The sequence below is a fragment of the Meriones unguiculatus genome, chromosome 9 (assembly GCF_030254825.1).
Source record: "Meriones unguiculatus strain TT.TT164.6M chromosome 9, Bangor_MerUng_6.1, whole genome shotgun sequence".
NCBI lineage: Eukaryota > Metazoa > Chordata > Mammalia > Rodentia > Muridae > Meriones > Meriones unguiculatus.
The window spans coordinates 72,184,355-72,328,533 of NC_083357.1; the positions used below are offsets into that span (position 1 = coordinate 72,184,355).

Sequence of the window (144,179 nt, forward strand, 5' to 3'; positions counted from 1 at the left end):
GAAAAGGAAGGAAAGAAGGACTGAAAAAAAGAAAGATCAAAAATGTCCTTTCACAATTAATTATTACACAGTAAAGCCAGGGAAAGCTCTAAGATTAGCAGGGTGTATTAATGTAATAACGCCACTTGTAAGATGTCTCCCTGGGCAGCTCTGGATGAAGGAAACGTGGCTACTAGTTCTCATAAATACTCAACTTCTCTACAACTTGTCCCAATAAGGTTTTCAATTAAAGTATTTTTAAAGAATCCACACACATAACAAACACATGACAACAAAATAGGAAGCAAAGATCTTTATTTTTTAAAAAACTTATTTATTAAAAACAGCAATTTCTAGCTAAATAATATAAAGCATTTTAAATTAATTATTTCAAAGTATGTACACTCTGTATAAGTAAACACTTGAAACTGTACAGATTTAAACAAATATTCATTCAGCAAACAAACTGGATCAGTACCACCTTCCCAGCACTTGGTAAGATGTGTGAGTGTTTTCAAAAACAAAAAGTCAAAACACAAGAACAAGAGCCTCCTGAAGAACGCCCTGCTCTGCTCCCTAGACACTGGGTGATAGTGCTGTACAGCGATTACACCCTCATTTCTTTGGAAAGGCTATTTGAACACCAAATTACATATAATACAGAGCTGGATATTACGGTTTATCACATTAGACAAGTATTTAAAATAGTAAGTACAATCTTCCTAACTCATTCATTTCATAGTAAAGAAAAAAATATGGACCCTCTCACCCTCCAGTTTCCCAAATATAGAGTAATATGCTCTACCAAGCAATGTCCACCACCAGTTTAAACTGGGCTGGAAAACAAGTGGCCTGTTGCATCGGGAGAGGCCACCCACGTGCACACTGCGAGGCTGTTCCTGTCACTCCGCCCGCACCATGAGGCTGCCTGGCCTATCTCAGAGCCCTCAGCACTGCCCCACCCTCCAGACTAGGGTTGAGTAATGAACAAAGAAGCAGGCTACATATGCTCTAACACTAGGGTTAAAGACAGTCCAACCGCAAATTCAGGGAGGAATTTGTAGAACAACTCACGGATGCTTGTATTCCTTTCGTCCTTGACTGGTGTCGTGTTTAAGGTATAGGCAGTGTTTGCCACACGCAGGTGTTCGGCTGTGGCAGGTCTGGGGATCCCAGAAGGCTGGTGTCTAATACAGCATAGGCAATTGAAGAGTACTCACTGTATAAAGAGCGGCTGCAGCCAAGGTCAGAAGGCCAGCCACTAAGCTCCATCTGTGAGACCTACTCCCCACACACCTCCTCCTTGCCAGGGTGTGCCAGACTGAAGACGCCTTCACCAGTAATTCCTACTCACACACTGGTGTCTATGCTGTGAAGATCTGCATTATCAAGACACGCCTACTTAGTGAGGAGGACGCAGTTCAAGGAGAGGGCCTTACGTGAGGCTATGGCTTCTTGCAACTGCCTCAAATCAGTCCATAGGAAGATGACTGCCTGTGTCCAGGAAAAGTAAGATGCCTTCTTGGAAGCAACCAATCTACTCCCAACTCAAACTCAAAACGGCAGGGAGAAGCACTCATGGGGATACAGAAGTAAGATTTCTCCAAGTAACAGTCTCTGTGGAGTGCCCGGTGGATAAATGCCTTGCAGTGTCCACTGGAGCAATCGTGACGCAGCAGCTTTCCTATGAAGTCCTTTGCACTATTTATTGTAACCTATTTTTATTGCACAATCTGTGTGAAGGAACGTTTACAGTGAACCCATGGCCATCAATCTTCTGCCTCTCCATTTCTGGAGACCATTTCAATGAGGCAGCTGCCCCTGCTGTTAATCTTTGGCATTCTGATCTTCTGCTGCTTCACTCAGGTGTCCTTCTGCAGCCGGCACTGAGCGGCACAGCCGTGTTCCCCAGGAGCTGTCCCGCATGAGGGTGGGTCTTAGGCTTCCTGCACGCTGCAGGACTCCTCAGGCTTCTCCCATGGGACAGACCATTGACCCTCATGGTCCAATGGGACTATTTAGAAACTGACAACAGGAGGTTCAGCTGAAAAGCAACAGGGAGGCCTGTGTTAGTTACACTATGGACTTTCAATAAGTCTCTAATCCCAGAAGCTTGAGAAAAGAAAAAGCCTGAGATTTTTATAGTCACCAGGGCCGGCAGGGAGCTGCACTCTGCTGCCAAATCCAAGTCTCAAGTCACTTGCGTACAATGATGGTGACAGCAAAGCAAGACACAAATGCAAGACGGCACACAGTCCACACAGTCCATACCACCTTTCCCTACCCACTGTAAGCACCACTGTAAGCTGAGCTCTTTAAATGATGCTTTTATTTGTTTTATTTGTTTAAGGTACAGCACAGTCCAATATCCTCCTACCTCAGCTTCCTTAGTGCTGAAACTTAAATGGCATTTTTTTTTGTTTGTTTAAATAGCATTTTGTTTGTTTGTTTTAAAAAAAAAAGAGTCTCATAGAGTTTAGGCTAGACTCGAACTCACACCTAGCAAAAGGTGACTTGCCTTTCTGATCCTCCTGCTCCCAGGCGCTCAGGTTACAAGCCTGCACTATGCAGTGCTGCAGTTTATGTGGTGCAAGAGATTGAATTCATATACACTTTAACAGAAGAATTTTGTGGTGCATGAACTACATCTCACTACAGAAGAGTGCAATTCTCCCTCCAGCCTTCTCCTCCCTGATACAGTGCTCCTCCTAACATGAGCTACACCATGATCTCATGTCCTCTCCTCCCAGGCTCCACTCCCACTTCACTGAGGCTCAACAACTGACCCACTTCCAAGATTCTCTCGTCCTACAGGCAGGAAATAAGCTATTCTCCAAAGCTTCAGGCTATTCCTAAGACATAACAGGTATCTAATAAAAATTTCCTGACTGGGGGAAGGACTGGGAGGAGAAGAGGGAGGGGAAACTGCAGTTGGGATACAGGGTTGGTTACTTAGTTAGTTAGTTAGTTAGTTAGTTAGTTAGACTAATTAAAAAATAAAATGTAAAAAATCTCTGACTAAATTGAACATGCTGATACAAACTGGGCTCCCTAATTTAGCTTTTTAAATTTAGAAAGAATAAAAAATACATAGACAGGTCAAGCATTGATTCTAATTCCTAAAATAACTCCCACTTCAGGCATTTGTATGTTGGCCTGTGTTTTGAGGAGGATGATTCAGCAAGCTGATGCACCGAGTCTTTTAGAAACAGCTCATTCATTATCAAAATGGATTAAACAAGCAGGTGAAACTATAAAACCATTTCCCCAGAGTTAAAGACTCCAAAGTTTGAAATCTTATTCATAAAAATAAAACAATGTAAAAGTTTTGAAATTAAAACAAGAAACATGTTTGCTCAAACATATTTGCTCAAGTAAAATAAACAAGGCCTTTGGTCTGTGGGTACCTGCTCCATGGATGGACAAGCAATGATCTGGATGTCTTCAGGGCTGAACTCTTCCTTCAGCAGAGCATGGAACTTCTGGAAGACTTGCTGAATGTTATTCTTAAAAAGGAGCAGAGATCATGAGACAACCCGGGGATATAAACAAGAAACGCTAAGAGTGCTAAATCATCATGGTTCTTGCCAAAATGAGTAGAGGAAATACATTTTTATGAGATTACCAAAGACACGTAATTTGTACTTTAATATTTTACATGCTAGGACAACCTGATGAAGACTTATCACATAATTCCTAGAAACATTAAACTCTCACATATCTTATCCCCCCGGAGAATAATAAGCCTTCAGCAATTTCTTACACAAAAAATAATAAAGTTTCAAGACACATAAAATACACTTAAAAAACAAAAAAAACTGACAAGTGCCTTGGATAAAGGCGTGAACTCAACACTAACTGGAAGTGATGAATCTTAAATCTGCTCTGACACATAATCCCTTGGTGGCTTTTGTCAGCTATTTATTTCCTCTACTCACTAGTAAAATGGGGCATAAATTCTGAAATGTTGCTCTCCCAAGTGTTGGGCCACAGTGCAATGTGTAGACCTATTTTTTTGCTTATTAATTTCTACTTTCAAAATGAACAACAATATTAAGACAAGTGAGCAAGGAATAAAGTATAAGCCAACAGATACAGGCTCCAACGCCTCTAAGAGCACGGAGGTCACTAGCATCACTAACACTCTGACCTGTCTACAGGAAGAGACGGTGACCGTGAGAAGAGCGCCCTTTAAGTCTGCAGGCAGCAAACTTGTATCCACTTACCCTAACAGGCTTAAACAAGATAAACTCCGTGTCCTTATTGGACAAGTACAGGGACATGCTTCTCAATGTCAGCGGCAGCTTCGTTTTTATTGTCTTGTACGCAGTGGCCACCAGGTCATTGACCTTTGCTGCAAAGAAATTACCCTTATTAGTGTCACAAAGAAAAAAAAAATTCCATTTTAATTCAGAGGGGAATACTAAAAAATAGGGAAGAAAAAAAAAAAACACCTCTTTATTTCCCCCAAAAGAATCTCTTCCCTATCTCGCCCTGTCTTGTTATTTATCAAGTTTGATCACAAGCTCTCTAAACATTCACTAAGTATATATTACATACAAACTCTAAGCCCAAGGGCTAATGCAGCCAAAACTCCCCCAGCATGATTCAGGATGTACTAAAAAGGAGGTTTAAAAATACTTTCAGGTTGTTTTAGAGAACAGTAGGAGGCAATTAATGGATATTCTGGCTCTCTGTGTGCAGAATAATGCCCAGGCAGGTGTCTGGCTGGTGTGTTTGGATCACTCAGATATTTATGCATGCTGAAGCAGAACTGTGCACCCATCTATTACATTCTTATACTTCCTTACCAGACAGGAAATATATTCCAGATGTCTGTAAGTAAGGTACGATGCAGCCCAAGTGCAGCACCTGAAAGGGCTGTGCAGGAGTAAGCATAGTCAGTCACCTGAGTGCAGTGTTCAAGGGGGATTACCAAGACAGCCACAAAGGAAGAGATTCCTAATTTCTGAACGGCTCAGCCTCACTCAAAGTTGTGAAATACTGGCAAAAGGATTCAAATTTCCATCTTTGACAAGGTATAAAGAAATAGGTAAACAACCTTCTACATCCTTTGGTTAAGATAAAAAAAAAATTTAAAGAAAAAAAAACAAAACAAAAAACTACAAGCCAGGAATGATGGTGCACACTTGCAATCCTAGCGTTCTAGAGGTTGAGGAAGGAAGATCAAGAGTTCGAAACCAGCCTGGGTAACACACAGACCCCATCTCAAAAACAAACAAATGAAATGAAGATCAACAGATATTAAGGGACGGGATATCTTCATCAGCTGTTCATGGGAGGATAAAATGGTTCAACCTGGGGGCATGTTACACAATATCCTGCAAAACTGAAAATAAACCTAACTACTGAAGATTCTGCCATTTAGGCATTCACAAAATACTAAGACATACGTATATAAGTCATTTACTAAAAAGTGTTTGAAAAACCAAAGTGAAACATAAAATATGTTCATTAATAAAATAAGTGAAAGAATCACGGTGTGGTGAAGTGTTCCGTGTGCCCACTGAACAGAATGAACGGTTGGGCACACTGGTATCACAGGGCTGCAGACACACAGGAAGTGATGATAATGATAACAGGGATGGTAGGTGCTCACCTAGTTAACTGAACTCATGTGTGCTAGTGTTTATATAAACAAGCTGGGGAAGAGTCTATAATTGTGGTTATCTCCAAGAGAACTAGTTCGCAGATGCAGAATAGTAATTTTTTGTTTTCTACCTTTGCACAGGTCAATTTACACTGTGTAAAAAAGTTTAACAGGAAAATCTGGGCAAAAACATGGTAGGAAAGTACCAATGGTCTCAGGGATTGCTCATTTTTCGTTAAATAAATGAAGGCTCTTTCCAGGCACTCCCCCTGGGTTATGGTTCCACTGTCACTAAAGTGCTTCAGAAATCAGTAAATCAGACTTGGGGACTCTCAGGAACCACAGATTGAGGGCACACAGCTCAGAGTGCCCACAACACCTAAAAAATGTTAGCTTAAGTTAACACACTGACATCTTAATTTGTAACTCATTCTCCTGGAGCATGATTATCATGACATAATCTCCCCAGAACCAGAGCTGAGAGCAGAGGGCACTGTTGTTCTTGATCCACCTCAAGAGGCCCATAAATCTCTGACATTCAAGTGAGGGCTTTATTCATTACAGACCATGAAAAACCAACTCCACACTTCCAAGGTGGCCAAAGGAGCAGAAGATATATTTACAAGATAATGAAGGATCCCTCATAGATAAAACAAATAGGTTAAATGACTAAACAGAAAGCCATACTCCAATCCAACCTTTTACTTACTGCTTTACTAATGGAAATTTAAGTAGACTGAAGTACACAATATCCCAACACAGAACTGGTAGGGTACCCTTGAGAAAAGTCACAGTCCCTACTTAAAAAAAAAAAAAAAAAAAAGAAAGAAAGAAAAAGAAAAAAAGGATCTTTCTAGAAAGGAAAGAACAGTGAGCTATGCATCAAGTGGGCTTAGCTGTACTAACATGCCCTGCCTGTTTCCCAGTGTTATCTATTTTAAGAAAGATGTTCCGTACCTCAGAGTTCCATTTACAAAAACATTCAGAATACACAGCAGCTCCTTCTTCTAAGTAAGCGCTGGAACAGACTAAAGCCTTAAGCCAAAGGCTCAAATAACTCAAGATCACGAGGACACCCTCAAAAGCCATGCTAGCCAAGGACTGCACTGTCCACTGTGAGGACCAGAGTCAGCACCACGGCAGCCTACAGTCAGAATGCCAGCACTGGACAACATGCTACTCTATCAAGTGTGCTTTGTTTTAAATAGACGTTGCAGACATCAATCTCGAACACAAGACAAATGGTTGAAGTAATGGAGAGAGTAAAAGATTCACTGTCTCCACTACAGTCAGTGTACACATCCTCAATGTACACAGAGGAACCTCTGAAACAAACTCTCCTTCTAAAAACAACTGTCTATACTCATCTCTTCCTAAGAGACAGTGCTAGCTACTTCTTGGTTCAACTTCAATTTAACCCAAGGCATTTATGACTGAAAATTCTGGAGATAGAACAGCATCGATTAAAAATTTTAGATGGTATTAAAAACTGTAAAATGGAAAGTACTGATTTTTCCATCTGCAAACTAGTCCTTCTCTCAAACATAACCACATTATAACTTCTTCCCCAAATTGTGCATAAACATGCTGTATGGACATTAAAAATGACCTATCAGTGAACTTGGGGAGGAGCATGTCTGAAGAAGGGAGAGGGAAGGTGGGATTTGGAGGGGAGGAGGGAAGGACTTATGGGGGGATACAAAGTGAATAAAGTATAATTAATAAAAGTTAAAAAAAGAAAAAAAGAAAAAAATGACCTACATAAGAATGTATCATCCTCTTAATTCAAAGGAAATACATACCTAACGACATGGCTTTCTTTCACCATGGAAACCAATGGTATTAAAAGGCTGTCCAGGTTAGGGAGCTATAGCTACCAATCCTCAGGGACAAGAAGATAGACAGAGGCACTCTTTGGATCCCTCACTAAGAGCAAGAAGTAGGCCTACAACTCAGAAATAGCTTCTCCCTGACTAAGACCCTGTTCCTTCACCATGTCTCAGTTTCAAAATATGGGTCACGGGATAGCCAAAAATATCAATGTAACAAAATTTATTCTGGTTAATGGTTACTGAAAATTCCATTAAAAAAATGTGCCAAAAATAACCCAAAGGGGTGTGATTCTAAATATCTAATACTTAACACTGAAGACCCCTTCCACCTGCCAAAAAGAAAAAAAAAAAAAAAAAAAGAAGAAGAAGAAGAAGCCTTTAGCATAAAAAAAAAATTCTCATTTATGGAAGAGAGTAACGGAAATATCTCAAGTGAATGCACAAATGAGGCAGTAGAACTGCCTGCCAAATCCAACTGATGCCTTCATTTTGACACTTTTTTTTTCAAGCACTCTAAATTGTCAACAGAAAATGTAACTTGGAGAAAAATATGGAAGAAAATAGTGGCCCAACATTTCCTCGTATGCGGAAAATAAGTGCATTCCTTCCACCACCTCATCTTTGCAGCAATGTTCCCATTAAAGCCTGAAGCCAAGGAACAGCAGGTGCACAGAAATCAGCAGGCTCCAAGCAGTTAAATGTAAACCATGCTTTATTTTTAATTGAATCAACTTTCAAAAGTTCCCTCTTTAGAATGAATGCTTGTCAGAGGCAAGTAGTGCTGGCCTACTAGAACCTGTCAGACCCAAGCTGACTCTTGCTTTAACCCATATCTAAAAGCTTTAACTCAAATCAAGCAGAACACTAAGGCCCAGGTGTCACAGACCTACACAGACGCAGACAGATACCATCCTAAAAAAAACTTGCGGAGAGTAAAATCCCGATACCTGGTTGAGCCCAAGGCTGCTGTGAGAGGGTGTACTTGGGGCCTCCCTGACTGGCCATGGTTTTTAATGCTGACACCTAGTAGAGGAGACAAAAGCAGAGGTTTCATTTCACCAACAGCAAATAATCAGGGGTTGCTCTCAAGATACACGGCACCATGTAAACCCATTAAATAAGGCATACTGGGAACCACGCACAATTCTAGAAACACATGCTTACACAGCCAGACTTTTTTTTTAACAAAACTTCTTTTTGTGAGTTCAAGGCATGTGTTATTCTGGGAGAAAAACAAAAACAAAACAGCCATACCTTATCAGGCATTCTTACTGAGACCTTTCTGAAGAAATTTCACCAAAAAACAAAACAAAAACAAAAACAAAAAAAACTGTTGTTGCCAAAAAGACTGAGTTAATACTAAATTATTATCATTGAAAAAGTGTCACACACATTTGCACAACAGGCTCCTCACATAACAATTTTTCCTTTCCTTTTTATCACATCACAGGCATAAAAAAAGTCATCAAACCAAACAGTAGCCAGGCTAGAGAGAGAAGCTTAGACTGTGACACTGTCACTCCAGTTCCCAGAGACAGGATGCCCTCTTCTGGATCCCACAGGAATGCACACAAATGGCATACATTTACACAAACACAGGCACACTGGTAGCCACATAGATACACACAGAGAGAAAAAGAGAGAGAGAGAGAAATACAGTTGGGCATGATAGAAGCTCCTATAGAGTCAGCATCTAGGAAGCAAAGCAATAAAGTACAAGAGTTTCAGGCCAGCCTGGGCTACACAGCCAGATCCTACCTCAACAAACAACAACAAAAGGATTTTCAAGTAGCATTACAAGGCACACTTGGATCTATGCCTAGGAGTGGTATAGCTGGATCTTGAGGTACCGCTATTCCTAATTGTCTGAGAAGGTGCCAGATTGATTTCCAGAGTGGTTGTACAAGTTTACATTCCCACCAGCAATGGAGGAGGGCTCCTCTTTCTCCATACCCTCTCCTGTATGTGCTGTCACTTGAGTTTTTGATCTTAGCCATTCTGATGGGTGTAAGGTGAAACCTCAGGGTCATTTTGATATGCATTTCCCTCATGACTAAGGACGCTGAGCATTTCTTTAAGTGTTTCTCTGCCATTCGATATTCCTCTATTGAGAATTCTCTGTTTAGCTCTGTACCCCATTTTTTAATTGGATTACTTGATTTGTTGCTTTTTAACTTCTTTAGTTCTTTATATATTCTGGATATTAGCCCTCTGTCAGATATAGGGTTGGTGAAGATCCTTTCCTCCTAGGCATATATCCAAAATGTGCTCAAGTACACAACAAGGACATTTGCTTAACCATGTTCGTAGCAGCTTTATTCATAATAGCCAGAATCTGGAAACAACCCAGATGTCCCGCAACTGAGGAATGGATACAGAAATTGTGGTACATTTACACAATGGACTACTACTCAGCAATTAAAAACAAGGAAATCATGAAATTTGCAGGCAAATGGTGGCAACTAGAAAAGATCATCCTGAGTGAGGTATCTCAGAAGCAGAAAACACACAGGGTATATACACCTAAAGATGCTAAGGAAGAAGGAAGACACTGGCTAAGATGATCAATCCTCACTCAGAAAGACAAACGGGACGGACATCAGAAGAGGGAGAAAACAGGGAACAGAACAGGAACCTACCACAGAGGGTCTCTGAAAGACTCTACCTAGCAGAGTATCAAAATAGATGCTGAGGCTCACAGCCAAACTTTGGGCAGAGTGCAGGGAGTCTTATGAAAGAAGGGGAAGATAGAAAGACCTGGAGGGCCCAGGAGCTCCACAAGGAGAGCAACAGAACCAAAAAATCTGGGCCCAGCAGTCTTTTGTGAGACTGATACTCCAACCAAGGACCATACATGGAGATAACCTAGAAACCCTGCATAGATGTAGCCCTTGGCAGCTCAGGATCCAAGTGGGCTCCCTAGTAATGGGAACAGGAATTGTCTCTGACATGAACTCAGTGGCTGGCTCTTTGATCACCTCCCCCCGAGGGGGAAGCAGCCTTACCAGGCCACAGGGGAAAACAATGCAGCCAGTCCTGATAGGGTCAGATGGAAGGAGAGGAGGCCCTCCCCTATCAGTGGACTTGGAGAGGGACATGGGAGGAGATGAGGGAGGAAGGGTGGAACTGGGAGGGAATGAGGGAGAGGGCTACAGCTGGGATACAAAATGAATAAACTGTAATTAATATAAAATTAAAATTAAAAACAAGGCACACTTTGGCCAACATATGCTAAAGACACAGACTTGGAAGCCACTTTTGCAGTCTTTATTCTGCTACAGCAGCATAAGAAATAAATATGTCAACTTAGCTGTTTAGATAGGAAACTTGACGGGAATAAGCATAAACTACTTTTTAATGAATAGACATGGGGCAAAGGTCCAAGCCATTAGAAAAACTGAAACAACAACTCTAGACTTTCCTTAAGGGCAAAGTATCTAGACAAAGGCTAGGCACAGCCACATTAACCGAGGTCTCTTTCCCCTTCTCTCTATTTCTATCTTATTTCTGTCCAATCTAGACCTTTGAGCACACACTAATCACTGGAGACCTCACATCTACCTCCTCACACTAAACTTCTTTCATGTCTTCATTTTTATTGTTGAGAAGCAGCTTTCAAAAAAAAAAAAAAAAATATATATATATATATGGCTGAATGTGGTGGCACATTTAACTTTTTTTGTTTTGTTTTTTTGTTTTTGTTTTCTGAGATAAGAGTTTCTCTGTGTAATAGCTCTGGCTGTCTTAGACATGCTTTGTAGACCAGGCTAACCTCGAACTCACAGAGATTAATCCCAGTACTCAGGAGACAGAGGTAGGCATAGCTCTGTGAATTCCAGGCCAGTGTGGTCTACATAGTGAGTCCTAGATTAGCCATGGTTACACAGTGAGACCTTGTCTCACTGTACATAAATAAATTAATTCAAATAAATTACATATATTATCATAAATTAGACAATACTAATAGAAAAATAAATTTACCTTTAGCAAACATTACGCTAATATTTTCCAGTATGACTATACTCTTTTTTATAAGTATTCACTTATAAAAATGGAAACACAATAAGCTGGGTGTGATAACACACACCTTTAGTCACGGTGCTTAGTAGACAGAGGCAGGTGGATTTCTGTGAGTTCAAGGCCAGCATGGTCTACAGAGTGTTTGAGGACAGCCAGGGCTACACTGAGAAACCTGTCTCAAAAAACCAAAAAAATAAGTAAGAAGGGGAAGAGGGGGACACAACGAGTTGAGACCAGCCTGGGCTATAGAGTACGTTCTGGGATAGCCAAAGCTAGACAGAGACCCTGTCACAGGGGGAGAAATGTGAATACAATGTTAATATTTTTTCTAGTACCTACACTTTGAACCTTTTCTCGCCCTCAAAGTTTTATTTTAACAATAACCACTACCTATTATTCCACTGATTGTTCTAGGAACTCACTGATTCCCTAACAACATAACTTGGCAATGAAGTCATAGTCTTCCTCAGCTTCAGTCATTTTCCTATTGCTGTGAAGAACCACCGTGACCAAGGCAACTCTTATAAAAGAAAGCCTTTAATTGGACGTGGCTTACATTTCAGAGGGCTAGTCCATTGTCATCAGAGTGAAGAGCAGGGTGGTAGGCAGACATAATGCTGGAGGAGTAGCTGAGAGCTACATCCTGATCCACAGGCAACAGCCAGGAAGAGCAAGACACTGGAGGAGTAGCTGAGAGCTACATCCTGATCCACAGGCAACAGCCAGGAAGAGCAAGACACTGGGCCCGCTGTGGGCTTTTGAAATCTGAAAGCCCAACTCCAGTGACACACTTTCTTTAGCAAGGCCACACCTACCCATCAAGGCCACAATTCCTAACCCTTCTAATCCTTTCAAACAGTGCCACTCCCTGGTGACTAAACATTCAAATATATGAGCTTATGAGTGGGTGGCATTCTCATTCAAACCCCCATATCTTCCCTCAATGTGTGCCACCATGCCTGGACAAGCTGTTTGTTTAAGAAACACAAAGACTTCTATATTCACCGTTTACTATCTGCATAATTTACTTCTCTCTAAGTCAAACCAAGGATCATTTCTTCAAACATTCTCCTAGATCTACAGAGGTAAGCTCTCCTAACAAGGAAGGCCAAAGACAGAAAGGGGAAAGGAGCTTTAATCAACTGGGCCATCTTTCAGAACCCACAGACCAGTATAGAACCATGCTCTCCCTACCTCCCTGCTCTAAACACTTTAATGTTGATGGAGTTTCTATCTTGATTTCCCTATCAGGTTACAATTCCTTGAATGAAAGAATTAAATGTATAAGGTCAAATTCTACTATATGTATTACATCAAAAAAAATCTTAATTTATAGCTACCAAGATCACTAACAACACTTTAGAGGAATTGATAAAAATAAACTTGTTTATCAAACAAACAAAAAAAATGAAAAGCTTTGACATGTAAGTGAGTTTTTAGCACAGGCACGCTCCACCAGATGAGAATACTATAGCTCAGCCATAACCTGAAATATGCTTCCTTCAAAATGCCCTGGTTTACACATTGCTAAAGCAAAATCTTTAGTCATTCTGTCTTCTTTTACTATAGCTATTCTAAAGAGCATCACAAAATCCTCATACATAAGTAGTCCTCTCAACAGCCTCTACTAGGGCAGATGGACACTGTAGCTCTCAACAAGACATTCAAAAAGGAGACTAGAATGCACGGAGTTGCTGGTGATTTCAGTCGGGATGTGCAGACAAGAGTCTAGGCCTACCTTAATTAACTCCAAGTTGTACTTTTTCTACACCTACTACAACTCAAAGTCCTATTTAGTAGTTTCAAGCAACATGTATACTGTGATATTCCAGAAAAAGAAAAAAGTACTGCAGTTCTTAGAGCCTCAAAGAAAATAATTTGAACCAAATATTTTCACATATACATCTAACTCAGCATTTACCACGATACTGTATTCTCTTGGGACATCTACATTTTTTTGAGAAAAGGTTATCTTTCCAGGGGCACTCCGAAGATTATTCTTACTTGTCAACTTGATGGAATCTAGGGTCACCTGGGAGACTGGCTTCTGGACATGCCTGTGGGGGCTGACTGAAGTGGATACAGTCCCTGCACTGGGAGGCCGTATAAAACAGCAAGTGCGAGCTGAGCACAAGCCTTCCTCACTCTCTGCCTCCTGACTGCACATACAGTGTGGCCAGCTGCCTCATGCTCCTGGTGCCATGACTTCCTGCGATAATGGCCTGTAACCTTCAACTTCCTCCCTAATTTGCTTTCTTGAGGGTATTCTATCATATAAACAGAAAAGATAGGTAAGACAGGCAGAAAATGAACCAGAAGAACATATATTACTATACATAATTTTATATAAAATGTATCGAATGTGACGCATATATTCTTCTGGTTCAATTATATATTTCTATTACACAGTATATAAAACACCACTTGTATGTGTGTATATATGTGAGTGAATATATGTGTATATACGCATATATAAGTATAATTTTTTCAGGAAAAACTATCAGATTAAAAATCAAGAAGGAACCAGGTGAACAAGATACAGATAGGTTTATCCCACATACAGGTGGTGATTCAAACCTTCATTTCTCAATCTGTGAAATAAAGGCACTTCCCTAACTCTGGGTGCCAGGAATACAGTAAAGAGTTCAAGAAAATGAAGCATCTCAACAGGGAGCTCAGGAAAGACGTGTACAGCAAAGGTTGATCTACAGCTCATGAAGGGGACGTTCTGCCGTGAAAGGAACTGATCTGTGGAGCTTGTGAAAGGACTGGACTTACATCTATGAAGTCAGACTCAAAGTCTCCCGAATGCTGAAAATGTCCTCTATGCACAAACAGGCCTTGTTGTGCCGACCTATATTTACATTTTTTTCAATGAGTCTGAACACAGAAGCAGCCAAGGACGTAGTGTTAATGAGGCTTACATTCAAAGAGCACATATTCAAATCTACAAACAGAACTATGGGTGCTGGTTACTCGGTAGAGTGCTTTCCCTAGCATACATGGGGCCCTGAGTTGTATAATAGGGGTGGTAGCATGTGCCTGCAATCTCAACTGAGCTCTTGGGAGATACTGGCAGAAGAAGCAGAATTCAAGGTCATCCTTAACTAAATCAGAAGTTCAAGGCCAGCCTGATACTTGAGATCATGAGGAAGAGAAGGAGGGAGGGAGGGAGGGAGGGAGGGAGGGAGGGAGGGAGGGAGGGAGGGAGGGAAAGGGGGAAAAAGGGAAGGAGGGAAAGAAGGAAGAAGGGAGGGAAGGAAAGAGGGAAGAAGGGAGAGAAGAAGGAAGGGAGGGAGGGAGGAAGGAAGAAAGGAAGGGAGGAAGGAAGGAAGGGAAACTCTGACTGCTACCACACAGGCCTAAACAGGAAGTGGAGAGGTTTCAGCAGACTGAGAGTCCCAGCCAGCACAGACTTACTATGTAGATAACAGAACACAGCAGGCAGGGCTCAGCTACAACCAGCTCTGCGGTGTCTGTTCTTCAAAACTAAAGGCTGTTAGGCTTACATAAAGAGCTGCAAACCAGCTTTTGTGATAAGGGAACTTTCCTAGAAAAACACAGTAACTTACTCTCCTTTCACTGTATTTTCACAAGTCAAAAACAAACAAACAAACAAAAAAAGAACAAAACAAACAATCAAAAAAACCCAAGGGAAGAAAAGCAGGACTGTACAAAGTCTGCACCTTTGTCATGAACTCTTCCAGCTGCTCTACAAACAGTCTAGTCTGCTGCTGAATGAACTGCTCACAGGCTGACTTCAGGTGCTGGTCTACATCCTTCTTAGAGTCGAGATAATGTTCTCTGATCTCAGGAGTCCCCTGAAAAAGACACAACAATTTCCTTCTGTTTGCACGTACTTAGAAATTAGCAGACAAGTAAAGAATATCATTTAGCTCCCACCACCAATGAAACAGATTCTTTCTCACCTCCAACAAGAACTCTATCAAGGCATTGTTGCTATTCAGCCTAAAAAATCTCGGAACAGTCATAGGGTTCAGGATTTTAAATGCTGCATCTGTGAAACAAAATTCCTCATCCAGTGAACATGTACAGGTTCAACAGAAAAGCTGTGTAATACTAGCTCGCTACTGCTGCCCAGCCAGGAAGCAGCCCCTTCCCTATGTCCTCGCCACAAAGGGCTGAGTGAGATGAGCGCCAGTAATAACGATATGCCTACACGATCATTTGCAAAAGTTACATCTACAAAATTACTTTAATTATGATGATCTATTTATTTAAAAAAAGATAAATGAGATAATACACAGAATTTCGCCACTTTGCCTTTAGATGTTAAGTAGAATTTTTAAAAATACACATACTTACCCAGCTTCTTTATGATCTTGGCTGGCACAGAAATTTAGCCACTTGAATGGCAGTGAATAAACAAATGTGTCAGCCAAGAAGAAAACACCAAGAGGACATATTTACCCCTTAACCTCCAGACTAACTAGAATCTCTGAGAGTACTGAGGTCTCATTGATGTTCAAATGCAATAAGATATACTATTAGTCGTGAGAGGTTAGAGGCTTAAAAGTGAGTTAGAAAGTATTATCAAGTGACAGTTTTTGAAAGACTATGCTTTTGCTTTGTCAAACTAGAGAAAGCAAAGCATGCACTGCTCCCAGCCCTGTTCTGCAAGCACAAGCCACAGTCCTAAGTACTGCCTTGAACTGGGTCTTAATGAAAAGGAACCTCTATCAGATCCAGTACTCGGAAGGGACTGTCCGAAGTGAACAGAACCACATGGTAGGTACATGATATTCATAATATGGTAGGAAAGAAATCCTGCCCAAATCTTAGTCTATTTCATTTTCTCACATCTCAGCAGACTTAAGAGCAGAACCAAGTGGCAGCAACATACAAATTAGGAAAGAACTAAAGTGAACAACTATGCTGAATCCTATCACCCAAATAAAGGCCATTACATGGTTAGAAGTTCCATATGGTTAAAGCACCATTCTCATAGCCCACAGCAAAAGAAGGAAATCCATCAGGCAGCTAGGGGACACAGTGCAAATATGCTTTTAAAAATCTTGGCATTTCTTAAAAGCAAAGCCCAGAAAACCTGGATCCTATTTAAAAATGAAACTAACTATTGTTTAAAAAAAATAACCCACATAAAAACAAAAAGCATTTACTGTGCCGGTCATATGACAGCATTAGGAGAAACACAGTGCCAACTGCTTGAATATGACTCCTCAGGAGACCAGCATGGAGCTCAGCTGAGTTGAATCAAGTCCTCTCTTTCAGATAAGCACAGTGATGGGGAAGCTCAAAGCCTCTGCCTTTGGGATTCTTTTTTTGGCATTTCTGAATCACAGAACACAGAAAATCATTTGAGTCACCATTCAGTTGCTTCAAGATTAAGAGGGAAGTTAATTCATTACACAAATGAATGCTTATAGTATGAGATTAAATCTCTGGAAATCATTTAAAAAAAAAGAGAGAGCTCACAAAAATCTGTAAGAGAAACAAGTGATATTTACAATGTGTCCTTAACTATTTACAATCAAGAGTTCAAATGGCATATATTTTTGATCTCTTCCAAATCTGTTCATTCTGGCTGAGACTTGTGGTGCACACCTTTAATCCCAACACTCGGGAGGCAGAGGCAGGTGGAACTCCATGAGCTCCAGGGCAGCCAGGGCTATACAGAGAAACCCTGTCTTAAAACACCATACCCCCTTAAAAAAAAAAAATCTGTTAATGTTTATTAACAAATAACTATGACAAATCATCTTTTCCAAGATGAATCAAAATTCTACATATTTCACATCACCTTACTTAAAGTAAGCATCTCCAACTTGATGCTATCTTAAGCACAGTGACATGTCTTTGTATTCCTTTTCATTCTTCATGGTCTTGGTAACCAATGAAGGTACCGTGACAACGTCACTGCGCTCCTTCTACAGGAAGGAGGAAGATGGTTACAGAAGTTCACAGCCCTTCAGTTCAAGTTTATACAGGGCCAGAATAAAATCTGACTCTCAGGTGCATAGACAAACCCCAATTTGCTGGCACAGCTATTTATCTTACAGGTATTTATTATAATGATTTTCATCTTATACTTGCTTATGGCCCAGGACAGTTAAATTGTATTATACATGGATATGTTCAGATATAGCTCCTCCAATAAAGACAATCAACAAATCAGAAGTAGCTAGGATACTGACAGCTCAGTTTAGTATGAATAAGTAACATATTTAGCAAGCAAAGCATGCAGAGAAATTGCAGATGAACATAAAATAAACCTGTAGCCTGTGCTGACACACCAAGTCAAATACACCCAACTGTGTCAGCCAGGACAACAAAGTACCTCTAGTTTTCTTGAGGTCCAGGGAAATTTCCTTAATGGTGAATTCAGTGTGAAATGGAGCAATTTGTTCTCGAAGAATCAAAAGATGCTTAATTAAGAAAAGTTGTCCATCAATCTGAGTCTAAATTATAAGACAAGAAAAAAAAGGCATTATTACAAATTAAATCAGAATAGGAACATATAAACTATCATTCCACATTAAATCTACACAAATTACAGCCTCAAGGTGCCAATACTCTGCTGCACAGTGAACTCTCTAGGTTTCTCATGTCAAAGTTCTCTGGAAAATTCTTGCTTCTGACTCTGAACATTATCCCTTGCTCTACTTAAGGAATCCAAGAGAACAAACCACATAAAAGGCTGGGAAGAGACTTCTAACTTGGCACTGAAGTGGAAAATACTGTCACATACGAGCCACACTGAGCAGCACAGACAAGCTCAAAGGATGAGTCTCAATTTGCTTACTCAGAGCCTTCTAGTTTCTCTTAGGAGGACATCTTTCCCTGCATGGCTCACATGGTCTTGGTATCCAGAACGTCAGACATACAAAGTACAAAAGGAGCCTCTAACTATAAAATGGACTGGCATCCCTCTCCAGGATTAGATCCCCATCAAACAGAGGGCTGGCTGTCCCTACACAGACCCTCCTGCTACCTCAGGACTGTCTGCAATGGCCTTGGGACTAAGATGGAGCTCTCAAAGCTCTGACCAAGTTCCAGAATAGCAATTACAGTCTTCATGATAGAAGTGTGTTTATTAATAAAGCAAGGAGGTTGCTCAAGGCAGAATTTTATTTTGAAAACGTTTCTAATTAAGTGTGCATATTAAATTAGGAAAATATAACGTTATCCTTCATAAGCAGAATAAAAGGATTCGTAACCTTTTATTCACAATCTCTCAGCCTCTCTTTCCACCAATTTCTAATGCACAGTCACTATCAACACACCACATATAAAGGAAGCTCACCTGGCCTTGTGGAGCACAGCAGCAGATAAACATGAAATGCTGAGCATCCCATATACTTGTTCTAGTTGTAAAAGGACAACTTTGACAACAAAACTGTGCCACGGACTTCACTTACTTTATTAAAGCTGTTGTAACTCAAGAAAATAGTACAATATGCTACAAACTAGGTGTTCAACTGATATATGTAATGACAATTTACCTTAAAAAACTAAAAAACTCCTGAGTTAAAAGGCAAAAAATTACACAATCTCAGCCACAAAAACAAATAAGCTAACAATGCTTACCAAGCTGCAGGTTTCCTCAGATACAATAAACACTTTAACATGTAGGAAACAGAATTATATAAAGGACGGTGACCTACAGATAAAGAGGATAGAAGGCTCAGGGGCTTAAAGAGGAGAGAGCACAAAAGGCCGTAGCACGTGGCCACCTATACAAAGTCTTTGGAAAATAAAGACGCACGTGGGGTCAAGGGAGGAGTCACCCAGTCACCCACTTGGTGACATCACTTTGTGACATTTTTGCTACATAAATGTACTATTTTATTTTTATGTCATCCTTTGTCTTAAGCTATTATTTCACAACTTTAAAGTTAGCAGCTGTGCACTCTTCCATCATACACAACATTTCCCAGTTTATTCAGCAGCTCCCCCGGCAATTTTAGGCAGGAGTTCCAAATTTCACCAATCACAAAAATGTGAGAGATGAGTCTTACAAATGTTATTTAAAACTTGACTCTGCCTATTTAGAACTTGTTTGTTTCAAGGTCTTTTAATCCCTATGAGGAAATCCTCTCAATGTCAAGCACAAAAGTAAAAATAGTCACAAAGATAGAGCTTTTCTGGTAAGAAGACTCTTTTATCAGGAGACTTTTCTCAGTGATCTGAAGTTAGAAAATCAAATTTGTAAATCTGGAATTCACAGGCTTGAGCCCTGCAAACAATGGGGAAATTCTGTGTCCAAGTAACCCTCAGAGTTCCATCCCTACAGGCAGCAGGTACTCTGGGGAGAGCTGACTAGGGCAATACTGCTGGCCATGCTCTCCTTCCTGAAAAGGCAGAGGGAGAAGTACAGGCCAGAAGCTTCCAGCCCAAGAGCCCGTGCTGATTCCAAACCATAAGCCATACAGTCATGGCAACTACTTTAAGTCACACAACACAGGACTCTAATGCCTACCCTCAAGGCCAACTGGCTGGCTTCCTCCAGGTAAGGCCACTGGGCTATTTAAAATACTGCACAGATGACGAACTGCCGTTTCCTTGAGCATACTCTCTTGGTATTCTGGGGAAACAGCAGTAAGTACCACCTCCTCAGTCACAAAGGCAGTCACAAGACATCTTTGCCCTGTGGCACTAGAGCCTCAGTATCAGTTTTGGTACATCAGCAAGGGCAGACTCTCTCAGTGTAATCTTCAGTGAGCGCTACAACGAAATAACAGTTCCCTTCAAAGGGTCTCAAAATTCTCTCCTATCAAACAAACAAATCTTACTGCTAAGTGACTTTAAATTTATGTGACTCTAAATGATATGTTGCACAACACTATTAGAGGCAATAAAATTTCACCTAACACTTCATCAAACCTTGTTTTTGCTGATAGACTCTGATGCTCCTAGCAAGGACTGTATGCAGGCTGACAACGCTTCTTGTGATAATCCTTGGAACACCGCCCTCTAGTGGAAGAAGAGAGAGAAACCTCAGCCTGTAGTCGTGCACAAAACAAAACAAAAAAAGATATGTTGTTCCCTGCCTTCAGGGAACAACATTTACTTTCATACTTGGATCACTGACCCTCAGTTTTTGGTTTTTTTTTTCTTTCCATTCCACCTTTCTGGACTGCCACATGGCTCTGTAATGTGCACTCAAGCCCGGAAATGCCCATGTGTCATTGACTAAACATGTTAGCACCTACTCACGGCCAGCACTGTGCTAGTCACAGCGAGGTTAAGTACAGGGATCAACTAGACAGGCAGGGTTAACCTCACAGAGTGTTCACTCCGGAAGAATCTCAGGTAGTGTGCTAGAACTTGCCATACAGTGGATGTCGGCCTCAAGCCCCAGACCCTCCTTCCTCACTCACATAAATACATGCACAGCCATACTCAGGCAGTAAGTAGGCTGTTTCTAAGCTCAAAATTAACTATAAAACAAAGCCTCAAGTGTATTTTCTAAAAATGTATCCCAGGTGACTACAGATGATGTTTTAAGATGTATGTGCAATCTTCTTTTTAAACAGGAGGAAAATGGAAACAACGGAAACAATCAATAGAAAAAAGTTGACCAAAAAAAAAAAAAAAAAAAGGAAATTATGGAAGACCTGTAAACACAGAGCATTCTGAGGAACTCAGTTGGATTCTTATAAATAAGGGCTGAAGAGATGGCTTAGTGGTTATGAGCGCTAGCTGTTCTTACAGAGGACCCAGGTTTGATTCCCAATACCCACACAGTGGCTCACAACCATCTGTGACCTCAGATTCATCTGTGATACATTTCTCTGCCCTCCTCTGGTACCAAGACCTTGCCTGCCTCAACAACAACAACAAAAACAGATTACAGTAGCTACATTTACTACTAAATATTATACTAATACGCCATCCCAATGTATTGTTCCTCATTCCTGCATCTCTTTCTTTAACAGAAAAACTAAAGCAGAGAAATTAATAAGTAGTTTTAAACTTATTTGCGGTCATGGACTCCTTTAAATTTTGATGAAGAATACAGCTTTGATCCTCAGAAAGACACAAATGCAGACACACATTTAAAACTTACCCACAGTTTCAAGGAGCCCCTAAATTAGATAAACCTTCAAGTTACTGAAATATTTAAAAATTACAACTCTGAGAATATCAACAAAATACTGCTTCGAGCTCTTAAAGTAGATTAGAACTTAAAAATATTCCAAGCAAATTCTAAAATAAGCAAGGCACAGTAAAGATATAAGAATTCACACACATACATCTATGCATCTATACAATTTGGAGAGACAGACAAGTGTCCTTCGCACTGTGGGATACCACATCCCATGAAGATCTGCTGGAGAAATCGTGGTCTGCAGTCTAGGATTGAGGGAGTCTGTTGAACCTAAAACCCAAATGGAAAAGAACATATATTCCAGGCATGTGGGAATCATACAAGAATTTACATGGCAGCTGTAAACTATTTATTCCCATTGGCTAGCAACGGCTAGAAGACATCAATTTTTCCCCACCTTTTGTTTAATAACAAATACCCTAGGAAGTGTAAACCAGTACCAGCCAAGGGTTAAGACTGAGAGAAACTGGAGAGCACAGGGACACACACATTCCAGCCATACATATATACATATATGCTCAATATTGCTCAACTCCAGTTATATTTCACAAAGTAGGATCAGTAATCTCTATGGAATAAATCAACAGCATACTTGTGGGACACATCAGATTCTAGAAGGCAGATCTATATGCAGTGGGCACCGATAAAGGTAGATAAAGGTCAGTACAGGGGTCTAGACCAAGGCGTCACACATGCTGGGCAAGCACTCTATCATCACAGCACTCCATACCTTCCTCCTGTCTAAAGTCTGAGACAGGATCTTGCTAGGTTGTTCAAGCTGCCCTAGCTCACGTGTAGTTTAGGCAGGTCTTTAACTTGTGATCCTCCTGACTTAGCTCCTGAGTAGCTATATTACAGGTCTACACCTGGACTGGTGAAACAGGGCAGTTTTAAACAGAAAGAGATCAAAGCTTGCCTGGCATTTGCCTTCAGTTCTGAGCTGTATCACTTAACACATCTGCTCACCACTGAACAGATCAGAAAAGGCACTTTTCGCCCAGAGGAGAGTGCCTGAATAGGAGGAAACCTTTGCAAGAGAATCACAGTCACTTAATCCGAAGTCAAATTTAACAACCACAAAGGTGGAGCTCATACACATCTCTGGGACAAGAGATGATACTCATATATGAACTATTCAAGGACATCTTGAGAAACTTAAAAACTACATTCTTAGCACAGTAATATCCGTACTTACATAAGAGATGTCCTCATTCTGGAGAGATGCAAAGTGTCAAGCAAGGACACCAATAATTTAAAGTGTCTGGCTGCCTGTGTGGTGGCACATACCTTTAATGCCAGCACTTGAGGCTGATGGAGAATCATCAAACCTTCAAGGCTGGCCTAGGTTAGACAGGAAGACCCTACCAAAAAAGTGAGTTTGTGTGCATTTATGATAAATGCTAAGTCTTAAATCTAGGTAGTGTGTGTGTGTGTTCATCTTATCTTTCTTTTCATTTCTGTACATATTTTGTTTTTCAATAATAAAAATAGCATGATGAACTGGTAATGCTGCAAAATTATTATTTTTTTTTTAATATCTATATCTGGCCAGACAGTGGTGGCACACACCTTTAATCCAAGCATTTGGGAGTCAGAGGCACGCAGATCTCTCAGTTAGAAGCCAGACTAATCTACAAAGTTAGTTTCAGGGATACACAGAGAAACCCTGTCAAAAAAATTTGGATTGTTCAAAAGATGTGAAGGAGGGGCTGGTGAGATGGCTTAGTGGTCAAAAGCACTGGCTGCTCTTCCAGAGAACCTGGGTTCTGTTCCTAACACTCACGTGGCTGCTCACAACCCTTTGTAATTCCAGTTCCAGGGGCTCTGATGGCCTCTTCCGACACTACAAGCACTGTATGCATGTGGTACACATACATGATACAGGCAAAACACCCATACACATAAAATAAAAATAAAAAGGAAAACTTTTTAAGTAAATAATAAAACAAAATATCTGATGGTAAGCATTTTTTTCAAAACTGTATAGCACTTGCATAATCTCTACTCTCTTCCATAAGGCCACACTTCAATCTAAGATCTTCAAATTTCCTACAGATGGTGGAGTGCTTGCCTAGAACACACAAAGACCTGGGTATGATCCCTCAGCACTGCACATGCTGAGTACAGTGGAGCATGCCAGTAATCCCAGCAGGCAGGAAGTAGAGGCAAGAGGATCAGAAGTTCAGTCAGCCTAGCCTACGTAAAACCCTGTCCAAAAAAGAAAAAAGAAAGAAAGAAAGAGAGAGAGAGAGAAAGAAAGCAAACAAAATGTGTATATCAGAGAACACTCAGGCAGAGGCCCTAGAGTTTTGCTGAAGAAACTACTATCTGCAGGATCCGTCTTTCCAGATAAAAAGAAAGAGTTGTGTGCTCCGAGGCTGCAGCCAGCTTGTCTGCTCGCTTACTCCACCATTTAACTTGGCCAGAATGTCTCCTCGCAGAGCCACCTTAGCAGGGCAGAGCAGCTCCTGTGATCCTCCTGCATGTCCTCCAACATCACTCTCTCCATCAGCCTTGGGGCCCTCCCGTTCCTTCACTACGCTCCATAGGGTAGAAAGCCTGTGCTCTCTAATAAAAAGACTGACAGTTGGTCTCTTCACAAAGGCCCCACAGCACTCTGCCAGGGCACCAATCTACTTTATTAACTCAAACATTTCAAGCCTTCCTCTGGGAAGGTTCTCATTCTCTCACATTCCAGACACTTAGGAACTAGGACAATGGTTACAGTCCTGCTACACTTCTGCTCCTCATGATATCTGACTCCCATTCCCATTCTCCTAATGCCAGCACCATGTGGATGACATGTATTCTTGTCCTTCTGAGTGTCAAGGTTCTTAATCCTTACCAACTTCCCCAAGACACTCTTATTAATTACTTAAGGTTACTTTTTTGGAACTCCATTCTACTGCTTTCTCAGATTCTCTTCCTCCTCCCATTAGTCTCCCAGGTTACAGCAGTACCCCTTCTCTAACATTTCATCACTCTCAATTGTTGACCACCTCCTCTGCCTTCAATCACGCTTGCTCTTCCTCAGTCAGCTCAGTCCATTCCTCTGCCCCTACTAGCTCCTTAACACCGGCACTGTCAACGTCTCCCCCAGACTACCATACAGGCTTCCATCCAGACTGCCCTGGAGTGAGGTACAGACTAAGCACCAGCCACGCCTCAGCCTTTAAACCAGCCCTCCTACTAGAGCTCCAAAACAGTGCTATATAACAGAATTATAACATAAGTCAGAAATGTGGGACATTAAAATGACCATAAAAAAGTAAAAACAAATGGAATTTTAAAGTCTTATTTAATCCAATAAATCTCAAATATCAATTTATAATATAACTAATGTAAAAATTACTACCATAGTAATTTCCATGTGTTCGTTCATGCTCAATCTTTGGTTCTGGTATGCATTTAACTTGTCTATGGCACAGGGTACACTTGTCACACTTGGAAACACTATCCATACTCAGGATGCTCAGCAGAGGGTGGCTGAATACTAGAGGACACAGATTTAGAGCCTTCCCTGTTGGCTGGCTTTTCTGTTGCTATGATAAGACATTGACCAAACCAACTTAGAGGAGGAAGAGGCTTATGTGTTCTTATAAATGCTGGGTCATAGTCCATTACTGAAAGAAGCCAGGGCAAAAGCTCAAGGCAGGAAGTGAAGCAAAGGCCATGGAGGGATGTTGCTTACTAGCTTCCTCTCCATAGTTCCTCAGCCTGTTTTCTCATACAGCAAAGGACCACCTGTCCTGGAGTGGCACCACCGACTTTTCCTGATTCTCTCACACTCTACAAAAACACACTACCAAACACCATACCTCACACTGAAACCCCTCTTTTTCACTCAGTATATGCCCTTCCCAACATCTATGTCCCAAAGCTCCTCATGGTCTAGGAACATCAGTTATATCCTATCATCATTTCACTCTATAGAATTACATTTGGGATCTATCAATCTGCCCCAAGAAAGTATGAAAGCACAAGCTGGTTTTTGCTTTTGTTTTTGCTTTTTTTTTTTAATGACAGAGACACAGTCTGCAAAAAGGTTAATAAACTGAACAAATAAATACCAGAAGTTAAGACATCATAACATACCAGATTTTCTTAAACTGTTACTCTCTCCTTCTTCTAACCGAACATCTGAAAAAGAAGCTTCTGAGGGTGCCTTCTTTTGCTCATCCTTTAAACTCTGTGCAATTTGCTATATAGAGAAATAAGAAAGAACATTCAAGTATAGTTTTTCTTAGTACCTTGCAATCTCAACCAGCTGATGTTCTGTAAACTCCTATAAAATTCCAGTATCGTGAAAAACTATCATTACAAAGCAGAAATACACCTCATAATTATCACTTTAACCCTTAATGGTAAAACCTCACATTACGTCCCTTTGATGTAATGAAGAAATAAACATCAGCTATTAGTATTCTCACCAAACAATTAGAAGGAAGACGAGGAGGAGGAACAATGAGACAAATCCTGGTTTCTTCCAAATAGTCAGTTATAAAAATAAAACACAAAACAAAGTGGAGGAGGAATCTTAACTTCATTTTTTAGGTTTCTATTTATTATTTTGTGTGTCCAGCCATGGACAAAATTTTTATTCATTAAAAAAATTAACATGCTTAGGAGTCAGTATCAAGAGCCCTTAGCTTGGGTTGGACCAATGAGTCAGAAGCTAGAATACACACTTCTCTTTCAAGAGCCTCATTTAGTTAGTGCCCAGCTCCCACATCAAGTGACCCACAACCACCTGTTACTCCAGCTCCAGAGGATCCTACGACCCCTGCTGGCTTCCATAGATACACACACATGCAGACATACACATATTAAAAAAAAAAAAATTTTTTAAATTTAAGTATTCAAACTACTTTCAAATGATTAAGCAACAAAACATGTTGACAAAAAATAAGGTAATGTGACAACTTTTGACCATGAAACACAGGGTACTGGGTATCTGAATCCAGAATTTTAGAAACTCTGTTGTTTTTAGGTGAGAAGTTTTATTATAGTTGGTTAAAAACAAAACCATCCTTACCTTTTAGAGTTACATACCAAAGTATTTACATATTAAAATAATGCCTGAAACAAATTCATCCTAAAACAACTGATGGGAGCAAGGGGGTAAAAGTGAACAAGAAATAAGATGGATTCAGAGAGTTTACTGCATTATTAGCTATACTTTTGCTTTTACTCTAAGTTTTCACTTAAAAACTAATTCTAATTTTTTAACCTAAAACTAGACTCAAATAACCCTGTCATGACACTAATGTCCTAGGTAATCTTTGAACTCTACCCAAAGATCACAGAAATGAAGGTACAAGAACAGTCAGAAGGGTCAGTGAGACAACAGGAGACTTCAATACGTCAATCCAAAGCTGGTAGAATATAATTTTAGGAATTAAGACAAAGGGCCATGTTACCAACATTAACTGTGGATGCGGCTATGCTATCCACCCTCTAATATGCCATTCACAAAGAAACAGGAGAAACTGAAGAAAGCACAAGAATGTTCATATGCTGACAAAGGGCAAAGAGCTGTATGGATTGCTTACCAAACATAAGTGCAAATTACAATATATTTGTGCTCAATTCTTTAGTTTCATTTCCTATGACTTTGATAGCAAGTACAATTGATTTTATATTATGAGAGATAGTTTAAGGAGAGATATTCTATCTTAACTAGTATAAAACTAATACAAAACTTAACTAGTACAAGCTTCTTGGGAGCAGCAGGCAGATGAAGTCCAGGTAAAGAGACCCACCTCCATCATGACTAGCTTATCAGGATAGGCCAGGTCTCCAGGCGCTGGTTTGTAGCCTGTGATGTCTGTCTGAATGTAGATATGGGTTCGATACACAAGCCTCTCTTGTACATCTTCCAACATCTGCTTTACTCCAGCTGCAAATGCCCCCAGTTGTTCAGCTTTAAAGAGAAAAAAAAAAAAAAAAGCCATCATCCACTCCTTTAGAGTCAGGAAGGTGCTTCCTTAACTACTGACCTGCTCTGACGTGGCATGAACCACTTGTCTGAGAGACTGTGGCTGAACTCTCCTCAGTATAACTCAATGATCTTGGAAAATTTAGTAGAGAGCTTTCAATGTCCTCAGGTTAGACATGGGGAAACAAACTGGCCCTTCCATCTTCTTCCCAGGACTCTGCCATTTTATTCCTATCATTTACATTCACAATAAATCTGTACTAAGTTAATCCATATAGCTTCAAACCAATACTAAAAGATAGCTAAGGAGGCTTATTAACCAGGTTGTCACCCCCCCCCCATTTTATGAATAAACTGAGCCCACATTTTTACAAAGAAAAAGGTGAAATATGAATTTATATAGTATTTCTCCCTTTCTAGAATGCCACTGATGTTAAAAAATGAATCAGTAATATCTTTCCAAGGGTCAAGGACTAGAGATAACGTACAGTGATAGAAAACATTCACAGCACTTTAAAAATCAACTGAACTTCAGAAACACTGAGACATGATACATTGCACCACAGAATGAACCAAGTACAGAAAGAGTAACTCTGAGGAGCAACATGCACCTACTGCTGGAAGTGGCAGCAGCAATCCACCCCACCAGCAAGAGCCTAATTCAAAGGGAGTTTTCACAGGTATCAAAATCATGTTCCCTACTGCGTTCCAACCAAACCGATGGTAACTGGTGAAACACTGAGTGCTACTGAGGAAATGCTGCTCTTCACTTCAGTTTGAAGCTGACGGCTCACTACTACCTGAGCATGTCAGACAATCCCTGGAGTTCAGTCAGAAGCATGAAGTGAGTCTGGCTCCAGTGTGCTAGATCCCTAAGAAGCCCAAGTTCAGTTTTCTCTGGACCCCAAATGCCAAAATGAAATGGACGATTTTATTGCTCATTTTGCCAGATTTTAAAATTTCTATATGTTTCATTTGTAGCATTAAATGGTTCCAGGTGAAGAAACATCTTTATTTGACAAGGAAATACCACCCCAAGCTCCAAAACATTGGCCTACTTCTCTAAAAGTTTAAAACTTAAAAAAACACTAAGTATTTATGAAGCTGTGGAGAAAAAGGTCCTTTTTTTTTCTCACAGTCACTGAACCACAGATACAATTAAGAAGCTTTTAAAGTGATCACTTCTGTATATTTACCATTGTTCTGCACATGGTCTTCAAGCACTTCGTTTTTAAGAATCCCACAAAGCTCTGACAAGGTCTCTAAGTGAATGACATGGATGATCAATGGCCGGAACACATCATACAATGACACGCACAATTTCTCCAAAAGCTCACTAAAAAGAAGGACAAGATTTAGTTGTTAACAGTAAAATTTTAGGATTTTTTCCAATGTGTTTAAAAGCCAGACACAGTGGTACACACCTGTAACCCCCAGCACTCAGGGAAACAGAGGCAGGCAGATCTCTGTGAGTTTGAGGCCAGCCTGGTATACAAAGTGAGCCGAGGACAGCCAAGGCTACACAGAAAAACACTGCTTCAGAAAAACCAAACAAATAACAAATAATAAAACAAAACAAATAAACAAGCTCCATGTATTTCCTCTAGCCAATGAAAAGAATAAAAATGGAAAATGGTTAACTGGGCATATTATAGAGTGATGTGTGAGAACTGAGTCTTTAAATTACTTTTGCTTTAAAAGCTCAGGATCTACCTAACCCTAACAGTTAACTCAAATTAGCTGTTCCCAACCTCAAGTCAACTGACTGTAGCCCTGGCTGTCCTGGACTATTTGCAGACCAGGCTGGCCTCAAACTCACAGAGATCCACCTGCCTCTGCCTCTGTCTCCATGAGTGCTGGAATTGCAGGCATGGGTCACCACACCTGACTACAACTTTCACTTTAACAAAAATTTTATATTTTTTCAAGTAATTACAGTAATGTTATTGCCTTTTATATTCTACACCACTGCAGATCAAACAGTTACACACACACACACACACACACACACACACACCCCACATGTTCAAACTTAAAAAAAAAAAGTAGCCAGTACTGGTGGCACACACCTTTAATCCCAACACTTGAGAGGCAGAAGCAGGAAGATCTCTGTGCATTCAAGGCCAGCTTGATCTACATAGAGAGTTCCAGGACAGCCAGGCCTACACAGAGAAGCTGTCACAAAACAAAACAACAAAATTTAAGGAAAAAAGACAACAAGTACTTTGGACCTAAATCAAGTACTTTGAGAAATTTTAAACACCTGAAGAGAAAAGGTTAGGTGTCCATGCTCCTCACTGTCAACAGTACCCTTCTATACACAGTACTTCACTAAGGAACCACCCCAACCAAATCAGGAAAGACGTTTTTCTCTTCTTCAATATGAGTCATAATCTTGGGATCTTTCTGAGTCAAAAATAACCAACATGAGGGATCAAGTGACTAACAATGGACGTGAAAATCATTTAACAAAAAAATCACAAACAACATCTACATTTTTAACTATTGTTTATTAGTTAGCCACAAAGAATTTCTAAACTAGAAGGTACTATTATATGTGGTGTAGATAAAGGAATCCAGATCCCAGGACTTAGTTCTTAGACATTTTTAAAGATTATTTTATGCATAAAAGGACCAGAGTTGGCACAAGACACACCAAGACCAAGTCTCAGCACAAAGGAGATTTTTTTTGCCCCAGAGAGACAAAGGGCAGGAAATATGAGACAAAAACAGCAGAGAGAGGATGAGGGAGAAGGGAAAACGAACAAGGAAGAGGGGAAAGGAATATTTGCCCCAGAGGAACAAAGGACTGCCTCTGGATAGAGGAGACTGACCATTCTTAGACTTCTTTTTATCATCCCATAATGTCTCCAAAACTTCACTAAGAAAAATATGAAAGCATGCTTGCCTTTCAACTACAGACTTGAGGAGATAATCACAACATTCTGCTTCCACACAACAGAGCTCAAACACTGTTGTTAACTGTAGAATGTTCCTACAGTATATTAGTCCATTATTGTCAATCGCAAATTAAATCTTACCCACAAGAGCTAGATCCCATGTGTCACTTACTCTAATTTTGACGTTGGCTTTGTGAAAAATTCATTGTAAAGTTGGTACTCATCTTGGCATACATGGACCATAAAGGCACAGCCACTGCGAACCTGCAATAAACAAACACATCCCACCTACAAAGACGCACATGCCAGGCCTTACGGAATGAAGCCTATACTTTGCTTGCAAAGCGATTACACACATAGATTCATAAGCAACTTTCTAGAAAACAGAAAATGGCTGGTTCTCAGTGGATTACTACAAAATAAAATTTTTTACTATTTCATTTTCTAAACTCTTGATAATAAACAAGATTTTCTAGTTAAAAGAGGGTACTTTTAAAAAGAACTTTCATGTGTTTTTTCCAAAGTATAAGTTAAAATCACCCTCAACAAAAGGCCATTTCTGCATCAAAAAACTAAGCTGGCGTGGTAGCACAAACATGTAATCCCAGCAATCGGAAGGCTGAGGGAGGACAAGCAAACATGAAGGCCAGTCTAGGTAGGTTGCATGATGAGATTGTATCTTAAACAAACCAAAGAACACCTAACAATTACCAAGTACTTTTCAACATAAATCCACTAACTCTGAAACTTCATCTTTCAAGGAAGAATACATACTTGTAAATCTTCATATTTCAAAAATAATAATAACGTGAGGCCATTTTACAAAGCTGAAGGACTAATTTCCACTATGAAATAAATGTTAATTTGGGAAACAAAAAGGGTATTAACCTGTTGAGTCCTGACTGACTTATTTTCTCCCAAAAGCTGTGTGCTACAAAAATAAGGTTAGAGGCGACTGCTCAGAAAGCCTCAGAGACACGGCCAAACCTGGAAGAGTACTGTTAAGAAGAGAGTGAATCAGCACGTATCGGAGAGGAAAGAGCAGGACTTGTCCAACAGCAGGCACTTACCAAGGCACAATGGTCTCTGTTATTTTGGCTAGTTAGCTCTGCAACAGTACAGGCAATACTGGGGCCCAAAAGGAGCTCACGCTGATCAAGGTAACACTGGTGGATATCATTGAGCAGGTGCTGGTATCTGATGGAAGGCAAAGGAAGAACAAGACGAGAACTATTGTATGATTCCTCTCCTGTGTGGAGGCTAGGTTTACACATCCGCACAGAAGACATGAGAGTAGAGGGGGCCAGATGGGGCAAGGAGAGGACTACTAGGAATAGAGAAAGAGGAAGGTATGGGGGAAGGAATAAGGGCAAAGTACATGAGATGCTAATTAAAATGTCTTCATGAGCCTATCACTATGGACAGTGAATATACAGTATTTTTAACTAGAAAAAAATAGTAAGACTGGAGTATACATTTTTATTTCAAACGCACAAATTACATCTGATCTGAAGTTCCAGAACAGGTTGCCAGGCTTCTAAAGCCATAATGGTCACCCCTCTTTTGCCCACAGTAAACACTCAGGAATACAGATGCAGAAAAGAAAGCACAATAAACTGATACAAAAGCTTGGTCTTTTAGGGAAGGGTTCTCTTCAACAGAGACCACACATCTGCTTGTCTGAAAAAGAAGGAAACTCTGCTAATGTCACCATGACAAACCTGCTAGGTCAAGCCTGAGACTCTGCTCTCTAAACAAACTGTGTGCCTGAGGACAGGGAGGCAGCTGCTCAGAAAGTGCCAAGGGCATAACGAGATCGGGAAGGGTACAACAAAAAGACAAGAGCTGCTGAGTACTCACTCGGGTATCTTCTCAGAGCGTTGCTCTATCTGTTCAATAAGAGCCTGGGGAATAAAGAAAGACATATATGTTCACCTGTCTTAGCTGTACTTCCCATTGCTTACTGGTTATACTGGTTATCCCTTACTTAAGTAACAATGTGAAAAGTTAAAAATCTTAAAAATGACATGTAAGAAGCGATCATGCTTAATACCACAGTATATCTTTTTCAGGTTTTTGTTTAAGATTTATTTATTTATTATGTAGTCAATGTTCTGTCTGCATGTACACCTGCCGGCCAGAAGAGGGCACTAGATCTCACTATAGTTATAAGCCACCATGTAGTTCCTGGGAACTGAACTCAGGACCTATGGACGAGCAGCCAGTGCTCTTAACCTCTGAGCCATCTCTCCAGCCCCCTTTAAGTTTGTTTGGTTTTTTTGTTTTTTTTTTTGTTAATACCAAATTAGCACTCTTTCTTTGTTTTCTTTAATTTTCTTTATAAGTCTGGGTGCTTTGCCTGCATGTGTATTTGTGCACATGAGTCCTGGTGCCCATGAAGGTCAGAAGAGGGCATCAGACCCCAGAGACTGGAGTTACAGACAGTTGTGAGACCCATATGGGTGGTGGGACTCAAACCTGGGTCCTCTAAAAGAGCAACCAGTGTTCTTAACCAATGAACTATCTCTCCAGCCCCACATTTTCTTTTGAATGAAAGGTGGAATTGTACTATATATTCAGCTCTATAATCTGTTTTTAATAACATTTCATAAATATTTTTCTATCATTAAATACTTTTCAATGATAAAACACACACACACACACACACAAAGCTTTATCTGGTAGCTAGTAAATACTCAATAACCACTGCCCACAGCATATAAAACATTGCATAAACCTGGATACGGTGGAATGTACTTGGGAAGGTGAAGCAAAGGGGCATCGGGGATTCCCGGCCAGCCTGAGCTCAGTGGTGACTTTGAAGCCAGCACGGACTGCATATATAGCAGTAGCCCATCGCAAACAGCAGCAGCAACAAAAGTTAAATAAATCAATATAACATCATATGAAGTGGTTGCATATTCTACTGTGGGTAGATGCACTCAAAATCAACTGTTCTGTTCAGCATTTGCTCCCAGGATCACAGTCACTAATTCACAGCCTGGTGTCAAATACCTGTCCTGACAGATCGAAGCCCAGGCAGGAATGTTCACTTCGCCAAGACCCCATAAGGCAAACTGGTATAATGAGTTAACTAAATTTCTCCCTTTTCCTTTTCCAAAAACTTCATTATTTTTATGTGTGCGGTGTTTTGCCTGTGTGTATGTCTGTGCAACACATGCATGAAGGGGCCAAAAGGCATCAGATCCCTGGGGCCTGGAGTTGCAGACTCTTGGTTAGCCACAATGTAGGGTCTGGGAATTGGAACAGGACACTGTGGAACAGCAGCCAATGCTCTAACCACTGGGCCTTCTCTTTGGCCCCCAAGTTGCTCCTTTGTAAGGACAACTTCATGGGCACTTCAATACACTAAATCAAAGAAATATACTTTATATGGTTTTTTATTCTGTTCCAATAAAAATGTTTTTTTGGAAAGAAATCCATTACTGTCACTGAAACCTCAAAAACACTATTCCACCTTAATCTGAAACTTCTGAGACAAAAAAAATATATATATATATATATATATATATATATATATATATATATATATATATAACTAGCACTAGCATGCATTCCCCACCCTGGTCATTTTATAATAAATATTCATCTCTCTCAACAAACATTCTATTTTCTACCTTTGTTTTCCTATTTAAGAGTTAGAATTTTTAATTTTTATCCCTTTAATCTTTTAATCTGCTAATTAATTTTAATCTGGTAATTTAATCGGGTAATTCCTAGCTGTACTTTCAGGAGGTCTATACTTACTAATTTAATATTTATTAGATCACCTAGAATGTATTCTGATGTCATGAAATAAAAGGGTTGTTTTTTTGCCCAGATACTTAGCAAATTTTTCCAATACATGTAGAAAACCCTAGATCTTTTTCTTTACTTGAAATGCTCTGAGTTCTAGAATTTTTCATGTCAGTGACCTGTCTGTGAATTCTTTTTTTTTTTTTTGTCTGTGAATTCTTAAATCAACAACACTACACTTTCCAAAATTTTGTTTTGTCTTACCGATCTAAAGAAATCTTTCTGTAACTTTAGCTAACAGTACATTCCAAACAATAAGCACACTGAAAAAAGAACTGACATTTCAAAATAACTCTCTCCAACCAGTACCATGACGGATTTATCGTCTTTTTAATCCTTATGATTTTTTATATACTTTTATCATTTCATTTATCCCATATTTCCATTAATGTTACTGCTAGGTAAATATTTTATGTCTTCTATCATAAAATAAACAGAACCCCATCACCTATACTACTTGGTTACTAAAAAAAAAAAAAAAAAAATAATGTGGTAAAGCCACTGATCATTAAGCAATCATTCCATAGTCACCCACTAAGTCCTCCTGTCTATGCCATTTCTTTCAGAGTCAAATATTCAATAGGGCTTTTAGCTAATAGACAAAAGAAATCAATCAGGCACAATCCAAATCTCCTCATCACCCTCTTCCTCAGTCTTCTACAAAAAACCAAGCATCTTTCATCTGAAAAACAAAATTATTCTTGTTCAACTCGCTGATTTTCAAGGAAGAGCATGAGGTCCTTCTAGTGACAAAAAGAACATACATGTATAAGCTCCAGTTAACTATCTCAACTGGCATAACCGAACACTGGGTTTGGCCTTTCCTCCCCACTTCTCATTTCATCAGGATAAATACACTGGCCATTCCTTGACTACCAGATACTTCTCAGGAAGTAAGGTGCACCCCTTGCCTCATTCAATGTCCTACCAGAGCCCTGTCCAGCTCTTACGCCTCTCCTGAACGCTGCACACCTTGTTTGCTGACGGGTCCTCCTCCCTACTTCAAGACTTCTCTTCATTATAATCCATTTCTTTTCACTGCACCTGTAATCTATAAAATGGTAATCTGACCAAAGCATTCCATTTCAGATGAGTCATTCATTCCCTACTTTTCATGAGTCAGCCTGCCGTGCACCATGCCTTGTTGCTTTTCCTTCCTCTTTCCCATCACACTCTAATAATATCCTGTCGTCCAGTTATAATACAGTAAATGGGAATCCCCCGAAATGCATGTCTTTTATGTCTCTAAAACCTTCCCTTACAATAGAAATGTTGTTCCCTGTATAACACCCTCAACTCCACTATAAATCTGAGTTGGATTTCTTTTCACATTTTTTAGTGTGTGTGCTGGATAGCTTTATGTCAACTTGACACAAGCTGAAGCTATCTGAAAGGAGGGAACCTCAATTGAGAAAATGCCTCCACAAGATCAAGTTCTAGGCAGGTCTGTAGGGTATTTTCTTAATTAGTGATTGAGGGGGAAGGACCCAGCATTACGGATGGTGCCATCCCTGGGCTGGTGGTCCTGTTTCAATAAGCAGGCTGAGTGGGCCGGGGAGAGGAAGGCAATAAGCAGCACTCTTCCGTGGCCTCTGCATCAGCTTCTGCCTCCAGGTTCCTGCCCTGCGTAAGTTCCTGTTCTGACTTCCTTCAATGATGACTGTGGAAGTGTGAGACAAATAAAGCTTTTCCTACCCAAATTGCTTTGGTCTGTATGTGTCTGTGTCTGTGTGTCAATGTACGTATGTCCTCCAGGAGTCCATCCTGTCCTTCATCAGGGACTGAACTCAGGTCATCAGGCTTGGCAACAGGGTCTTTACATCTGAGCCATCTCACCAGTTCCCCACATCATCCAGAAACTTCCCTGAGCATTACAGGAAGGACAAAGACTTTAAATGCAAATCCTTTCCTGGGATAAGCAAAAGAACTAAGGCACTGGAGGTCTTCCAAAGGATTGGCTGAAATTTTCATAACAATATTCAATGTGTCAACAGACTTACTCTGACTTTAGGGGCAGCAGCTCGAAATTTCACATAAAACAGCGTGAAGGCGTTGTCTGCATTAGGTACTGATGAGGGGTCCTGACAAAACATGAGGAATAGAGAAGAAAAGTATTAGCAAACAAGTAATTACTCAGAAAAGGAACACAAACAACTTCATACATCTTCTGCTTCATCTCCATACCTACCAAAAGCTAAGAGAAGAAAATCTCAAAGAGAGGTTATATGTTAATGTTGCTATAGCTATCATCTAATTAGTTGAGCTACCATCCTCTCTCTTTATAGTTAAATTTTATCCTGTATTACTTGAATTTTGGCAAGTAGAACTGAATACAGACTTAAATTGTATTTATTGAGTACAGGACCCTGGCCACGTTTTTAGTATCCCTGACATGCAGTGCATGTCCTTGAGAAAGGCCGTTTTTAAGTTCCCTTTACTTTTCCCTCTGCCATAGTAGGGCTGAATCCAAGACCCGGCACCTCTACACACTGCTCTACCTCTAGGCAGCACCCCAGCCTACCTCTAATTTGGTTGGTTTTACTTTACACTGAAACAGGTCTCAGTGAGTTAGTTACACAGACATGTCCTTGAACTACTTATCCTGCCTCCATCTCCCAAGCAGTGTAGGTCACAGGGATGCCCAACCAAGAAGTGAGCTTAGAAAATAAAGAACAGCCTTCATGGCTTTGTTCTCTTGGGAAAGAAATATATTCAGTGACCATCCTAGATAGCACTACTCTTAATTTTCTAACCTAGTCAGTGTATGTTACTTTTCTATCTAGCACCTACTAATTTGTAACTAGTTTTTTTCAACATTTTTACTAGTTATTATTTCTAAATACAATCACTATGACAGCAAGGACCTCATGAGCTCTCTTTTCCACCATCCAGTTTCTAATAAAATATGAATTGTTAGGGAACACTCAATACAAATATGCCTGCTGCAGGTACAGTGGTATATGCCTGTAATCGCAGCATCCAAGAAGCAAGAGGACCACAAGTTCAAGGACAGGCAGAGCGACACAGTGACACCTGTCAAAAAACATTCTTACCTGGTGTGTCCAAAGCCCTGGGTACAATTAGAGCACTGTACTAGTTATCCACGACCCAAAAGTTGCTTATACTTGCATGCACACATACACACAGAGAAAAGTCCAAAAAGTATGATGAGATGCAAGCTATTTGTTATGTGAAGCATTCATTTTAGCTTTTTCATAAAAATATGGGCAGGAAATAAATCAAAAATAGTAAAACTGACTAAGTTTGAATAGTGTATAACATAAAAGAATCTTCCTCATCTTAAATTTTTCTCCTGGCGCCAGGGGTTGGAACCAGAACTCTATAATACCAGGCAAGGGCTCTGCTAGCTGAGCTATATAGGATATAGTCATACTTCTCTATTATAAAAACTGCAGCATATATTCTTACTTAACAAGGGTAAAATGTCTAGTTATACAGTATTAATTCAAACAAAGATTGTGGAAGACACATAAATAAAAAATAAAAGTCAAGCTGTCGTTAGGATCAGTTAACTCACCCTTTTTAGTAACTGATTCGTGAGAGTCTGCAGTGTGTTCACAGTATATGTCTTCATGAGGTGCAAAGCTTTAGAAAGACATTGTTTAAACTTCAGTAAGTATACAGGATAATCTTTAAAATTAGGCTGTAAAACAAAATTTACAAAAGAAATAAATATTAACAGCAAGCAAACTTTCAGTGAGAACCAAGACGTCTTCTATGCAAAGCAACACAGTAAGTTCTGTGGACCAATAGCTCCGTCAAGAGCACTACTTGTATGACCTGGTCACAGCCAAATCCTCTGTGCCTGGCACAAAGCTGGGGCTCAGTCAGCATTTGCAGTTGCAAGCAATTAATGTCAATGCCCCTGAACTCTGAGGCTAGTGTGAAGACCCTACTAGAAACAAAATGGAGTTAGCAAAAATAAGAGCAGCAGTAAATCCTCAGGGATCAAGAGAGGAATAAAATGAAAGGACTTGTCCTTCTGGGTATCTCCTGAACCCCCACCCAAGCAACTCGGCATCTCCCACATCCATGCACACCTTAAAATGTCACATCCTTTTAGGTAGGATAAAGCTAACTCAATGAGGGCTCTTCTCACTCCAGGAGACCCTTAACAGCCAAAAGTATTGTGTATACCACTAAAAAGGGCAGGAAAAAAAAGGTGCTTGTTTTTCTTCAGCATGTTACAAACATAGAATCATCCCTCAGTATTCAAATAGCACTAGTTCTATGACCCCAAAGGATAAGAGAGTACTCAAACACTTTGAATACAATGATGCAGAAGTTGCATATACCAACTTCACATCCCCCTTATACTTTATATCATCAGCTATTTATGAGCCGAATGTAACGTAAATGCTATGGAGACAGTTACGATGCTAGACCGTTAAGGGAATAGCAACAAGGAAAACAGGCTGTACATGCTTAGTATAAACAAAAGGTTCTTTTTAATCTTTGAGATACACAGCTGGTTGATTCCACACAGGAGAAAGCCATACAGGGAAAGCTGACTAAATTTTTCCCAGTGGGGAAAAACAATTATATAGACTAAGTGATTAATAGAAATGTTAATATTGTCAAGCATAAAAATATGACTTACATGAGATGAAATATATGTTATACAGTCATCTAACTTGGCCAGCATAGGGATAAATCCTTCACTATTCACAGACAATGTGGGGGAATTCAATTTCTTCAAGAAGAAGGAAAAAGAACAATCAATTATCAACAAAAAGTAAACATTGAAAATTATTAAAATTAACTTTTTTTTTTCCAAGACAGGGTTTCTCTATGTAGCCTTGGTGGTCCTGGACTTGCTTTATAGACCAGGCTGGCTTAGAACTCACAGAAATCCACCTGCCTCTGCCTCCCCGAGTGCTAGGATTACAGGCATGCACCACCATGCCTGGTGAACATATTTCTTTTTAAATGTAATAGTGTACTTATAGGCTACTATTCAACAGTCTTGAACAATCACTAAAATATCCTCAACTGTGCTCCATGTATAACAACCTAGTGTCAACCTAGTTAGAAAAAAAAAAAAAGCAGAAGAGCTCAGAAAGCGTTTTTACAATGCTGCTGTGCAACATTAAACTGAATTAATACATCACAAACCCAGCAATCCCACTTCCTATCACTTCACAACATATACTATGTCTGCATTTGGACACTGGCTAAGTTCTTAGGTTAAAGGACTAACTAGCAGTCATGGCACCTGCTGAGCATGCTCATAGGGCCCTGGGCTCTACTTCCAGCACAGAAAAGAAAAGCCAAATATTATCAGCCATTTATTCTTTCTTGATACACGAGTGATTTGCCAATGAACCAATTCACACAGCATCCCACGTCCAAATGGCTGCCAGCTTTACTTTTTTTATGTCTTTAATATTGGGCTTAATAATGATAATTATTTTAACAACTGAATAATATGATTTATAAATAGCTGTGACTGACAAGTCAGAAACACAGAATTACAACTTACCGAGATGCCCTTATTATCTGCCTTATGAGGACTACAAGCTTCTTCAAACTGAGCATGGGAGCTGGCTTAGAGCGTGTAGACACTATTATAGACACGCAACACAGCACAACTTAGAACTCAACAGTTACTGTCCTAATTTTCACAGCTTAGAGGGAAAATTCTACAATAGGTAATAAACAAAGAGATCCAGTAACAATAACATAATTTAAGAAATCCTACTTAAACCACATATGGAAAATTCTAAATTGATAATGGCATGTCCACTGCTTAAATCAAAAGCTCCATGAGAGAACAACCAGTAAGTTCAAGTATCACTTTGTACGCTTGAAGATTGCTACAGAAGGGAAATATAAAGTATCACTAACTTCACAGGAAAGTACAAAGCACTTACTGTGTTAATCGTCTCCAATTCGTTAAAGTAAGACAGCTTCTGTTGTATATGCTCAGCAAGGTCAGCAAGTTCCGACTCACATTATAAAGAGAAAAATCAATTATTATAAAAATACATAAAACTGGTACCCTAATGTCAACATTACTTGGAACAGATTTATAGTTGACATTTAAGTTTAAATCGGAAGTGATTTCAGAATCATGCTCCAGTATTTCTGCACCCATCAACCAAGAGACAATAACTAATATCATACGGTCTTTTATGAAATAAAACACACACAAAAAAAACAGAAAATTCTGAAATACAGTAACTTTAATACGCTATCTGCAACTTTTTACAAGTTTATGGTCAAACTGCTCAAGCAGCTGCTCAGAAACAAACCCACCATGAGTGCAGTCACTGTGCCTATCTGACAGTGTTAGCAGCAGTGGCCAGAGCACAACCAGTGCCCTCGGCAGCTGCTCTCGGCAGATCAAAGGAGGGAGCCTGCCTCCGCCCTGCCGCCCTACAGCCATCTGCATGTTTAACAGTCTCAGAGAGAGTAATCTTCAGATCTACTTGGAAAAACTAAGAAAATTAAAATTAAATAGCATTTATCTATTTAAAATTAATCACTGATCCTGTATCTCTTCCCTGATTGCCAATTACCTGTTCTTTTAGGAGCTGCTCGCAGGCTTCATGAAGAGCTCCTGTCTTATTGGACACAAAGAGATACTGTTTCTGCAAGGCCTCCAGATGCTGAAGAGCGCTGTTCACATCATTCAATATAGCATCACACTGTTCCTGAAACCCAGACAAGTAATCCCTCATCTGTCTAGAAAACAGAACCAAGAGGGGATTGGCAATAATATTTTCCCCCAATAAGCATAGTAAAAAACAATAAGGTCTCATCTTTTCCAAAATTATAAATTTCAGGTAGAAAATCTGACTTACTCTTCCAAAATGTTTAACACTCACAACCACAGCAAAAGCTATCCCATAAACTATTTCAGGGCTTACAAGATGAATCACTGACACCACCAGCAATAAAAGGAATTAGCCTGAGAGCCGCAACCTGGTTTCTTGCATGTAAGTCAATAAGTTACTGGTGTCAACCTTCAAATGGGGACACTAGGACACCCCAAGGCAGCAAGTAAGGTTACTCCTTCAAATAACTGCTACCGCCAAAGACCAGTGATGTGAAAAGAATTTTGGATTTGAGAAGACACTGATCTAAACTGCAGCTCTACCTAAGCCCAAATGGCACTGGCAATCAATGTGTCCAAGCCTCAGTTTGGCCATTTTGTAAAATGGCAACGTTTCCTTGCAGATCTGCTATGGATAACGTGGGATTGTACATCCCTAACACAATGCCTAGCAATATTAGCCATGAATATGCCAGGCACAGTGGTGACACCTTTAATCCTACCACTTGGGAGGCAGAATCAGGCAACTCTTCTGTGAGTTTGAAGCCAGCCTCGTCTACGTAAGAGTGTTAACAGGACAGTCAGGGTTACGGAGTGACACCCTATCTCAAAAAGCCAAAAAAAAACCAAAAGATACTAGTGGCCATAAATAAATGTTAACTGAGCATGAATACAGAGCCCATAATGTAAACTGAGAGAGAAACTGTCTGGTGTCATTCTTCCCCTGCTATCAGCACACACTAGCCACACTCAATTCAGATGGTCTTCCTGCCAGGAATGCTTCTCCTGGGAAAACAAACACCTCACAGATTTCCCAGACAACTTCTTTACCCAAGTCCTTTCTGCAGTTCTTTTTTAAAATCACTTATCACCCCAATCTTCACCCTCGATAGTCTTAAAGAAAAGCTGACTGTAAAGTTTTCTTGGTAACTTAAGATGACTGTGATGTAAAACTCAGGATAGCCAACAAATAAAGGACCCACACATACCTATATTTAGTTCCTTCATCCTGATCCATCTGAGTTTGTAGCTTTGCAAACCATGAGAAAAACTGAAAAATAAGAGTAGTATTCTGTCAACCAAACTAAAACAGATAAATGGGAAGTGATTACCTGGTAGAGCACAAGTTAAAGGGTAGACATCACCTAACCGAATCTCATTTCTAGGGCTCAGCCACTAATAACTAGCTTTGAACTTTGAGAATATTCAACATCTGCATGCCAGGAAACCAAAGGATATGAAAGGCATTGGTCACCTCCAGAGTCAAGTAAGAAATAGTATTAAAGACACACACACACACACACACACACACATTTCTTCTTAAGAAACCAATACTTGGCTCTTAGCTTGCCAAATTTGAAGAATTAGCATAGGGCTTTGGATAAAGATTAATATTAATGTTACCTAATAAGAAAAGTGAGAATGTAAACCTGAAAATCACACAGTGAATTAAGAATCTGGACTTTGGGGAGACTGCAGAGATGGCTCAGTAGTTAAGAGCACTGGCTGCTCTTCCAGATGACCTGCTTCAATTCCTAGCAACCACATGACAGCTCACAACTGTCTGTAACTCTAGTTCCAGGGAATCTAACACCTTCTTTTGGCTTCTGGGGGAACCAAGCACATAAGGAGTACATAGAAATACATGCAGGGAAAACATCCATACACATTAAATAAAAATGAAAAGTGAGGGCTGGAGAGATGGCTCAGAGGTTAAGAGCACTGGCTGCTCTTCTGGAGGTCCTGAGTTCAATTCCCAGGAACCACATGGTGGCTCAGAACCATCTAAAATGAGATCTGGTGCCCTCTTCGGTCATGCAGGCAGGACACTGTATACAGAATAAATAAATAAATAAATAAATAAATAAATAAATAAATACTTAAAAGAAATGAAAAGTGAAACAGAGTATTGACTTGAGGCTGTATCTGTCCCTATACCAATGTTTTAGAAATCATCCATTATTTAAAAATAGGTAAAATCTCGCATGGTCATATATGCCTACAATACCAGCACTTAAAAAACTGAAGCAAGAGGATGACAAGTTCAAAGCCAGCCTGGGATACATAATAAAACACTGGAGAAGGAAGGGGAGACAAAGAGGGAAACATAAAACAAAACAAAACAAAACAAAGCAAGAGTTAATTTACTTGAGAAATCTGGCGGGGGGGGTGCTAAAAATGTTTTCTATTTTAGCCAGGTATGGTGGCACACACCTATAATCTCAACACCTTGGGAAATAGCGGCCAGAAGGTCAGGAGTTTAAAGCCAGCCTGGGCTGCACTGTGACTAGGAAGCCAGCCTATACTACATGAGACTCTGTCTCAAACACAAAAACAAAAACAGGTTCATATCAGGCGTGTATCTTGATAGAAGTTATACCAGTATATACACCAAAACTCATCCAACTGAGTTCTCACTTAAAGTGAGAACATTTGGTTATATATAAATCATAACCCTACATAGTAGATGCTTTAAACTTTTAAAAAGATATGCAAGTCTGAATTTAATACAGATTTTGTTTACCCAGGAAGGGAACTTCTGTGAAAGGATAGAAGGGAAAAAGAAAGATCAGCATGTGTGGAGGAAGGTACGGAAGGACAAGGAAGCAAGGGGAGAGCACAGCACAGTAGCATTATATGCAAGTGACATGCTGAAATCTGCTATTTTGTGTACTAAGATAATGTGGAAGGGAAAAATGATTGTTTCAAACAGTACAATAATATTCACAGACATAGTGCAAGACCACATTCTCCAGTTCTCAAAGAGAGAGTCAATGTCAACAGGATGTGGGATTGTCATCTACCTTGGCTAACATTTTCTAAGCATTTACTGTGTGCTTGCTACACACTATATTTGCATGTGTTATTTAATTCTCATAAAATCATCTGAGATGGATATATAATCATCCTTATTTTACAGACTCAGAAAATAAAGGCCCAAAAAGGAAAGTAATTTGCCAAACTTCACAATGATGCTAAATAATGGAGGTGATTTTCAGATGTAGGTTGGCCTAACGACAGCAGGAACAGACATGGGTTGACCTAACTACAGTAGGACCAGATGTAGGTTAGACCAACTATAGCAGAAGGAAGTGTGTCACCAGGCATGGGCTTTGAGGTTTCATATGCTCAGGCCAAGCCCAGTGTCGCTCTCTTCCTGCTGCCTGCCAATCCAGATACAGAACTCTCAGCCCCTTCTCCAGCACCATGTCTGCCTACATGCTGCCATGTTTCCCACCATGACGATGATGGACTAAATCTTTGAAGCTTTGAAACTGTAAGCCAGCCCCAATTTAATGTTTTCCTTTATAAGAGTTGCTGTGGTAATGGTGTCTCTTCATAGCAATAAAACCCTAACTAAGATAGGCAATAAGGTCACTTAAAAACAGTTAACAGCCAAAACTAAAACTGTTCTATAAAGACCTGATGCTAGTGCCTTCAGTGTGTCTAACCTTTGACACTAATATCATGTTGCCACCTGCAAGTGTTGGGCCATGCTCATAGCTACCCTGGGACACATGTGGCCCAGGTGCAAGTTAGACATGCCTATGTTGTCCTCATTTTTGAACCAGTATTCCGACACCTAGAAAAATCCAATGTCCCTAGAAAAGATGACACCACTTACCTGCTGCGCAGTTTCAATTCTTTCTTCTTCCATTCCTAAGGAAGAGAAGCCCTTCAAGAGGATGTCTTCTGTAGACTCAGGCACTACAGCAGTCAGCTCAATGGGCAGAGACTGGGATGCTAGGCTGCATACATCTTCAATTGGGAGCTTGAAAAAGAAAGCCACGAGATATTTAGCTTGAGATAAATGCAAGTTATCTCTTAAATCAATGCAATTGACTATTTCTATCTTCTTTTGAAAGAGAAAGGAATATTTCCTTTAAATCCTCTAAGGTCAGAAAATGTTGTGTAGTGGCACATGCCTTCAATCTCAGCACTCAGGAGGCAGAGGCAGAAGGAGCTCTGTGAGTTCAAGGCCAGCCTGGTATACACAGAGCAAGCTCCAGGACAGCCAAGAATACACAGAGAAACCCTGTCTGGGGATGGGGTGATACAAAGAAGAAGAAGAAAAGAAAATGTCACATAATACTAACATTCTCCACTAGGCCTCTCCAGAACAAACTCAAGATGTAAAGAAGACAGCAGTGTCCCTCCGTAGCAAGGCCTGATGGCTGTCAGCTTTCTAACAGTGGGGGTGAACCTGTGTGGAACTACATGCATTCTCTCACTTGAACCTCTGTAAACCACCATTAGACAAAAGGAAAACCTGTATGCTGGTGCAAGTCGTGTGTTCTCTGCAGGGTCTAACACACAGGCCTGAACACTCAACAGAATTAACAAACCACAATCAGTAACCGACCAACTACCTCCTCCTACCACCGCCATCCACAGTACACAGCACCTCCACCGGCATCTTATGAAATTAAACAACAGAAGAGAATCTCAGAGTTTCTATCAGCTCCCAAAGAGCCCCGGGAATAAGGCTCCCCTGTGCCACCAGGACAGCACTCTCACTCTCCACTAACAGTACTTTGACTCTGGTATTGATTTACCTGAGGTCCCTTTCCAGACAAGCTGTTTTCAGATCTAAAAGAAACTGGAAGTGGATGACAGAGGAAGCAACAGGGCCCACTGCTGGGCTCAATTCTAGTTTTAAGCTCATGGCATTTAAAGTCTTCTAATTAAGACATGACTCAAGGCCTTAGACAATTGCTTTCATCTTTCTAAATGCAGACATCCCATCTGAAGACAGGACTTCTTCTTTAAAGCCCAAATAAGCTAGACGCAGAAACACCCACCACTAATCTAGAAACAGGAGTCTTTTATATGGGGAGATTACATCTGTGTTCACATGTGTCTGTACTCATATGGCAAATACACTTTAAACCGGGAAGCCTGGTTTAAAGCCTCCTGCTGTTGTACAAGCTGGTGTCATTAGGGAAATTAATGACTCTATTCCTCAATTCTTCTTTTATCACATACAGATCCAGTGGCCATATCAATAGGATATGTGGGGTGCAAGTAAGAAAGCACTGGCTTCTCTGGGTGCTGACAAACAAGAGCCAACAATTCTAAACATGATCAGGAAGCTCCTTGTACACAAATGAGTCACTGTCATTAGCCAGGAAGTCCAAGCAAAATGCAAATGTCTTCTCAGGACATCACAACGCATGTAAACTCTTCCTGAAAAGTAGCATAAGCCCTGATATAAAAGTACTGTGGCCCAGCGAGAATTAAGTTTCTCAAACTCCGTGAAACCTATCTTGAGTCTAAAGTATCACCAACTACATGCTGCCATTAGGGGTTCTGAAGACAGAGCTGTCTGTAACTGAGATAAACAGCACCTGCACTGGGGAAGCACCCCAATTAACCAATAAGGAGCTGTCTCCATAGAGAGAGGATGGTGCACACACCCCAGACAGTGCAACATAGAGAGCATTTAACAGAAGACCTGCCACTCAGTAAATACTCGATGAAGTTAACTACTGACAGGGGAAGTACTTTTTACTGTTCCTATTGACAGCAATCAGAATTTTTTATTACTCCTCCATAGGAGCAGCAACAGAATAAATGTAGTGATCTGAATTGACAGTGTTTCTCAGGAACAGACTTATAACTAAGCTGCCTTTGCGATACTGCGTTAGTAATAAAAGTTAGACCTGTAACAAAAGATCACAGATAAGGCAGGTAAGACGGAAAGAGGAAGAAGTAATGCATCCAGCTCAGATGCATCCCGTAAACATGCAGGCGCACACCTAGACGAAGAAACAGAAATGCATGCTGCTTGCACACAAAGATGCAAAAGCCAGATAATTTACAAAAGCGTAAATATTCTACATTTATTTATCATCTGGTGTGATCTCCCATGCACATCAGAGAACAACTTAAAAGGTCAGTTCTCTCTTCCACCACCTGGGTTCCAGATATTGAACTCTGGTTCAATCAGCTTGATCACAAAGACTTACTCACTAAACCATCTCGCCAGAAAGCGTAAGTATTCTCAACTACGTCATACTTCCCATTGCAGGATAACCATGCAAATTAAACCCGGGCGGGTGGGGGGGGAGGTTAGAGATGGTTCAATGGTTGCCAGCACTTGTTGCTTTCATAGAGGACCTGGCTTTGATTCCCTCTTCTGGCCTCTGTGGACAACAGAAAACTCCCAACTATTTAGACTATCAAAATTCATAATATTTATATTTTGTTTGGTTGTTAAGTCTTTAGATTGACTTTTTAAGTGTGCTATACATTAACTTCCACTATTTCAAATGGATCCAAGGGGGTCGAAGACATGTGCTCAGCTTATTTTAAACAAAAAAAAAAGTTATTTTCTAAATTACTTTAACCAGATAAAACTCTAGATCCCTGAAAATCTGCTCAAGATATTTCAGAAACATTCTATAATCTAACCTCAAATAAATACAATTGTAAATAAATCTAAATATCATTTATCCAACAGCATTCAATTTGATTACTTCAACCACTAAGGCTTTAATTATGGGGCAGGAGAAAAGGGTTCAACAGTTAAGAATGCCAGTTCCGTTCCTAGCACCCATGCAAGGTGGTTCACAACCTGTAACTCCAGCTCCAGTGACTCCAACACCCTCTCTGACCTCGTGGGCATTCACACTCACGCACAAACTCACACACAGACACAAGTACATACATACATAATCAAAAATAAAACCTACAGCCGGGCAGGTGGCATGCACCTTTAATCCCAGCCCTAAAATCTAATACATATGTATCAGAAGCAGAAGGGTCCCTGGTCCCTTCCTTTACTAATAAAATAAATAAATAGATAGATAGATAGATAGATAGATAGATAAAACATTTTCTCTCAAACTAAGTAGAAAAAACTAAAATATAACCACTTTAAGGAAATGATATTTTAAAGAACAAAACAAGTTGCTTTTAACAGCGTAAGAGAAAATTGCCTCTTTGGGTACTTCTGTCCCACTAAGTTCTTTTCACAAAATAGATGGACTGGAGTAGCAAGTCAAAGCAGGGGTGTGATGGTGTCCCTAGCCTGCCAGTGTGACTTCTCATTCTGACAGGATGACTCAGTCAGGGCTTCAGGACAGAGCAGACACCCACCACACAGAGAAGAGCACAGACTCTGTCGACCATGTTGGAAATCTACACTACAGCTTATGCAAATGGACATGAACACACCAAATAATAATCACAATAACACACAGCACTACCTCACCAGCCTAGCCAGACCAGGAGAAGACAAATGTCCCTTCTTCTCATAAGCCTTATTTCTTGGGAAAATCCTGGACTGGAGAAAATGACTTTTAGGATCGATCTGATCAAGCCTTTCTCCAATTGAACTGACAACTTTCTCTGTTTACATAGAGGATATCATTGAAGCTGGAGTCTCAGAACCTTCCTAAAGACACCAAAACACTTTTTTTCTTATCTTGAGTTTTAGTGATACTCAAGATTCCAATCTACTCTTTTAAAACATTCATTGCTTGAAAGAGACCCTATGAATAATGTAATGTTAGCAAGAAGTTTGCCACGCACCATTTACGCACATTTATGATTGCCTTTAATTCTCACAACTCCCGAGGAGATAAGCCTCTATTTTATAACAAAATAATAATAATAATAATAAGTACACAGAAGTTAATTATCATGTCCAAGGCCACACACCTACCAAAAAAAAAAGTTATGGCAATAAACTACAGATAGATTTCAAAGTAAATTATTTTAGCACTTTAACAAGAACTAGTTAGCAGAAAAAGATCCTCGTTATTATAAGAAATTTGCCTTGACTACAAGAAACCAGTCTACTGCAAACCAGTCCAATGCATTTACCTAATGCAACATATATGTTAAAAAAAAGGTGCAACTTTCCAAGATAAGGCATTTATTAGACTAACTCATTCTGTGTGTTTTGCCTGCATGTATGTATTTGTACCACATGCATGTTTAGTGCCCAGAGAGTTACAGGTGTGTTGTGAGCCACAACATAATTGCTAGGAATTGAACCTGGTTCCTCTGCAAGAACATCAAATACTTTTAACCTCTGGGCTATCTCTCCAGCCCCAACAGTGCTTCTTTATAAGTGAGAAAGCTGCTTTCTAAAGACATCTTTATGATGTTTACCGAGCATTAGCTAAACACCATCTAGACCACTAAATTGGCCTGGTTCCAATAGATTAAGAAATAACTCATTTCTTAAAAGCATGAAGCGCCACAGAGAAGTCTATGGAAATACACTACGTAGACAAACTAAACTGATGCATTCTTTTCTCAACAGCAACGTTAAGAGCATGTTAACGGGGATAAATGGACATCAAGGTCATCTCAGCAGACATAGAACACTCTCATACAGGGAAAGGAAAGCAATGAGGACACGCTCCCTCCAAGAACCCACCAAATTGGTATAAACAGCTTTTTTTCTAACACTGAGACCTCCCTGAATACTTGGACTTGTTAAAGTTCATCATCCACCCAGGAACTTACTCTGCTCTTTCTTTCAGTACCATGTGACTGATCTAGCCTTTCCCAGGCTGGCTTCATGCATTCCATGTCAGTTCTCATGCTGGGCTGTCCTTTACTTTAGAAGGCCTTCCCTTCACTTTTAGGTTTGCCCTTACTTTTAGGCCTCCCATAAAAAGGCATGCTTCATCCATTCTGATCCCACCATCCTTTTTTTTTTTCTTTTCCTTATATAGTGAATGGATCACTGTCTGTACCTTCTTGGTTTGTTAGTTTGGTCTTTTTCTCTTATTATAGGCTCATGATCTCCATAATTACATCACTTCATTAAAGCTGGACATTTCATCTTTCCTATTTATGTTTCTATCCCTAATTCCTACCACAGTGTAAGCATGTGGCAATACAAGTTAAATGGCAACATGAACAAATGGTAAGTATTGTTGCATAAATATGGAAGAATGGTGTAAAACAATAAGATAACCCATTTACTTCCAACCCTCTCCCCTACTCAGTAAGGACAAAAACTCAGTTCATAACCCTTGGCGATAACAATAACGTTTCTTGTAGTGTTGTGTCTCACTACCGAAACTCGGTGAAATCTAGACATCGGCTTCAATACGGGGCACACAAATTATAAACAGACTGGGAAAATACATAAACCAGTGTCTGGGCTGAGATGTAAACCTGTAATATGACAAGACCGTCAGCTTACTACCCAGCAAAACACACACACACCACACCTACCTATAATCCAGAACATAAAACATAGCCAAGTCAAAGAACTTTCCACTTGCTCCCTCATTTACTTAGACCTATTTCCTGAATCACATCCTGGAGGTGGGCAGGGAAACACACCTAAGAACGCCCATTTTTACAGCACAGCACACAACCTTGCGGAGAACTTTCTATTCACACCTCTACGTGTGACGGCAGAGGTGAAGATGCCAAATTCAGTCTGTATTTGGACAGAGTTCCAAATCGTATAGAAACTGATGCTTCCGGCATCAAAAAATCATCACCACGGCTAATAAAGTAACTCAAAACACGAGCCTCAAAACTAGAAGAGCCTGCCAAACATTTAAACGATTCACAAAAAGTACTCTTAACCTTTATAACCGGATCACACAAAAAGTAACATGCATACTGTTCCAGTGGTAATCAGGAAAGGTTGACACCAAAACCCAAAAGTGCTACTTAATAACTGAGTCAACTTGCAAAAACAATTCTTTTTTTATTGCTTTCTATAGGTTAAATAAAGCTTCCATAACCCACGCCAAAAGTTCCCAGCTTGGCGTGTGATGAATCAAACTGCCACTCGGGACCCGTTCTGATCCCCTCTAAGTGCCCCTCGGGACCCAGGAGCGAGCAAGCCAGAGAATTCCTGGACGCAGTAACACAGACTAGCCGGGTTCCGGAGCACAGCACCGCGGGCTCCTGGGGAGCAGGACCAAGCTGACACCGCAACACCTGGAGCAAGACGCCCGGGGCAAGGCTCAGGCCAACCGTCCCGCGCCGCCGGGGGAGGGCTGTGGATGTCCACACCGGGGCCGGCCAGGGTCGCCGGCAGTGCGAGGCTGACAGCGGGGCACACGCAGGCCCCTCCCGCCGAATCCGCCGAGGTGGCTCGGGAGCACCGGCCGGATCCCCGCACAGGGCGGGCGGCCGGGCGCTGCCCACGCCCTCGCCTCACCTCGGCGGGCACCGGCAGGTTCTCCACCGCCGCCTTCAGCTCCAGCACCGAGTCCGTCTGCCTGTCCGTCAGCGGCGCCATCGAATCGGGTCTCCGATCCCAGAGAGACAGCTTCTCGCGGGCGTCCCGCTCGGCCGTGGACTCCGGCAGCAGCAGCAGCGCCGCCTCCGCCATCCCCGCCGCCCTGGGCCCCGCAGCAGCGTAGAACCGGACCCCGACGGGCAGAGCCGGGCACTTCCGGGAGGACCGGGGCTTCCAGCGCCGCAGCCGCGGCGAGGCGGGCCCGAGCGCCCTGACCCCGGAAACGCTTCCCCGGCGTGGGGGCGGGACGGAGGCCAGAACAGACGTGGCTTTCGACTGAGAGCAAGCATTTCCGGTTGGGATGTACCCGAAGCTGGAGAGTTGGAGACACGAGTGAGCGGAAATGGGCTTGCACCTACCGGAAGCTACTTCCTCAATAGCAGTAACTTTATTGTAATGTGCTGTTCAGGTTTTTTTTGAGAAGTTTAGTAAGTCACAGCTCAGACTTACCGAGTTCAGAATTGCTGACTACTGTTTCTCTGGTGTCAGATGGGTCGTGAGTGATTTCCATGTTGACACAGCAACCAGGAGCACAAATTTTTCAAACATCCAAACTAGTTAGAAACTAGTTTATGGAGACACAAATTCAAAGACATACACATCAGGCATCATTAATAGTATCAAACAACTGGGAAAAAAACCAAACCCTAAATATCCAACATTGAAGAACTGGATGAATTAACTGACCATCCAAACATAAAACTGCCATTTAAATCATGATACACACCCTAAGAACTGAACAAATAAAGATATTATCGGATCAAACCTACATAATTGAATAAATACACTTTAGGTATATAAATTGCATATATACTATATTAGGTAAATAAATGAAAAGGGGGCCACCTTCTATCTTACCTAAGAATTCCAAAAAACGTGTAGAAAAAAATGAGGAAAGATAGACATCATTAGGCCATCACAGTAATAATCGAAGCAGGTAAGGTAAAAGGGTGGCTCCTGAGGAGCTGGCAAAAGTTCCAGAAGAAATAGCAATTTGCATAGTTCCAGATTAGCACCCCAAGATAATTACCAATAAAAACGAGGTAGTCAGGCGCTGTGATACACACCTGAAAGCCTGGTACTTGCAAGGCTCAGGCAGGAATATTGCAATCTGTGTAAGGCCAACCTGGGCTAGCAGCAAGACCTTGTCTCAAAAAGGGGGATTGAGGAAATAATAACTCATAGTAGCAGACAACACCTTAACCATATAATCTAACTTAACAGCCCATCGTCATGTATTCCTGCCTTGATGGGTTGAGGGAACAATACTCCTTCTGTGGCATTCTTACCAAAAATACAAACTTATTTCTAGTCATGAAAAAGGAGGAGGAGGAGGAAGAAGAAGCCGCCGGTGCCAGCCAGACATGCACACCTGTGATCCAAGCACTCAGAGGGCAGAGGGTTTGAGGCCAGCCTGGTCTACAAGGAGAAACACTGTCTCAAAAAAAAAAAAAAAAAAGAACACACACACACAAATGGATAGACATCCTACAAACCACTGAGCAGCATTTTTTAAAAGCATCATTTCAGGGCTTGAGAGTTGGCTCGGGGGCCAAGAGAACTTGCTGTTCATTCAGAAGACTCCAGTTCAGTTCCCAACACTCAGCTCACAAACACCTGAAACTCCAGTTCCAGGGGCTCCAACTCTGTCTTCTGACCTTTCTGGATACTCACATAAATGGCACACATGTATATATAAAGTTTTAAGATAAAAAGTAAATCTTCACAAGAATTTCAAAGTAGTGAAAAACAAGGAAAGACAGAGAAGCTGTTTCATACTGGAGACTACCAAACCATGACCTCTCACTGCAATGTGGCGTCTTGGATTGATTCTTGGAACAGGAAAGGGATAATTGTGGTGAAGCAATAGAATATAGACTATGAATAAGGTGTGTAATTTAGGCAATGGTGTTGTACCAATGTTAAATTACCAGCCATGATTATCACACATGGTTAGGTAAGATAATAACATGAGGGAAGCTGGATGAAAGACACACCTGAACACTACATAATTTCTGGAGCCTTTCCGAAGTGTAAAATTATCTCACGAGAGCTGGGTATGGAAGCTCATGTTTGTAGTAACATCAGCAGGGAAGCTGAGACAAGGGGATTGCTACAGCTTGGAGGCCAGCCTGGGTCTTCAAAAAAGTGTACCTCAAAATAAGAATTAAAAATCTAATGGTATAGAAAATATGGTTCTAGCCTTTTCTCCCAGCTGGGAAAAGGTCTTTAACACATAATGCATGGTGGTACATGTCTTTAATCCTAACACTTAGGAGGCAAAGGCACGTGGGTCTCTGAGTTCAAGGACAGCCTGGTCTACAGAGTGAGTTCCAGGACAGCCAGGGCTACAATGACAGAGAAACCCTGTCTTTAAAGAGAGAGAGAGAGTAGGAGGAAGAAAAAAGAAGGAAATAAGGGAGGAAGGAAGAACAATGGAGTGCTCTATTTGGATAAAATGATTGTATAGTTAAGAAAAATAAAACCGCATATGATCCTACTGGCCAAAAACACTCCAAAGCACTGGTGAACTCTCTCCTTTCATCTCCCTTTCTCTTCTGTCTTTTCAAATGACCTTTGCAGTTAATGATGTTAACTTTCCATTACTATAACTAACACCAGGGATAATCAACTTATAGAAAGAATGCCAAGCTATTCTTTCAGTTATTCAGCCCAGCTTCAGGGCACTCTTCCCCAGCACTTGATGGAGGAGAGCACAGCCTATTGTGGTCATGCCCTGACATGACATGTGGTTCTGGGGTGTATAAGAAAGCTAGCCTGACTAAAATGCTCAATCCCCATTCCGAAAGGCAAAGAGGAAGGACATCAGAAGAAGAAGAAAACAGGAAACAAGCTAGAAACCCTCCACAGAGGGCCTCTGAAAGGCTCTGCCCTGCAGACTATCAAAGCAGATGCTGAGACTTATGGCCAACTGTTGGGCAGTGTGCATGGAATCTTATGTAAGAAGTGGGAAATAGTAAAATCTAGAGAGGACAGGAACTCCACAAGGAGAGCAACAGAACCAGAAATTTGAACACAGGGGTCTTCCCAGAGATTCATACTCCAACCAAGTACCATGCATGGAGATAACCTAGAACCCCTACACAGATGTAGTCCATGGCAGTTTAATGTCCAAGTGGGTTACATAGTAATGGGAAGAGGGAGCAGCCTTACCAGGCCACAGATGACAATGCAGCCACTCCTGATGAGATTTGATAGACTAAGATCAGAAGGAAGGAGAGGAGGACCTCCCCTATCAGTGGACTTGGGGAGGGGCATGCGGGAAGAAGGGGGTGGGAGGGTAGGATGGGGAGGTGAGGGGGGAAGGGCTTATGGGAGGATACAAAGTGAATAAAGTGTAATTAATAAAAATAAAATTAAAATAAAAATAAAAAGCTAGCTAGCTAAGCAGGGGTCTACGAGCAAGCTAGCAAACAGCATTTCTCCACGATTCCTGCTTTTTAGTTTCTGCATACAGTCCAGCCCTGACTTCCTTCGATGACTGACTGTAACCTGCAAGTGTAATCTAAATTAATCTTCTCCTAATTCGCTTTTGTTAAAGGTGTTTTATCAAAGCAACAGCAGTCAACATGGCTAGGAAGACCATAGGCTTTAGGAGGGAAGTTACTGTTGGAATGACCCAAATGTGCTTCATTGGTGGGTTGTTTTTGTTTTTCGAGACAGGTTTCTCTGTGTAGCCTTGGCTGTCCTCCAACTCACATAGACCCACCTGCCTCTACCTCCCCGAGTGACAGGATTGGTGTGCACCCAGTTGACTCAAATGTTTTATAAGCTAGACAACCAGGGACGGGCCATGTCTTGGCACAGTCATGTGGTGTCTGAGCTTCCATCTCCTCCTGCTCTCAGCTTTTTGGAAGTGTCAAGTGAGTCACTAAGAACTAAACTCAGCAAGCAGGAACAGCTTTAATCCATCCTAGACCCCATGTTTTGTAAGCAGTAAGAGTAAAAACAATGCCGGGCCTGGTGGCACAGGCAGATCAGCACTCTAGGAGACAGAAGCAGGCAGATCTCTGTAAGTACAAGGCCAGCCTGGTCTACAAAGTGAGTCCAGGACAGCCAGGGCTACATAGAGAAACCCTGTCTCTAAAATCCAAAAACAATAAAAATATATATATAAATTAAAAAGATGCTCAAAAGCCAGGGTTCTATCCTCAGGATTGTAAAAGGGTTGTGAAATATTATATGAAATCCACTCCCCAAATCTGTGGGTTTCCTAGGGACAAGAGGAAACTTTTGAAGTGGCAAAAAAGTTGGCTGACATAGCAATAATCTCACAAGGGGTATACCATGACTGCTCAAAGTACTTGTTTCTATTATGTGTGAGATACACATGCATATCGAATATACTTCAGTTATACCTCAATCAAACTGAAAAGGAGAGGCATGAAGATCTGCGAGTAGCGGCATTGAGGGAAGTTCGCCATGTGCTGTGAAGAAAGCAGGATCGGTGACTGTGTAACAGTCTCCTAAGGCTTCTCTCGCCACTGGACAATGCCCTGGTCCTGGGTGAACTTGTGGAGGCAGGCGCAGAAGGATGATGGCTTCATGGCACATGCTGGGCCAGATCAACTTGGGGAGAAAAATGGTCAACTTCCCACCCACTTCTGGGGGCCACTAGAGCAGAGGCTCTCAACCTTCCTGATGCTTCAACCCTTGAATACAGCTCCTCGTGCTATAGTGACCCCCGACCATGAAATTGTTTCGCTGCTACTTCCTAACTGCAATTGTGCTACTGTTATCAATTGTAAAGATATGATGTGCAATCCCCAAGGCGGTCTCAGCCCACAGATTGAGAACCGCTGAGCCATCTCACCAGCCCTTTAATTTGGCTTTGTTTGTTTTAGGAGACAGGGTTTCTGTGTAGCCATGGCTGTCCTGGAGCTCACTCTGTAGACCAAGCTGGCCTCCATCCCAGAGATGCACCTTTCTCTGCACCCTCCCCCCCCCCCCCGGCAGTGCTGGGAATAAAGGCATGCGCCGCCATCATCCCACTGATTTGGCTCTTTTGATTGGCTTAACGAAGGCAGAAGGCTGTGCCACCCCTAAGTTCATAGACGCCTTCAGGCCTTGGGTAATGGGTATTAAATAAGGCAAACTTTATTCCCTGGTTCCTAAAGAAAGTAAGTGGGCACAACAGCATCCAAAAGTGAAAGATGTAACCAGATGGACTTTGTGCTGTCACAGCCATGAAAGGGCAGGGTGAGCTCTCAAGGGCCTGAGGCAAAGGTGCTATTCTTGTCTTCCCTATTGCCACAGACTGTAAGGAGAAAGCAGGTATGTAAAGTCAGTGCCACAGTGGATCCTGATGTGCCTCCACCACAGACTCTAAAACCTTGGCCAATGTTGAATTTTCCCTGCTGACAGTTTAGTGAGGCCAAATGTGTCTAACAGGTGTGACCATCCAATTTGAAAGCCACCTGCTGACAGCTGGTCTCCCTGACCTTTACAAGAAGTCACCCGTGTAGGGCGTGTCATTCTCTTAGGTGAGAAGAGAAAGTGTTCAGCCCCCACCCACTCTTATACCAGTGATGCTGTCAGACGTGTTGAAGAAACACAGCTAGCACTGCCACTTGGTAGCCCAAAGGCACCCCACTGCTTAAAGACTTCCAGTCCGGTAAAGCCAGATCCTTGATTATATAGTGAAAGGAATTTCAGAACAAAGCAGAACGAATAAAATGGCCACCAAGTCTGATGATGGTGACATGAACTCAATCCCCATAGTCCACACTGTGGGAGAAGAAAAATGACCTCCACAAAATGTCCTCTGAGGCCCACGTGTATAGTGCGGCACACGAGCACCTCTCCCATGCAGACAAATCCCACAGAAATAAATACACGCTATAAAAAACCTGCACATGAGCTGGGTGGTGGTGCCTTTAATCCCAGAACCTGGGAGGCAGAGACAGGCAGATTGTTGTGAGTTTGAGGCCAGCCTGGTCTACAGGAGTTCCAGGAGAGCAAGAGCTGTTACACAGAAAAACCTTGTCTCAAAAAACCTGTACATGGGACAGTTTGGGATTTGGGATGAAAGTTACACTGATTCAATTAATCTCAAGATTTCAGCCATTTGGCCCTAAGTGAGGATGGTTCATTGTTGAACATCTTCGGATGTTGACAGGAAAATGAGCACTCTCTGTAGACAAGGTTGGTGGGGTTTTGTCTGGGGGTTGTTTTGGTTTGGTTTGGTTTTTCAAGACAGGGTTTCTCTGTGTAGCCTTGTCTTTGTAGACCAGGCTAGCCTCGAACTCACAGAGATCCACCTGCCTCTGCCTCCGAGAGTGCTGGGATCACAGTGACAAACTTGGTTTCATCTGTTGTGCTGAACTCTCTTGATTCAGACAGCAAGAAACATGAATCAGCTCTGAAGAGGAAGGGTTCTTTCCCTACCCATGTCCACTCATTTTTACTCATCTTTCTAGAAGGCTGGGTCATGCAACAAGGGTGGATGTGGTGTATATCATTATACATATGTAGAACATATAGCACCAAGAATGAACATTAAGATAAGCTATGGGCATGGGCAACATGGTATATCACCACAGGTTCATCAGTTCTAATAAGCACAGACTTCAGTACAGGATGAAGATGATGATGATGATGATGGAGGGAACGTACAGGAATGTGTGCATCTTCACTGAATTTCCCTGTGAATCTTAACTGCTCTAAAAAAAAAATACATCTGTTAACTAGCGAAGTTCCCCTCTTTTACCCAGTTCTTAACAAACCATTATGTGGAACTCAAATGTTAAGAAAATGGATATCTGGACAAGTAACCAAAAAGTTAACTAACCAAGTTCATACTTGGCTTTGTTGTTTTGGGGGAACAAGTGTCCCTGTCTGGTATGGCCGACCAAGGACCCCAGCTCCCGCCCGAAGCAGCACCCAGCAGCCCAATAACTTCTCCATGCAGAGAGCAGTTTCCACGACTACTTTCACAACCACTGTTTCTCCCCCAGCCTTTGTCTAAATCTATGTATCTGAAATAACCATAAGCCATCTTATCATTATATATTATTTCAGTTTATTAAATAATGAAACAAGGTTTATGCCACACAGTCCAACACTGTATAAAGAGCTTGAAATAGAAAAGCTTGTGGAAAATGTATACTCTTTACATAATACACACTATGTATAGCACATGAATAAATAGAGAACAGGAGCCATTATTATTATTATTTTTTACATTACAAACTAGCACGACAGAGCATCAGTAACAACACCAACACAATTTCCTCAGGCTTAGTTACAAAAACTTGAAGTGGTTTTCACCATACTTAAGGAAAGTGCCCAGTGGTGAAGCCCAGTAACCACATGTACACCACCAAGTGCTTGAAGTTGTCTCTGGGTTAGAAACAGCAAGTGTATTAACTCCAGGGAGAGGGAGCAGGCAGGTTAAGATCCTGTCCTATAAGGCACTTAAGAAACTGGCACCACCCTTGCCTTAAAATGCTGCAGTTCTTCCTTGAAACACACTGAGGTTTTACAGTGAGGTCTAAGTTTCTTTTCACCGAGGTATAGACACAGACATGATGTGAATTAACTGATAATACTGTCTGATGTCCACTCTTCACACGGGCTTCAGAATGGACCTGTTTCTACTCTAGTCATCACCTTCACACTTTAAAGTGGCCTTTTCTGCCAGTTGGCGGTGGTGCACGCCTTTCATCCCGGGAAGCAGAGAAGCAGGACGATCTCTTGAGTCAGAGGCCAGCCTGGTCTACAGCTCAAGTTCTAGGACATCCAGGACCACACAGAGAAACTCTGTCTCCAAAATTAAAAAATAAAAATAAAGGAAGTGAAAAGGGGGGGGGAGGTTAAAGTTTTAAAAGTGGTTTGAAAATAATGCAAAATCCTTTTAACTCAAGAGAGAAAGCCCCTGGAATCTATTGCTTCAATGGAATGTTCAAATCAGAAGAATAAAAAAAAATCTCTATTGCGAGGATCCAGGCCAACGCAACACTACTGCCTCTACTGCCATCTAATGGCTTGCTAGGGAGTTATGGACTTTCTTCATCTTTAAGAAATCAATGTTTCTGTTCTCTGTGATGATTCTGTCTTGGCTTTTACTTAAAAAAAAAAAAAAATTCCTGCTTCACAAACTGTTTTTCAAAGGAAGCATTAAGAAAAATGCCCAACCCTCAGGGGAAACCTCACTTCTGCCTCAAGGAGGAAGGGCTCACAGGCCCTTGCACAGTCAGAAATGCATAAGGCACTATGGCCAGCTCGGGAAGGGTCAGTACTAATGAGGCTTTCACAGGCACAGCTGAAGGGAGTGGGCTCCCTTCTGGAAGTATAATGCTCTTAGAGACATCTTTCTCCGAAGAGTATAGGAGGTTTTGTCGCAGTCTCAGGAGAAAAAGAAAGGAAAATAAACAGAGGCGCTCAGCCATCACTTTGGGTTGGAGTGGGGTGAGTTCAGTGTGGGGCAGATACCCAGAAATGCCGAGGGTTTGATCCCCAACCTCACAAAAAATAAAAGAGGAGGTTAGAAAAGTAATTATTATTTTTTAATTTCATGGAAATTAAGTAGGAAATCTCAGATTAAAAAAAAATAACAAACTCACCTTGAGCTGAAGTAAAGGCTAGAACTTTGGAGGCTCGCCTCTTCCATTCCCTAGCAACTGTAAAAACTTCACCTGTGGTGTTCTTTAACAAGGCCCTTTGGTCACCATGACCAGGAGAGCCCTGTGGTACGCCAACTATTTACTGAAGGATGGAAACACACCCACCCTCACATGGCAGCCTCTGCAGTGTCCCCTTCACTTCATGCCTACTTAAAGCATGACTGTCCCCACTGGGTTGATATGGAAATAATAAACTTTGCTTACCAAAAAAAAAAAAAATCATAGGGCAGGTGGCCAATGTTACCTCACAAAGGTGGAGTCTTCGAAGTCTTAACAACTTCACTTACTGTAAGTGAAAGATCCTGCCCAAACAGGAACTATATGGCAGGGCAATATCCTAAGGATCTACTTCCTGCACTGTCCAGTCTAAGGCTGACAGGAAACTGAAGCGCTCAATGGTTGAGGAATTACCACGCATGGGACGGGGAGGGGGACTCCATCACTGCCGGAGCCTTCTCAGAGAGGCTGCTGTTCACAGCTGGAAGTCCAGAGGCAGCGGGGCTGCTCTCTAGGAAGAAAGCAGCACACGGTTCTTGAGAGTTTTCTACAGCAAGAAAGGTATATTAGGTACATGATCTCGGATGTCAAAGGGCACTTCAGTGCTAACGGCCAGGGAGTAGATGCTGTGCTCTAGGCTCCGAACACAGATGAAACGTGGGATCTGAAGAAGCTGGTCTTCACCCAGCGCTCCCATCCCAGAAGCTGTGATGAGCTGTGCAGTGAGAAGCAGCCAGAAGCACAGGAGGGCCTACCATCGTGGAAGTTGGTTTTTCAGAAGCATGTCTTGGGTTGCATGGACTGGTCACAAGTCCAGTTTCTTCAGCTGCTCGTATGTCAAAAAGAACTACAGTTTCAGGTTAAGGCGGCCAAGAAAATGTCATGTTTCCAACCCCAACACAGAGCAGACAGCTCAGCTTCCCCACTAGCCAATACCTGCAGGCGGCTGGCCAAGGACATGATTCTACTTGAGTTCCATGCCGAGTCTCAGGCTGACTCCTCAGATGCTGCCCAGAGATCAGAGCTGAGATCACAAACCCTTTCACCTTGGGTTCTTCAAGAATGACATCCTTTTTCCTTAGCAAAAACCTCACAGGGCAGAGTACAACAGAGTCCTGGGAAGCTCTCCTCCAGCATTTCCACATTAGCAAAGCAAGCCCAGCACCCCTTCCCCTACTGTCGTCTTCTGCCCCTCCTGCCTTCATGGGCTGGTGGGAAACAGCCCCCAGGCAGGAGGATAACCACAGACAAGAACGGACTTCTGAATTATAGCTTATAAATAAAAACAATATTCTTTCATTACAGCCTTTTTTAGATCAACCACAACAGAAAAGGATACGATGATATTCCAAGGACCAAGGCGCAACCAATTTGGCCAAAACCCTTTATATAGAGCAAAAAATCCTTCATTCTTCCAAGTCTATTAAAAAGAAGACAAGACAGCATTAACTTCTGCATGGCTGATTTTATACGCCAACTTGACATAAACTAGAGTGATCACAAAGGAAGAAGCCTCAGATGAGGAAATGCCTCCATGAGATCCAACTGCAAAGCATTTTCCCAATTAGTGATCAATGGGGTGGGGGAGGACCCGGCCCATGGTGGGTGGTGCCATCCCTGGGCTGGTGGTCCTGGGTTCTATAAGAAAGCAGGCTGAGGAAGCCACAAGGAGCACCGCTCCATGGCCTCTGCATCAGCTACTGTCTCCATGTTCCTGCTCTGCTTGACTTCCTGTCCTGACTTCCTCCAACAATGGACTATGATCTGGAAATGTAAGCAGAATAAATCCTTTCCTCCCCAACTTGCTTTTTGGTCAAGGTGTTTTTTCACAGCAATAGAAACCCTAAGACAACTTCCCATTTTCCCTTAGGTCAAGTGCATTAATAATGTCAAACTGATACACTTTTTAATCAATATTAAATCCCAAAGTTGAGGATGTTCCTCCAAGACCTAAATGGTGGAATCTAGAACTGAATCCCACAAATTGCCTCTGACTGAGCCTGGAGAAACCCAAGATTGCCAAAGTGGTCTTTCCAACTGCCCTCAGTTGTGGCAAGGAGTGTCCCCACCCTGCCCCACCACAGCCTATGGCGATTAAGGTTGGCAGTGCCGATGACTACACAGCCAGCCTACATGTGGAGGCTGTCAAGGTAACTTGCCACCCATGGGGACTGCCGTTCCTAGTGGAACTTTCTCCTGCCTGCCGGAGGCAGGGGACTCAAGAGATGGGGAAATGCAGCCATTGCTCTGTGAAATTTTAGATGCAGAGGATGAAGAGAAATCAAGTGCGTGGGTGGACTCAATGAGTTTTGGATGATGATGTCATTGTGCAGACCACAACAATCTTCCAATGAAAACCATCAGGGGCTTCGCAGAAGGCTGAGCTCTTCTTGGTCGTTAACGCTACTCAATGCTTAATAGTAACAGTACAGAGAACTGCTGAGTATTTTCAGCTTTAATCCAAGAACAGAAAAAAAAATACATTTTATATGTTTACTAAAAAAAAAAAAAAAAAAATCAAAATGTAAGGCTGTGTAAAAGGATTGAAGAGAGAGCTTTGCTCTGTCTCTCTGTTCCTTAAAGACTTCTGCATGCCAAATCACTGCACAGAGAGAATGAACCGCACACAAAGCCGGCAAGCAGGAATTCAGTGAGCAAAAAATTAGACTTAGAGACTGCTTAATTCTAAGTGTAAGGGCCATTAGTTTCCATGCCATCAGGGCTCCTAAATAAGCCAGGAATAAATAAGCATTTTTGATAAAGATACCATTCAGAGTATGTCTGTTTCCCAACTTTCCTATCTTTGCTTCATTAATGTAATACTAGAGGAGTGGGGGGGGTAGAGGTCAGGTGGTGGGGTCCTCGCCCAGCAGGTACAAAGCTGGTTCAGTCCCCAGCACCACATAAAATCCAGTGTGGCGGCACATGCTGATGATCGCAGGCCTTGGGAAATAGAGGCAGGAGGATCAGAAGGTCGTGGTCACACTCAGCTACCTACCAAGTTTGGGGCCAGTTCAGGTTATATAAGTTCCTGCCTCAGAAAAAGAAGAAAAGGCTGGTGGGATGGCTCAGCAAGTAAAACCACCTGCTGTCAAAAGTGACGACCTGAGTTTGCTCATCAGATCCATATGATGGAGAGATCTGACTCCTTCCAGTTGTCCTCTGACCTCTACACTCCGGCCAAGGTACTCTATGTACGAAGAGCCACCGCCATCACCACCCCCAACCCTGCCAGCACAAACAGTTCTAAAAATGTAAAGGAATCCTTCAAGATCAAGAAGCATTTAGCATCATCCTGAGACCCCGGAAAGAGCCCCGAAGCCTTGGCTGCTGGCAACCGAGGGGGGAAGCTGAACACTTTGCTCCAACCAGTTCTCTAAACTAAACTGTGGTAGGACTGATGTACTCCTATGAGACATATCCGGATGGGAATATTTATTCCAGTTTAACTCACGAGGAAAAAGGTCTACTTTGGAAAGAATCGGTTTCATGGAATCATGTTTCACAGGAAACAGTACTGTTTAACAGCCTTCCAAGGAGGAGAGACTTGTGTGGAAAATGAACTTTAATTTATGTAGGTTCTATGGTCTCACTCATCTTAGTTTTAGTCCTGGTCATAACAGTAACTTCAGTGTGTGTGTGTGTATAAGTCACAATCCTGCAGACACTTTTTCTCACCTGCAAAAAGCAATCCAAGGTGCCCCTGTAGCCAGAGCACCTGCCATCTCGAAGGACTCTCTGATTCATCATGCGAGTTCTCACAACATCAACTGGGTTTGAGGCCAAGGCTCCCACCAGACCGCAGGTGAAGCTTGAGCTATGGAGAAAACAGTTTTTGGAAAAGATTAAAAAAAAAAATTACCTACCACTCAGCTACAACTACAGAGGTGAGAGACAAGACGCCTTCCTCCCAAAATTAAAGGAAATATGGAGCTACATGAACTGCACCAAGAATGAGTTCCATGGGGCTGGAGATGGCTCAGCAGTTAAAAGCACTTGTTTTTGCAGAGGCCCCGGGGTTCAGATTCCCACATGGTCGCTCACAGCCCTCCGTAACTCCAGTTCCCAGGGATCTGATGCCCTGATTTCTTGAGGCAACAGGCATGCACACAGTGAACATACAAACTACATACATACATACATACATACATACATACATATACACACTCAGGTAAAACACTCATGTGTAAAAATTAGGTCTAAGAGTAAACAAAGCAGAACACCGCCTCACTGCGTGTCCATCTGGGTCTTAGCTTCCACAGAGCAGTGGTTCTCACCCTCCTAAGGCTGCAGCCCTTTAACACTGTTCATCATGCTGTGACCCCCAACTGTAAAATCATTTTCATTGCCACTTCATAACTGTAGTTTTGCTACTGTTATGAATCCTAACGTAAATATCTGCGTTTTCTGATAGTCTTAGGCGAGCCCTGTGAAAGGATTGCTTAACCCCCAAAGGGGTCTCAATCCACAGGCCACACTGAGTGCCACTGTTCAGCTGAGTTATACTTAGCCTAAAGCTGCCTGTGACATCAGCACCTGTAACCTAATTTATATAACGTGCTGAGCTATATAAAGCATCAAATGGAATGGTTACGCTTTCGGTCCCCTGCAAAGCGGAAAAGCCCTATGCTGAGCTTCAAGGATATAATTCGTCTGCCAGATCCATTTCTCTGGCCGTAAGTACTCCTGCACACGATGTGGAGGCAGCTCTCTGACCTGCTTTCCATCATGGGTGCTACACTGCTCCTGAACCCTTCTTCTGTTCAAATTAAACTCCACTAATTTTAACCTGGCGGCATGTTTTTATCTTATCAGTATCAGTCAGCACTCCTCACGTGTTGAATTGATAAATCGTTGCTGCGGAGGTTGTTTTGTTCACACTGAGGTTTATCTGTATTTGCGCCATACAGGCTCTGCCCACGAGTTGTGGATAGTGCTCCCCCTAGAGGTGAGAATCAGCACACTCTCCAAACTTGGCTAACCGCCCCGTCCAGAGGAAGTCCTTCAGTCAGCCCACCAATAGATTATGTGATCTATGATAGGTTCATACAGATGTGATAACCTGTAGTTACTAAAAAACAAATGAAGGGTGGGAGAGATAGCTCAGCAGTTAAGAGGGTGTATTGTAGGGGCTGGAGAGACGGCTCAGCGGTTAAGAGCACTGGGTGGTGCTCTTCCAGAGGACCTGGGTTCAATTCCCAGCACCTACGCGGCAGCTCACAACTGCCCAGCTCCTGTTCCAGGGGATCTGACTCCCTTACACATACAGGCAAAACACCAATGAACCGACAATAAAAAAGTAAATGGATTTTTAAAAAAAAAAAAAGAGGGTGTACTGTTCTCATAGAATACAAGCTAAATTCCCAGCACCCCCATCAGACGCTCACAACTGCCTTTAACTCCAGCTCTGGGGCTCTGACCTCTGCAGACACATACACAAAAAGTAATAAAATAACTAAGTTGTACGAATCGACATGGAAATATATTTGCGTATTTTATCACTTTTAAAAAATATAATACAAACATTACCTTATTTGTTTATAAGGTACATATGGCATTTGTTTATAAATAATACTGTTTGTCTACACACAGACACACAGCTTCCTATGTAAAGGCATAAAGACTTTTACTTCATCCCTTTTGACTTCTGTATTACAATTTTTCAAAGAAAATATAATGCTATTATAATACTTTCTCCAAAACCTCCATAAACTTAGACAAAAATTTCGCCCTAAGCTCACGCATACCTAAAATATTAATTTTTAAAATCCATAAACATACAGAAAGTGCGTAGAGACAGTGTCTCCCATCAGGCCTGAGAGTATCAGGTGCTTCTTGGTGACATCGTAGACAGGGAGCTCCACACCGACCACAATGGCAGCCCTCTGAGCTGTGAGGGACACACCCTGGATGAAGACATGAGCAGGAAAATGATTTCCACGCCCTTCCAGAGAGTGCCAAGGTTTGGAGCCTCTACCCCACACATTACTAGTTCCGCCATTTGGTAGAAGGGTAGAGTGACAGAGGAGAAAATGGCCACCAAGCAAGAACTCAAAAGCTCTGGGGTCAGTTCCGAGTCTGCCTAGACGGTGCCTAGGGCGAACCATTCCTGGAAGCCTCCAGTTTCTCTGTCACACTGAGGGCCTGTGGAAGTGATATGTAGGGTCTCTTCTGTGAACCGATGGGTCCATGAGTCACGGGGCTCCTAGGAAATAGCACTCTTCCTTCATTTGCCTAAGCACAGACTTCACAGAAGACTGTACAGGTCAATCACACAGTGGGATGGGGACCCAGGGACAGTCTAAGAACCGAAACAACAAAACTGCAAATATCAAATAAAATGTTCAGCTTTCACAAAACCCGGGATGTGTGTCCCTGGAAAGACACTTGAAAACCTAACATGGTCCTCGTGTTCTTTTTATGGACAGAGAAATTAAGAAGGAGGGTATCTTCAGAGAATGGCAGTCTTTTTCTTCCTCCATTATAACCCTTAAATTAAAGTACAGGGGGAAGGAGAGGAGGGAGGAAACAGGGTGCTGGCTCTTCTCTGTGGGCTCACTCACCTTCCACAGTCCTCTTGTCCCTTCCTGCTGGTAAATGTTAATGAAGTTGCCTATCATTCCTCCTTGAACAGCATGATTCTGGGCTTGCATTCGGATCTACAGATCACGGTAGAGAACGTGAGAAAGAAACTGGCCCATTCCCTGCCCCACCCAAGACTGAAGAAAACCACCCAGCAAATGCTTAGTGGTGCTTGGGGAAAGCCAGTAGAAACATGACTTTGAGGCAGGCAGCGGTGGCCCATGCCTGTAATCCCAGCGCTCAGCAGGCTCAGAGTGCTCAGAGACAGGCAGATCTCTAGGAGTTTGAGGCCAGCCTGGTCTACACAGCCTGTTCCAGGACACCCAAGGCAACACAGAGAAACCCTGTCTCAAGAAGATTAGATAGATAGATAGATAGATAGATAGATAGATAGATAGATAGATAGATAGATAGATAGATAGATAGGATGGATAGACAGACAGGTAGACAGACAGATATAACAAAAACCCAAACTCCCTTTTTCCTACTCAATGAGACATAGGCTCTGCCTGGCCCTAGAATGGATAGGACTAAAGGCCTGCACCGCACACCCAGCTAAAGAAAGTGAGTTTAACATTAAAGACAACATAATCAGTAAGAGTTTCCCTGTATGCTCAGCTGCAGTAAGTATTGGCAAGCATAGTTCCTAAATTGCTCCAATTATTTCCAACTTGCCAAAGGTAGGCAACATAAGCTTGCCACTACACTCTTACACTTGAACTTCCACAGTTCACAAAGCCCAGGAAAGTCACCTGACTGAGCCTCCACAGTTAAGTAGGAGGTAGCTCTTTGTCTTAACAGTGAGGAGATGGGCTGGGGAGGTGGCTCAGTGGTTAAGAGCACTGACTGCTCACCCAGAGTCCGTGGTTCACTTCCCAGCTCCTGTGTGGCAACTCTACTGTAACTCCAGTCCCAGGGACATTCCAGTAGTGTACAGACAGACACGCAAGCAAAACTCCCGCACACATGAAATAAGCCAGAGGGAAAAACAGAATGAGGGACGTCTCATTTAAAAAAAAAAAAAATCAGTATCTTACATCTGTTGAGGAACAAATATATTGCCGCTAACTTCACAAGGAAGTTACTGTCAGTGGCAACACTAACTTAGGAAACTTGGGGAAATTAACCAAAATACAGAAACCACCTTCCCTACTTAAGAAATTAATAGGAGTATGGGTACCCATGCTATACCTTGTCTTTAGAGCACATATTAACTATTGTGCACCTGGCATGTGACCCACAGTTATACATATACATACACATATATATCTGTGTGTGTGTGTGTGTGCATGTGCGCACTGGTGATTCTGTCTGCATTCATGTCTGTGTATGAGTGTCAGATCCTAAACAGTTGTGAGTGCCATGTGGGTGCTGGGAATTGAACCCCAGTCCTCTGAAAGAACAGCCAGGACCCTTAACCACTGAGCCCAGTTATACAGACTCTATCAGAGGGAAGGCTTTGAGAGGGCAGGGTGGCACCTCCCTTTATTCATTCTGAGTGCTAAACACGTAGGCCAAGGCATACAATCTTGCTAAATAGTGGTAATGGAAAGGGAACTTCAGAAGGCAATTCATGTGAGATTTTTTTTTAATTACTCATTCCTTAGCCTTAATCCAAAATGGGTTAGCGTCTATCCACTGTGCCTTCAACAGTTCATCAGTGTGTTGCTTCTAGTCATTGTAAGTAATTTCATTTGTATTCCCTGGCAGAAAGGTAGTAGGAAGGAAAAACATGTTCAGAAATATTAATGAGAGGGCGCGATGGTTAAAAGCACTTGTTGCTTTTGCAGAGGGCCTGGTTCAGTTCCAACCTCCACATGATGGCTGACAAGCATCGGGAACTCCAGTTCTAGAGGATCTGACCTCCTCTTCTGGCCTCTACAGGCACTGCACACACATGATGTAGACACACATGCAGGCAAACACCCATACACATTAAATAAATGAGTAAGCCAGGCATGGTGGCACACACCTTTAAGGCCAGCACTCAGGGAGGCAGAGGACAAAGTGAGTCCAGGACAGCCAAGGTTACACAGAAAAACCCTGTCTCAAGAAATAATAATAATAATAAATTATTCATGATAAATAATTCACGTTTAATTAATTAATCATGAATAAATAAAATTTTAAAACTATATTAGTAAGAAGCCTAGATTTATGTAATTTTGTGTACCTGCACTTTTTTTTTTTTACCAAGACAGGGTATCCCTGTGTAGCCTTGGCTGTCCGGAATTCACTTTGCAGACCAGCTGGCCTCGAACTCATAGTGATCTGCCTGTCTCTTTCTCCCAAGCACTGGGGTTAAAGGTGTGAGCCACTGACACCTGACTGGTGTACCTGTACTTTTTAATGAGCCAACAAAATAAAGGAGATTTTCTATGGAAAACAAAATTAAATATATACAAGCAAAAGGCTTTTTACTACTTAATCTCCAAAATGAACTCTACGCACTATTAAGTACATCTGTGCCAGTGGGAAAGCCACTTAGTGGCTCTCTTACCAGGAGGTCAAACATGCACACACAGCCTGTTACCTTTGCTGAGCCTCATTATCTTAATGCTCTCCCCAGCTGAAAAAAAAAAACCAAAATAACCAAAATAACTGTGGAACATGCCTCCACAAAGCAGCCCGCACTTACTTTCAAAACATCAGTTGGATTAGCAATCGCTGAGGATATAACTCCGGACAGGATTCCACACACAACATTGATCAGCAGGGTCTCGTCTATAAACAAAGACACAGTGATTTTTTTGTACATAGTTCTTTTTTTTGTACATAGTTTTGTACATAGTTCTTCCTGGAAATGACTCCAATATAAATATTGTAACCCATTACAGTTTACCTGTTCACCTGAAGATAAATGCATGCTCTATGAATCAGGCAATTCATTTTAAAATAGTTATCTACCGCTCATCTTTGTTTTTCTAAATGGTCATATAGTCCAACTGCCTTGTAAATAGTCATGTCTATCCCACAAGCTCATGCTGCTATCAGAGCTCCTAACAGTGAGACATATATTCATTCAGCACCTGAAAGTGAGCGATAATTCAATTTTAGAAAATTCAGCTGACAGGTGGCAACAGGACAGCATGTAGTTAAGCATTGGGAACATAAAGACAAAGGGCTGCCCCCTCCCCTAGCTGAGGTGCAGCTGACAACTGATGACTTCTGGGGTGGTGGCAGCCGTTTTAAGAGTTCCACCGCTGGGGGGTTAGCCACACTCCGAGGATGGTCTCACACCCATGAGAGACCAAGTAGCAGCACAAATTACAGTCTGGGTTATATAAAAGAGTGAATATGATGCCAGTGCCTGGTGGGGGTGGGGTTCCGGAGAATGGCATTAAAAAATACAAGTGATTAAAACATCTGCACAAACAGCTCCTTTTCCATGCTCTTCCTCTCAGCTCGGTATGGGCACAGCTCGTTTACTCTTTGTGCCCAGTCTTTCCCTTAGCGGTAGAAAATTAACCAAATGAATGAAAACCCATCCCAAAACGTCTGGAATAAAGCAACTACCAACCCACTGAACGTCCCGGGGTAAACAGGCTGCCACTCACCTTCTGGGCGTTCCACAGCTAACCGCTTCAAGCTCTGGTAAGTCCCGATCTTGATGGTTCCGTAGGAAGCCTGGCGCAGCATTGCAGGGGCAATCCTGTCAGGCAGATTAGAAGCCAACAACACGTCAGAAAATCTCAGGGGGACCCACGTGCAAAGACACAAACTACAGCTAAAATGGATTTTTTAAGGGGGGGGTGTGGGGTTTTTGTTTTGTTTTGTTTTGTTTTTGAGACAAGATGTTTGTGTAGTCCTGCTGTCCTGGAGCTCATTATGTAGGCCAGGCTGGCCTCAAATGCACCCGTCTCTGCCTCCCTAGCATTGGGATTAAAGTTCTGCACCACCACACCCAGCTTAAAATGGGTACCTTAACATTAAAACAAACAAACAAAAAAATAAACGGTAACAAAACCACAAGTGGGTCTTGAAATCAGAGGTAATTATTAGGTCCCCAAGTGGAAGCTTGAGGCCCCATACTTAACCTTGAGGAAAATGCAAATGTGGAGTTAATTTGCCCATTCACATTAAAATGCATGAGCATTCCTTTCAGAGTACAGAGAACCCTGGAAGGCTGTGGTACCTCCTGAAGAACACAAGTTATTTCCTCTCCTAAGTTTTTCCAATATCAGAGACTTCAAGCTAGAATCGGCACACACAAGACAAATTTCTCCATCCTGGATAGCACCCTCCCATCCTCTGGGCAACCACCCTGTGGTACCCTCATACCCCTGTTAAGTTTCAGACCCAGGGTGGTCAGCTGAGGTGCCTATTTAACATATCAAGGTGGACCTGGACCCCAGGTTCTCCCAGCATCCCTCAGTTCCTGTTACTGGGAGGGCTGGCATTCCCTGCCTTCTACCCTGAACTCTCCAACCCAGGGGCTGGGCTGACCTTCCCCCAGTCTCTTCCCTATATAATCCAGACATTCTGGCTGCTTGTCCCCTCTGTACCTCTGCCCGCTTGGCTGCTGCACCTGTTCCCCTCTCCCTTCCTCCTCCTCTCTCCCCACAAGGCCCGGCTCAGTCTGGTCACTCTGGATTCTCCCAGATGTCTGTGACTCTGCCTGTGCTCTTTTGTCTGCAACAAACTCTCTCCTCTACACATCTAAGAGCAGTCATGCCCTTTCCGTTCCTTTCGATTTTTTTCAATTTCTTTTTTTTCATTCAGCGCCCAGCACCTCACCCTAGCTCTTTCTGCTACCTCCTCCCACAATTACAGCCCGAGATCCCCCTCACCAGGGGTAATTCCACATATCACCTCAAGCAACCTCTGCAGCGTTCGCTGGGCACCCATAACCTCCTACCACCACATCCTGAGCACACCCTCAGGATCCCACCTTCTCTCCTCACACTCTCCCCAGCTCATCCACTCCCACGGCTTCATGCTGGTCCTAACAGATGATCCCTAAGTCCACGGTCCAGCACAGTTGAGGAGTTTCCAGCTGATGTGCATTTCTTCAGTTTAGACATTCTACACTGGCCCCTGTCAAACGTCCTGCGCTGAATGCATTCCCCCCTTCTCTAAGCATTGACGCCACTCCCTTCTGTTTCCTATGGGGGGTGGGGAAGGTTCTAGCTACACACGAGCCAAACCCACACGTCCAGACCTTACATTTGTTTCTTCATCCTCACTACCTCCTCTTACACAGTTCCTCATACCCAAATCACACAATGCTGCTGACCCTGCAGCCGAAATCGTTTTCTGGCCTGCCTCTTCCTCCATCCTTAAACCTCAGCTGGCGTCCTCATGGTTTCTGCTCCCACCATAACACCCCTCTCTCAGGAGTCTCATCTTTTAATCCTTCCTTCCATGGCAGCCAAGTGGCTTTCATAATGGAGACCCGCTCACGTCAGTCTCTCTGAGAACTCTTCAACAGCTCTCATCTGCCCCAGGCATAGCAAGTTGATAGGTACCGGGCAGATGAAAGGGCTGGATGAGGAGCCTCAGTCCAACTGCACACACGCATGCCAAGCGTCAAGCTTAGATGAGCCAGAGAAAACAGCAACAGCGGCTCCGACCATGGCAGTGAGTAAATCCAGACCTGGAGAGGCTCTTTTCCTTTCTCTTATTTTTACACACAATATCACATTTTTAAAATAGTGACTTGGCTGAGCGTGGTGGCACATGTCTATCATTAGGAGGCTGAGGCAAGAGAATCATTTGAGCTGGGAGTTCAAGGCAGCCTAGGCAACAAAGCAAGATCTCTCAATGAATGAATGAATGTAAATAAAATGTATGTAAATAAAATGCCTCCAGGGATTGGAGAGTCCATGAAGGGGCTCAGGGCCACCAGTGGTTGGCATGGCACAAGGCTGTCCATGTCCTGATGCTCTAATAACAGTCTGGCTTCATGAACTCTTGCTATTCACCAACTCCCAACCATTTTCAGGCTAAAATACTTGCTACCGTGGGACTACAAAGCTATGCATTTTTAACCACAGTTTAACACACCTCTCCTCTCACTCTTGAGCCTTCAAGGTCTGATTCCATGCCTCCCAAATAGATTGGCTTTCCTAAAAAGTCCCACCTCCCGGCCCTCAACAGTGGGGGATGGACACAGATAGGACTTCAATCCCCTCCCCACATCTGCAGTGCCACCAATGACAATTCATCGGGGTGTGTGATGCTCTGATCCTCAGCTGTCCTCCACATCCACCTTTACCCTTCTCTGTGCACTCGGGATGTTGATCCTTACAGACCACATCTCAGACACGCTTGCAGTTGACTTCTGTGAGTCCAGCTAGTGGGAGAGGGAAGGGGAGAGGAGAGAGCAGCAGGGCACTGCCCCCTCCCCAGCCGCCATTGCCAACGAGCCCCTAGAGGGGCAGTACCTAAGTGCCTGTTGACAGCACTGTCGTCTCCCACAAGGCCTCACGCTCCTGGACTCTGGTTCCTTTGACTAGGGCCACTTTGCCAGTTTCTAGGTTCCTCAGTATCTACCCTTTATTTGTTCTCTTACAACTTCAATAGCTCCTTAGGACCCATCGTCTAAACCATCAAAGGGTGTTGCGCTCCTTGCAGAGAACACACTGCTACGGGCCAGGCTTGGTCTAGTCCACTGTCCCATCAATCGCTCAGTGAACTTAAAAGTGCCCAAGCCTTAACCACAAGGTAATATTCCTTCTCTCTCTCTCTCTCTCTCTCTCTCTCTGTTTTGTTTTGGTTTTCTGAGACAAGGTTTCTCTGTGCAGCCCTGGCTGTCCTGGACTCGCTTTGTAGACCAGGCCGGCCTCGAACTCACAGCAATCCACCCCTGTATCTGCCTCCCTGAGTGCTGGGATTACAGCTGTTGCCACCACACCTACCTATAAGGTAATTTTTTTTTTTTTCATAGCAAAAACTTTAATACTTCAGAATGACTTTGGAAAGGGGCTGGCTATTCTTTCAAAGGGTAAAAAATGTATAATGAAATATTTTAAAGATATAAGTTTTATATTTTCTGTTTCTGAATAAAAGCATAGTTTAACCAAAATCTTTGCTACATATGTATTTAGATAACAGAATTGAGATTTTCAACCACACTACTTTCTGCTGTCAAACACATGCCAGTGGTCATCTTTTCCTTCTCTGAAGGTGGCACCCACTTGAAAGGGCCCACAGTCTCTCACACACACACACACACACAGAAGTACACTTACCCTGAATACAGCGCCCTCAGCCCTTCTTCTCGGCCTATCCGCATCAGAGCATGCAACATTCCTCGATACCTGATTTCCCGGAAGTTGGCATCATTTGTCTGGCCTTGAATCTGGAGCCGTGTCTTAGTTAAATCAATTGGAAATGTACCTTCAAATGTTAGAGGAAAAAAAAAAAATCTCCCTGAAAAAAGCATTAAGGAATGGCAGCGCGGGGAGGCAGCTGGCCTGGAAAAGCGTGTCTGCCTTATAGGTATAAAGACATGAGTCTGATTCCCAAATGCCAGGACAGTGACAGACCTACTACACGCGCACACACGCGCACGCACACACACACACACACACACACACACACAACTGCCAGTCAGGCACAGTGATATATATACCTATAATTCTAGAATTCAGGAAGCAAAGATTAGTAGTTTGAGGCCAGCCTCAGCTACACAACAAAATGACACTACATAGTCATTCATATGTGAGTGTGCACACCAAAAAAATTAACAATTCCAAACTATGAAGAAACATCAGTTTTTGTTCTATGAGACAGGATCTCATGATGCCCATCCTGGCCTCAAAGTTTTGATGTAGCTGAGGCTGACCTTGAACTCCTCCTGATCTGCTTGCACTCACCTCCCAAAATACTGGAGTTACAGGTATGTGCTACTAAACGCAGTTAAACATTTGTTTTTGTTTTTTGTTTTTTGAGACAAGGTTTCTCTGTGTAGCTAGCCCTGCTTATCCTGAACCTCACTTTGTAGACCAGGCTGTCTTCCAACTCAGAGATCCAACTGCCTCTGACGCCTGAGTGCTAGAATTAAAGGTGTGCGCCACCACACCCAGCTTTCAGTTGAACATTTACTTATGCCCCATCTTTTATAGAAAGCTGAGGAGGCTGCAGTGCTATAGAACACATGCATTTACATAAAGAAGAAATCTACTTAAAACTCCAAATAACTATATTCTTTATATAAGAAAAGGCTTAAGATTGGGTTCAGTGACTGAACAGGTTTTTTTTTTTTAAAGTTGAAGGAATTTTCTTTGCCAAGTACACTCTGATGAGGCAGGTAAGAATGCTTCCTATAAGATCTGAGCATTTATCCAAATACAGAGAACCCACCCTCAAACAGTAAGTCCAGGCTAAGTCATTCAGGGAGAGGACTCAGTCTTTCAAATTCCACAGTTCATTCAGACAGCCGACCAGCATCAGTGAGTGGGTCATGCGCCTTGTAAGTCAACTGAGCAAAGGGAGAGTCCGAGTCAGCACAAAACACTCAGAAGCCAAGCAGTCAACCAGTGCTTGATAAACAGAGCAAACACAGGAGCAAAGCAATGGATGCAGAACCCAACTGTTGAGGTCAGAATGGAAGGCAGGTGATGCGCAAAGTTAGAAAGTGATGGGGTGGCAAAGAGCTCTGGTTCCCAGAAGGCCCTGGAGCTTGCCAAACCTCTTTGCAGCCAAATGAGTTAATAGTGACAAAGTGGGGAAAAGGGCAAGGAAACAGGGTCAGATCAACCCAAATGGGAGCCTAGTCAACTTTCCTCCGACTGCACTTTGAACCCAAAGGGGCTAATAAGTAGCCAAAACGACTAGTCTTTCTGAAAACATACCCAAGGGGGGCATGTCTGAACACTGAGGTTATTATTTCACCAACCTGCACTCTGCACCTGAACACCACGCATACCAAACGCAAAAGTTGACAGCCATCTCACCCGACAGGCAAGGCTTCAGTATCCAGAGCTTACCACATTCGGCTGTGATGGAGGCCAGCCCTCCATACACAAAGGGCTTCCAGTTGAGGGCTGACATTTTCACTGTCTGGTCTCCTTGGAGTTATGCAAACATTGTCTCCCACAGATTTGCCGCCAGGTTTGTCCTGGATACAGAAGGAGAAAAGATTCAAAACCATCTTAGTCACTGTTCTAGCACTGTGGAGAGACACCGTGACCAACCACATGAACACTTATAAAAGAAAACATGAATTGGAGGCCGGCTTACAGGGTCAGAGGTTTAGTTCATTATCATCACCGTGGGGGGGCATGGCGGCGACATGCATGGTGCTGGAGCAGTAGCTGAGAGCTATATCCAAATCTGCAAGCCAAGACAGAGACTGCGCCTGGCATGGGCTTTTGAACCATCAAAGCCCACCCCCACTGACACACTTCCTCCAACAAGGCCACACCTCCTAATCCTTCTAATCCTATCCAACAGTTCCACTCTCTGAGCCTATGGGGGCCATTCTTATTCAAACCACCACACATAACACAAGCAGCAGGTTTTATTCAGAGAATGGCCTCAAACAACCCTATCAACAACCGAGGCAAACCTTGCCTTACTAAAGTGGGAGCCTTTCTGTCCTAGGCTCTGTGGTGGTTAAAATAAGAATGGCCCCAGAGGCTCATAGGGAGTGGCACTATTAGCAAGTGTGGCCTTGTTGGAAGTAGTTCATCAATAGCTGCGGGCTTTGAGGCTTCAAATGCTCAAGCCAGGCCCAGTGGCTCACTGTCTCTTCCTGCTGCCTGCCAATCCAGATATAGAAACCCAACCCCACCACACCTGCCTGTGTGCCAACCCCAATTAAACGTTTTCCCTTTGAAGAACTGCCATGGTCATGGTGTTTCACCACAGCAATAAAACCCTAACTAAGACAGGCCCCAGAGGAGTAATCTCTACAGGGGCTTTAACCTACATTCTGCCAGGCTGACACCCTTATACTTATGTACACATTCAACAAGAGAGCAGGGGGGGGGGCTCTAATTCTTCACGCAGTAAGACCTGCTAGTCATTTGCCACTGTCTTAGTGAGTCCTTCAAGGCAAATATCCTATATCCCTCAGGAATAGTAAAGTAGGAAGCTGCTATAAACCTAGATCAAATGAAAATTCCTGTAAGTGAACACAATCCTCTTTGAGTGTGTCCATGACGAACACCGGCTCTCTCCTTCCACACTGTCACACGCTCAGCGGAAGCTTCGCACAAAGGAAAGTCATGAACAGAATACACGTCGCTCCTTGTAACCTCCCATGCTAAGCCATCCCATACCAACATCACCAGGGCAGCCAGCCCGGCAAATTAAAAGTAGGACATGGACTTATACTTACTTTTGGACCATTTCATACATTCATACATACATAGTGCACTGTGATTATATTTACCTCCATTACTCTGTCTCCCCTTCCTTTCCAAATTCTGAACCCCTTCTTCCCACCTAGTTCCCTGTGGCTACACCATTAAGAGAAAGTGACACACCCTCCTCCAGGAACCGCCAGTAGTCACTAGTTCCTCAGGAAGTGAGGGGGCTTCGTTATCTCATTATCTCTTCCTCTATGCATGATGGGAACAGGGATCCATAAAGGCCAGCTGTCTGTGGTTTTAGCAGCAATGTTGTGTCCGACAGTAGTGTTTCAGGATACTCTTCCCCCTCCTCTCACTGGCCCAGAACTTACTGATTCAGCCAGGGTGGCTGGCCAGCGAGTCCCAGGGCTCTACCTGTCCCCACTTCCCCAGCACCAGGACTGCACGCTTGAATCACCACACCCGGCACTTTACACGGGTTCTGGAACTCAAACTCAGATTCCTGGCAAGCGTTTTCCCAACTAAGCTATCTCCCAGCCCTCGCCACTGTAAAGCACGCATCTTTGAAATGATGGACTCATGGACTCTCCTTATTCAACACTCTGTCTAGTCCTCCAAAACTCTTATTAATCCAAAAGGCTACTCACACCCCCACCCACCTTTTTACATGACTGGTGTCGAGGGGTATAATGCTGTACACGCACCAAGCACCAGGGTGGAACACGGGTGTCCTTAGAAGTCCCTCACCCTTAGAAGATGCATCCCAAGCATCTGCGCTCTCTCTATAAATCAATAACTAAAGAAAAGATGGCCAGCTGGGAGTGGTGGCCCATGCCTATAAGCCCAGCACTCGGGGAGGCAGAGTTTGAGACCAGCCTGGTCTACAAAGTGAGTCCCAGACAAGCCAAGGCTACAAAGAGAAACCCTGTCTCCAAACACACACAAAAAAAAAAAAAAAAAAAAAAAAAAAAAAAAAAAACAAAGAAAAAACAACAAGATGGTGTCAGGGCTTCTGCGATTTAAACTTGGTTATAACAGATGTTTTACATTAACGACATTACAGTTGAGCCTCCACTAATCCTTTTTACAAGTGTTTTCCTACAATTAAATATCCAAACATGGACACATGCAGATGGACTTAACTACACAAGTGCACATACAAGCATGCACACACACCTTTAAAATGCCAGCAAGAGTTTATGGAAAGGGGGATTATAATTTGCCTTTAATTTTTAACTACACTACCATCAAACCCTCATGCTATGTCATTAATTAACTTTCTAGTTTTCTGTTGCTATTTCCGAGCTACCTTTAGTTCTGTAATAATATGCATTCCCCTCCCCCACTTGACTTTGTTTTTGGCTTGTTTTGTTTTCAAGGCAGTCTCCTATGACAGGCTGACAGGGAACTTCCTGTGGAGATGATTGCTCTGACTTCTGAGCCTCCTGCTTCTTGGAATTATAAGTAGCAATACATCTAGCTTCATGCAGTGCTGAGGACCAAAACTAGGGCTTCATGTATGCTAGGTATAATGGCTACTGTAGGTTGTCACCTTCACCCACCTAAGAAGTCAGTAACCTCCATTGAAAAATTGGCCTGTGGGGCCTTTTCTTGCTTACTAACTGATATGGGAAGGCCCAAGCCTACTGTACGCACCATCTGTAGGTAGGAGGGCCTGAGCTATCTAAGAAATGCAGAGGAGCTGGAAGCTCAGCAGCAGCGTTCCTGCCTTTATTTCCCTTAAGGATTTCACCTGTCAGATGAAACCCTTCCCTCCCCAAGTTGCTTTCGGGCAGTATTTTTCTTATAGCAACAGAAAAGAAACAAGCGCAGGAACTGGTACTGGGAGTGGGGTGTTACTTCGATAAGCCTTCACTTGTTGTTTTGGAGGGGAAGACTGTGGAAGTGTTTAGAACTTGGGACTGTTGAGTGCTCAGATTTTAATGGATGGTTGTTGTGGGAGATCAGAAAATAATACAGACAATGGAGGTCTGGCTTGTGACATTTCAGAGGGAGGCAAAGGCTCTATTGGGGTCACCTGTGATGTTTTGGATTAGGAATCTGTGGTTGCTGATCAGCTGAAGCTAGAGAAGCAGCTTAATTAACAAGAGACCAGCACCAAAGCAAAACCTTTTTTGTGCTTTACTGGGACAATGGATGCTGGTCAACTGGTGCTAAAGAATCAGCTGTGACAGGGCCTGGTGGCGCACACCTTTAATCCCAGCACTTGGAGAGGCAGAGGTAGGTGGATCAATGTGAGTTCAAGTTCAGCCTGGTCTACAAAGCAAGTTCGGGACACCCAAGACTACACAGAGAAAACTTGTCTGAAAAACAACAAGAACAAAGAATCAACTGTTATTCATGAGATCAGCCTCACTGAAGTGAAATGGTCTGGGAATTATTTCTTTAGAGTCAGCAAACAAACTGTGGTCCAGAAAGGCCAAGGCTACATCTCAAGCTGCTAACTGGAACCTGACAGTATCTAAGGGCCACCAACCTGGTACTGGATTTGAAAGCTTGAGAGTCAAGACTAGAAGGGTCATAGAGGGCAGCTGAGGTTAGGCAACATCCAGGAGAGGCCACCGGTGACAGCCTAGCTTCAATTTCGAGTGGAGACTCTGGGGTACTGGAGATGTCAGGCGTGTGGAATGTCCGCCAAGGGTGATGACAAATGTGGAGCAGAGGTGGCCTGAATAGACAAGTTGTGTGTGCTGCAGAAAGCACAGCTGGAGAAGGGCACCCGCCCAAGCTTCTGGGGACAGAGGCTCACAAGCGAATCCTGGTGCTGGACACCAAGCTACAGTCTGGATTTTGTTTTTGCTTTGACTTGACTGTAGCTATGTCCAGGTTCTCTCAGAATAAGAAAGTAAATAACTTGGTTTTGGTTTTACAGGAGCCCACACTTATGAGACTTTGAACTTTTAAAGAGATAGTGAACTTTTAAAGCATTAGAATTTTTTTTTAAGATTGTGGTACTTAAAAGAACAAGTTGCCTTTAATCCCAGTGTGCTCTCTCTCTCTCTCTCTCTCTCTCTCTCTCTCTCTCTCTCACACACACACACACAGAACCAAAAAGTACCCAAAAAAGTCCTGCTGATCCATCAATGGAGGAATGGATACAGAAACTGTGGTACTTTTACACAATGGAATACTACTCAGCAATTAAAAACAAGGAAATCATGAAATTTGCAGGCAAATGGTGAGATCTAGAAAAGATTATCCTGAGTGAGGTATCCCAGAAGCAGAAAGACACACAAGGTATATACTCACTTATAAGTGGGTACTAGACCTATAAGATAGGATAAACATACTAAAATCTGTACTCCTAAAGAAGCTAAACAAGAAAGAGGACCTGGGGTAAGATGATCAATCCTCACTTAGAAAGAAAAATGGGATGGACTTTGGAAGTAGGAGAAAACAAGCAACAGGACAGGGGCCTAATGCAGAGGGCCTCGGAAAGACTCTACCTAGCAGTGTATCAAAGCAGATATTGAGACTCATAACCAAACCTTCAGCAGAGTGCAGGGAATCATATGAAAGAAGGGGGAGTTAGTATGACCTGGAGATGACAGGAGCTCCACAAGGACCAAATATATCAGGGCACAGGGGTCTTATATGAGACTGTTTCTCCAACCAAGGACCATGTATGGATATAACCTAGAACCCCTGCTCGGATGTAGCCCATGGTAGATCAGTAACCAAGTGGGTTTCCCTAGTAAGGGGAACAAGGACTATTTCTGACATGAACTCAATGGCTGACTCTTTGGCACGCCACCCCCGAGGGAGGCGCAGTCTTGCTAGGCCACAGAGGAGGATATTGCAGCCAGTCCTGAAGATACCTGATAAACTAGGGTCAGATGGAAGGGGAGGAGGACCTCCCCTAACAGTGGACTTGGAAAGGGGCAGGGAGGAGATAAGAGAGGGAGGGTGGGATTGGGAGGGAATGAGGGAGGGGCTACAGCTGGGATACAAAGTAAATAACCTGTGATTAATATAAAAAAATAATTATAAAAAAAGTCCAGCTGAAGGAGGCTGGTTTCTGCAAACAGGTGTGTTAGAGCCTGTGCTTACCATGGCAAACTGCCAGAGCTTCAGTTATCTTGGGCTGTAACCTGTGTTTGGTAAACTAACCCATTCCTACGTAAGTGCCCTTGGAGGGGATTTCCCCATGCACATCTTTAACCTGATTTTCAGAGAACCCTAATTATATATAGTGAGGGCCAAGATGGAGATGTCTGGTGAGCGTGTCAACTTGAGAACTAGCAAAGGGATTACAACTCCACACACAGCCAGGGTCGTGTGGTGGCTATAGATCACTTCCCATCATGCCCTCGTGTTTGGCCATACTCAAAGTCAGACTGAAACCCGATGACCAACTCTCCCTGCTGCATCATAAACACAACACTAACATCAGCTGTCACTATGGGCTGTTTGATGTCAGGCTTTGCTACGTATTTTCCATCAAAGGACTTGATTCAACTTTCACAACCTGTGAAAGTTCACAGCTGAAGCCACAAGCCTCAGAAAAGAAGAACAGCTCTCCTGTCATGAGGCACTGGAGCTAGTGCCTCTCCAAAGGCCTACAATGAGCTTTCCTCTTCATACTACCTTGAAGTCAAACAGTATCTTCCAAGGCTGTTAAATACACATGCATATATATGTGTGTGTGTATTTACTGAAGACTAAGGTTTGTATCTTGGTGACAGAGCACTTGGCTAGCATATGGAAGGCTCAGGCTCCAAACCCTAGCAACACCACCAAAAATAAAATAAGTGAGTAGAATGACAGCTGTACAATTTGGAGGGGAACAAGAGGTGAAAATCTTTTATTTTAAAAAATATTTTCTGAGCCAGGCATGGTGGTACAAGCCCAGCACTCAGAAGGCAAAGGAAGGTAGATCTCTGTGAGTTTCAGAACAACCTGATTTAGAGAGCAAGTTCCAGGACAACCAGGGCTACACAGAGAAACCCTGTTTAAAACAAACAAAAAAGAAATGAATGATGGTATCTATTCAAAGATCCTCAAAGATTCTCCCTACACTTAAGAATACTCTTACCCTTTCTACTATATCATCTCTATGTTAGTTAACATTTATTTCCACGTGACCTTATCTGTACAGATGTAAAGAGAGGCCATTAAAACACAGTACTTGAAAAAGGACCAAAATAGCAGAGGAAATAAACAGGACTATATGAAATTAAAAGGCTTTTCTTTTGCATTAAAAACAAATAAACAGTGAAGAGACAGCCTCCAAAATGGGGAGGGGGTTGATCTTGGCCAGCTACACATGAAACAAGGGATTAATATCCAGGCTATATAAAGAACTGCAAAACTTAAACACCAAATCCAACCAATAAATGAACCACTAAACTAGAAAGAGGGTTCAAAAAAAATACCAATGGCCATCAGGTAAATGAAAATTAAAACTACTTTTAAGTGGGCTGGTGAGATGGCTCAGTGGTTAAGAGTACTGGTTGCTATTCCAGAGGTCCTGAGGTCAATTCTCAGCAACCACATGGTGGCTCACAACCATCTATACTGAGATCTAGTGTCCTCTTCTGGAGTGCAGGTGTGCAAGCAGATAGAGCCTTGGATTGGGCATAGCGGCACACACCTTTAGTCTCAGCGCTCTGGAGGCAGAGGCAGGCAGATCTTTTTGAGTTCAGAAGCCAACCTGGTCTACATAGTTTCAGGACAGCCTGAGCTACCAAGTGAGACCCTGTCTCTCTTGAAAAACATCCAAATCAAGATTGCTTTGAGGTTCCATCTCACTCCAGACCAGAAAACAAATGAGGGCAGCAAGATGACTCCGTGAAAGCACCTGTCAGCAAGCCTGAGCTCAGTACTTCAGATCCACAGGAGACCTGACTTCTGAAAGTTGTTCTCTGCACCTGTGCTGTAGGGCTCTCTCCTGTGTGTCCTCCCTGTACATGTAGGTACATACACAAAGACACACAGACACAGACAGACCCAATTTACTCTCAGAAAGACAAACACCCCATGCTTTATGCTTTTTATAGATATATGTGTATTTAAGTATGTGTGTACAGATCAACATTACTAGGATGAGAATCATGATGGGAGAAAAAGGCCTTAAGAGACACAGAAAACAGGTGACAGAACACTTGAAAGAAGAAAGCAGAAGGGCTGTAGCTGAACAGAAACAAAGTCAGATGGAGAGAGCTGGGAGGCAGCTGCGAAGAGTAATGACCAAAAGCTGTGAGTTCCATTACGAAGACTTCACTTGTAAGATATTTTCTTAAATTGCTATTGGCTGCTGGTACTTCTGAGAGCTTTCCAAATGTCTCTTATATAATTAATAAATCACTTTCATTTTAGTGTGTTCTTTCAGTCTACAGTCTTAAACTGTAATCACATCCTCTACCCTTCGGTGTTCTCATAAATCTCTGCCCTGTTAAACCGTCTTTTCATAAATGTTTCCCTATTCTTTTTTAAAAGAGCACAGCGAGGGGCTGAGAGACGGCTCAGCAGTTAAGAGTACTGGCTGCTCTTCCAGAGGACCAGGGTTCCATTCCCAGCATCGACACAGGTGGCTCACACTTGCTTATAACTTCACTTTCACGGGATCTGATACTCTGGCTTCCAAGGGTACCTTGCACACGTGGTGCTATACACTCTGTGACACATAAATAAAACTGGATTAATCTTTTTTTTTTAATCGCACAGAAAAATACAAATTAAGCACATACGTATGAATATGGGGTTTTAGGAACTTTTTAGAAACAGGTAATTTTTTTTTTCCGCATGAGTTAACTGGGCCCATGTGACAAAAGTTGGCAGCGCCAGTACTAAAACTCATGCCTTTCAACTTTACACTACGCATCTCCGAATGTGGAATCTACAAGGGCGTTCCAGCATTGTTTTGCTATTCTCAAGCAAGAACCGTCCCGACGATAGCACGAGTGTTCTGCCTGAAATTATACGAACACCGCCGCCCCCCCCCCCAAAAAAAAAAGACTTTAAAACGCATTAGCACATTAACTTATGCAACAATTCATTTGACGGGTTCTTGGGAACGCGAGCGGCAACCTGGCTTGTTCGGCAAACGATTGTGTGTGTGTGTGTGTGTGCACCTTAAAAAGGATGGAACTGCTTGTTATCTGTCTCTTTCTCAACGCTGACTGAACCCGGGATCCTGTATATGCTAAGGAGCTCAAGGCTACATCCCCAGCCGTCCACCCGCAATTCAATGGGTGGCGAGCCCTTCCCCGGGCACGGAGCTCGCGGGTGCCCACGGATGGGAGGGCGTACACCGGTGGGAGGAAGGAGTGCCGCAGCCAAGGGTGCAACCCCGAGACCTCCCGGACGGCCCCTACTCGCGCCTCGGCTATTCTCCGCCGCTCCCGCAGAACCGCCCGAACCCCGGGGCGAGCCCGGGCCCCGGAGCCTCGTACCCACCGAGCGCAGCACGCGAACCCCAGCACACCGCAGCGGTTTCCCGGCGGGGTCCACGCGGAAGCCGCGCAGCCGGGAACTCGAGCCGCGGCGGAGCTCCCCCCTCCTACTCCTCGCAGCCGCCGCAGCCGCCTGGGAGCACCGCGGGGCGGGAGCGGAAGAAAAGGCCGCCGAGAGGCGGGCACGGCCCAAGCCCGGGTGAGGCTCCGCCCATTCCCCGCCAGGGCACGCCCACAGCGCGCTCTCATTGGTCTCTGCCGACACAGGCCCCTCCGGACCACGCCCCTGGCCGCAGCGGATCCAGCCTCAATAGAGAAGGTCCCACAGCAGCCGCGCTCTGAGCTGCGGGCCGGGCCGGGAGCTGCTTCCCCACAGCCTTCAGTCTGTGAAGGAGAAACCGGGAAGCCACAGAGCCAGAAGGGGCTTCTCTGTGTCTGCAGCCGCAAAGAAATCATCTTGTTCTTACTGTTCCTGCCCTGGAGCTTTATAATTTGAAATGTGCTGACCGAAAACCGAGAACCCCTTACCCAGATCACACCAAATGCTAGCATTTCGCAACACTTGTGTTCGTTCTGGCTCCCACACCGAACTCTTGAAAAATTGCCACTTATCACGTACAAGACACAGAGTACATCTTGCCAATTGCCAATTATATCCCATACACTATCATATCTGTATCTCCCTCCTGTCTCAAAAGGTCGCACACACCTGCACCTGCAGTTTAAACTCGGGAGCTGCCGAAAAGTAACCCAATATATTTAAACTCACCTCTCATAAACTGCGTAGACTAGAGCTCTCATTTTCTAAATTCTTTTGTTGTTGTTGTTTTGGTTTTTGAGACAGGGTTTCTCTGTGTAGCCCTTCTAGACCAGGCTGGCCTCGAACTCATAGAGATCCGCCTGCCTCTGCCTCCGGAGTGCTAGGACAGGAGTACCTGCGACACGGAGCCCGGCTTTTCTAAATTTTTAACTTTGGCAGATTTTCAGCCCTGACCAACTGTCTTGTCCTGTTCTGGATGCACGGGATCGTTTCCTCATGATGAGCTTCAGAAACATTTAGAAAAACGGCGGGTATTCGCATCACTGCCCTCATTTCTGGACACCGCCAGGTTGACTTCATCATCCACCAGACAAGATGCGAAAGCCGCCACCTGCTCAAGGCCCCTGTCTCCTCAGCAAAGCCCCTTCTCTTTGCTCTGAGTAATGATGTGGACTGCTGGGTTTCTTTTGAACTCGGTTGCTACAGTCAAATATCTGTATTGTTTCTGGTACTCAGCTTGCCATTGGAAGCCATCTCATGCTGTTCCTCTGTCCTAGGGAAGTCTTCTCTTTCGGTACTTCCTGCTCTCTAGCACAATGCCTACCAGTTCTTGAGATGTCTTCCTTGTCTATTGTGCTTGGAGAGTTTTATTTTACAAAGTCCATTTTTCCTTTTATATTGTATCACATAACATAAAACAGAGTAAACAGAGTATATAGTTGGGTTCTCTTTAGGAAAAAAAAAACAATGAGTATATTTTAAAATGGGATCTATTCAACTGCCTTACATGATATGGTCTGGGTAATCAGTCCAACGATGATGTCTACACTGTGGAAAGACGGGGAACCTGGCAGGTGCTCAGTCCACCAGCCTGGGTGCCTCAGTACCCCCAATGTGACACCAAAGGCCTGGAGGGTTCCTGTAGAGCCATCCTCCTTCAGTCCGCATTGGAAAGCCAATGAAGCCAGGGTCTAGTGGCAGCAAAGGAACTTAGAAGGTGTGGCAGAAGCACTCACCAGCGAGAGGCTACGGCAAGCAGGCAAGAGCCTTTCCTATGGGGCCCCTTGAACCCGGGCTGCAGGGAAAACGTGGTCTCCACATTCAGAGGGAGTCTTCCCACTTGCGTTTCCCTAACCAAAAGCATCTCTCACCGGCAATGTCTAGAGATTACCCTCATCTGGACGAGGCCTCACAGGTGTCCAGGAGGCTTGATCAAGGTGAAAATTACTGTTAACCTCACAAACCATCTGCCTTCTCGCCATAGACACTTTTGAAACTGTTTTTAGATCTATTCCTTTCAGTTTGTGTGTATGAGTGTTGTGTGTGCATGTGTGTCTGTGCACCACACAGATGTCTGGTGTTGGTGGAGGTCAGGTCAGAAGAGCCTTTTGCCAGTGAAATCAGATGCCCCTAGAACGATCGTATAGATGGTTATGGGCTGCTATGTGGGTGCTGACAGCTAAACCCAAGTCCTCTAGAATAGCAACAAGTGTTCTTAACCACTGAGTCATCTCTTCATCCACCCCAGACATATATAGAAGGGGGAGGGTCTCTGTGTAGTCTTGGGTGTCCTGGACCAGGCTGGCCTCAAACTCAGACAGATCCAGCTGCCTCCGCCTACCAGAGTGCTGGGATTATAGGCCTGTGCCACCGCGCCTGGCTTACCCCAGATATTTTTAAATCGTGGGTGATAGATATCTCTAATTTAGAAGCCTGTACCGTGGGCTTCATTCTAACCTCCTTTTTTTCTCTATGTCTTTCATCTAACATAGTAAATTCTCTTATCCCACCAGCACTAATACAATTTACACAAAAATAGTCAATTCTGTGCCAGGAGTGGCATTAACAAGGTAGTGGCACATGGGCTGTGGATGAATTCACCAGAGACTGAAGGCAGAAGCAGAGCTACCTTCACAGTGGCTTTCTAAGCAGATGACTCTAGAAATGGGGTGCCCCGTGCAGCTGGTCAGGCAGTGATTCGAGGTCACAGCACACGGGAGTGATCATAATTGAGGCTTATGGTTTGCAGCAGCCTGACCTTGAAGTAGCAAAGATCTTGCCTGGGTCTGCTCAGCCTAATCACCATTCCGAACTGGCAACCACAAGTTTGCAACTAAGGCTCGTCCTGATTAACTCTTTCTGCCAAGATAACGGTCCTGCCTGGAGGCAGCAGTGACCTTGCCCTGAGCTCAGCAAGCTCTGAGGCAAAACAGCCTCATTCTGAGGCTAGCATGGCCTCATCCATTTCAGAATAAACACCATTAAGACCAGCCAGTAGCACCACCAGTGATGAATTCAGTAGATTTAAGACGTCTTTGAAATTATTTTAACCTTTACAGTCTTTAAAATATAACGCAATGAATGAACAGTGTTCTAACGTTCTTGAATTAATATACTTTTCTTTTTAAAACCTTTAAAAAAAACATTCATTTATGGTGTGTGTGTGTATGTGTGTGTGTGTGTGACAGGAAAACCTGAAGAGTCAGTTCTCTCTATCACAGGTTCTAGGGTTTTGAACTTACATCATTAGGCTTGGTAGCAAGTCCTTTAGCGGCTGAACTACATGGCAGGCCCTAATGTGCTCTTGGATAATGGTTATGGCATCAGTTTGTTTAACTATTTTATTTTCTTTTACATGTATGAGTGCTTCCTGATTGGGGGACAGGGGCGTGAGGGACTCGGCTTCAGATGGCTCACAAGACAGGTCTGCAGTTAAGGGTCACTGGGGGATGTAGTCATCTCCAGGCTTGTCCGAGAGTGAAGGTGCTACGCTTACAGGGTCACAGAGCCTGGCTGCTGACACACGCGGGAAGACCCTCCTTCAGGCTCACGCTTGTCTGTTTGCAGGCTTCAGGTCCAGGCTGGTCACTGACTGAGGAAATCTTTTCCTGGGACTTTATAACAAAGCACCACAAAAAGGATTGGTTTTTCTCCAGGTTCAAAAATGAGGTGCCAAGAGTGTGATATTCTCTGTGAAGGCCTTAGGGCACAGCCGGATGACGTACAGCTTTGCTCTGACAGCTCTGTCGCTCTGACCTACGCCGGGGCCCTTGGATGGTATTCTTTATGTGTGCCTCCACTCCTAAATTTCTTTCTTAAAAATGAAACAGTCGTGGGGATAGGACTCACTCTAACTCAGTGTCATGTGATTCTAGAATGCCTAGGATGCCCCCCCCCCAAGCCCATATATTAGAAGTTTAGTCTGAAGCTTAGCATCACGTGGAGGATGTGCTGCATAGGGGGAGGCCTTCCCTCCAATCATTAGGGGTGTGCTTTGCAAGGGGATAGTGGGGCTTCAATCTGCTCTCTCCTCTCCTCCACTTCCTGGCTGAAAGCTGAGTGGTAGTGGCTCTGCCACAAGCTTCCTGTGAGCTTGTCATTAGACAACAGCCTCCAGAACTATAAACTCAATTAGCCCTTTCGTCATGGTAAGGGAAGGTATCCCCACTGCTTGTTATAGTCACAAAAGGCTGTGTAACATCTCTGCTATGGCCACACCTAACTTTACTATATTGGTAAAAAAGATAAAACAAAACAGAAAACAAACAAACCAAAACCCAACAACAACAACAAAATGCTGTTTCCAAGTAAGAGCACAAGACTGTATATCTTTAGGGCTTTGAACACACATTTAAACCCACGAGAGCTGAAGATAACAGTTTATTGTATCATGGACCTCCCTATAAAGCTGTTCATGATGCTGCACCCTGCTTCCCCTGAGACGGGAAGGTACAAGACAGAAGCTACATTCTTCTCTGTGCTAAGTTAATAGTGACAGCCCTATTCTTTTCCAAAAGCAAACTAATAAATGTGCCCTGCATTCCAGGGAAAAGGGCAGGACACACGCACAAATACCAGGAAACGGGAATCCTCGGGTGCCACCTTCAGGAAGGTGTATCTTCTACTCCTACATCCTTAGTGTGTGAGGAGTAACACACTTCATTCTGCTTTGGTCACAGTCTGTCATTGAGGGTACTCAGGACAGGGGCTCATTAAGGAACGAAAGCAGAAGCTGTAAAGGAGTTCTGCCACTTGGCTCCATCTCTCTGTGTCTTACATTCTGCTAGCTTTGCTATACAGCTTAGGGCTACCTTCCAGGGATAATGTCACCCAGAGTGGGCAGAGCCCCACATCCATCATCAACCAAGACCATGGTCTAAATCCAATCTGATTGAGTCAATTCTTCAATTGAAGTTCACTCTTCCCAGATGTCTGGGTTTCATCAAGTTGACAATAAATATCAACCAGAATGATTTTTTTCACGGTTGTAATAAAATAACGTATTATATAATGTAATATAACGCCAGAGGCTAAGAAAAGAGATTTACCTCACTCATCCCTGGCAGCTGGAAAGTCCAAAAGTCATATCATCGGATGCAGACCCCTGGGTGTTCGGAATGGATGGCATAGCATACTGAGAAAAACAAGCTGCCACCCACGAGAGAGCTCGTGTGTCTGGGAGCAAACAAAAGAGCGCTCTCACTTTCTCAGAGCCCATTTCCCGGGGAGTTAATCCAGTCTCCTAAACCTGTCACTCCTGAGATGGGGTCCCTGCATGAGGGTGGAATGTCTGTGGCCTACTCGCCCTCCATCAGCCGCCCCCCCCAACATCTGTCGGAGACCCATGCATCCAGCACTGGATATCTGGCACAAAGCATACAGAGCTATAGCAGGGCCTAACCCTGTCATGGGAGCCCTACGGAAGCGAAAAGTTTTCTCTAGATGCTCCCAAAAGGGGAGTCAGAAATGCAAATCGCAAAAACTATCTGACACACCACTGATGGAGTGAGCCATGGCGTGGTTGTGTAAAATACCCGCAGGTCCCCAGACAGGCCAGTCTCCCACTGAGCTCCGCAACTTGGCATGTGCTGTAACGGCTCCTGCCATTGTGCCTGTGTGTTAACTATAGTAAACATATCCAGGTGGCAAAACAAAGTCCCGCCCACAGCTTTAGCTTTAGCCCCCTGTCCTTCGCTGACTGTCTCCATTAATGGAAGTTTTTGGTTGCACAGTGGAGACAATATTTATCCTGCAGGATGTCGAGTGAGGTAATGTATGCCTCGGTTTTCCAGCACTGTTACAAATACCCAGGGTCATCAGCTTAGAAAGCGAGAAACTGATGTGGGATCATCATTTTGGCAGTTCCAGTCCAGGATGAGGCTGGACACGCTGCTTTTAGGTCTCCCCTGAGGTCTCCTGGCACACGGCAGCATGAAACTGCACCCCTCGCAGCAGTGAAGGGAAAGAGAAGAAGAGAAAGACACCAGGCCGCCTCCCAGGGACCTGAAAACCTCCTGTTAGACCCACCTCTTTTCTGGGAGGGGAGGGATTTGTGCCCTTGAAACCTTCAAGACAAGTTTCCTTGGCTGTCCTAGATCTGTAGACCAGGTAGGCCTTGAGCTCACAGATATGCTCCTGCCTCTACCTCCCAAGTGCTAGGGTAGATTCACCTCTTAAAACTGCTGCCAGTTCCTGGTAGCACAAACTTGGGCACTAAGACTTTATTTAACACATGGGCCTTTGAGTGACATTTCAGACCCCAACAAAAAGCAGTGTGCAAAAGCATGTTGTGAAAATGTGAGTGCTGGAGAAAGACATTCAGGATTCATCTCAGCTACATTCCCCACCAGCTTCAGTTCTTCATTGATTCCCTACGTTCTCAGGGTTACAAGGATGTTCATAGCTGGCTAGTGAGAGCCCTATGGTTCCAGAGATTCAGCTCCTCCCCCTCCTCCCTAGCGCCTTTCAGCCCTTCATTCTGAAGATGCATTTTCCCAGGCATCTGGACTTTGAGCTTCATTTGCACTTAGGCCTTGCATTAACACAGTATCCACTGTTTGGTACAGGAAGGTCCATGGGACTGCTGCCCTGCACTATGTTTGTAAGGTGGACAATGGCCGTACTCCTGAAGAGCTGAGCAACACTGTGGCTGGCAGCTGTTAGAGTAGAGTACTGAAGGATAAGAAATGGTAGTATTTAGGCAGCCTGCTTCTTGGTTGCCTAGCAACCTATGATGTCCTCATGTGTCACCCTCCAGGTAGCCACATCTGGCAGGCGTGGTTACGTTGCTCCTTAAAAGGTTCAACCTGCCACTTGGACTCTCTATTGCCCTCTCATCTCTTGCCCTCTCCTCTCTTGCCCTTTCTTGCCCTCTTGTCTCTTACCCTCTCCCCATCATGTCTCTCTCTCCTTCTCTCTCTCTCTTCACCTCCATCCAATAAACCTCTTTCATATAAAATCTCCTATGCCCATCATCATTTTATCTGGTCCTAAAAAGAAATGTTTTGGAATCAACTAAAATCTACTACAGTGTGTATTCAATGTATCGAACTATAGGAATGAACCTGATGATCCTATATTAAGAAATTAACTTGGAGCCAGGCGTAGTGACGCATGCCTGTGATCCCAGCACTACGGGAGGCAGAGGCAGAGGCAGGCGGATCTCTGTGAGTTCGAGGCCAGCCTGGTCTACAAAGGGAGTCTAGGATAGCCTGGGCTACACAGAGAAAGCCTGTCTTGAAAAAATAAAAAAGGAATTACCTTGGGTTTTTCTGGATGTTCATAGAGGGACAGATTTATAAAATCATGTTTAGGGACACCTGATGTGTCCTCTCATTAGGGTTTGGCCACACCTCCCAATAGTGCCAGTCCCTGTGAGCCTAGGGTCCATTTTCATTCAAACTTCCACACATTCCACGCTCAGCAAAGTGGAGCAATAAGTAGCTACACCTAGGAACACCTACACAGTCAAGAACCCCCAGCTGTGCCCTAGGAAGGAGCCAGTGACGCTCATTGTCATTACATTTTACAGCAGTCTCGTTCCACCTGGGACTCAGCGTCCCAAGAGTCATTTGGTGATGTCTGGACTCTGATTGTCACAGCTGGTTTCTTGTTCCGGGCATCTACAGTTGCTACAGAACATCCCACAATGCCCAGGTTGGCCCCCTACAGCAAGTAATGACCAAAATGGCAACAGTGCAGAGGTATAAAAAAAAATCCCGTTGTGTAGAAAGGAATGTTGCTTTCAACACACATTTCCAGATTTGAGATGTTCTGTTGGGAACAGAGCTTTTTTTGTGGGAGCTATGTGTGGTTAGTTTTTGTTAGCATGACACAGAAGAGGGTCACCTGGGAAGAGCAAATGTCCACTGAGAAACTAACTACAGTCTATCAAATCGCTCTTGTCTGTGAGGTGTTTTCTTGATTAATGATTGATGTGGATGGCCATTGTGGGCAATGCCATCGCGGGCAGATGGTCCTGGGTTGTAAAAGTAAATCAAGTGAGCCATGGAGAAGCAAGCCAGTAAGCAGCACTCACTCCTCCATGGTCTCTGCTTCAGTTCCTGCCTCCAGGTTCCGGCCTTGAGTCCCTGCCCTGACTTCCCTTCATGATGGTCTGTAAACTGTAAGCTGAAATAGCTCCTTTCCTCCCCGTGTTGCTTTTGGTTGTGCTGTTTACCACAGCTGACTAAGATGGGCTGCAGAATATAGTCACGGCTCCCAGAGCGCTCCAATGTCGCTTGTCATCTCTGCAAACTTGAACATCCCCGAACCTGCTGAGTTCCTTCTCAGTCTTCAGTCTGGGCTGCCCCTCCTCTGGGAAGTTTCTCCTAATCCCGACAATGGGGTGAAGCAGGAGACTGTGAATCCAAGCTGCTACCAGAAGTCCCTGTGCAGCAGTACAAGAATAGTCTCCACTCATCCATCCTTTCATCCATCCATTCACTACGCAGTAAGTGCCAAGGGGGAAGGACTCCGCAGAGCATCGGCTGCAGCCTGCACCTAGTAGATATAATCACATAGGGAAAGTCCACAGTCAGGAGCCGTCTGGGAAGAGAAGGCCTGGGCCTTTTCAAATGGTCTATTCTTTCCCATTGGCACCTCCACACGTGAGCCCTGTCCAAAGTACCCTGGCTCCCTCGAGCATACCCTAATAGGGCAACTGCAGAGGGCGATAGCACAGGGGTTCTCTGGTGAAGTCTGGTGATCTGTACCTGGAAGCCTAGTCTGCCTAACATTAGTTCCTAACCACGTGCACCTATGGCTGGCCATTGACACAGTACCACAGACCCTAGAGAGTTATACAGAAAAGGAGGTTTCTCTTGGTGTGTGGTCCTGGAGGTGTAAGGTTGAAGGGCCGAATCTTGTGATGGCCTTGGTGAAGTTCCCAGAAAAGAAATCTGCGTTAAAGAGTCTACAAGGCTGATCGACCGATTAGAGTTTTTCTGTGATTGCGGAGGACTGGAATGTTGCAGCCCCAGCGTTCAATTAGCTTGAGCTGCTTTTAGTCTCCTAAATCGCCATTTGGTGTCCACCTCTGTGTTTGACCTAACATTCCTTTCTGTGACTAAGAAGTAAATCCTCTTGGAATGTGCAAACAAACCCCCAGCCTCCAACAACCCAAAGGCTGTCATCAACGCCTGAGGCCTACAGGCTTCGTTGTAAAAACTGCCCACCTGATTTTTCCACCAATGTAGTTTACTTTTTCTAATGTGTGTATGAACATGTGCACATGAACTTGTGTATGCCTAGTCATGTGTGTGAACATGTGTGTGGAGGCTAGACACACCCTCGGATGTCATTTCTGGGAATGCTGACCACCTCCTTGAGACAAAGTCTCTCCTTGGGCCTAAGGCTCACTGATTAGAGTAGGCCAGGCTGGATGGCCAGCGGGCCCCTGGATCGGCCCGTCTCTGTCTCCTCCTCAGTGCTGGGATTATAAGCAGGTGCCATTATGACAAACATTTTGTGTGTACGTTCTAGAGACAGAACTCCATTCTCAAGATCGAAAGGCACCGCAATACCAACTGAACTGTCTCCTGGCCCTGACCCCGGTGTAATTTTGAAGTATCTTGACTTTTCATTTTCTTTGTTCTCTGACCATAAAAACTCGGTGAAACTGTTACCGTGTTGGAGCTTGGAATGTGGGAAAACCTTATATCTGGCTCCAAAGAAACCATTCCCTCCTATTCCCTCTGAAGGGAGAGCTGTGCTTTCCCACGTCCTCCTTGGTGACAGAGCCTTGAGGCTGCACAGGCTATCATGTGACAAGAGTGGCCTTATCTAGAACATAAGCTCCCCACTGGTTATCAAGTACAACTCCTCCACAGAAAAGGGGATGCGTGAAAGTGTGTACATCATGTCCTTGGCCCAGAGTCACAGCTCTTCAAGGTAAAGATCTCATCCGTGTCCCTCTTTTTAATCTTTATTTATATATATATATATAATCATATTTAAAACACCCACTGCTCCATCAGTTAGTGTCCATCCCCTCCTCAGGAAAAGGATTACATTCCAATACATGGGGCTTCAGGAGGATGCTCAAACCTGATCCAAACCAGACACATAATCTTTGTGTGTGTGTGTGTGTGTGTGTGTGTGTGTGTGTGTGTGTGTTTGAGGCACGTTCTCTTTATCATGTAGCTCTGGCCATCCTGAAACTCACTATGTAGACCAGGCTGGCCTTGAACTCACAGAAATCTACCTACCTGCCTCTGCCTCCCAAGTGCACCCGCCATAAAGCACAGCTATAACACATAATCTTAGCGTTGTGACAGGGGTCGGCACACCATACTTCCTGATGCCAATGCAGTGGTTTGTTCCTGCACAGCCCCAGAGCTAAGAATGGTCTTTAGATTGGAAGTATCTACAAAATATCCTGGATTTGCCTCCTGGCCTTAAGGAATACAGAATTTGTAATGTAGTCCTTTTCTGCAAACATTGGCAGGTTCCTGACTCAGCCCTCAGCAAACTCTGCTCTCAAGGGTTCCCATCTGGTCTCTGCTGTGCATTGGCTAAAGCTTCTTAGCCCATGGAAAAGCATAGGTCACGGGGATAACACAGCCTTGGACAGCCAGTTGTGGCTGGCTAAGTATCATGAGCTCCTCAGGAAGGCTCCTGGCAGCCTCACAGGATAGACCAGCAACACGATTCTCTCCCTAGGATCAGCGTGGCCAACACATTTAAATTCTGCATATATTTCCATCTAAAATCACAAGTACAAAATCAATTACACACTTCGAGTGAAAACACGTCGGGTTCTTTAAAGAGTATAATTTCTGCCTTTGCTACTGTATGTCACATAAATCACGGGCCCATGTGGATTGGCTTACACACTGGATGGCTAATACTAAAAATATTAGCTATGGGTTTAACTTAGCTCATCATCTCTATATTTAAATCTAAACTTTCCCGGGTTACAACATTATACGATGATGTAACTGACAACAGGTTTGCTGGCTGAATCAACTAAGTAAATGGATAGTGAGGAAACTGGGGACATAGATGAGACCATTGGCTTTCAGAGATGTGGCAATTGGGCAGGACATGGACATGGACGGCACAAGGCTGTGTGTCCCTTTTCTATAGTAGAGCTGTGTGGGACACAGCAGTGGGAAACTAATGTCTAAGCCTGGAAGCTGGATGGTTTCTCTCCCTTCGTAACTTCTCTCTTCTTACCCAAATTGTTTGGCTGGTATTTTAACTTTGAGAAAGACATGTGCGCATACACACACACATACATACACAAACACACACACACACACACACAGAGTCAGAGAGCACAAAGAGCACAAAGGAGTAAAAATAAAAATTTGCTGCAGCAACAGATGATTTCGAAATCTCAGTGGTTTAGCACAGCATAGTTTATTGTGCGCTCTCACCGGCACCCATCAGCAGCCACAGGGCTCTCTGTGACAAGCCGCATCTCTCTGTAATGCATCTTCATACATGATACCCAAGATTTCTACAGGAAATAAAAAAGAGAAAGAGAGCGTGGAGGAGACACGATTCTTATTTTTCCACCTCTGGTCACAATCTGTTGGCAAGAACCAACTGGTCACGAGGCCTCACCTGGGTACATGGCACTGGAAGGCAGGCTTTCACAGTATTCGTGAGAGTGAACCATTCGGGTGAAGACACAGCCAGTCTCTCTACCTCTGTGGACTGTTCTCCAATAAGGGCTCCAGGAGCTCCAACGCCCTCTTCTGTCATCCTCGGGCACTGCATGCACATGATACACAGGCCTACATGCAAGCAAAACACACATACACATACACACAAAAAATAATTTTTAAGCCTTTTACTTGGGTAACTATATTATTCCCTAATTTTCTGAGACGCCGTTGTGTGAGTACCGCCTAATAGAAAAGCAGCAGACTTGTTTATTGGAACAAAGTTTAAAGGCGAATTGTCAATGGGCTCCAGTCAATGGGCTAAAGGGCTTTTTCCATGAAAAAGAATTGGGGAACGTCAGTCAACGGATCAGAGACAGCGAGGAGCTGAGAGGTGGGGAGGAGCATGAACTGAACTAAACCCAGGACTCTGGGAGGAAATTTTTCAGGTGTTTCCTGCATCCTAGCTCAGGCATGTAAGAGGGGTCAGCAACCTAGGCTGCGGGGGAGGAAAACTCTCTGGAACACTCTAGCCCCCTTCGTGAGAGAGTCAGGGGCAGCACAGCCAGAGCTGAATGCTGCAGACTTAGATGACCCCGTGTGGGCCACGTCCTCAGCTCTTGGAACCTGACCTAGGAACACATTGGCATTCTCAGGCTTTGCCTCTGCTAATGATCATGGGTCCAGTGTGCTTGCACGTCTAGCCCTCGAAGGCATGAGAGGAGAAGATTGAGAGTTCAAGGCCAGCCTCGGCTTCACAGTGAGACCTGTCTGAAAAAAAAAAACCAAAACAATAACTATAAAAATAAATTTAGAGAAAGATTTAATAACAACAACAACACACACGCACACACACACACACACACACACACACAAAAACATGAGCTTCACGTGAGGACAGTGATCACACCTACAACTTTACGATCCTGGAACTGTGGGAGGGTTTGTGGAAGCTGTCTGAGGCCATAGGCAGGCAGGCAGCTTTGACAGAGTGTCAGCCATTTATGTCCCTGTTTTTCAAGCTGGTTGGACTGTAATCTGTGCTAGGAAACATCACGTCATGACTAAGCACACACAAACACACTACTGCGGCAAGAATTTCGGAAGAGTTACTTGGTTGTGACTTGGTTGTGACTATATTTATTATCCTGTCTTGTGACGTTTCTTTTGTTCTTATGGTTCCCAGCTTACTGAAATGAAAATCCAGTTTGAGAAGTTTTGTTTACAAAAATCCCCATCTAACCATACTCTTTCTGTGGCTGGCTGGGTGTGTGTATCTCAGTGGTACGGACTGTGCTTAGGCTGTGCATGTGTGCATGGGTGTGTGTGTGTGTGTGTGAGTGGTCAGCAGTGTACTTAGACTGTATGTGTGTGTCAATGGTAGAAAGTGTGCTTAGGCTCTGAATATGTGTGTGTGTGTGTGTGTGTGTGTGTGTGTATCTCTGTGTGTGTATCTCAGTGGTTGGGAGTGCTTAAGCTTAAGCTTTAAACAAAGCTCCGTGAGGAATGTCCATCACCAAAATTTTGAAGTAAAAAAGAAAAGGCACACTCTTTCTGAGCTGTCCTGCAGCAAATGCGGTTCTCCTCTCCATCACCAAAGCGTTACAGACGGGGGAGAGGAAAGAGAAAGCAGCAACTGTTAGGCCAAGGCTCCAGGAGCCTGTTTCTCACAAAATAGCAACACCTGCCCTGCCTGCTTCATGAGAGTGTTGCTGGGATGCCCTGGGATGGCTCAGTGAGGGCCTCAAGAAAAAGGGCTTTGCAAATAAGAGTTGCTAAGAGGCTGGGTATGATGGCACATGCCTGTGACCACAGTGCTGGGAAAGCTGATGTAGGGATTGTGAACTCTGAGCCAACCTCAACTATGTACATATCCTGTCTTTTGTTTGGTTTGGTTTGGTTTCTGTTATTTTGAGACAGGATCTCTCTATGTGTAGTTCCGGCTGCCCTGGAACTCTCTATGTAGACCAGACTGGCCTTAAACTCACAGAGATCCTACTGCCTCTGCCTATAATCTACTGTGATTACAGGCACGTGCCATCATGCCTGGCTGGCACACTTCTTTTAAATCCATGAACAAAGTCAGTTCTACAAATCTCTGGCTCCTGGGGTCTGGCATGCCTCGCAGATTATCTTTTCCATTAGAAAACAAGGTAATCCCCAAATGTTCACAGCATTCGCTCAGTGAGTTTCTGGCTGCACAACAGGAATGCACCAAATGCCACCAAACGTATATCTCAAAATGAGTAAAGTTTTAGCTAGGCATGATGTATAAATGTATAACCTAAGCTCTGGGGAACTGAGGTAGGGAGATCCACAGCTTGAGACCAACCTCAGATAAACACCAAGATCTAATCTCTTAAAAAGAAGAAGAAGAAGAAGAAGAAGAAGAAGAAGAAGAAGAAGAAGAAGAAGAAGAAGAAGAAGAAGAAAGAAAGACAAAGTTAATGTTAGGGAAAAGATAGCTCAGCAGTTAAGAGTACTGGCTACTCTTCCAGAGGACATGGGCTCAATTCCCAGCACCTACATGGCAGCTCACAAGCATCTGTAACTCCAGTCCCAGGGGGTCTAACATCCTCTTCTGACCTCTGCAGCCATCAAGCACACACATGGTGCACAGACATACATGCAGACAAAACACACAATAAGTAAAAATTTCAAAGTAAATTTTATCATATACGAATTTCCCCTTCATTTTCATTTTTAAATTAGTATTGATTTGTTTATTGATTGTGGCAGGCAGACCCCAAACTCCTGGCAAGCCCCCTACATAAGTTTCCTGAATGCCGAGGTGCTGGGGTTACAGGTATGTACCACCATGCTTGGCTTCAACTCAGTTGTGTTTGTTTCTTTGTTTTGTTTTGTTTTGTTTTAATGGTAACATCAACAAAAACTGTTGAAACCTAGATCATCAGAGCAATAAAAATGTGGGGTTTGGTGGTGGCGGTGGATTTGTTTGTTCTGGTATCTGGCACTCTGGAAAGCTGAAGACTTTGATTAAAAATAATAATAATAATAAAGTTGGGGAGATGAATAACTCTGCAAACCGGGAAGCAGCTATAATAAAGCTAACTGATGAGCAGATGGCCGAGAGCCAGGTGTCCGGCTGGCTTACCTTGGCTTCATTCTCCCCTGGAAAGCCTCGTGAAAGCCTACGTCATCATAGTTTCCCTCTATTAGTGACCAAGAATGTTCAGACATGATCCACCAGACCAGACACCTAAAGTGACCGAGGACTGCACTCATGAAGAGATGAGCAGGTCCCTGTCTGGGACAGCTACCTCTTCTAGAGGGCAAAGGTGATTTGCTGTCCCCTGGTTTCCTGGGACTGGCTGGGAATGACTCCCCAGATGTTATAAGTAAACCAATGTATTCCTAAGCCTCTGCTCTGCTAGTCTCCATTACAGAGGCAGAAAATGCTGAGTGTTTCTCCAGAGCGTGACCGAGTGACAAGTTCTGCAAAGCGATACAGAAGGAAAACTTTTGAGGACATCAGAGGGAGTGTGTGGGAAAGGCTTTACACCCACAATTGGCCTTCAGTGTGCTGATGTTTTCTCTCTCTCGTTCCTAACCCTGCAGCATAGCAACTGTGGGAAAGCATTCACATCATCTTATGTATTACCCATAAGCTAGAGATGAATCAAAATGCAAGGGGGCTATGTGGAGGTTATATGCAAACATGTGACATTTTATATAAGAGACATGAGCACCTGCAGATCCTGATGTACTCAAGGGTGCAGGAGTCAAGGGATGGGCCAGGCTCTCCCCTTCCTTGTCCCCTGCTTTAAATACAAATTTTACCTGCAGCAGTAGCCATGGGCTCACAATCACACACAAACAAGTGTGTTAAGAAGGTATTACTGGCTGGGCAGTGGTGGCACATGCCTTTAATCCCAGTGCTTGGAAGGCAGAGACGGGCGGATCGCTGTGAGTTTGAGGCCAGCCTGGTCTGTAGAGGGAGTGCCAGGACAGCCAGGGCTACATGGTGAAACCTGTCTTTAAAAAAAATTTTTTTAAATAAGGTATTACTAATAAAGAGGATAGAACCAAGAGAATAACATAAAGATGTGTCTTGGCACTGCTGGGCAGCCAGCCAGGTGCCCCAGTCCTGGTCCCTTGAGAAAAACACCATTTAACTGAGCATTGTAAATGTGTCGTTTTTCCCTGAGAACAATGTCCATGTAAAACTAATTAAATAAATCTATCACTTTCCTAAGTATACCTAGCGGCAAAGCTCATGCTATCTGTTCCATCTCAGGGGTCACTACTCATTCCAACTATTTCTTACACAATTGAACAATTCCCCCAAATTTAAAAAGCCACTTTAGCTCAACAAGAGGGAAAACACGCCTAGTACCGGAAACCTAGCTAACCACTCAGGTCTAGCGATGTCATGGATGTTGGAGGAGAATCTACAACCACTAACTTACTAAACCAGCATAACACTATAAACACTTGTCTTTACACCCACAGATAAGTGTAGTCTCCACCCCTCATCAAGGAAACTTCTTTTTGCAACAGATGGAGACCACTACGGAAATCCACAACCAATCAGAATGCAGAGTTATGGAGCTAAGTCCCAATGAATACCTCTACAAAACACCCCCTGCAACTAAGGCTCAGGGAACATTGATGAAGAGGGGGGGTGGAAAGGCTGTAAGAGCCAGAGGATCAGGGAGTTTGCTATGAGACTGTGTTGCCTAGTAACGTCAGAGCTACACAAAAAAGTCTCACCAACACGATTCCCCAAATGTGAGCTGAACAAGGATTGTTATGCCCAGTGCGTAAGACCTCCAAAGACCATCAGGAACTGACTCTGCTGAAAATACGTGAGGATCTTTTATTACAAGCTCAAGCCCAGGTCGCAGATTTTCTCCCTAGTTGAAGAGGAGGAGTACAGCCCCACGGTGTAGGGGGAAAGAGGTGTTTAAAGGGAAGAGACACAAGCAGGGAGTTACATGCCTTGGCGTTACATGATTGGGTAAGGGAAATTGATTTTTGAAATGACTGGTTTACCTTAGGCACTAAGACCATAAACGGTTCTGGCCTGGCCATCTGGGCCGGTTTCCTAGCAACTGTATCTCTAGTGGGCAGAAAAAGAATGCAGTGAAGCTAGTTCCTTTCCCTAGGTTGCTGGACATGCCTCTACCTGGATGGCCTCTACTGTGCTCCAAACCCCAAAATAATACCCCCCCCCAATTTTTTTTTCAAATCTTTGGTCTCTCAGGATGGCACTAACAGACACGCCAAACTGGCTGAGGAAAAGCCTAGGAGGCCTCAACCCTACACAAAGAATTACAAGCAAGTGGAGAAAGCTGAGAGTGGGAAAAATGGTCCTCCCCAGGGAAGAGCACACCACTTGGCTGTCCAACGCCAGACGGTCCTGGATGCATACAAGTAAGGTTATAGGGGCTCATCAAGTTATAGTTAGGAATCTATATTTATGTCCATACAAATACATATATGCATGTAATAATAATTAATTAAAAAGCCTTAAATTTGAAGGAGGGTGGGGAGGGGCACACGGAAGGGTTTAGAGGGAGGAAACGGAAGGGTGAAATGTAGTTAAATTACAATCCAAAAAGTAAACAAAAAAGGAAGAAAAATAAACAAATACAATTACACTTTTAAAAATCTCTTTAGGTTTGATGCGGTGCAAAGGGAGGGTCTGCATTTGTATATCTCAACGAGAGAGAGAGGTCTGAAAGGGAATGATTTCTACCATAACACACCTCCTCTCCTACTCAATGGGCCTGGCGTATGCTGTCTCACGTAGTAAAAATTGTGAGGGCCTGACTCACACTCGCCATGAATCATACTTTATCCCTACTCATGGGAGCAGGACCAGTCACAGAATCAGTGTTAGGGATGACTTGCAGCCAGAGAGGTAGATCAGAGAGCCGTGATGCTAACTAAGTGAGGTGACTGGGTACAGAGAAAGCAAAACATGCATGAGGCACTGAAAATACCCAAACTTACAGAGGCTGGGGCTGGGGTGGGGGGGAGGCTTCTCATTGGATGCGTAGTTACAGTGCTGCTGTACAGCAGGGCCTCTCCTCTCCATACTCAGGAAGCTGAAACACGAGGAGTACCACGAATCTGGGGTCAGCAAGCCAGAGCTATAATGTTGAGACCCTATCTCAAGAAACAACAACAGAGTAAGGCTGAAGCTGGGAGTTTTGCTCAGTGGGCAGGGTGAGTGCCCAGCAAGCATGCACAAAGTCTGCGTCCCCAGCCTGGGGCAGAGTAAGTCAGGTGTGGTGGTGCAGGCCTACAACTCCAGCCCTTGCAAGGGTTGGGGTTAGGGTCCAGGTCAGCCTAGGTTGCAGAGAGTCCATGGCCAGCCTGAACTACAAACGAAAACAAAGCATGGTTTATTGTGCACTTGAGATGGGGTGTGGGGCAGGGTGCACTAGGGAGGCAGCTCTCTGAGTTTGAGGCCAGCCTGGTCTACAAAGAGAGTTCCAGGACAGCCAGGGCTACACAGAGAAACCCTGCCTGGAAAAAAAAAAAAAAAAAAAAAAAAAAAACCTAGGAAGGTAGAGTTAACGAAGCAGGATTCTAACTCACACACAACATGAGGCAAATAATTACAACAAAAAGATGGAGAAGCAGTAGAGAAGCTGACGTGTTATCTCACGCGGCTGCCATGCATACATTTAGGAGTACGCATTTGACCAAACACGTCAGGGTGTGTACCTTGTACCCAGTCTGTGTGGTGGCACACACCTGTGATCCTATACCTGGGTGGCTGAGACAGGATGAAAGTGAGTTCAAGAACAGGCTGGGGAAAACAGTGAGATTCTGTCTCATGACGGCAGAGCATGTGCAGTTTGGGTATATTAATCACACCATAACAAAACTGTTAGAACATCAAAACACGACAGGTATGAGGGGGGAAAGGACTGCTCGCAGAGTCTCCTATGGATATCTTAGGGGGACAGGAAGATGGCTGTAGTTAAGAACGCTTGCTCTTACATTTGGCCTGAGTTCAATGACTCACAACCATTCCCCAGGGGATCCAGTAAGATCTTCTGACCTCCCCAGGCACCAGGCATGCCTGTGGTACATATGCACACATGAAGATAAACCACTCATACACATAAAACAAGTCTAAACATAAAAATTAGCAAGAGGGAAAAAAAAAAAAAACCACAACAAAATCCAACTGTGGATCTCTTCAAGAAATACATAAGCACAGCTTCCACATCTAACCCAAATGCTCACTGTATTTATGGCCTAAAGAGCTAGCGCTCAGCTAGCCCAAGCAGCGAAAAAACTCTGGGTAGGACAGGCAAACACTGGCAAACCAGCAAATTCCTCTGCAAAGGGCCAGCCTCAAACTGCAGAATTCAAGCTCCCGGTGGAGCCAGCCGCTAACAGCCTTGGGGTGGGCGTTTTTTTTCTTCATTGTATCCTTTTCCACAGCTCAAGGTCGTCGTCGCTCACTTGTTCAAGTCACATGGACATGCATTCCTCTTAGAGGAGATACATTCCAGACTCCTTCTTCAGACATCAACCGCAAAGGGATTTTGAGTTGACAGAGGGCTCCCTAGGACCGGAAGCTCCCTGTCCTGGGTTTGGATTTTCCAACAGCCTGGGAAAGCTGTCATGAGACCTGTGGGTACCTACGCACTGTTGGCGCTCTTTCACCTGATTACCTAAAAGAGACAAGACCCGGCCAGGGCATATTGATCAGGTCAGAGAATGCCCTCCATGCTTTCGCATGTCTATCTCTCAAGAAAAAAAAAAAGTCTGTGAAAAAAAACAAACAAACAGGATGACCTTTCTCCCAAATACATTTCCTTTAACCAGAGTTCAACGAAAGATAAAAGCCAATAAAGACAGATGTACATTCCCTGTCGCTTGCAATGTGCCCTGGGCTACCTCCGAACTCTGCCAATACCTTCCGGGATTTGACAAACTGGTCTGTGTGTGGTGTCCGTTAACCCTTTTCTTAATCTATGCCAAAAGAGAGAGAGAGAGAGAGGAAAAAAACAACAACTGAGGGCTAGGGAGCTATGACTGTGATACTCAGAGTGTGAATGCGTGATGAATGTCAGCAAATGACCCTCGGCAGAGCATCAGGTTCTGCTGAAAACCTCTTTCTGTTCTTTGTTATTTGGGTGACAATAGCACTGGGTCATGCCCCAAACGGAAAGTCTCTAACTTCAGACCTTACTAATTGTTCTCAGTAACACTTCACTGGAAATGACTCCCAAGAGCAAAAGAAAGAAACGTGATAGAAGATGAACTAACTTCCAACTTCATGTCTGTACAGTCCAGAAAGTTAGCCATACTTTGGGGATTCGTTTGTTTTGGATTATGTTTTTCAAGACAGGCTTTCTCTTTGTAGCACTGGCTGTCCTGTACTCGCTTTGTAGACCAAGCTGGCCCCGAATGCAGATATCTGCCTGCTTCTGCCTCTGAGAGCAGGGATTACAGGCGTGCACCACCACTACCGGGCATACTTTGGATTTTGAATGAGTGACTCTATTAAGCCTATAGCAAATGAAATTAAAATAATAAACAACAAGAGACAGAGAGCAAAACATCAGCAAATCGGTCATTTGAAACATCCAGCAGAAATGGATCTGAGTAGACTGTTCAAGGCAGCTAACTAAAGTTTCCAATAGAGAAAGGCCCAGACAGAACGGAGTGTCCTGGCTGGTGAGGCTTCTACGAACAACTAACAGCAGAAAGGTGACGTCATGAAACAGGGCACTCACAGCATCCGGCAGAAACTGGCTGGGGAGGTGGAGGCAGTCATAGTCTGGAGTTCCTCGCTCTGTGTGTGTGAGCCTCTCATGGCTTCTCTTTCCCACTGTAGACATTCCTGTTTCGTAAGATAGACCATCACATCTGGTAAAAGTGGGTTGATCTGCCAAAACTGTTATCAAGGACCTTATGTTTTTTTTCTTGGGCTGCTTTCTCTTCCCTGTCACAGAGTTAGGGGCGGGGTAGCCCACGCTCAGACAAGAGTTCTTAAGAGAACACCTAACCCAAACATACTTGGGTCTAAATGGAGGCGAAGGACAACCCCACCCCCAGAGCCTGCTTCTCAGTGAACTCAGCAGCATGTAACAGTGTATTCAATAACACACATTGCAGTGTCGTATCCCCTGAGAGTGCCATATGTTCTTCCTACAACAGCAGCGTTTCTACTTTTTTTTTCTTTTCTGTGATCCTGGGGATTGAACCCAAGGCCTTGTCCACGCTATGAAGGCCCTCTACCAGCCGGGTGTAGACACATCTTCAATCTGAGCACTCGGGAGGCAGAGACAGGTGGATCTCTGTGAGTCTGAGGCATAACCTGGTCTACAGTGCTAGTTCCAGGACATCCAGGGCAGTCACACAGAGAAACCTTGTCTCAAAAAAACAAAACAACGATAACAACAACCACACCACACAGACACACAGGAGAGAAGGAAGGAAGGGAGGGAGGGATGGAGGGAAGGAGGGAGGGAGGGAGGAAGAGATAGTCCTCCACTATTGGACTATTTCCTAGCCCAGAACAACAGTATTTCCAATTAATTTTATCTAACTGTGCTTTACAAACTCAGCTTCCTTGGGGATCTACAGTTCTCAGTCCCCTGGTTCAGGAGACTAGAACAGAATTCCTAGCAACTGGTTTTTGTTTGTTTGTCTTCTGCAATGCTTAGGTTGGACTCCAGGGCCTCATATACAAAGGGATAAGAACCTACCAGTACCCTATATCCTCAGACCTACTCCTAAGTCTTGAGACTTGTGTCCTTTTGGGTTTAGTAGAAAATGAAAGAGAAACAAGAGAAAAAAAAATGTGTCCTAAATAAACTGGTGGTGCGTGGCATTCCAAAATAGAAACATCCCCGTGGAGCCACGGATCTTATATACAGCCGTTAAAAGGATTAATTTTATTTTTCACTTTGTTCACGTATTTATTTACTCATGCATTTTAACAAGTCACCAACTTTTGTCTCTAGAGATACATAATCCTGTGAAAGAGGAAAAGAGTATCAAATAATATAATGACCTGCAGAAGCTCTGGGAAAGCTTCCTTGGGAGGCATGACCCTGCAGCTGAACAGCCCTGAGACACTGATGCTAGCTGGGATGTTGGGGTGGGGGGGAGAAGGCAGGCTAAATTAAGGAGGAGATAATGGGCTTGGGGTAGTGGTACGCACCTTTGCACTTGGGTGGCAGAGTTCCAGGACAGCCTGGTCGACAGAATGTGTTCCAGGCCAGACATGGCTACACGAAGAAACCCTGTCTCGAAAACAAACAGAAAAAGGACAAGATGTCGGAAGGGGAAAAAGTTGATTCTAGAGACTCTGACCCCTCTGCTGTGGTGTGGAACTGGTGTGGGACTAGTGAGATTGAGCATGTTCAAACCCCGGAATTCTCAAGTTTGAGACTTAAAAGCTCATCCTGAGGATAGAAGGTGTGGAACAAAAGCTCTCTCCTTGTTTCCATGCCTGCCTCAGGTGGCTACAGACCGTCAGTCTGTTAAATTGTCACCTGTTATCTTTCCCCATGCAAATAGAACATCCTAGCCCCAGCCAATCAAATGAATGCATCCTCAGAGCCCCGCCCCACCGCCCAAGGCTTATAAATCCACTCACATTAGGTAAAAGGCGAGCACCATCTACTCAAGACTGGCTGTTTATTCTGAGCTGTAACACTGGGGGGGGGGGGGAGAGGCTCCCCTCCTCCCCAAAGATTTAATTGCTGGGCCTCTGGACTTGACTGCCCATGAGGCTGTCGCTGCAGAGCTAGCGGAACCGCCCAGGCCGAGGTCACTGCCATTGCTTGCCTGGCTGCCATGGGCTTCTGCTGTTCACTGGAGTGTCAGCACAGATCGCCACAGCTGTCTTTCATGCCACTCGCCCAGCGCAATGCTGTTCTCAAAGCAGCCATTCTGTCCACCTGAACCGAACCGGGTACCTGCCTAGGATTACAGGCTTGCTCCACCCACGCCCAGCTCATAACTAAGGTTTTAAAGACACTGCTACAGTGTGAGTGCTCTGCCAATAAGCTACATTCAATAGATTTTTTTTTTTTTTTAAACAGCAAGTTTCTGTATGGACACAGGAACTACCAGGAGAGATCATGATTCTAAGTCAGTGAAGCTGTGGTGAATCTGGGTAAAAGAGTCCAGGGTTCACAATGAGGCTCAGTCTCGCGAACTGCATTCTAATAATTGTACTATGATTATGGGGTACTGTCCTGTCAAAACAGATGGGGTGATCCTCTGGTATGGAGGTGAATGACCTCTATGCTTCTGTCTTCCTCTCAGAGGTTAGATTACATTAACACAATGCTGCTCCAGCCAGCACTCTGCTGCTCTTCTCAAAGAAGCATTTCACTGAACCACAGAAAACCATCCCACCAGGCCAGTCATGAGTCCTGCAGGGCCTCTGACTTCACAGGGACCTGGCTTCCAGGTGGTTTTCAGCTTTCCTCATGTGTGCCCCAAACTTGCCCCAGACCTTTATCCCCGGCATCCTGCCAGACTCCAGCACAGCAGAGAGTGTGTCCAAGTAGAAAGTGAAAGCAACTGACCTTCCTTTCCAGAGCTCAGAACTGCTCTCTTGAAAAGTAAAGCCTCCTGAGCGCATCTGAAAGACTCTAACTAGCAGTGTTTTCAAAGCAAAGACTCATGACCAAACCTTTGGCAGAGTACAGGGAATCATAAGAAAGAAGGGGAGTTAGTCTGATGGGGAAAGGATAGCTCCACAAGGACCAAATATATCTGGGCACAGGGTCTTTTCTGAGACTGACATTCAACCAAGGACCATGTATGGATATAACCTAGAACCTCCACTCAGATGTAGCCTGTGGTAGCTCAGTAACCAATTGGTTTCCCAAAGTGAGGGTAACAAGGACTATTTCTAACAGGAACTCATGACTGGCTCTTTGGCCTCCCCACCCCCGAAGGGAGGAACAGTCCTGTTAGGCCACAGAGGAGGGCTTTGCAGCCAGTCCTGAAGATACCTGATAAAACAGGATCAGATGAATGGGGAGGAGGTCCTCCCTAATCAGTGGACTTGGAAAGGGGCACGGTGGAGATGAGGGAGGGAGGGAGGGACTGGGAAGGAATGAGGGAGTGGGGCACGGCTGGGATACAGAGTTAATAAAATGTAACTGATAAAAAAAAATAAAATTAAAAAAAAAGAGAAGTAAAGCCTCAGACAGGTGCAGTGGCACATGCCCCTGATCCCAGAGGCAGGCAGATTTTTATGAGCCCAAGGCCAGCATGGTCTACAAAGTGAGTTCAGGACAGCCAAGGCAAGTGAAACCCTGTCTCCAAAAACAAAACAAAAGAAAAGAAAAGAAAAGAAAAGAAAAGAAAAGAAAAGAAAGCCTCTTGCAGAACATGGTGGCTTACTCCTATAATCACAGCATGTAGAAAACTGAGGCCAGAGGCTCACTGTAATTTGAGGTCAATCTGGAATACATAGTGAGTTGCAGGTTAGCCTGGGCTCCAGAGTGAGTCCCTGCATCAGAAAACAAATGGTGATGATAAAGTCCCTTGACAATTTCTTTTCACTTTAGTTATTTAAGGCTACATGTCTAGCAGGGCAATGGTTCATGCTGAATCCCAGCATTCGGCAGACAGAGGCAGGCAGGTCCCTGTGAGTTCATGGCCAACCTGATCTACTGAGCAAGTACCAGTACAACCAGGGCTACACAGAGAAACCTTGTCTTGAAAAAACAAAACAAGGGGCTGGAGAGATGGCTCAGAGGTTAAGAGCACTGCCTGTCCTTCCAAAAGTCCTGGGTTCAATTCCCAGCAACCACATGGTGGCTCACAACCAGATTTCTATAATGAAATCTGGTGCCTTCTTTCGTCATGCAGGCAAAATGCTGTATAAAAATAATAAATAAATATTTAAGAAAGAAAAAAAAAGGCTATAGGTTTAGGGGTTAGGGATAGAGTTCAGCAGTAGGGTACTTGTCTAGCATTCATAAAGCCCTGGGTTCAGTCCCTAGTACTACCATATTTTTTTTAAAAAGGATGGAAGAGGACAGTTGGCCTGCTTAGAAGAGATTCATATAAATGATTTACCCATAGTCTCATAATTCTGCCTGTGACCTCTGTGCCTTGTCCAAACCATCATTTCTTTCTTTTCTCCCATCATTTCCTCCTTTTACAAGGTCAGATCAAGTTCTTTTCCTCAAGAGTGCCTCACCAAATGATATTTTCACAGGTGAACCTAAGGTCTACCTAAGACCATGTATATGATTTATTAGCAAAGCTGCCTTAGTTTGGGTTCCTATTGTTTTGACAAAACACTGTGGCCAAAAGCATCTTGGGGAGGAAAGACTTCATTTCACTCCCAGGTCCATACAGTAGTTCATCATCAAAATCAGTGAGGGCAGTAAGGAACTCAGTTGTACTGGTTAATTTTGTGTCAGCTTGACACAAGCTAGGGTCATCAGAGGAGGAAGCCTCAAGCGAGAAAATGCTTCCGTAAGGTCAGGCTATAGACAAACCCGTAGGTCATTTTCTTAACTAGTGAGGGCCCAGCCTGTTACAGGAGGTTCCATCCCTGGGCTGGTGGTCCTGGGTTCTATAAGAAAACAGGCCGAGCAAGCCAGTAAGCAGCACCCTTCCATAGCCTCTGTACCAGTTCCTGCCTCCAGAAGTCCTGCCCTGCTTGAGTTCCTGTCCTGACTTCCTTTGATGATGGACTGTGATGTGAGATCATAAGCCAAATAAACCGTCTCTAAGTTGCTTTGGGCATGGTATTTCATCACAGCAATAGCAAAACTAAGATATCCATCAATCACTAATTTAAAAAATCCTACAGCCATGTTTTATGGAGGCTTTTTTTTTTTTCAAATGAGGTTCCCTGTTTTCAGATATCTCTTGTGGCACAATAGTTCTATCTCAAAGTGACATAGAACTAGCTAGCACAGTGACATCATAAAAGATTTGGTTGATAGTGTCATTTCAGTAGCGACCATCAGCAATGATCAACCTATCTGGTCATATCTCCTCATGCTGTTTAACTCAACCCGAGTGTTCATCTCATCACCTGGGTCCTTGCTTTATCACAGCATCAAGGAGCATCAATAGCTCCCAGTAATGTCTGCTTAACCTAGAAGCTAGAATTTTGCCAAAGGCTTTCTTCTGGATCCAGCCTGTTTTTCCTCTGGTCTTTAACACTGTCCCTCTACTAAAACTTCTCCAGTCCAGAGAAATCCAGGCCAGGGCAGAGCAAACAGCACGTTGCAATCCAAAAGGCAATTAAATGGAATGTGGGTTCTCTCGGAAAACGTTCTGAGCAACTGAAGAAAACATATTGAGAAATTCATCCAATGCAAACCAGTCCGGAGGCTAAACAACTTTCTATTGTAAACTGCATCTCGGCTCTGCTCGTTGTAAGGTGACCTTGACAGAAGTAGTTAGATAGGTAAGGCAGAAAAATACAAAAGGCTACAGTGGAATTTGTCTCAAGAAGCAATTCTAACGTTTTCCCAAGGATTTAGAAAACAAAGTGAGACCATGCACTTTCAAAGGCTTGTTGTCAGCAATATCTAGATACTCCCTCAAGCCAAACATTATAGAAATGAGGATTTCACAGGCTAGTTTTAACGGCCTTACCGTCTTTTTTCACATGTAACCTTGCTGGGTACTTTAGAATTGTCCTTTCTGACTTCTGAACAAACTAGATATGGTAATTACCTCTGGCTAGGGACATAGCTCAGTGGTAGGGTCCTTGCCAAGTATGCATGAGGCCCTGGGTTTTATTCCTAGTAACACACACACACATGCACACACACACACACAATGTAGTTAACTGATATGACAATGCATATTGTTATCAATTATAAAATTATATATGGTATTTGTCTTAGCTTTTTTCCTTAGATAAAATACCATGACCAAAAGGCAAGTCGAGGAGGAAAGGGTTTATTCAGTTTACACTTCCCCAAAGCTGTTTATCATGAAAGAAGTCAGGACAGTAACTCAAAAGGGCAGGAAACCTGGAGGCAGGAGCTGATACAGAGACCCCGCAGGGGCGCTGCTCCCTGGCTTGCTCCTCCTGGCTTGCTCAGCCTGTTAGAGAACCCAGGATCACCAGCCCAGAGATGACACCACCACCACAGGCTGCCTCCCCACATTGATCACCAACTGAGAAAATGTCTTTCAGCTGGATCTCACGGTGGCATTTCCTCATGAGGCCCCTTTGTCTCTTATGAGTCTAGCTTCTGTCAAGTTGACATAAAACCAGCCAGTACGAGTATGTTCAGCTTAAAATGTAGTTCAGCAATTCCAGGGCTAATGGGATATATATGTATGTGTGTGTGTGTGTGTGTGTGTGTGTGTGCGTGCGTGTATACGTATCATCTGTATGCTATGTGTGTTATCTGCTTTCTTCTGCTTAGTGTTTTAGACAGCATGCCACAAGGCCACACACTTGAAATCCCCCCAGGAGCCTAAGGCAGAAGGATTGTGTAGAACCTGAGGCCAGCCTAATTCAAAATTTAGGGTAATCCTCTTGCCTCGGATTCCCAGTTGTTAATATTACAGGTACGAGCCACTATGCCTGGTCTTTTCCATGCCATTTGTTGAACATGAATTTTAAAAAGTATTCTGGATTTCCATATCTAAGACCCCTGTGAGATTGTCTAATGTGAATGGGTTTCTCCAACCACACAAATAAATTCAGTTTCCAAAACATGCAAAGCAGGAAGTGGTGACATCAAAGGGCCTGACTCCAACTCCCACATACTAACCTTTCCACCAAAGGCCACAAGACTCTCAGACCCCTTGAATTGTGTCCAAGACCATTAAGCTGGTCTGGAAAGATGGTTCAGTGGTTAAGAGCACTCACTGTCCTTCAGAGGACCCAGATTCCATTGCCCGCACCCACATGGTGGCTCGCAACCATCCCTACCTTCAGCTGATCCGGAACTGCCCACTTCTTGGGCACCAAGCATGCCTGGTGCACAGGCGTATGTGCAGACAAAACACTTGTCCACATAAATAAATACAATTTTTAAAAGACTGTTAAGAACAGAGTCTAGTATCTTTAGGGCTTGAAGACAGCATTTATTACTCATTGCTTTCCCTCAGCAAGTTAAGATAATGAAAATAGAATAATAGTTATGCTACCCAACTCAACAGTAGGGCATCTTTTGATCATCCTCGGCCAGAGGGGAGCTGCTTTGATGGCTTGCACACCCTACTATCTGCGTCCTTCCTTTAACTGCTGACCCAAAACCTCATTTTCAACCTAGGGATCAGCCCTTCCACTGTGCTATCCATGTTGTCCCATTGGTCAGCCCCAGCGTCCCATTGGTCCATTTTCTCTCTCACCACCATCACCAAATGCTCTTAATCTTTCTCCTCGAGATCACCTTCAACCCCTTCAATTTGTCCCTGGATTAGACAAATGTCATCTTCCATCCTATCTGCTATGATCCACTTGCACTCTCTAGCTTCCCACCTCTGAGACAGCCTGGATTGCTGCTCTCCTCTGCCCAAGTCAGAAGGTTTTTCAGAGCCTGGCATGGTAGGCTGTACCTGTAGTCCTATGGAAGGTAAAGACAGGAGGATCAGGAATTCAAGGTGATTTTTGTATTCGAGGGGGCAGAATTAACAAACTGCCCAAATGACCGCTCCATGATGTGGTTAAGGTTTTTTTTTATTGCAGATAAGAGAGAGAGAACAGGCAGAGGCATCTGGAGGAGTCTGCTAGGAGACAGTTTTCTGGGTCCAGCCATCTCAGGAACAAGTTCTATCTTGCTGGCAGGGTCAAAACCCATTCATATTCTCAGGACCCGGAACTCAACTCCTATGCTGCTTCTTCAGATGTTTTCATGTGTGCCTGTTATCCGGCAACAGATGTTAAGAGGGAAGTTGCCACATTGTCCATTATCTAAACTAAGGCACACAGGTTCTAAACGTGCCGCCTGTCTTGACTTAAAGCTTGCCCACTCCTTTGTTCTCCTTCTAAATTCCATGCCAAAGTCCAAGAGAGAACATGACTGCAAAGAGCTGAGTCTAGGTCCTGAAACTAGGTGACTTGGAAAGGCCCACACATGTTTACTTCCTTGCTCAATTCCTTGGTTGAAAATATGATCAGTAGAGGCTGGAGAGATGGTCCAGAGGTTAAGAGCACTGGCTGTTCTTCCAAAGGTTCTGAGTTCAATTCCCAGCAACCACATGGTGGATCACAAACATCTGTAATGATATCTGATGCCCTCTTCTGGCGTGCAGGTGTACGGGCAGGCAGAATACTGTATATATAGTAAATAAATCTTAAAAAGAAAAGAAAATATGATTGGTCAGTGCAACAGCCTATCCTGCTCCTGTTCCCATCCTTTTAAAGATGTTGTACAATCTCCCTTCAGGAACAAGGTTCAGATCCCGAATTGGCCACCTCCCTGTGCTCACAGAAAATAAAGCTTGCATTTAAAGCTTTTGCCTTTGAAGTGAGTTTTCTTGGCCTCTACCCCAAACCCAACAAGTCTGGAGCAGAAAGAGAAAGAAGTAGACTTAACATGGCCATCAGACTGTACATGATCAGGACTATCTGTGAGGGAAGGGAGAATAACTAGAGATAGAGAATAGCAGCTGCAGCAGGGCAATCCTTGTCATTATAAAGAGAACAAATGGGTAGTTGGAGGAGGGAAGCCTGGGGAGGTAAGAAAGGCTATGTGCTAGATGGATTTGAAATACACAGCATCACAGTCCTTGTGATGCTGAGGGGGCCTGGAAGCAGGCATGTGATATGACATGCCCCTGTGGGTATATGCCAGGGGAGCCGTAGGTCCTTTCTGCCAGAGATAAAGCAAATGAGATCCAGGTTCTCATGGTCCTTATATCTAACTGCCAGAAACACTCCTATGGTCCAAGCTGAGCTCATTTCTGGATACATGGACTGCCTTTAGGAGTTTGAGGAATTAGAGTTTCCTTTGGACCTGACAATCCTCAGCTACACCAGTTCAAGATCGACCAAAACCAAGGCTGGGCATGGTGGTGAATGCCTTTAATCCCAGCACTTCGGGAGACAGACACCGGAGGATCTGTGTCGAGTTCAGAGGCCAGCCTGATCTACATAGTGAGTTCCAGGCCAATTAGGGCTAAAAGGTGAGGAGAGAGAGATGGGATGGGGGGAATTTTATGGATCCACTGTATTTCAATGTGTCTTGCCTTGGTCAGGCTAGTAGAGCACACTCAAAGTCCTCTGTGTGAGTCCTGAGCTATGCCTCAAGAGGCAGCAGCCGTAGCTTGCTATTTGACATCTTAACCTATACTTGATGACCCTGTACTTCATTTGTGGATATCAATGAAATAAACTAAAGCTTGGGATATGATTTCCTGGTCAGCTTCGGAGCAGAGGCTGAATGCAATAAGGTACAATTGAGTAGTAGCACTGATGAACTCTGACCTGTTGGAAATGGGAACCTGGAGGGATCCAGGCAGTTACCTCCCCCAGCCTCCCTGAACTCTCCTGTGTGTGGATGCTCTCAACCCCCGTGTGAACGGATATGACCCCTGAGCAAACCTGATGTGTCTCTTCACAGCTCACTGCCAATCAGCAGCCAATGACATACCTTAGAGCCTGTCAGGCATCTGTTCCTGCTCTCTGTTCCCTCCCCTCCCCTTATTGCCCCAGTCTTGCATACCCAAATCAGCATGAACATCCTCCGTCGGCTTCAGGTCCTGCACGGTGTTTGGAAGACAAGGCAAAGACTCTGATCAGTATGTATGGAGCCATAGCTGGGAAAGCTCTTAATTCACGTGATCCCAGTGAGGTGTGGTGGTAAATGTCTGTAATCCAGCTACTCAGAAAGCTGATCCAGGGGAAAGGCAATCTTAAAGCCAGCCTGGGCCACAATGTGAGGCTGTGTCTCAATGGTAATGATAACACAGATGCTCTGGTACCCACTCCTCAGGATCAGACTTTCCAGAAAGCACATGTGCTAACCCCTGTTAACTGTAACGCTCGGTCACAGTGTAATGCCAGGTTCACGGGACCCTCAGAGACCACCAGGAAATGACTATAGCAAGAGAGCTTTATTACGAGATCGATCAAACTCGGGACCCAAGTCTCACTGATGCAGCAGTAGAGAAGTGGGACCCCGAGCTCTGAGTGAGCAGGATTTTTAAAGGGAAAGTCTGTGAGCAGGGAGTTTCCATGGCAGCAAGCAGGGACACATGCCTTGGCATTACAGGATTGAGTAAAAGTTAGAGGAGCGAGATGACCGTCTCTGAGGCATATAATCACAATTGCTATTCTTCTAAACTATATCTGAAACATTGGGGAGAATTTTCCCACCCGATTCCCAACCAATTCTCATTGATAAAGCATTTATTCTGTAATATTTCCTTGAGGCTGTTGCTAGGAGAGTTAACTTTGTTTTTTGCCAAGAATACATGCTGTGATATTTTCTGGTACCTGAATTCAGCTTCCAGTCAAGATGGCTCTTTATTTCAAAATGAAGTTATACCCAGGCTAACTTAAACTAAGTTAACAGACACAGTTGCTTAGTACAAACCTAGGAAACATATTCTCTTCTAGTTCTGTAAATCAGAAATATGAATTCAGCCTCACTGAACCACCATGAAGATGCTGGCAAGTTTGGTTCATTCTAGAGGCTGTGGGAAGAGAACCCGCCTTTTGCTGTTTTCAGCTTACAGTTGTATAAACTGATGACATGACCACCCATGATATGGTTTAAGGGGAAGGTTTTTATTGTTAAGTATGCTGGGGGGGAGGGAAGCCAGGGAGCACTTGTGAGTAGGAACTGAGGAGCCTGGAGGCTAGTGTGGACCTTGATATGCTGACAGGCACCACAGGTATAGGTTAAAAGTACCATATGTCCCTTTTGCAAGAAAGGGGAAATAGCTCCTTTTGACAGACAGGAAGTGACTTCAGAATCCCCACCACTATCTCCGGGGATGCTGGCTTCTATCTTACTGGCAGATACCCCCAGTCCTCGCTGAGCTCATTTCTGGATATTTGAACTACCTTTTGGAGTTTTGTTTGGCCCCGACAGTAGTGTTGTCCTTGGTTCTTAGAATGTGGCTCCTTCCTCTATTTTAAAAGGTCATTCTGATCACAGACCTGCTCTGCAGGTAGCCCACTCGCTGTGCAAGCCTGACAACCTGACAACCTGGCTTTATTCCCCTGAGCCCATGTGAAGGATGGAGAGGACCATCTCCACCCAGTTGCCCTCTGACCTCCACTTACATGCTGAGACATGTGTGCCCTCCCAACATCACACACACACACAAATAACAAATACATCTGTTGCTGTAGTTGATTTTTCAAGACAGAGTTTCTCTATATAGCTCTGGCTGTCCTGGAACTTGGCATTGAACCCACAGAGAACTTGCCTGCCTCTGCCTCCCAAGTGCTGGAATCAAAGGCATGCACCACCACCGACCAGCTTAAAGAAGTTTTTTTTTTGTTTTGTTTTTATTTAAATCTCTAATGCCATCTCTCCTATAAAGTCTCTTTTGACATGTAAATTAACAATAAAACCCTAAGACCCATGCATGCATACAAATGGATCATGCTTCATTCCGTATCTCGCTGCTTTGCTATAATCTAAGCATGGAGTTACGGGGTGCATGTCCCCTCCACAGTACTGTCTTAGCAGCGTCAGGACTGGTGCGGCACCCCCCTGCCCCTAGCACCAGGACCACTGAATCCACAGCCTATAAAGTTGACGCTACAGGGTCACATAGCATAGTGAATTCTGCTCCCAGCTGTCTGTATCCATGAATTCATGAATTAAGCAGCAACACAAAAAGGCCGTGGCAGTTTCTCTGGGTCTTGTGGCCTGAGGGCAAAGCAGCACCCAACTTCTCCCATCTGGGAAGCATAGGTCCGTGGGAGCCTAGGGTTTGCAAAAGTCCGGCCCTTCAGCGAAGGACCCAGCTGGAAGTCAGAATGGAGCACCGTGACGCCAAATAGTAAAAAGTAGGGAAGAGCCTCTGGAACTGGGCTCTCTGGAAAGCACAGCCAGGGGACACTGGAAGAAAAGGAGCCCCCAAGTCATCCCTGAAATGCAGGCTTTCTTCAGAACACGTTGCATCTGATGTCTGGGTACTCTAAGTCAGTGATTCCGGCAATCAGGATGGGCAAGAGCCCAGGAGGGTTGCTTCCTCATTCTCAAGCCCTTTTGTTTGTTTGTTTGCTTTGGGAGACAAGTCAGCCGGAGCTCTAGCGAGTGCTTCTGCCTTGTCCACTAATATAAGCAGATTACGTTAATCTGCAAGGCTCAGTCTCTTCATCTCTAAAATGGGAACAATAGTACCCACGAGCTAAGTTTACTGAGATCACGAGCGGAGCACGGCGCTGGCAGGCACACAGGACACGATCGCTGTTTGCTGACTAACAGGGATAAGCAGGGCAGGCAGAGCCGTGCAATTCTGTGGATTCCTCGTGGTTTCCCAAGCATGTTGCTCCATGCTGGTTCCCCCCTTGGCTTGGAATATTCCTCCCCTACCAGAAATTTCCAACCAGCTAGCGTGCCACCCTGCCAATGCACCACTTCAGAGCCTCCAAACCACAGAAGAAAAATTGCTGCCTCTTTGTGTCATTCCCTCGTTTCTACAGAACTTGTGTACCTATGTGGGAGTCAAACTGGGGTCTTTTCTCTGCCGCCTTAAGAGTGATAGTCCTCACCACCATAGCGAAAGTTGGTTTATCAAGAAAAAGGCGTAAGGAGTTTATTTGCTTATACTTTTGTATGATGTGGGATGGCCAAGGGGTACTGTCCCACGTTAAGTTTACGCCATGAAGCATGTTCAGACTTGGAGAGATGCGACTGGGAAAAAAAAATGTCTGATCTAGTAATAATAAACCTGCTGGAGAAAAGTGCAGCAAGACCTCCTGTTCAAATTCTTCCGGTCAAATTCTGTGACACACCTTTCCTCTGATGAGGAGGAGGCAGGGCCCTTTTTGGAATGGGGGAGTAGCAGTGTTACATGACCTATAGTCAAAAAGGTAGGTCAGGAAATTTCTCTATGGACAGCTTGGGAAAAGTTAGAGCAATGTTTTCAGACATGAAAATAAAAATAATTTTGGTTTGTTTGGCCCACTCTGGAGGAAGGATTCTAGACTCAATGGCTTTCTTGGGCATAGCCTGAAAAGTAAAAATAGGAGGGCAAGAGACATGGGATTTTTTACCTAAGCTTACCTCTGGTGTTGGTGGTTGATAGCAGAGAATTTCATTCCGTAGCTCAAGGTAGACAGGAACTTACTATGTAGCCCAGGCTGGCTTTGAACTTGCAGCAACCTGCTGCCTTCTCAGATGGCTGCTGAATAAGCCCAACTTAAAGGGTGGCCTTTGCTCATTGGCCTTTGTAGTGGTGACACACATAATTTCCAGTAACCCAGTGACATTCCAGGGGCTCTGCAAGGACAGGTGGGGATTCCCTGGTAGGCTGTAATTAATGAAGAGTCACAGCTGCTGTCTGGACTGGGGGCCACAGGTTTGGAAGGTGCCCACGTGCTACTTGAGAGACTTGAGATTTTGGGAGGTCTCGAGGATGAAATGTGGATTTCCTTTTCCTGTACTAATTACTTGGCTGGTACTATGCTGTCTGGTTTAGTTCTCAGGTTAAAACTGGTTTGGTTCCTGGTTTAGAAAAGCTGTTTCTGAGAGCTGGGAGAGCTGGACGTGGTGGTGCATGCAGTGCTAGCACTCAGGAGGCAAGAGGCAGGCGGATCTCTGTGAGTTCAAGGCCAGCCTGGTCCCCAAAGTGAGTCCAGGACAGGTAGGCTACACAAAGAAACTCTGTCTGAAAAACTAAAAAAACAAAAAAAAAAAAACAAAAAAAAAAACAAAAAAGGAAGAAGGAAGAAAAGAAAAGCTGTTCTGAGGAACTTTGATCCCAGAACTTGGGAGACAGAAGCAGGCAGATCTCTGAGTTCGAGGCAAGCCTGTTCTACAGAGTGAGTTCCAGGACAGCTTAAGCTACTTGGAGAAACCCTGTCTCAAAAAACCAAAAGGAAAAAATAGCTGTGTTATTCTTCCCAGATTATATCCTAGAGTTATGGGTTCCTACTGACAGACCCTTGAGACATGTGGGAAACTGTTCCTACTATGTGCACACACACGCACACATACACACACTCTGGTGGATGAGGTTGAAATCGGATTTGGCCTAAGAAGGTGAACTCCCTTTTCTCAGTGGGGTTCTCTCTCCACCTGACCTAGGTACCCCAGATCTTGTAAGGAGTGTCACATAGCCCTCAGAGAAAGATCACAAGCCTGACCCTCTCCTGACAGGCCAGCACCTGTGGATTCCTGGAGACACCCACCCTGTGCTAATAATAGATGCCTTGGTGTCTGGACTTTCCAAATGACCTTTGCCTTTACCTGGAGCTCTTCCCCCACCCATAGGATAATTAAGTTCTGCTCTTCCCCTCTTATGTTAGGACTGTTTTGGTACAGGTAGATTAAGTATCCTTGGCACCCCTGACCCTGGCAAATCAAACTCATTTACCCTTGGAAACCCTCCCACTGCTCAAGGTTTATATTGCCCTTGATTTCAGAGGAGAAAAAAAAACACACACACACATACATTCTCTCACTTCAAGACTGTCTGAGATTCATTTATTCTGGGGAAGAATTGCCGCTGGACACCTGAACTTGGCTGCCAATTAAGCAGCTATCCATCCGACGCTGTGAGCTTCTGGACTGCCTGGAGCCTGACTGCGGTTGGCCAGCCACATGCTGCCCGCTGCAGCTGGCTTCCACTGACCTGCTTGACTTGTGTCTCACCAGACCAGCCCTCTGGCCAGTTTTGGGCCTCTACCATGCTTGGCACAGCAGCTTAATCAAGGGTCTGTAACACTTTGGTATCACCATAGGCTTTGGAATGCCCGAATTTCCACTGCCTCGGATACGGGCGATCTCATTTAAAAGAGCTACCTGTGGCACCAGGGTAGAAAACTCATTTCCTCCTTGCTTAGCACACAGGTCTCTTCCTAAAGCACTCTAGCCATTCCTGAGAGACAGAGTCCTTCTGTTCTTCATATGGAAGCTGGAAGCTGACAACCCAGTCCTGGACTACCTCTGGACAGAGAACGAGAGAGAGAGAGAGAGAGAGAGAGAGAGAGAGAGAGAGAGAGAGAGAGAGAAGAGAGGGAGAGGCTGTTTCTAACGTTCCCAATTCTTTGGTTGGTTGGTTGGTTGGTTTTGTTGTTGTTTTGAGACAGGGCTCCTCTGTGTAGCTTTGGCTGTCCTGGACTCGATTTGTAGACCAGGCTGGCCTCCTGCCTCTGCTTCCCTTAGTGCTGGGATCAAAGGTATGAGCCACCACACCCCCGGCTACACTCTCCTAGTTCTTCAGGGAAGCAGCTGGGTTAGGCTGCAGTTTTTTGATTCCCCTCTGGGGGAGGCAATAGATTTGTGGGGGAACCTGAAAGCAGACTTGAGGCTCTTAGAGATCTGTGACCGACCAGCCCTAATTCCCATGAGGTGTGGGAAAGCCATTGTTTATTATTCCCACTTAATACAAACAGGAGTGATTATTTTGATTAAACATAGCTTTTTGTTTGAAGCCAGTTTTTTTTTTAATGTTACTAAGAGCTGATCAATATTAAGAGAATCCTGAGGTTTAAACAGAGTATTACATTTATTTTTGTATCATTCCCCCCCCACACCCCCTCCCCCCATCCTCCTCTCTCCTCCTGGGAGTGGGATGTATTCCCTTAAGAATTTGTTGGAAGGGGCTGGAGACAGTTAAAGGCAGTTCATGGTCTTGTTAGTTATTGTCCTACTTTAGTTTCTGCTGCTGCCTTAAAATGCCCTGACAAAAACACCTTAGGGGATAAAGGGTTCATGCAAACCCACTCCATAGCGGAGAGCCGAGAGAGGAGGAACACGGAAATGCTTCCTGCTTGCCTCACTTTCAGGACTCAACTCTAAGGAACAGCGCCGCCCACCTTTAAGCTGGGTCTTCCCGTACCAACAAGCCCTCACAGACATGTTCCAGGACCAGCTGGATCCGACAGCTCCTTACTGGGACTCTCTCCCCCAGGTGATTCCAGACTGTGTCAGGCTGACAAAATCCACCACCACAGTCGTTTTATGGCCTCCGTGTGAAACTTCTATCACTGCTGTCTGGTGACATTCTGCAGAAGCATAAATATTAACAGCAAAACCCCTAAGCCATTTCTTTCACGATGCCAGGACAAGGTGGGTGGTGGTGGTGCAGGCCTTTAAGCCCAGCACTAGGGAAGCAGAGGCAGGAAGTTCTCTGTGAGTTCGAGGCCAGCCGGGTCAGAGAGAGCTCCAAGATAATGAAGGCCACGTAGAGAAACCCTGTGTTGAGGTTGGATGAGGGGGCAGAGGTCAGGACATCACTCACAGATGGACAAAACTAAAATCTGCTGCTCTTCCAAAGGACCCATGATAGTTCTGTAATTCTAGTTCCAGGGGATCCAGCACCCTCTTCTGGCCTCCACAGGTAACGGACATGCGTTGGTACACAGGTGTACCTGCAGACAAAATAACTATTGGCATAAATAAATAAATGTTTAAAGTGGAAACTTCCTCCAGCAGTTCAATACTGGTGTAATGGTTTATGTATTCAAGTTCACTCTTTTTTTTCTTTCATTTTTAAAAGTTATGATGATGATGATAATGATGATGATGAGACTGGGTCTCTCTACAAAGCCCCTGCTGTCCTGGAACTCACTTAATATCAGACTCAGAGATTCACAGGCCTCTGCCTCCAAAGTGCTAGGATTAAAGACATAGACTACCAGGCCTAGCCCAGGGTCACTCTTACCTAAGCCCGAAGGAGAAATACAAAGTTCACACTTGTAGATAATGCCAAGATGCTTCAAGATGTGCTTAAGTCCAAATATCTGGGGAATTAAGAGTGAAAGAGATGACATAGGGAGAGCGATATGTCTCTCCCTGAGTCCCAAAGGAAGAGTCTCTCTCTCTCTCTCTCTCTCTCTCTCTCTCTTTTTACGAGTGTCAAAAAAAATGTGGCTGACCACCCAACCAGAAGGGCAAAAATGACCTCTGAAATGAGTGACATACTTCTGTCATCCATCATTGTACCCTCCCCTTAACACAGACACACACAGATACACTCATATGTACACACACACACACACGAAGCCTGCTGCTTGGCAGGTTATTTTGTAAAGATATTCATTTGGAGATGAACAGACAGCTCAAGGGGTAAGGTGTTTGCCACATATGCCTGAGTACCTAAGTTCAGATCCCCAGCTGGGCATGGCAGTATGCATTTATAACCCCAGTGCTGGGAACACCCCAGGAGTTCACTGGCCAGCCAGTCAAGCCACGTAGTTCAGTGAGGAATACTCTCTAAGGAAGTAAGTAAGTAAATAAATAAATGAATAAATAGGTAGGTAGAGGAGGAGAGATGGCTCAGTGATTCAGAGTGATTCTTGTTTGTTTGTTTGTTTTTTAGGGGACCTGGGTTTGGTTCCCTGCACCCACATGGTGGTTCACAACTACCTATAACTCCAGTTTTGAAGTATTCAATTATGCCCTCTTCTCATGTCCACTGGTACCAGGTATGCCCACGGTACACATACATGTGGGAAAACTACTCATATGTAAAACAAAAATAAGTCTAAAAAATGAAGTAGAAAGCAAGCCATGCAAACACATACACACACACAGAGAGAGAGAGAGAGAGAGAGAGAGAGAGAGAGAAATTAACCTGCTGTCTTCCCCAATTCCTGGCTCTCTCAGGTAAAGCATACCTGGAAGATTCAATCCCTGTCTCTGCCTTTGGAGTGATGGCCCAAACTCCATATCAAAATTCAAGGATAAAATCAGAGTCAAAAGGCTTAGGCTAGACCTAACCACCAATGTGACCCTGAACATACTGCCTCCTTTTTCTAATCTAACCTCCTGACCCATTCCACCTGCTTCCCTAGGCAGTGATGAAGATCAAACAGGTAGGAAGATTTTATAGAATCTGGCCCTGTGTTTCCCCTGGGACTCCCTAAAGTTCAAAGAGCTAATGATGGTCCCAGGGCTTGGCTCACAGTCCGGACTTATGCGAGCATGAATAAAAGAAACAAGTCAGGCCATATTCTCTCCCAGACAGTGTCCGGGGTTGCTATGCTGTGATGGAACCCCACGTCCAAGGCAACCTGGGGAGGAAAGGGCTGATTTGTCTTACACATCCACATCACTGTTTATCATCAGAGGAAGTCAGGACAGGAACACAAGCAGGGTAGGAGCTGATGCAGAGGCCATGGAGGGGTGCTGCTCGCTGGCTTGCTCCTCGTGGCTTGCTCAGCCTGCTTCCTTATAGAACTCAGGACCACCAGCCCAGGGGTGGCCCCACCACAGTGGGTTGGGCCCTCCCCCACCAATCACTAATTAAGAAAATGCCCTACAGGCCTGCCTACAGCCCCATCTCACGGAGGCATTTTCTCAACTGAGGCTCCCTTCTCGTCAGATGACTTCAGCGTGTGTCCAGTTGACGTAAACCTAGGTAGAACAGGGCTTTTGTAAGCACATGAATGAAAGGGCAAACTGGGCTAGATTCTTTTTCAGGCAGTGTCTAGCGGCATGTGTAAGGGCAGGGGTCATTCAACTGAGTCCCAAAGGAAGTCTCTGTCTCTCTCTCTCTCTCTCTGCCTCTCCCTCTCTGTTTTTCTGTGTTGTTTTTGTTGTTGTTGTTGTTGTTTGTTTGTTTGTTTTTTCCAAGACAGGGTTTCTCTGTGTAGCCCTGGCTATCCTGGACTAGCAATATAGACCAGGCTCACAGAGATGGAACTCATAGAGATCCACCTGCCTCTGCCTCCATGAGCACTGGGATTACAGGCACGCGCCACCACCACCACCACCACCACCACCACCACCACCACCACCACCACCCGGCAAATCTGTTTTTTCTAGAACTGAAGATAAAGACATTTCTTTGTAATTCTCCAGAATAAAATATAATCTTCATTTCTGTGAATCACTGAATTCTGCTCAAGACACTTCCTTGGTCCTGGGAAGTCTTTCAATGGGGAAACCTTGGCTCAAAAGTGACTGGAAAGCTCAGCTGGTGACCTTTAACACAAGTGGAAGGCACTAGGAGGAACTAGAGATAGCCCTTTACAGAAAGGAAACTGGGCTCTAATTTCATAGGGACTAGAAACCTGAGAACTCAGGGGCAGGCTGAGGGAGGGCTGCTGCAGAGAAGCTCCTGAAAGTTCCCTGCTGAGCTAGAAGGCTGCCCAGAGAAGGTGGGTCAAGGAAGGCCAGGGAAAAGCAGACCTGGGGGGGATGGAAAGTCCTAGGTTGGCCCTGTAGTGGAATGGGAACAGCGACAGACCTAAAGGCAGGGACGGATGCGGGACACAAGCAGTGTGTTTGGAAGGAACCCAAATGGAGGCCTCGCCTCAGTGACCAGTGCACAAAAGCAGTTACATAATGCCCAACCTTAGCTGGGTGCATCTGCTTTCCAAAACTTTCCATCACTGCTCCAGAGACCCATCTGCCCTGGTGACATTTTCCCAGGGGAAAGGCAAATGGCTCCTGTGTCAGGGTGAGGCCAGGATAGGGCTGGACAAGCAGGCTTGTCCAGTCCTCTCTGAGCTCCTCCCTTCCGACGCCTCCCCTCCAGCTGTCTGGGCCTTGGGTCCCACTCCCTGCCTACCCAGCACATGGCCAGGTCGGCCCTCTCACTCACTCAGTCCCCGCAGTGACAGCCTCTGTCCAGTTTTTCCCAGGGCACTCTTCCCTGGCCTTTTGATGACTTGCTTTTCCTCTCTCCAGAAGCAATCCTCCCAGGTCTCAGTGTGGTGGCTGCTAAATCTCTGCTCAATCACCTCCTTGGTGAGACTTTCCATGACACACAGAAGTAACAAGGATAAAACCATCCTATTTGTGTGATGGTGTTCAGCAGCCTCTCACTGGAATTCGTCTTTGCTTACTGAAGCATGCCTAATCCTTCAAACCCTTGGAATAATCTTTTTAGTAAGGTAAACGGCTTTTGTGAACATGTAGAGTGTTCCAGGCAATTTAACAATGGCTTCCATTATTATTCCTCTAAATATTTTCCTTCTTTTAAGCCTTATCTATTGGATAAAATGGTAATAACTACCCCATTATTATTCTAAATATTTTCCTTCTTTTAAGCCTTATCTATTGGATAAGGTGGTAATGATGACCCCAAAGGAGAGCAGGAATCACCTGACTCCCCACCCCCGAGCACACGCGCGCACACACACACACACACACAAAAAAAGCCACTTTATTTTCCTTACAAACACAAGATCTAAATTGCATTCACCACCAAACCTTTCAAAGGCTGTTAGGTGTGGACCCTCGATACAGCTTCATGCCAAGCAAGGCTGTCAACCTTCCTGAACCCAACCTCCTTTATTTAAGAAGCACACTGGAGGGCTAGAACGATGGCTCAGCAGTTAAGAATACTGCCTGCTCTTCTGGAGGACCCAGCTTTGATTGCCAGCACTCTGCAACTCTAACTCCAGTGTGGGAGAACCCAACCCTGTCTTACTCCTGCCAGCACCGGGCACTCAAGGGGTACACAGATACACATGCAAGCAAAACACCTACACATGAACAAGAACTAATAAAATGTTTTTTAAAGGAAATACTCTGGGCTCATTAGATGTTTTAAGAGCCCTTCAATTAGAAGCTCCAGTCTTTCCCCAAAGTTTGCGCCTTCCTCCTAGAAAAAAAAAAAAAAAGCTAAAAGGGGGGTGGGGTAGAGGGGGCGGAGGAAGCAGATAGCCCGGCTCCGCCCCTGAGCCAGCTTCTGCGTTGGGAGTTCTCAAATCATGAGACTGGACAGTGTTCGGCTCCCCGGGAACAGAGAGAACTCTCTATCAGCCACACCAGCCTTTGATTCAGAGTAGACTAGCCTTAAACCCTCGCTGCCAGCAGCCGGATATCCTTTCGGCCTTAAAGCAAACTTGGGCAGCAGACGCGACAGCATCTTTATCACCTGCGCGCTCCAAGCGGTGGTAGGGGCGGGGACACACGGAAAGGTCACACAGCTAAATAACAAGCTCAGAGTGGAACCAGCTGCGTCTCTTCCTCGCACCGTCAGCTGAGTCGAACCTAGGAATTCCCGCCAGGGGGTCCCGGGCTTCTTAATCTGCAGGAGCATCTCAAAGGAGGCCCCAGGGACCGCCTGACTCCTGCGGGACTAGAACCTCTGGAGGGTGCCGGGCAGAAATCCATCTCTTTCAAAACCTCTCCAAATCCTTCTGACTGTCTTCGAGTTCTGTTAGGCCTTTCCATCCAGCAGAAGGGTCCAGCAGAAGGACTCCCCCTTCCCAGCTTCCTTCAGCTTTGAGGACCGCTTTCAGCCACCCCGGCCCCACCCTGCACTGAGCCTGCGTCCGCGGCAGCCGCGTCTCGGCACCGCCATCTGCCGGACACACAGCCAAACAGCAATTGCGGCCCCCTCTGCTCTCCCACCTGAGCTTCCTACAGCAAGCTCAGGCGAGGATTTCAGACCGGATGCTGAGACAGTGCTCAGCGAACTAATCTATTAATACGAACACACCAGCCAAAGAACGAAGACTAATTCTGGCCGGGCTGTAGGTTCGAGGCACGCCACCCGCACGAGGGGCCCTTGCTTCAATCACCAGCATTAAAGCATTCGCGTTTAATTAGAACAATAATAAGCAAGACATTCGAGGAAGAAAAGCAAGCACGCGGTCGTTTATTCAAAGGTTGGGATCACCAGTGGGTGGGAAGTACAGATGCCTGTAACTTCCATCTATTTACTTCCTCATCCGGGTCTTCAGTAAGTGCAGTTGGGTGATAATGAATTCGATCCACTTTGTTGCACTAGAAGGTCTGGGGATGAAACCCAAGGCCTTGCTACAGTTAGCAGGTCCGAGGCCAGTGCTCTAGAGAGCTACATCACGTCACCAGGCCTATTCTGAAAATAGAACCAGTACAGTCAGTTCTCCCTGGTGGGCTTTTGTGGTGATGGTACCAGGCGTTAAACAAATTCGCTACGTGAGAACCCGAGGCCAGAAGACTGGGAGTTCTAAGCCACCTAGGCTCTATACGTGAGTTCGGGCCAGCCTGGCCTACCTTGTCTGGGAAAAATTAAAAAGCTACAAAAATGGTGGCCAGTGTTAGAAAGGAAGAGAGTTCGTTTTCGAAGGACCTGTTTTAGGAGGATGGTCGAGGATGACTTGCTTCTGGAGCTGCCTTGAAGCGGAGTGTTTAGCCGTGAAGGCCCACTTAAGGAACTCAGAGCGACGCAGTGTGGCTGGAGCATCGTGAAGGAGTAAAAGCCGCGGAGGCGGTGAGGAGGTGGCTTATAAGTACCCGCAGCAGGGCGCAGGCACGACTCACCTTCTTAAGAAGCAGATAATCGTGTCGTTCAGTGACTCTTCTAGGTGGTGTAAAGTGAGGCACAGAGAGATCGAAGTATTTTGCCCAGAGTCGTATAGAGAACTGGATCGCCGGATTGTCTCCACCGCCAGCGCCCAAATAATGATGCAGAGACTTTATTTATATATGAAAACATAGCCTTAGCTTAGGCTTGTCCCCAACGTGCTGGTATAACTTAGTTTATACTAATCTACATTCTGCTTGCTACCGCTCCTCAGTACCAGCACCTGTTTCTTCCTCTTCATCTGGTTGGCCAGTCTCCTGCACCTGATTTTTTCCCCCAGCATTCCCATCCCTCTCCTGCGTTGCTATAGGTTGTTCAGCTCTTTATTAAACCAGTCAGAAGGTGATGGGAAAGATGTTTACGAAACAGAGACAGGCGATGCTTCGTGAAAAAAATAACAATACCGAGGTCCAGCCTGTTGTCAAATCTTTGCGGGTACATAAATCAGCATTTGAATAATACAAAGACAACCTTTACACAGTACACAAAGAGATGATCCCAACAGAGTAACAAAACTAGCAGTGCCCCCCCCAAAAAAAAACAGTCCAGCTTTAACACCCAAGTTCAATGCTGACTTGTGTTGCTTTCTAGGCTTTGCAGAGAAGTTTGAGCTTTATTCTACGGGCAGCGAGATACCTTGTGAGGGAGGCAGAGCCTGAGACCCAGCACCAGGGTCAGGACACTGGGTTCTGGTGGGGCTGCTAGCTGAGATGTTTGGGGATCAGGTTTCGAGGCCTGTGTGGAATTCATTTTTGCACTAGGTTTGCGTCTCATTTAGATGAAACACGTTGTTGGATGAATGACTGCCACTGCCAACTTAACTCCTTTTTAAACCTCACCCTGGAGCTCCAAAATGAAAGCAAACCGCGTTTAACAAGAGTAGGTATTTAAGCCACAGAAATAAGCCAGACAAGGGGACTTGCTTTTGTAATTCCAGCACTCAGGAGACAAAGGCAGAAAGGTCTTCAGTTCAGAGCCACCCTGGGATACAGGCAGTGTGAGAGTCTGTCAGAAAGAAAGAAAGAAAGAAAGAAAGAAAGAAAGAATAAAAGAAAGTAAAAGTCACAGAAATAGATGACCCTCTGTCAAGTTTCAAGGATCAAACTCTAATGAACTTCATGGGGAGGTTGGATCTAGGAGAGAAATGGGGAGAGAAAGAGAGAGTTCAGTGTCTGAGCTGAGGAAGAACTCACAAGAGCAGCCTAGGACTATGTGCATGCTGTTTTCTGCCAAAGAAAGAGCCACCTCCTTCCAGCATCCTGATGGTGGGAGGAGCAGGCCCAGACGGAGTCTCAGTGTCCAGCTCTAGACTAGCTTAAAGGGAGGCGGCTCACTTGTCAAAGTTCTTCCATGACTACACTAGAAGGTCAAAGGTAAAATAAATGTCAACACTCACTATTAATTCCTCCCACAGAAGAGAAGATTGGGTAGCAGGCTGGAGTCAGAGCCCACAAATCTTCAGGGGAAGGAATCTCTAAGTAGACACAGGTAAGGGTGAGGCCTTGTTACCCGGTTTCTTCCCCTTCCTGCCTGCTTTACTTTTAAATTCCTCTATTTATTTATTTTCAAACCACACCTTTAAAACCAGAACTCAGGAGGCATAGACAGGTGGATCTCTGTGAGTTCAAGGACAGCCTCTTCTACATTAGAACAACCAAAGCTACATGAAGACACTGTCTCAAAAATATTTTTTTCCATTTTTCGTGTGTGGGTGTTTGCCTGCATATATGTCTAGTGCCCAAGGAAAACATAAAGAATCCCCTGGGACTGGAGTTACAGAACACTGGGCGCTGCCCTATGGGTGCTGATCAAATCCAGGTCCTCTGGAAGAACGCCCAGTGCGCTCAGCAGCTGGGCCTTCTCTCCAGCCCCCTTCAAAATTCTTTTAAATTATATTTATTTACTTATGTATGCACAAGTGCCACCTCATGCTTGTAGAAGTCAGAGGTTCTCACTTTCCACCACGTGGATCCTGGCTGTCATTCAGGTCAGCAGGCTTGGTGTGAGAAGCTGCCCTCAAGCACAGCTCCATCCAAACTCTCAGGAAACGGTGCTTTAGTCAACAACGCAGAGAAGTGTGACCTGAGATTACCCAGTGCCGCCTAACTTGATGCTATCAAAACTTTAAAGACCAAGGAAGAGACAAAGCGAGGCACAGCAGGCCTCCTAATGGAAAATCCAAGCTACCCAAGGGCCAAATCTTCTTGAACTTCGGAATCTAGCAGGAAACCCTTGCACAGAACACGGGGACCTGAACCACACACATCCGGACTGGACAGAGATAGGTCACATGCTCTGTACTCTTTCCTTAGTGCAAAAAGGAGGAGATCTGTAAATTAGAACATTTACGAAGGTGGTGATAGTCAGGGAGGGGTACCTGAGGCTTTAGAAGGGACCTATGGCATTTCTGTCAGAGAAGACAAGCTGAACCCCGCTCTCCAGGCGAGCAGGAAGGTAGGAGATTGCTTCTAAAGACAACCCAGGAGGCTCCGGTGAAGACAGTCCCCTCTCGTGCCAAGCCCACACCACTCACAAACTTCAAAACCAGTTGTGTGGCTGGGTGAGGCAGTGATTCCTCAGCGACAGGTCAGCAGTGGGCAGGAACAGGCATCCCTTTGTGTGACTCACAGGCCGAGTGCCATCCACAGCGAGGCTCTACAGTTTGTAAGTGAGCTACCCCGAGGGCCTGAGAACAGAACAGGGAAGTAACCCCAGCCGTAAGACAGGGAGCCCCATTTCAACCCGCTGTAGCCGCGATGTGAGAATCAGCCCTGGGAGGCAGCTGCGGGGAGAGGAAGGGCGGGACTCTAACAAACTAAAAGTGCAGGTTGACAGGACTCGGGAAGTGAGCGCATAGCGGGAAATGAACCCCGCCCTGGTTGCTGGCTGCTGATCTGACCCGCCGAGAACCACCCTGGTGTCTGACAGCCCTAAGCACCCTCTAGCTTAGAGGTCTACAATCAGCTGCTTGCTGTCGCTGCTATAGAGCTATAGTGGAATCTTGAGCAAGGCCCTCGCTTATCCGCAGCCGCATGCCTCAGCAGCCCCTCCGCCTGCAGCGGTGGCTCACTCTGTCCCCGAGGCAGCTGGGGGTCCTACCAGCTACTTTAGCCTCTCCAGACTTAGGGAGCCTTGGGAGGCCGAGAGGCAGCCCCAGCTACAACTGCGAAGCCCAATGTGGCCAGTAGAGGCCTCTAGCGCGCAAAGAAGGGCGTAGCGAAGCCTCGGGACAGCTTCTGAAGTTCAACTCACCTGCCGCCCGCTCTGGCCAGGGCCAGCAGTCCTAGTTTCGGAGGACCCGAAATAAGCAGCTCCGTCATCTTTTTTCTTTTCTTTTTCCCTCTCTCTCTTCTTTCCTTCTTCCTCCTTTTCTCTTTTTAAAATTTTTTTTAGGTTTTGTTTGCTTGTTTGTTTGTTTTGAGACAGGGCTTCTCTGCGTAGCCCTGGCTGTCCTGGAGCTGGAGCTACAGACAGTTGTGAGCTCCCGTGGGGGTGCTGGAAATTGAACCCAGGTCCTCTGAAAAAGCAGTCGGTGCTCTTAACCGCTGAGCCCTCTCTCCAGCCCTCAGCTTCTCTTTTCTATGCTGGCTTCAATCACTCCTCACAGTGTCCACAAGAGGACACTATGGCTCACTAAGCCAGGTGGGAGGTGGGTGGCTGAGCTACACAGAATGTGGTCATGGCCCCACTCCCCCCACACACACTTGTGAAGAAATAGATATTCCCGTATTGATGTATATGTCCATGTGCCTTGTGAGTCCAGGTGCCCAAGGAGGCTGAACTGGAGTTAAAGGCAGCCGTCAGCCACCTTTTGTGGTGCTGGTGACTGAACCTGGGTCATCTGAAAGCGCAATAATTACTCTAAACCTTGGAGCACCCTTCCGTCTTATTCAAATCCAAATTAATTGAGCTGGCATTTCTTTTTTTCATTTTTATTCCTTTTGTTTTGTTGTTTGCTGGTGCTAAAAACTGAACCCAGAGCCTCTCAAATGCCTCCTGCAGGTTCTACAAGAGATCAAAATGTGAAAACCTTTTTTTTCAAAGAGGCTCTTGGCCTCCCACATTTGCTGAACTTGGAAGAACAAAGTAAACACCTATAGGCTGGGTCCTGGCCTCTCTTCTCTCTGTGCTGTGTAGGGCGGTTTGGAGGTATATCTGCTGTTTTTGGTGTGAAGTATTAGGAAATACTATGTAGCCTTGGCTGTCCTAGAAACCATGTCTTGAAAACAAACAAACAGAAAAGAACTACTAAGAACTGAAACAAAAAATCAGGTGGGTATGGTGGTACACACCTTTAATCCCAGAGATAGAGGCAGGGCTTATGAGTTTGAGGCCAACCTGGTCTACAAAGTAAGTCCAGGACAGCCAAGGCTACATAGTCTATGGGGTGGGGGGTGGGGGGATCTTACTAGCCAGGCGTAATGGTACATGCCTTTAATCCCAGCATTTTGGGATCGGGGAGTCAGAGGCAGGAGGATCTCTGTGAGCTCGAAGCCAGCCTGGTCTACAGCATAAGCTCTAAGACAGCCAGGGCTGTTATACAGAGAAACCCTGTCTTGAAAACAAAACAAAGAAATATTGTCACTTGCTCAAAGACAGAAAGAACCTGTGTTCTTTAGCTTGCCCTTTGTCATCAGCAAAAGTGACACCTCAGTCTGACCTGTTGACAACTTGTTCTTCTGGCTTAGCTGCTTCAGAGCCCAGATGACAGTGAGGGGTACAGGTACTATGCTCCTCAAAGACCCTGACATAGCCAATTGGTTAAGTATTAGCAGTTTGAATTTAAAGGAATCGGTCTTTAAGTTCAGAGTGGTGACACATATCTAAGATGTCAGCAGTTAGGATGTAGAGCCGGGAGGATTGCTGCAAGTTGAGGCCAGTCTAGGCTATTTAGGCAGACACTGTTCTGTACTGTCTGAGAATTATCTGCAATTATCCACAGTATCAAGTTTGAATGAGTGAGCTTTAAGTATACAGTAAGCCAAAGTAAAAAAGTTAAGTAATGAAGTGTGATTTATTTTGTGTGTCTGAACCTTTAAAGTATCCCCAGTTGCTTGTCAGCTGGCCCTTTGGGGATAAGTACCCATTAGGACTGCTTAAACCTATGACTTTCAGTGTCGGGAAAGGATATAAAAAGCCAATTAGAAGCTAAGAAAGATTGGGCAGGACTAGAGAGCAGGGTTAGAGAAGACAGTTGCTGCAGAAAGATTGAGTAGGGTTAGAGAACTGGTACAGAAAGAAAGAAAATTGAACAGGGTTAGTGAACAGAAGGTAGTTATGGAGAAAAAAAGATTGATCCAGAAGCAGCTGAGCTGAGCAGAGAAGATACTGTTACAAGACAGGAGAAGAATCCACAAAGTAACAAAAAGACAAAAAGCCGGATGTGGTGGCACACACCTTTGGGAAGCAGAGGCAGGTGGATCTCTATGAGTTCTAGGCCAGCTTGGTCTACAAAGTTAGTCTAGGAGAGCCAGAAAAACCCTGTTTCAAAAAACAAACAAACAAAAAAGACAAAAAGCTGCAAGTGGCCACCATTGTGCCTAGACAAAATGGAAGGCTTGATTTCAAGTACCTAGAGAGGAAAGCAGAAAAAGGAGGAATAGAGATTTTGTTTCAAAAAGCTGACAGGGTGTTTGCTGAGGCTATGATTGGGACATGGCCTTGCATAATTTTGCAGCAACATTTTTCCCCTCCTTTTCCTCATTTTGGGCTGGCTGAGCAACTGGAAAAAATAGAGATGCTTGGGAATAAAAAAAAAAAAGGAAAGGAAAACGTCAAGAAAAGAGAGAACAAATGGGTTCATTCCCAGTGACTCAATAAGAGAGAGGGAGTTTCCCTCAGGTCGAAACAAGGGAAGGAACTGTATCAAAGGGCAGTCAGGGGTCAAAGAAATGAAAAAGCAGGAGGATGGTCAGATGAGACAATCCTTTTCAAGAGACAGGGTTAAATCCCACAGCAGCTTTTGAGGACAGGCAGTCCTCCCTCACAAAATCACCAGCAGCATTCCCAGTAGTTACACAGCATATGCCTGCTAATGGGGACAACCCACAAGGTTGTGATGAAGTAGGATGGCATCCTAAAGAAGAGGCAATGATGTCTTATGGGATGCACTTGCCCATAGAGTTCAGGTAAACTGAACTCTAAACAATTGGGCTACTCAAAATAGCATTAAAGGTCGCAGGTCTCAAAAAGTCCACTGTTTGGGTAAAACCCCCGCTCATCCCTGCACAGCCAGGAAACCCCATCTACTCTCTTTTCCTCACCCCTGCTTGTATGGGGAAAACTCTGGGCTAATGCATCCTCACCCCTCAACTCTGTGTTTCTGGCATTCCACCCAAGAGTACCCACTCAGGGGCTCAGCTTTTGACCATATATGGGCCCAATCCCAGCTCCTACCTGGCGTACTCACGCCTTACCTGAGCACTATAAAAACCCATTTGCTTTAGCCCAGATGTGTGACTTCATGGACCTCCACCTGTGAAATGGGTGACCCCACCCAAAGAGCTACCTTCTAATAAACCTGCCTTTATGCTCTTGGTTTAGCTTGAATTGGCTTATTGTGTAGACAGAGAAACCTATTACCCAGTGCTTTAACTGTGAGAAAAATGGACATTTGAAATAAAATTGTAAACAAGGCACCTAGAAGTTCAATGGTTTTTCTAAATATAAGCCAGAAAGAAGGCCTGGGCTTCCATGGGTGCGCAGGTGATGTGGAAAGGGTTGCCGTTGGACCTCCTGAACGGCAGGCCTGAAACTCAGAAGGGGTCAAAGCATGCCTAAAACCAGACTTTCTCATCCTGAGAGTATCTCTCCTGCTTTTCTCTGACACCAACAGAGCCCAGCAGATAAGATTCCTCCGTGCAGGGATGTGCCCCATGCATGTAGCAACAGATAAGCTCATGACGCTCCAAGGCTATCAGGGCTGGTTGCTATTTATCTGACCACTGAAACATCCCAAGCTGAACTTGCTTTCTTTTCTATGTGACCTAATAAGTTTCCTTCCCCTGGCCCTACTGTTCCCAAAGATGCAACCTAAAGTGCCCTGGTTGTTCTTGCCCCAACCAATAACATGCCACCACATGTGTCCAACTGGTCATTCTCTCTAAGGTATAAAGATCCCCTGCCCCCTCCTGATAAACAAGCTGTCCTCTGACAAAGTTTCCAGCTTGTTTTTCCCCCATTGTACTCACTGCTGCTGCTCAGGATCCTCCTTTGGCTCCAGCCATGCTTGGCCCTGTTCGCTACCACCCCCTCCACTCCACCCCCTGTTAGGGCCCTGTGCAATAGTTCAAACATACCAGGACAAAGCAGAACTCAAGCCTGGCACCAATGAGTCCAAGAGAGATATCCAAGGCAATTTCTTGCCATCAGGAAATGAAAAAGGGTGGGAGTGGGGCTAGCTCAGGGCCCTGCAGTGAAAAGTATGAGCCATTTGCCTCTTGTCAATAGGAAATAACAAACAGGCAGAAAAACTTCAGCTAAGTGTTGGTGTAATATCCTTTTTTTTTTTTTAACATTTTATTATGCACACAATGTTCTGTTTGTATGTATATCTTCCAGGCAGAAGAAGGCACCAGATGTCATTATAGATGGTTGTGAGCCAGCATGTAGTTGCTGGGAATTGAACTCAAGACCTTTGGAAGAGCAGTCAGTTGTCTTAACCTCTGAGCCATCTCTCCAGCCCCAGTATAATATTCTTTTGGAGTGTATTCAATTTACCCTTGTTCATTCAAATGCCTATTTCTCTCCCCCACTATCTGGTTTCAATCCAGGCATTGCATTATGATGCTTATTCTAAGCACCACCTGTTTCAAGTTTGTGTAAACATACCACTATTTGTTCTCTGTGTTGTCAATAAAATAACCAGCCACAATGCTGAGCAATGGATAGAATGGGGTAGGACATCCTGGTCCGGAGGAGAAGAGAAGGAAGCGAGTGGGAGAAGAGGAGAAAGAAATTGGCAGGACAGGGCTTGGAACCAGGAGGAAAGATGAACTGGACCTAAGATATGACTAAAATCAAGTATAATGTGGAAAATCTGAATGGGAGGAAACTATGCAGGCTTGAAGGTTAAGGATGGAGTAACTATTGCCCAGCATTGTCTTCTAGGTTAATTAAATAGATCCTAGTCTCTGTGTGGTGATGTGGGTATACAGCTGGTTTAGGAATAACCACTGTTTAACTAAAAGGTAAATCAATAATAAACATTAATATTCAACAACAGCTAAGTATTGCGGATCTAATGCTACGGCAGGCTCTGCCGCTCTAGACTTGGCCACAGATAAACATCTTACTCTATCCCCCAAAATTTAATGTTATAACTACTGGAGTTTATGGTCCTTTGCCCTCAGGCACAGTCGGAATGGTCTTGGGAGCAGTTTGACTTCCCAATGATTCATTGTGCATCCAGGAATTATAGGTAAAGATTTCAAAGGAGAAAGTCAAACAATGGCTTATGTAAAACAAAAAGAAAAAAAAAAGCAATTTAACATAGGTTGTAGGATTGCTTAGTTGTTACTGTTTCCCTATATCAAAGACAAGGCTGCTCCAATATTAAGATCAAGAGAGTTTGGAAGTACAGAAAAATGTGTATTTTGGCAAACATTTGTTAATGACCAGAGGCCAAAATTAAAGTTGCATGTGAATGACATTGAAAGAGAAGGTTTGTGGATATGGGAGCTGATGTAACTATCATTTCACAAAAATCTTGGCATTCAGAATGGCTATTACAAAAGGTTTATACCCAGTTTCTAGGAATTGGGAAGTTATCTCAGATAAAACAAAGTATGTGAAGTTAAGCTGTGGGACCAGAAGTCAAATAGAAAAGTTAAGGCATTGTGTGGCTGAAATAGCCATAAATTTATGGGGATGAGATTTATTACAGCAGTGGGGAACTGAGATTAATATACCTTCAATACCAGAGACAATCCCTAAAATAAGAGGTAACATGGAAGATGCTTCTGGGGAAGATATTGAAAAATGTCATCCAGAACAACCGCAGACCATGCAGGTTGTCCAAAAACAGGATTCAACAGGGATTGAGTTTCCAAATGTGGGGAGTGTTAAAATTATACCAATGGTTCTAGCCTTAAAATGGTTGACTTAGAGCCTGTATGACAACAACAAAAAGTTACAGGAACTTGAGCAGCTGGTACATGAACAGCTGGAGGTTCATTATATGAGTTTACCAGCCCAAGGAATTCCTTTGCATTTGTCATAAAAAAGAAATTCGAGACAGACATGGTGGCACATGCCTTTAATCCCAGCACTCAGAGAGGCAAAGGCAGGTAGATCTCCGTGAGTTAGAGGGCAGCCTGGTCTACAAAGTAAGTCCAAGACAGCCAAGGCTACACAAAGAAACCCTGTCTCAAAAAAAGAAAAAGAAAGATAGAAGGATTGGAAAAATGGAGAATGTTAACAGACTTGACAGCTGTGAATAGAGTAACCCATCCAATGAGTCCATAACAGCCTGGAATTCCTTTACCTTCTTTATTACCTAAGGCCTGGCCTATGATAGCAACTGATTTAAAAGACTGCTTTTTTACTGTCCCCTTGCAAGAACAGGATAAGGAAAAATTTGCTATCAGAGTACCTACTTACGATAATGTTCAACTGTTAAAGAGTATCAGTTGAAAGTTCTTCCACAAGGAATGTTGAACATTCCAACTCTGTCAATACTTTGCTCAATAACTGCTAGAAATAGTTTGTGGGCAATTTGTTCAGTCCCTTCTTTGCCATTACATGGATGATATTTTGTTGGCTGATTCCGATGCAGATACTTTAGAGGAAATGTTTGGTGAAAGAAACCAAAAAAAAAGGTTTTTTTTTTTTTTTTTTTGCCTTACTGGGCTTTGCAGATTGCTTCAGAAAAAAATACAGATTCTATCCACTATCTATGTTATAAAAAAATGTCAACCGAAAAATTAAACCACTGAAGGTACAGATCAGAAGAGATTAAGAGTTGTAATGATTTTAAAATTTTGATGGGAAATATTAATTGGCTACAGCCCACCATTGGATTAATTACTCAAGAGTTAAGTAATTTGTTTCAAATGTTACCAGGAGATTCAGATTTAGACAGTCCAAGACCGCTAACAAAGGAAGCAGAGGAAGAGTTAATGTTAGTAGAAAAGAGGCTGCAAGATGCAGATGTGGATCACATAGACCCCAAACTGGACTGTACTTTAGTTATTTTGCCTTCAACTCATTCCTCAACTGGGATCATCATGCAAAGGGAAGATAGCATTTTACAATGGATCTTCTTAGCACATCAAGTAAAAAAATTAAAGACATATAGAAAAGGTTTCTGGTTTAATTGTAAAAAGAAGAATAAGACTCTATCAATTGTCAGGAACAGACCCAGCAGAAATCAGAAATCTTAGTCCCTTATACTAATGCTGAGATTACTTCATTATGAGCAATCAATGAAGCTTAGCAAAGAGCTTATGATAACTGTCTGGGAGAAATTATCAACAAATAATTGCTCCTAAAAGCAAGCAACTTTAGTCTATAAAAAGGACTAATTAGATTCTCCCCCATAGAGTAAAAGGAACACCAATTCCTGAAGCACCTACATTATATACTGTTGCAAATAAGTTGGGAATGGCTGGTTATAAATGGGAAAAAAATGAGCAAAGTGATTCAAAGCCCCTATGCTTCCATTCAAAAATCAGAAATAAATGCAATTCCTAATCTCAATACAATTGCTGACTCTCAATATGCAAAAAGAGTTGTTCTGCATATAGAAGTTACTGAATTTATTCCATATAATTCAGAATTAAACTTATTTATGCAACTGCAACAGGCAATCAGAAATATAAACTATTCATTGTATGTCGCCAGTATTCAGTCTCATACAGGCTTGCCATGCCCATTAGCACAAGGAAATGAAGAAATTGACCAATTAATAGTAAATGTTTTAGAAGGCTCAAAATTTCATGAAAATCACCATGTTAACAGGAAAGGTTTTTTAAAAATATCCATCACCTGGCAACAAGCAAAGGAAATTATAAAAAAAAAAAATGTTCTACTTGTTTTTTATATAACCAAGCTCTATTACCTGCTAGAAGTAACCCTAAAGTTACTAAAAGAAATAAAATCTGGCAGATAGATGTGTTTCATATTGCAGAATTTGGAAAACTAAAGTTTGTACTCCATACCACTGATATATATTCAGGGTTTCAATGGACAAGTGCTTTGAGTTCTGAAAAGGCTGATTCTGTAATTAGGCATTTACTGGAAGTAAGGGCTATTTGGGGAAATACCTGTATAAATTAAGACTGACAATGCCCCCACATATGTCTCCAGGAAGATGAAGCAATTCTTTGCATTTTATAATATAAAGCACACTACAGGTATACCACACAATCTTACAGGACAAGCAGGTATAGGAAGATCTAACCACACCTTAAAGGAAATGCTTATAAAACAAAAAGAAAGAATAAAGACACCCCCCCCACCACAGGGACAAACTAAATAGTGCTCTGTTATGTTTAAGTTAATGTTGATGAGAAAGTAACAGCAACTGAGAGATACTGGATTATAGAAAAAGAACTGTGGAATTATATCAACCTATATGCTATAAGAATGTGTTAACATCAGAATGGAAATCAGTGAATGTTTTGCATTGTGGACTCGGATTTGCTTATATCTCCACAGTCGATGCAAAGCTGTGAATACCAGCAAAACTTATAAACCTCAGAGACGAGCAAGGACGTCTTCTGGAAACTTTGGCAACTGACCCAAATGAGCAAAAAAGAGAGCTTTAACAGCCTGGCAGCCTTCCCCTATCAGCCAGAAAAGCCTGGACATGAAACATTCAGAACCTAAACACTGACAGGCCAATGAGCAGGACTTTGGTCTCCTGCAATACAGAGCTATCCCACAATTCAGAGCAACAACAGGCCTAGGAGCAGGACTTTAATACAGACTATGCTAAATGTTGTACCCTGCATGCCCAGGTCAGGACTGCAAGCAAAAGGTTCTGGTTCACAGAGCCAGGAGCGGAGAAAAGAGACTTCATCGAGGAACTCCAGAACACAAGGTGCTAGAAGGTAAGAAAGTCCAGGAGTATGAAAGTCCAGGAGTCTGGAAGGCATAAATTACAGCAAAGAGACACTCTGTTGTTAGGTTAGTACCTCAGTTGTGCATACGTTCCTGAGAGAGCAACAGGAAGACATCAAACACCTGGGAACCCTGGAAAAGACACTGGAAAGAATGGAGAAGCAAAAATCATAGCAGTAGGGCTGGAGAGTTGGCTCAGAGGTTCAGAGCACGGGCTGTTCTTTCAGAGGTCCTGAGTTCAATTCCCAGCAACCACATGGTGGCTCACAACCAACCATCTATAGTGAGATCTGGTGTCCTCTTCTGGCTTGCAATTGTATATGCAGGCAGAATATTGTATAGTGAATAAATCTTTTTAAAAAATTAAAAAATCATAGCAGCAGCATGGCTACGGTGAGTGCCCAGGGCAGCTTCAAAACTGCATAATTAGTAGCTAAAACAAATTAGGGGAAATGTAGTGTGATTTAATGTATGTGCCTTGCCCTTTAAAGGATCTTCAGTTGCTAGTTAACTGGCCCTTTGGGAATACTCAGCCATTAGAACTGCTTGACCCTATGACCTTCAGTGTCGGTTGCCTCTAGGACTTCTGGGAACAAGAGAGGATAAAAAACAGCCAGCAGAGGTTGAGAAAGATTGAGTAGGGTTAGAGAGCAGGGTTAGAGACGAAGACAGCTGGTGCAGGAAGGAGATTGAGTAGGGTTTGGAAGGAAAAGCTGAGCTGAGCTCGGGGAAGATACTGTTAGAAGAAATTAAGGCCAAGAACCCACAAAGTAGCAAAAGACAAAAAGCTACTATGTAACTAGTGATAGAGATGGTTGATAGACAGACAGGTAGACAAACAAACAGATAATTATCAAACCAGGTGCTCAAAGTATCCAGAAATCTACTGGGGAAGCTCAGTTGAGGCAGTCAGCTGGAGTTCCCAATAGAGCCCCGGCAGAACAGTGTCCTCTCAGGTAAGACTTCCATTTAGAGAACAAATGGTAGCAGACAGAGATAAAGTTATAAATGCTAATATCCAGCCGCTGAGACCATCAAGGCATCTGCAGCTGAACCTTCCCTCTGTGGCTGAGCTCCTCCCTGCTGAACATCTGGCTTTTCTTTCCCATTTATCTTCGAAGGAAGTAGGCACCTTCTGCTCTTTTCCAATACATAATGGTTTTTTTTTGTTTGTTTGTTTTGTTTTATTTTGTTTTGTTTTTTGAGACAGTGCAGGGCTGTCTCAAACTTTTGTAGACCAGGATGGTCTAAGACTCAGAGACCTGCCTGCCTCTGCCTCTGCCTCTGCCTCTGGAGTGCTGGAATTAAAGGAGTGGGCCATCACACAAAACACACAATGTTTTTACCACAGATGTTTTGCCATTCTTTCCCCTCCCTGTTACCAAATTACAGCCCAAATCCAGATAAGCAGCCTTGGAGGATACTTTGACACAAACAGGCATGGGTCTGAAATCCAGGTCATGCAATCCCATTTCCAGAGTCAGCTTCTCATTGATCTCAAAAAGCAAGTGTCAGTGTACCTACATAATGTACACTACACAGTCTCAAAAACTGCAATAAACCTTAGCTCTTAGCCAGGAATGGTGGCACATGCCTGAAAGCCTACTGCCAAGGCTAAAGTAAGAGGATCACACATTCAAGGCAAGTCTGGGAAACTTAGACTGTCTAGATAAATAGATAGATAGATAGATAGATAGATAGATAGATAGATAGCCAGACAGAGTTTATGTCTGTACTTCTATTGTTCCAAAGGATGAGGTTTAGGCCTATAATTCCAATTCTCTGGAACCTGAGGTAAGAGGATTGCCTCAAGTTTGGGCTATATTGCAAATTTCAGGTCGGCCCTGGCTACAAAGTGAGATCCTGTCTCAAAAAAACAACAAAATTAAATAAATGTAGTCTAGAAGTTATAACATTTGCTTAGAGTCTTGTCTCAGAAGACTTTGAATGTTCTTTCAAGGATGAACACAATTTTTTTTCTAATTGGCTTTTGTGTGGGTGAGGTCCGTTGACAGTATCCTCACCTTCCTCTGTTACACAGCTACCATCATGTGCCTGTCCAACACCAAGTCCTTGCACTTCTCCAGGCAAAGGTTGTCTTGATCATGGTATAATGCCTTTAATTAGTAACAGAGAGCTTGGCACACAGAGATTACTGCCTACATGCTTTCTAAATTATCAAATAAAAATAATTGTACCTGTGATATAAGCATGGTAGGGAGAGAAAATGGAACTCTGTTATTTTGTGATGCTGGAGTGAACTCAGCACCTTGTGGGTCCTGGTCCTGAGCTACAACTTCAGCCACAATTTTATTCAATTCTTTTCAGAAGCTCTGTGTTTGTTCGAAAAGCTCTGTGCTTGTTTCCTTTGAAGAAAGAACCATTTTGGAGAAAACGTTTTAATGTCACCTTTGAAGCGAGAGGCCATGAAGGCAGGAACATGAGAGAGTTAAGCTGCTGTATGGATGACGTAGGATTAAGTGTGTGGGCCTGCTGTTCTGTTTTCTACTGATGAGGGAGGATGAAGAGTGGGGCTGAAGGCTGGAGATGTGGTTCAGAGGTTAAGAACACTTGCTCTTCCTCCTGAGGACCAGAGGTCAGTTCCCAGCACCAATGTGAGACAGTTCACAGCTGCCTGGGAATTCCAGCTCCAGGGGTCGGATATTTGCCCTCTGTGGGCACCCACAGGCATGTAGTATGTGCTCATCCAGACACACATATGAAACGAATAAAAATATAAGTAAATAAACTGGGTGTGGTGGCAAATGCCTCCACTAGCCTGGTCTACAGAGAGACTTCCAGAACATCCAGAGCTGGATACTGAGACCCTGTCCCACAAAACAAAACAAAACAAAGTGTTATATAAATAGATAAAGAAATAAATATTTTTAAAAGAGTGGGGCAGAGGAACGACAGAAAAAGGGAGACAGGGGAAAGGGAGAGAGGGAGAGAGAAGGATCTTACAGTTGGCAGTCTTCTTTGGATTCCTGTGGACAGGAGATCTCGACAAGATGCCATTACGGTAACCTTGCAGTGATGGTTTGCTAGAAGAAGATTCTATCCATTCTGGCCAATAAACAGTTTTATCTTTGCATCCACCCAGACATCTGAAGGTTGTGAGGCAGGGCTCCTTTGTCTTGCCCACTGGTAGAATTCTTTTCACAGAACTGAAATAGAAGGTCGGGCTTCCATGGTAATAGAAACCTGCCATACGAAGACCTTTACTAAATGCTCTCTTGATCTTTGTCAGGACCAATCTTGTAGAGCTTCCTGTGGCACTGAACTCCTTTAACCTCAGTACTCAGGAGGCAGGGGCAAGAGGATCTCTGAGTTCAGGGTCAGCCTGGTGTACAGGGCAATTTTCAGGATAGCCAGAAATCCTTCCTCCAAACAAAATCCCATAACCACATATAAGGCCACTCCTTATGTATCTCATCAGACACTAAAAAAGAGTTGTTCTAGAGTATTTGCTTTTATTCAGAAACAACTTTTTTTTTTTTTTTTTAGATTTAGAGGAAGGGTCTTGCTAAATTATCCAGCCTGTCCCCCTGCCTCAGTTTATGGAGCTGGGATTACAGGCCTGTGCCACCAAGCTCAGCGCTGATAATGACTCATGATGAATTACATTCCTCTTTGTCTGGTTGCTCCCATGCAAATCTAAAGCCTGACTCTCCTTCTTAAGATTTACTAACGCCTGGGGGTTAGAGAGATGGCCTAGAGGTTAAGAGCACTGGCTGTTCTTCCAGAGGACCTGATCAATTCTCAGCACCCACGTGGCAGCTCACAACTGTCTGTAACTCCAATTTCAGGGGATCTACCACCTCTATATACAGATATAGAAGCAGGCAAAATACCAATGCACATGAAATAAAAATAAAGTCATTTAAGAAAAAAGGCTTATACTAATTTATTTTTTTCTGTTTTCCTCTTATCTAATTTGCATTTTTGGTTTTCACTAATTGCCTCAGTAATTTGTTTTATCCTGATTATTCAAGACAGGGTTTCTCTGTGTAGCTTTGGATGTGCTGGAACTCCCTCTGTAGACCAGGCTGGCCTCAAACTCAGAGATCTGCCTGCCTCTGCTTCTCCAATGCTAGCATTAAAGGCGTGCACCACCACTGCCTGGCTACCTCAGTAATTTTTGAAGGAAGTTGTGGTGCACAGAAATAAGAGCTGCTACCAGGCAGGCAAGGGTAACGGAAAGAAAGCCATAGGCTCTCCAAACCACGTGACCTCTAATTCCCACCTGTTCTAGTCTATAGCCGAGAGTGGAGAACAAGATAAGTTATCTCTCTCCTGCAGCGAGGTGACAAGCAGTCAGCCTTCCCTCCTTCACTACGCCCTAAAAAGGACCTGTTGCCATTTTTAGCACAATAGTTTATGAGTTAATTCTCCAGATCAAAATAGAGCTGGATTTTTCCCATATGTGGGCACATGAACACACGCAAACACACACACACACACAAACACACACACTCTTTCACACACTCTCCCTCTCACTCACACACTCTCCCTCTCACTCACACACTCTCCCTCTCACTGTCTCTGTCTCTTATACACACACACACACACACACACTCCCCCTCACATGCACATACACTCCTTCCCTCTCACTCTGTCTCTTACATACACACACACACACACACACACACACGTTCCACACTTACGAAGGCATCAGAAAACCCTTTGCAGCTGCATAGTTCAGTCAGGAAACTCCTTTCACCTCTCCCAAGTATCTCTGGCTCTTCCTTGGTGGATTTTTCTTAGAAACTGTCCACACATTGTAGACACAGTGCCCCCTTCTTTGTTTGCATTGCTGTTGGTATCTATGGGAAAAGACTATAAATGCGCCAAGAGTACTGAAGTGAGGGTACAGTCAGCTCTGAAGCTCCCCCTTTCACTCTTTCCCAGCCCAGCCACTTCCCATGTCACCCACTGTTGTTACCTTGTTGATGCCTGTCCTTCCAGGCTCTTGGGTGTGCCTCTGCAAAGACCCATTGAGGTTTACAGCC

At 43.9% G+C, this 144,179-nt stretch overlaps 2 protein-coding genes and 1 long non-coding RNA gene across 4 annotated transcripts; all 3 read right to left on the minus strand.

Annotated features, from left to right (window-relative positions):
• Nucleotides 1–277: 277 nt before the first annotated feature.
• Nucleotides 278–51,436, minus strand: Cog3 (component of oligomeric golgi complex 3). Its single transcript, XM_021635050.2, has 23 exons — nt 51,136–51,436; nt 44,614–44,760; nt 41,978–42,039; nt 40,732–40,897; nt 40,084–40,158; nt 38,811–38,903; nt 37,728–37,853; nt 36,190–36,270; nt 32,234–32,277; nt 31,444–31,570; nt 30,546–30,637; nt 28,670–28,809; nt 27,298–27,458; nt 25,631–25,736; nt 21,681–21,805; nt 20,308–20,397; nt 17,762–17,882; nt 15,372–15,460; nt 15,129–15,263; nt 8,370–8,445; nt 4,206–4,333; nt 3,387–3,485; nt 278–2,023 (listed from the first exon to the last, which is right to left on the minus strand). Exons 1-23 carry the CDS (start codon nt 51,307–51,309, stop codon nt 1,994–1,996), a joined length of 2,487 nt encoding a protein of 828 aa, XP_021490725.1. The 5' UTR covers nt 51,310–51,436; the 3' UTR covers nt 278–1,993.
• A 6,799-nt stretch (nt 51,437–58,235) lies between these two features.
• Nucleotides 58,236–84,282, minus strand: Slc25a30 (solute carrier family 25 member 30). Of its 2 annotated transcripts, XR_009594267.1 has the most exons (11): nt 84,122–84,282; nt 75,374–75,504; nt 73,634–73,781; nt 69,998–70,092; nt 69,079–69,164; nt 66,422–66,517; nt 65,640–65,764; nt 63,537–63,675; nt 61,198–61,278; nt 60,614–60,705; nt 58,236–60,405 (listed from the first exon to the last, which is right to left on the minus strand). XR_009594267.1 is itself a non-coding variant. In XM_021635064.2 (10 exons), the coding sequence occupies exons 2-10, from the start codon at nt 75,435–75,437 to the stop codon at nt 60,664–60,666; spliced, it is 876 nt and encodes a 291-aa protein (XP_021490739.1). In that variant the 5' UTR covers nt 75,438–75,504; nt 84,122–84,281; the 3' UTR covers nt 58,236–60,663. The 2 variants fall into 2 exon arrangements, 1 of the variants encoding a protein (XP_021490739.1); XM_021635064.2 differs by having other exon boundaries at nt 58,236–60,705; nt 84,122–84,281.
• A 42,102-nt stretch (nt 84,283–126,384) lies between these two features.
• On the minus strand, nt 126,385–131,209 carry LOC132656513 (uncharacterized). The gene is made up of 2 exons (XR_009594268.1): nt 130,357–131,209; nt 126,385–129,790 (listed from the first exon to the last, which is right to left on the minus strand). It is a non-coding gene; the product is annotated as an uncharacterized LOC132656513 (long non-coding RNA).
• Nucleotides 131,210–144,179: the final 12,970 nt, after the last annotated feature.

Coding starts and splice junctions, on each gene's coding strand:
- Cog3 (XM_021635050.2), bottom strand. CDS start 51,309: ATGGCGGAGGCGGCGCTGCTGCTGCTGCCGGAGTCCACGGCCGAGCGG. Junction 31,571..32,233: donor CGCTCTGAGAAGATACCCGA/GTGAGTACTCAG, acceptor GCCTTCCATCAG/ATACCAGCACCTGCTCAATG. Junction 8,446..15,128: donor TGGAAGAGTTCATGACAAAG/GTGCAGACTTTG, acceptor CTCCTCTACTAG/GTGTCAGCATTAAAAACCAT.
- Slc25a30 (XM_021635064.2), bottom strand. CDS start 75,437: ATGTCAGCCCTCAACTGGAAGCCCTTTGTGTATGGAGGGCTGGCCTCC. Junction 70,093..73,633: donor CTGAGGGCGCTGTATTCAGG/GTAAGTGTACTT, acceptor TCTGCCTGACAG/GATTGCCCCTGCAATGCTGC. Junction 66,518..69,078: donor ATCCAACTGATGTTTTGAAA/GTAAGTGCGGGC, acceptor CGTGATCTGTAG/ATCCGAATGCAAGCCCAGAA.